Here is a 142,236-nt window from a genome sequence, read left to right as displayed (position 1 = left end):
TGTGGCCTCATCTGGACTTGTTCCAACACTTCCACGTCCTTCTTTTGTCAGGTTCACCAGAACTGTACTCAGCACTCCAGGTGGGGCCTCACAAGAGCAGAGTAGAAGGACAGAATCACCTTTCTTGACTTGCTGGCCATGGTCCTTTTGATGCAGCCCAGGATTCATTTGGCTTTCTGGGCTGTGAGTACAAACTATTGGCTCATGTTGAGTTTTTCATCAACTGTCACAGAACTGTATATGTCACTGCTGTGATATACATCTTCTCAGCACTTTCTAATCAGTTTCTTTTTCTTTCCCTTTATCACATCTGTTATGCTTTGCAGAACATCAGAGAGTTTCAGTTTGCCTTATTCACCCCACTTGTACTCACTGGCATCAGCTACTCCCTACCCTGATCCTGGATGGCTCCTTGGCACCCAGACCCAGCTCAGTAGCACCTTGTGTGCCTCCACTGCTCCCAATGGGCTGCCCTGGCCAGGCTGGGAGTCCTTGCACACTGCCCCCAGTGTGGAACTCACCTGAGGGAGCCTTTTCATGAGGATGCAAAAGCAAGACTGAAGAACAAAGCTGCAGCCAGGTCAATGTACGAAGCATCTCTGTATACCCCTCTCCTCTGGCTGTATGATGGTCCCTGCTCTGATGGTGTGAATTGCTACCTGCTCTCTTAGATGAACATGCTGCAGCTCTCATGAAGACTAAAACCTGATTTACAAGCAGCCTCCTGCTTCCAGAGGGGTAATGGGCCTCAGCATGAGGCAAGTCACAGTATGGCATTTGCCTATCACCAGGACAAATTTGTTGGCTGCTCTGTCAATGCTGCTTTTTCTCAGAGTGGCAGCTGCTCTGTGTTCTGACAGGTTTGGATGGGGCAATCTTTGGCACAGGTCTCTTGACACTGCAGACCTGAAGCACTGCCACTGCCATGGAGGTGCAGGACATCTGAGCACACCTTGCTGCAGTTCTGCTGCCCCCTCTGCTGCCACCCATCTGAGTCACTTGGCTCCCAAAACTGCCACTCTGCATTGCAGCCTGTGAAGAGGGTGATGCTAGAAAACCAGATGAAACAATAAAGGAAGACAAAAGAAACCACTCTGCTCACCACTGACCACTCATTTCCTGTGAGTTTTGGAGAAGATTATATACAGGTTGCATATATATAAAATATATACATGTGTTCTCTTTGCTCCTGGTGGCCATCTGCTTCTGGAGAGAGCCAAAGGCTGGGGCTGTTCTTCGGGTTAAATTTGGCGTCAGAGAAAAGAGGTGCAGGATGCAGGGTGGTCAGAACCATAAAAGCTTTAAAAGAAAATGCAAGGGAGAAGCAAAAATTGCAAGGGAGAATGGCCTGAGGCTTTATTGGGTTGATAACTTGATGGCATCTCAAATGGTGGTCTGGAAGTAGCTCAATGAGGGGGTGGCTCAGGGCTCAGTCAGACTTTGGGAAAACAGAACTGACTGGGGAAAACAAAGCTTTTCATAATTAAAATTACATTTTCTACAGGAGACAGAGTTGGAGGAATTTCCTTGTGCAAGGACATCTCCAGAGCACAGCCAATTTCCCAACACTCTTTGTCTGATGAATCAAAGCAAAATAAATCCCATTTGATAAAACAACCCCAAAACACAGTACAATCAGAGCACTGTTTACGTTAACAGTGAGGCAATTAATAGCTTGCACCAGAAACAATTGACCACAACCGAGAACATTCCTGTCCTGTTTCAGTCCCTACTTCCCTAAACCCCAGCACTTCCTCCTGATGTGCCATGTCTGCTCACAGGCTGGAGGAACAGCCCAGGCATGGTGCATCTCTTCAAATGTTTTCCCCCAGCTCCCCCACAACAACTGCAGCACCAAGGACTTGTCGAGCTGATGCTGCAGCGACTGCAGTTCAGACAGCCCTGGACTGCATTTGGTCTGTGGCACCAGGTGAAATCCATCTCCTGGCAGACAGAGTCAGTGCATGCTTTCCTCTCAATAGGCTTTTCAGAGAAATCCTTTCATTTGGCTACCCCTGTGAGCACAGCTGTTCTTTTCAAAGGTTTGGGCTGAATATCTCTGGCTGAAACATTCAGTCTGAGCTCAGAAATCCTTAAGATCTTGCTAGATCTGGCTTGGTCTCACACTCCCACATCTTTTTCTCTAGCATTTTGCTCATTTGTTTATATTGAAGATTCACTGTTGTTACAAGAGGCATCTCAAAGTGCTTTACCACTTTGCTGAAGGCATCTGCACACTCCCATCTGCCATGCTGTGCTGCTTGTACACACATATTTCAGCACCAGAGTATGAGCAAGCAGGTGGCCAGCAGCAGCAAGTCCACCCAGAAAAGGGGCTCTTAGCAGAAAGTCAGCTGTAGCCCACATTCCCCAGCAGGGGATAACATCAGGGGCTCTGTGTGTCAAGCATTGGTGAACCGAGACAAAATCTTAATATTCCAGTTCCTGAGCCATTTCATAACATCTCCGGCCATCTGTCCTTTGGCAAGATCCTGTGGTAAGTGCAGTGAGGGCAAACAATTCTTTATGCAACAAGGGCTGGCATGCTCTTCCCAAAACTGTTCCCCAGCTCCTAGATTGCCCTACACTTACCCCAAGAAAGCTCCAGTTGCTTAGGCCACCTGTCCTCTTTAATCCACCTGGCAGAGGCATGTTCTTTGTCTTTAGTGATATTATGCTCAACCATTGTTGTGTCTTTCAAAGAAAATCAAGTTTGTGAGCTGAGAATTGTGAGCAGCTCCTTCACACAAATTAAAGGGGAAAACCAAAAGGCAAGAAGCTGAAGGCAGTAATGTAATTGGGAACTGTTAGCAAGAGTCTCCAGGCCTGCATAAAGGTGAAATAATCTAGAAAAATTGTCTCCTTGGACATTTTCCCTTTTCAAATTATTCCTTACTTAAAACAGACTTTAAATATATTTGTGGACGATAAGGAAATTCAGGCTAGTTAATCATGGATGACATGATGAATCCACACAGGACACAGAATTAACAAACATATTTCCTTCTTCAAAACTGGGATGTGATCCCACTTATCCCCTCCCGATCCAAAGAAGCAGCCCCATGGTGTCTCAGCATGAGGGAGCACGAGGCTTTCAAGTTCCCCTGCAAAGGCTTTAAGACTCAGAGACAAAACTCTTGAATTTTGCTACATATTTTAGCCACCACCCCAAGTGACCAAAGCTACTTCTGTACATGTCAGTACCTCTTCTTCAGCAGCTGAGCTGACTGAGGTGCAAAGAGCAAACCTTCAGCCCTGATCTTCCAGCAGGCACTTGCAGGGCTGTGCAGTGCAGTGGAATCAAGCATGCATTTGTGAAACCACCTGCTGTGGCTGCTGAGGCTGCTTCTTCACTGGGGAAGAGGCAGCCAAGCACAAAGGATGTGGGTAATGCAAAGCACTTGGTCCTGGGGGTCTGCAGCAGCCTGTCTGTCTTGGAAGGTGTAGCCAAAACACTGTGTAGTCATGGCTGTGTGAAATGCAGCAAGCAGACTTTGTGAGCTGCTCCTGAGCTCTGTGTCAGTTCTTGTGTAACCCTGCCCTAACCATGGCCAGGACCTGGCTGGGACAAACTCCCTGTTCAGTTCTGAATACCACAGATCACTGGAAGTGTAAAGCCCAGCTCTAAATATGCATTCCCATCTCAACCAAAATTGAAACCTGCATTATTTCAGAGTAATGCCTGTTTTTTGTTCCTTTTTGTCACAAACTACCTCTTCTTTTCTTGAAACAAAATGCAATTCTCCCTTACTTTGGAATTTCCCACAGCACCAAAAAGGCCAACTTCCGCTGAGCCATCAGTGGTGTATAAAATTTGCAGTAGCACTCTGCGGTTGAGGTGAGTAAAGTGAGGTTTGCAGAAGGAGGTTTTTAATGAACAGAAATGACACAGAAAGAAAAACCAGGATGCTTGGAGAGCTTGTCTGCTGGAAGAGGAGCCTCAGTGAGTCCTATGATTGAGATATCAAATATCTCAGCTTCATGCACCCATTGTTGCTTTTCCCACCAATATCTCTTGTTCCAAGCAACCTGTTGCTGCAGGTGAAGTCTGTCTGACTCGGCTATTAGGAAGAAATTCTTCATTATGTGGGTGTTGAGGCACTGAAACAGGTTGTCCAGAGAAGCTGTAGATGCCCCATCCCTGGCAGTGTTCAAAGCCAGGCTGGATGAGGCTGCGAACAGCTGGGTCTAGTGGGAGGTGTCCCTGTCCATGGCAGGGAGGTTGGAACTAGACAGTCTTTTCACTTCAAACCATTCTATGATTCTATGACTCCAGGTGTAACACAGCTCCCTAGAGCACATGCACGTTGTGGGAGGCACCCTAAGATCCAGAATGATTATTGGGATCTTAACTTCGGTAGCCATCCTGCTTGGCAGGAGCCCACCCCGCTCATGCCCTTCAGCAGCAGCAGTGTGCTGTGCTTCTCTATCCAGGTTAAGGGCGTGTGTCTGTGTAAGTTCGAACGCATTTTTATAGATATTATTATCGGGTTTTTAGATCTGTAAATGAAGCTGTAGAGATCTGTCTGGTTTTTGCATGAGGACCGGTGGATTTGGCTCGAGCTCCAGGCGCACTGTTCCTGCAGTGCCTGCAGAGGGAAGCAGGCTGCAGGAACAATGCATTGGCCATGGTTGGCTATAGGTGGCACGCTTGAACAGGGTAACCCTGCCTTCCCTCGGCAGCCTGAGATCCCTGGTGAGGGACCCGACAGTCATAGCTCTCCTCCAGAGGATGGATTAGATGAACATCTGCTCTTCAGCAGGCAGATACAGCCACACCTACATCAGCTGCTGATAAGCAGAGCTGCTGGGAACACAGATTCGATGAGGTCTTGCATGTGGTTGCAGGTGACCCCAGGTCCCCTGTGCTATTTGCAGGACACTGGAGTGCTGGTGGTGTGCTGTCCATCAATGCTGTTATGACAAGATATTTTGTCTTCTTCTCCACTCCCCTACTCCCCTCAGTCACTCTCAGTGAGCCTCTGCAGGACTTCATCTCCCATCCAGCCTGGAACTCCATCACAGCAGCCTGGAAGCTGGCTGCCTTACTGCTGCCTCACCTTCTCCCTCCCTGCTGCCTTCAAACCACCTGGCTGGGATACTTCTGCGACCTGTGGTTTTCCCCAGATGACCAAGTCTCTTCTGGAAAGCCCATGAGTGACTCTAAGTACTGCATGCATATGCATGGATAATTTATAGTTCAGTTTGTGAAGCCAGACTAAAGCCTCGGCAGCAATAGTGTATTTTCAGATATACTGGGAATGAAAATATTTGAGGTTTGTTCTTAGTGAAAAAGTAAGAAAAACACCCACATGTTTGGGACCAAATAGTTCATGAGGGGCAGCAGAAGGGCATTCTAATTACCCAGAGGTTTTAGAAACAAGAAAAGTGCAAGCAACATTTTCAAGAAAAACCACAAGAGCAGAACATGAAGAAGGGCAAGCCTTGCATTTAGAAGATGAAGTCTTGGATGTCAACCTTTCAGAACATTTTTTTTTTCTTGCTGAAGCTGTTCACTAAATGCTCCCCACTTCCCAAAGCTGCTGGAAATGAGTCAGGCGTGCACAGGGCTGGCAGGGCACAGCTGTGGCTGGGCAGGGACAGATGCTGCTGACTCAGGCTGGGCCCTGCCCCATCTTCTCTGCCTGCCCAGGCTGGACTGGCACCTCTCCAGGGCAGGGACCCCTTCTTAGAGCAGGTGAAGACCCCTCTGTCTCCATGGGAGGTGCAAGGTGCCCTTGCTCCAGCACCCAGGCCATGCATCCTTGAGCCTCACTGGTCCCCAGCTGGCCCTGGGCAAGAAGAATGACAAATTGTTTCTAGAAGCTTCACAGTGTTTCCAAAGAGGAGTCTCAAACGAGAGGCACCATATACCCAAGTGTGATGGGCAAAAATACTGTGGTTTTGCTTGAATTTTAAATAAGAATATGGAATTTTTCCTCACAGCTCCTCCACCAACAGCCACTTTCACATTTCATCTGATAAAAATCCCACAATTTGATAACATGGTAAATAGGTTTCAATGTTCCCTTTCTCAAAGATACCCTCATACTTTGTCCTATCTTGGCTTCAACCTGGGTGTATCCATGCTGCTGATTAACCCTAAAGTTCTTAAAATACTCTTAAATTTTTCTTATATTAAAAAACTAAATTATTCTTAAGATATTATTTAAAATTATTGAAGATATTCTTAAATGATTCTTTAAAATGGCCTTAAACAGCTCCAGAAGGCAGGTGATAGATGCATGCAGAAAAGAGCAGAAAGCCACAAAAGGATTTTATCAAAACTGCAGTCATTAAGGCTTTTTCTACCATGTAAGGACAGTCCCTTGTCTTCAGTGGTACTTCCAAGATAACAAGTAAATGACAGTGCTACAGTCAAATGGAGCTCAACAGGAGGAGAGTTTAAACAAATTGATGAAATACTTGATGTGAACTTCTAGTTACCTCTAGTGGCAGGGCTGAATTTCTAATGCAGACAAACCACGATTTGAAATTAAGGTATTTTTGTTTCAAACCTTCACCTAGGATTTTATAAGCCTGTCCCTGGAGGTGTCAGAGCAACAGGGTATAACTGTGTTCTTTTATGCTGAAAGAGCAATGTCTAGCCTTTTCTTAATGATGGAAAAGTGACAAAATTTGCACCCTGGCTTGTATATCCTTATAAGATGTAAAGGAAATTCAGAAATTTAAATATGGGCAAAAAAGATGAGGAAAGACTGCTTGTGTCGTGGCAAATGACAGATTTGACTGTTCTGGTTTTCCTGAAGTGCTCTACAGCTTAGTGTGGAGATCTTCTGATACCTGGAAAAGGAAATATGACTAATTGTGGAAGTGGTTTACCTGAGTGTAGATTTAATATCTCTCTACCTCAAATGGCAAAGGAACACTTTGAAGAAAACATGTTTGTTAAACTTCTGAGTTTTATTTCCACTTCAGAGCTGAGGAAAGCATTGACCCCAGGGAGTCAGGGACTTCACCTACTAAAACCAGAATTCTCAATCACAGTAGAGCTGAGGCAGAGAGTGAGCAAGCTTGAAAAACTCCTTAAAATGGCAGCAGGTTTACATCTCCTGCTACAAGGAGCCAGCCAAAAATAAAGCCAAAACCAAAGTTTTCTGAAGAAAACATCACCAAAACAGCTTCTGCAACACTCCAAACACCGGTCTTGGCCAACCCTAGGGCAGGGTTTGCATCCCCTGGTGAGATGAAATATATGCTCACACCTCTGATGCAGCTGTGCAAAAGTCAGGTGGCACAGCTTTAACAGGTTTAAAGGAAAGTGAGTTCAAAACCTTTGTCAGCAATGACTGAGCACCCCATTTTGTTGCTTTAGCACAGTGAGGGAGGCATTTGAGATGCTGGGAAAAGAAGTTAGGAAGCTTTGTTTGATCATGCACAAAATTGATGTTCATAAGCTGATCTAGCTAAAGCACTGCAAAACCATGCAAATAAAATCTCAGTTTAAGTCCAGTTCTGTCTATTTACGTATTTCTGCAGCAGCTTTGTGCCTTTCTAGCATCAAAGCAAGTGAAATTAACATAAGCCACATTTACGTCAGCTTGAATAGAACCTTTTGTATGCAGGTTTCTCTAAAACTTGCTTTTAAACTGCCTTGAAGACAAACCACCATACTCATCTTTCCTAGACACTTAGGCAAAGCACCACCACATGTTCCTGGAGCAGGGACTGGTACCTTTCTGTTTACTTCCTGCACTTTTACAGAAGTCAGTATGAAACACCTCTGGAGCACCTCAGCCAGCGCTTTGTGCAGTAGCCCTGCTGTGGTCAGTGGAATTGCACTTGTGGGACTAAGTTTGGCCCTGTGGGTCACTGTCCTGCTGAGCTGCATTGGGAAAAATGAAAAATGAAAAGGGAGGAGAAATATGCAAGGGTGAACTGGCATTCTGCTGTGGAATTGGAGCCATCATAATGATTAAAAATATTTATTCTTAATTTTACTCTTAAAAAAATTAAAATCAGGCAGGGAAAAATCTAGGCAGGGACAATCTGGACCTTCATGAATCTTCCTCTTCCCAGTGCTCCTCTTGCAATTTTAGCTCTGGCCCTCTTTTTCCCACAAGTTGTTTTGCAGCCTCTGCTCCTTGTTGCACTGTGTGCCGCAACACAAACAGCCCCATGATGACAATCAGGGTCTAATGCATGATGGTGAACAGCCAGGGTGTTTAAATAGGGTGGGTTTTGGAGTCAAGACCTCAGTCCAGTAGCTGGTTCCCAATCCAGCTGCATTACCTCAGAAAACTAGTTTTGTTAGCTCTCTGGAAAACTCTCCAAAACAAGAGTAATGCTAGAGCACAAGCTTTGCTGTAGCTGACCCAGGTTGTCCCATCTTTTTCTTCTTTAGTTAATTTGGACCACCAGGACCAGTGTTAGAGCCCCCATATCCTGTTCCTGTTGTTTTTTGGGGCTGTGAGCTGAAACTGTCCCCAGATGGCAAAACTCCTGTAAAGATTTCCCTATTCCTCTCTTCCTGAGACACCTCAGCTTTTTTTTTTTTAGAAAATGGCATGTCTTAAGGGTGTCAAAAATAACCCTGCAGACTGAGCAGTTGAGAGTGAGGTACAAGGGAGGAAGACAAAGAACTTGGGCCAAGGTGGATGGGGGAGTTTGGCTGCTTACAGGATTGTCTGCACCCTTGGTTACCATGACCTGGCTCAGGTTCCCTGTCCTCTGATGAGCAGGTCTGATCCTCACAGTACTTTGCCCACACAGATTTGGAGAGCTACAGGGCAGTGGGAGAAATTATGTGTGTTTTGGTGGTTTTGCCCTGTTTTCTGGAGGCCATGTGAGGAGGAACTGACAAGAGCTGGCAGCAGAGCAGAAGGCTGGTCTGCAGAGGCAGACAGCTGCGCAGCTGCTTGTGCACATGCCAAAAGTGGCAGACGTGGACTTGCCAAAACTGGCAGCTGTGCCACGCAGCCAAACTGGCTTTGCACAAAGGGGAACTAGCCACAGGCTGGGGGCCCAGATCCTGCTCTCTGCTTACAACAGGTAAAGTTAAGGGTTAGCTAGCTCCACACCCAGCTGGCGATGGAGTTAGCAGAGCTTGATTCCTTGGGTCAGTGTGGTGCAGCAGAAGAGGAAGAGACACTGGAGCATCTGAGAGCACAAAAAAAGAAGTTTGGCAAGATGTTCATCCTCATTGCCTACATTCCATTTCCTTCTCAGTGCTGCACCAACCATTCTGCCCTGTCCCTGGCTGCCTGTGGCCTCCCTGGATCTCCCCTCAGCATGCCACGGGCTTGTGCTCCATTGCTGAACCCGTGCTACCAAGGGCAGGCAAGCAGCTGCATGCAGGAGTGAGGAGCTGGCACAGGAATGGCTGCACTCAATGGACTGTCACCCTGTGTTGTGGAGATGTCCCTCGCTGGAGGGCTGTGGGCAGCAGAGGCAGCACCAGGCCACATTTTGCCATGGGCTGGTGAGCCCCAGAACAGGTGCCATACAGCTGTCTGTATTCCTCCTTTGGCTCTTCCCTGAGTGCCTTTATAGCCCTTGCCACCCTGTGCTGGAGGCTGCCCCTGATGTCCTGTGGTGGGGTCCAGCAGACATGAAAGGACTGGTCAGTGTAGATGTGACACAGGGAAAGAGGCTGTGCAAGTGTAAAACCCCCTAACAAGTAGCTGTCTGAACTGAGGAACTCACACCGTGCTTCCTACTCTGGCATTGCTCCAACATGGAGCATTTTGCCTGTTTTAATCATGTACCATGAAATCTGTAGGCACTCTAGGACCACATTCACAATTAGAGACAGAGAAGCTGGGTAACAGCTGCAGCAGCCAGGGAGACAACAGCTCACATATATTGGAACATACAGAAACACTCTTTCCAGAAAACTGGACTATGTCTGACTGTTTGCTTAGGGGGGGAACCTCAATGCCCAAAGGCAGCCAGTGCTGTCTCCATGCCAGCTTCCAGCTCCATCTGGGCATCCCTACAGCCTCAGGAGCCAGCAACTGCTGAGCACACCACAGCACTGAGAGCTGCTCCCGCACGGGCTCCTGCACAGGTCCTGCTACAGCCACACTGTCAGCCGAGGAGGAGGAGGAAGGCACTGAACAAAGCCAAGCTGAGAGGTAGGTAATGATCAAAGGCATGGCAATTTGCTTTACCTACCAAGCACTGAGGAAAACTTTCCCAAACCCTGGCACTTTGCTACAAGGGGGCTGACCAGTGGTAGTATTTGATCTTCAGGACAGCCTGTTGTTTTCTTTCTGACCCTCCTCTGTTGTTTCTTTGGACTCTGGAAAGACTAATTGCTGCTCCTGCAGCTGTCTTTGTACTGTCTTGGAAGAGGCTATGTTGAAAGTTTGTCACTTCTTTCCTGGCTGATCCCTGTATTTTTGCACCCATGGCTCTGGATAGGCTGGTGCATCTGTCAGCTCTGCAGCACCTTCTCACCTTTGGTAATCCAGTCCCTATTGTGCCAGGATGTGAAACACAAGCATGCTGGGGATGCTTTCAGCTCAGGTTTTCAGCTGTGTGCTCTTTGGTAATGGCCAAAGGGCTGATCTTTTCTCTCCTGCGTAGATCTCTGAAAACACTTCAAGTGAAGTGTAAGACCTGTGTATCCCTCACTGCCAGCAGCGTTGGCTGCTTTTTATGGCAGGCAGGATTTTCTCTCTGCATGCAGCAATTCCCTGCCCTCTGTTGTCACACCACAGGTAAGCCTCCTCCTTGCAGTGCAATGTGCACTCAGTGGCCACGAAGGAGCCACAGTGGGATGTCAGGGCAGCATCAGGAAGCAGCTGCCTGCCCAGCTGCTTCAGCCCCAGAGCCTGTGGCTCAGCCCTGCACCGCACAGTGAGTCAGTCACTTTGCTGATGCTGCTGAAAACTTTTTGTTTCCTGGAAGATTGGATACTCTTGCTTTTTGAATAAGATTGATTTTCAGCCAGAGCAGGCAGAGCTCCCTGCTGTGCCCCTTGGAATGCTCCAGGAGAGTACAGCCATGCTGGAGCTGGAGCTGTGCTAACAGGAGCTATGGCTGTTTTGCTACACCAACCTCTCTGAATCCCAAATCCCTTCAAAGTTCCTCCATTATTTTTGTATTGGCTGTGTGATTTTTTTTCCCAAAGAGTTTCTTTGAGGATCATCAGGATGGAGGGTGCTAAATGCTAATTCCGATAGGGTTGTGTAATACCTGAAGGCCATTTGTGTGATCTTGTTAGCCACCAGCACCTTAACACAGACCACAGCTTAGGATTCTAGACATAAGTTTAACCAAAAACCAATTTTGCATTAAAAGCAATACTGGATGTCAGACTTGCAGATATTCCCAGGGCTGAGTTTATAACAATCCCAGTTATTTAATGATGCTATTTTGTCACAGGTTTCTAGAGAGTCTGGAGACCAGTTAATGATGCTATTTTGTCACAGGTTTCTATAGAGTGTGAGCAGTCACTTCCTTCTTTTGTGCAAAGAGGTGTATTTTATACCTACCTAAATGGCAAGAGCATAAATGAAATCATGATGGGAGCACACTCATATTCTTGAATAGTATGTCTTACCAGGATGTACATTAAGAGTTAACCTCCCTTGGTTTATGTGGTCAGTTGCTGTTTGATGTCTTATCACAACACCAATTCACATTTCAAAGAGCAAAGAAAACCCTAAAATGTTGTGCTTTTTTTTTTTTTTTTTTAATAATGTGATCTCACTTTGTTGCCTTGGACTGAGGATGTATTTTATTATGTTACAGAGAAGAACTTCTGTTTTAAATTTGCTTTAAATTTTCCAAGCTGAAATGAGCCACAGCGGGAACAAACAAGAGTTGGTTTGCTACACCTTCAGACCCATTTTGCTGATAAAAGTCCTGAATAGTTAAAAAGACAAGCTTACTTTATCCAGCTTATGGCAACTCTCACTGACAAAGTGAGGTACAAAGGTTTCCCAATGCTGACTACCCCCACCTACATGTTGGGCTTTTCTTTAAAGAAAGCTGAAGAGTTTTCTTTAAAGAGTTTTCCAAGTTTGGAATCACTCACTTTGCACATATTTGATAGAAAAAAGGTAAAGCAAGCAGACAGCATTTTGGATTAAGGAAACTTAAACATCCAAACCACTAATTTTTTGTTGTTGTTGTTGTTTTGACCATCATTTGAGATTAAATCAAGAGCCTTCTTTTTCTTCTAACAGTGCCCAGTACTGTTACTCAACTCTTGACTTTGGGATTTCTCAGATGTCCTTTGCTCTGTCCAAGAAATATGGATACATTACCATTTTTCTTGTCTATGAATTGGGTCTGGTCTTGAGTTAGGTCCTGCTCAGAAAGACCCTCAAAAGGTTAATGAAACTTTTGACCTTTTACTCTCCCGCCCACCAACTTACAACATAGGACATCTTGAATTATTGGTCCTTGGAATTATTTGAGCTTATCAGAAGAGTCAGCAAAAAAAAAAAAAAAACAAGCTGTGTTTTGTGAAAGGAAAAATGAGATTTTAACTATGCGGTGGAAAAGTTCTTCTGCTTTATCCCACTCATTTGAAACCCACACCAGAAAAAAATAAAGCTACAGTTTGATATCAAAAAGGAAACCTTACCCACACATCTGAATACCAGAAAGTGACTCGTCCTTCTCTCATTTAACCCAGCTTCTTGCTGGATTTGTTATTTTTTTGAACATTTTTAGGCTGTATCTCTTATCTTCATTGGGCTGTGCATGACCATCCCCAGCCCACAGGAGAGGAGGATGGTGTAGGTGGTGAGAATCTGTTTTACCCTGTCTAGATTTAGGGATCTTCCTCACTGCTGTGGTGAGCAGCAGGTAAGAAGGTGACTGCAAAAAGCAAACTCCTTTCTGTCAGTGCATGGTCAGCCAAGTCACATTTGCAGCCCCAGGCTGCTGCTGGCAAGCCTTGACATGGCTCAAGGCTTGTCAAGGGCTCAGTGTGGGGCTTCATTATTTGCTTGTTCTCTCGTGCAGGATCAGGAGAGAGTTTAAACATGGTGAGCACTGATCCCTACAGGTTTTGTACCTGCACTTCTGCCTTCAGCTTAAGACAAGACAGGGGTATCTGGTGCACAGTAGAACAGTCTGCCCTGCTTGCTCGTGGTGTGTCCGGACACTCAGAGCAAGGGCCTGCCCTCTCCCCACCAACTCTGGCTCATGAATCCAGCACAGCAGGATTTGTGCTTGCTTTGCTTGCAGTGGTGTGGATGATGGGCGTGCCTGGTGTGGACAGCAGGGTGGGTCTTTGGTGTGGAAAGGAGTTCCCAAGAGCCTGGTGCCACACCTCACTAGAGACCTTTGCCCCTGGATGTCTTGGCCAGAAAGGTTTTAGATTCTCTCCCTGATTTGGTGAAAAGCCCCCACAGGTTGAACACAGCACAAAAGTGAGTAAGTGTCTGCATTCTGCATTGTCAAACTCTTTTAGCCTTATGTTTATCATTGTGAGCTGGACCCTTACACTTCCAGCTTTTGCCAAAGACATTCTGATGTTGCCAGGCCCTTTGACTCATCACCTCTTGTAGAGAGGGCTGAGTGAACCTTGAGGTTTTCAGCACTTGGTATCTTGCACATTTCCTGTGAGAGTTGGCAGAAAAAATGTGTTTCCTGAGATGAAGTAAGCGAAGAAGAATAGCTATGAAAATCAGACCAAAAGAACCTAAGAAAGTAAGAAAAATAGTAAAGCTCTTCATCAGCTTCCTGTTTACCAGCAACTCAAATAAAGCTTTATCAGTGGTGTTGCCAAGCTCTCCTCACACCTCTGCTCATACAGCTGCAGCTTAGGTGTGTGCTACCCCAGAAAGCCTCTTTTTGTGCCCCTGGCCAGGGCAGAAGCCTGACAATGCCACACAGATTTGAGATTGTAGCCACCGTGGTCAAGATGGAAATGCCAGATGACCACATTTCAGTGCATGATGCTTTTGGGCTGAGAGAAGCCTGCCAGTGGCAGGGGGCAGGTTTGAATCCAGGGCTCCTGAGTTATCAACCCAGTTTTAAACTACACTGACTTCTCCATTTTAGGAGCATGATTTCATGTATTTTACCTTTTTCCTTTAAAAATCTGATAATCATCAGGAGTTTCTCCCAGAGGAGGTTCCTGCAGCATAAATGGAGACAGACACGGGCCCTGGTACCCACACGGGGAGTTTCCCACCCTGAAGCCTCCTGGCCCCTCACAGCCACTGGGCTGGCATGGTCTGAGGCCACTTGAGAGGCAGAAGTGGCACAGCCACTTGGGCTTTTCAGTGGTCTCTGACAGGCACTGCCTGCCTCAGTGCTGGGACCAGAGCTGTGCCCTGGCTGGGCTGGGCAGGGTGGGGCAGCTGCAACTGGGTGCTACTGGTGCAGGGCCACCCAGCCGTGGTGCTGGTGCCTGGTGGCCACCTTTGCTCCGAGCCAGTGCTGTCACCATCATATTTTCTGAAAAATCTCCTTGCCCAGGGTTTTGCTCTGGGAAGCCAAGAAGCCTTGGAGAAAAAGGAAAACAATATTATATCATCTGCTTCTCCTGTGTTTTGATGCTTCAGGATGTGGTTGGAGATTGTTTATCTAACATGTGAATTGTTTTTACTTATTGGCCAATGACGGCCAAGTTGTGTCAGACTGGAGGAGAGAGTCACAAGTTTTTCAGTTTTATTTTCTAGCCTTCTGTAATTATCCTTTCTGTATCCTTTAGTATAGTTTAGTATTCTTTTATATAACATAGTATCATAAAATAATACATTCCCCTTCTAAGAACATGGAATCAGATTAATTCCTTCCTTCATGGAATCAGATTCATTCCTTCCTTCCAACAATGGGGGTCTCGGAAAATACGAGACAGTGCTGCCAGTGGCAAGGTGTGGTGGTGAGCTCTGGGCAGCCAGTCAGCACAGGGACCCTTGAGAATCCATCAGTTTATGCCAGAGAAGGAATTATGTGCCAGTCAGTGCAATTACACTTGCTGGGAAGCTCTAGAAGGAATAAGCAGACTGCAGGAAAATAAAAAGAGTAGGGGCTGATATAGATTTGCCAAGAGGCAGCTATGTCAAATCAGCCTCAGTTACAGGCTCATGCCACCTGGCAAAGCAGTGGTATCCCATGTCTCAGAGCTAGCAAGCTTTCTGAGCACCTCAAACAGCCTTTGTGTGGGTGCACAAGTGCTCAGACAAACTCCTGAGTGCTTGCCACTGGATGGGAGAGCTGCCCAGAAGGACCCTGCATCCAGGACTGCACCCTGCCCTTGCACAAACCAGCATTTCCTGCACTTTGCTGCTCTGGATGAAGCTCTGGTGCACGATTTTGCTACTTTCATACATGCCATCATATTGGGAAGGGGTACAAATATACTGGGGGACAGGATGACTGCTTAAATTGCCCTTGATAGATGGAAAGCCTGGCAGCAATGGGCTGCAGTGCATTAAAGACAAGGGACCACTTCTCCCCATGGGAGGGTCAGCTGAGGCCACAGACACAGCATGGGGAAGGCAGCACTTCTGGGGAAGGCAGAACTTCTGAGGAGAGCAGCACTTCTGGGGAAAGCATCTGGGTGCTGAGATCCAGCACAAAAGAACTGTGAATCATCATTGCTACCTGACTGCAGAAGAAAACAGCTGACAGACGACTCTTCCAGTCTGCTTTGGCAGTTTGGGGCACTGCAATGCAAAAAAAGACTAAGAAAAATTGGACAGTCACTAAAGAAGAACAGAAACTACAATTAGCAGTTTAGAAAGCATGACTTCAGAGGAAAAAAACATTAAGTGTGAGCTGTTAAGACTGAAGGAAAATATTGTCTTGTAATATTTTATAATAGCTAGAAGTAATTGTTCCTCCATGGCTAAGGTAAATAACTGGCTCAAATTATACCAGAACTGTTCTGGATGAAGACAAATTTACCAGGAGAGAATCTGGAAAAGCACTAGGATGGTTCATCAGGAGAGGCTGGGGGAAAGTAGGAGCAGGTGGAACAAGAGCATAACAAGAGTAACAGTGGGACAGTGGGACACTGCCCCTGCCTTCAAGACAGGGGACAGACTCCATGACCACCCAGTGTCCCGTGCAGTCCTGTCTTCTGTGCTTTCTCTGTTCTAATTGATTCTTGCTTGCAGCCTTCTCTGCTCTCCACGCTCAGCCAAAGCACTGTCAGATGCAAATCCAGGAAGTGCCTGTGCTCTGGTGAACCAAAGATTTGGGACAGCAAAGGTTTAAAAACCTAAGTGCTCCATGGTGAGAAAAAAACTATCAAGTAAAGGAGAGATGGAGAAGATTTTTGTTCTCAAAGACTCCATATGCAAGAGATGTATTTGTTTACTCCTTTGTGTCCCACAATTACCCTGTCGTAACGCTTGGGTGAGAAAATTCCCCTCGCTGCTGACACTGCTGTGAATGAGTTACTGTGCTGGGAGTTTTGCAATGCACTGATTTCTGTGAGGGTGAAACCAAACAATTGTGCAAGGCTGCAGCTGTCACAGCCATAATCCTTGTGGCTGTGGTGCTGGCAGCCAAAAGCAGAGCGTGGAGCAGAGTGGGCTAGTCCAGACCTCACCAAGCACCTCCAGCTGCTTCTCCTACACAAACTCAGCCACAGTTTTTGGAGGATTCTCTGGCTCACAGCCTTTTTTATTGCACTGAGCATCTGCTGCAGGGGGGAGAGCCAGAACAATGCCCAGTAGGTTCTTCTGGTGCACATTTGTACAAGTCTGCATACACAAGCACTTTGTTACGGTAATACAAATCCACATTTTAGTGGAGGGTGTCAATATTTTTTGCTGATCAAGCTGAGAAGAAAAATAAAAATTTCTGCCTGCTCTCAGCAGAACAGAATCATCCTAGTTCAACTGGAAAGTTTTTGAAGCTTTGAAGTTTTTGAGAAAAATGGGTTAGAAGAAGAGGTTATTTATAAAACAAAATGCTGTATTTGAAAATGACACTTTTGAAAATGAAAAATGGTAATGTTCTGTCTGGGTCTTCTCAGAATAAAGTATTGCAATTGTTCTTCCTTTTTCTTTTGATTTGGAGGGGGAAAATCATTCCCCCAAAGTTGGCACTTTCAGAGATATTTTAGTCAACAAAAATATACTTTTTTATGTCAAAAAAAACATCACCCAGATTCTTACCTGGTCACAAAGTCTCACCCCCCACACCCCCCTCTTTGTGCATGGGCATGCAAATATGTTATTCTCCTCAAGAAAAGGAAGTGAACCATTCTGCCATATGGCAGATTTTTACCTCTACACTGGCAGTGATCTGATGAAATGAATTTTCATTAAGATAATGCAGTCATGCTAAGATGGTGTGTTGATAGCTGATGCTGATAGACCCAAACATTGTGAAAATAACTAAAGCAGGCAAGGATTCCTCAAAACATAACTCCTGTGTGGCATTTCTTCTTCTGCCTCACAGGTGAGTGCCAGCCCTGGACACCCAGGGCTCAGTGTGCCCCTTGCCCACCCCTGCTGCCCTATGGAAGTGTGAAACGGATTCACTGAGGATGCTGCAATTGGGGAAGGGCAGTTGCTGGTCCATACATGGAGCAGAGACACTTAGGAGAGGTTTATTGGGACAGAAAGGTGGCCAGGAAGAGGAACCTGGGGTGGGACAGTCATCAAAATGCTACTTGCCAAGCTGCTCCCATGCTGCAGAGAGCACGCTCAGCCTGACTCCCCACTGCTGCCTTCTCCTGCAAAACTGAGCTGTCCTCATCGTTTTTCTCACTAACCGTGATAACTGCTGGTATTTTGCAAGACATTTCAGCTGAACAACCCAGCATCTCTGAACATCCCATAAACCCCTGTTGCAGTTAATCCTGTTTGTTTTCCTCCTCTGAACGAAATCATCTCTTCCCTCTTCCAATATGAGACAGCAAGACTTCTGAGAAGTAAGATGAGAGCAGATCTGAAAGAGAAAGGCCTCCTTTTGACTAAGAAACTTATTTTATTTTGCTGTTGAGCAAAGGCAGAGGAAAGTTATCTTCTTGGATAACAGCACCTGACTTGGCTGCTTACCACAGCTCTGAGACAGGTGGAAGCTGAGCATCACATTGAGGTGAACATGTCCTTCACTTTGTACATTGGTGCTGTGACAGCAAGCAGATCCAGGAAATATTTAGCCTTTTCTTGGGAAATACCCTACCAGGCAGGCTCTCCCACTCTGCTTTCTTTGCCATATTTTCCCTAATGGCTGCTACCAGAAAGGTGTCTCCCATCCACCTTGGCGAACAACAAGAGCGATACCAGGGCTTGCAGCCTGCACTCCCGAAGCCAAAGCAAGCTCTTGCTGGTGGTGTCTTCTGTGGCAACTACAGTTTCTTTTCTGTGTTCAAACTCCATTCATCTAGCCCATCTGCAGGAAGAAGGAGAAGTTCCTACAAGAGCAGGCATAGGGGTTTTGCAGCAGCTCAGCTGACCATCACCCCCAGGCTGAGGATCTGCAGGGATGGCAGGATAAGGAAACCCTCTGGGACTGATGAGCTGGTGTGCATGGGATGTCTCCACTGCAGTGAACATTTCTGGCTGTAGGAGCTGGAGATGTGGCCATGCTGTTTGTCTCACAGCAAGATTCCTTTTGGTTGCAGCATTTGCCACAGTCTTTCCATGTAACACAGGGCTGCAGCGAAGTGTCGCTTCCCTGACCCTGGGGCTCTGAGCAGTTTGGAGGAGTGGAAGTCTGCATTACTCCAATGTGCTGATCACTTTTGGGCTGACAGTGTCTTCAGTTGTATGAAGGACTGCATGGGAGTTTTTCCCACACTGAAGCAGCTCTTCTGACAGAAGATAAACCAGCAGAGACTGCAGCTTCCAGTGCAAATAAAGGAATGGCTGTGGTGGCAGCTGGAAGAAAAGTGTGAGCAGTGTGGTGCACAGACTCTGGAGACTCCCCAGCCCTGCCATCTGTCTGGGGCTGTGGTGGCTGCTGCAGGCTGACCCTGTCAACCACTGCCAAAACACGAGCAGACAAAACAGAAAGCTCCTCACACAGCAGTATTGTTGCTATGTTTTTAAATTTAAATGGGGACTGCCTGCACTTTCACAAAGTGGTGATGCCATTTAGCTCCTCCTTCTGGTACCCTCAGTACTGAGGGGTGCATGGACCCAAAATGGCCCTAGGCTGGAGCACCAGAGATACCCACAGCCAGTTGTCTCTGTTTTGCTGTGAGGCATTTCTTTCCCACAGGAAATCCCACGGGAGTATAGAGAGTATCACAAGCTCTGGTATTAGGGGCCAGCTAAAATTGAGCTGGAGGGACACCTCAGGGCTGCAGTCAGGGCTCCTGGAGAGGGAAGCTCTGGGGTGGATTTTGGCTAGGTTCTTAACAAACAGATTTGAGAACTTGCTCCTAAGCTCCCATCCAGCACCTTGGGAACATCCTGAGGCCCTGGGGGGGATTGCCTGGTGCCTGCTGTCCTATCCCTGGCTATGAGACTCCTGGGTCATGCATCCCCTTCAGACATTTAACCAAGGACCATTTTACACCAGCTGACTGTTTCTCCTCCCACAGCAAGCCTGTTCCACAGCCCCAGTGCCCCAGCAGCAAACTCACTTGAGCTCAAGGGGATAAATATTGCTATCATATGGCTGTAGTCTTTTATGGTGAGAAAATCCTCTTTTCCCTTGGCCATGTCTTCACTAGGTTGTCTGTATGAAACAAACATATCCCTTCCATGATCTTGCTTTACCACACTGAGCCCTCGCACTGCCTGTCCTGCCACCTTGCAGCCTCTCTGCACCTTTCTGCCAGGGTTTAGCACTTTTGAGTGCAGATGACCTTTATCTTCTCTGTTCCTAGCCTACCACTCTTGCTGGTTTACCACATTTTCTTTGTTATCCTCCTCACGTGAACTACAAGGGGCTGTGTGTTGGCTTGGCAGAAAATTCAGGTCTGACTGTGTAGCCCCTGTGTAGCTCAGGGCTTGGTGTTTGCTGCTCACAGACTCAAAAAGTGTTGGGAAGGATACAAGTCACTGCAGCCTGGCTCACAGCTGATGTGAAGGAAATTGGAAATGTGTACCTCTCCTCCTCCCTCCACCAGCTATCTCCCTCTGAGCTGTCAAGGGAAGTTCAGCACACCTGCATCTTGCAGCACCCCACGGCTGTGAACACACTGGTGGTTCAGCAGGGCTCTGTCTGCCCATGTCCCTCTTGGATTGCCTGTAGGAGAGCCAGTAGGGCTCAGCATGGAAAGAAGAATAAAATCTCTTTGTGGGGGTTTTTCCTGTCCCCCAGCATAGGCACCTCCTATTAGTTTTCATCATTGTAATTCTCTCAATTTCAGCCAACATCATAATTATAGTCTCTTCAGTTCTCAAGCCCACCCTGTGGGTTTTACCTCCCATCCACCCTTGCACCTGCCAGTCAGAACCAGCACCTTTCCTAAACTCATCTCTACTCCACTCCTTTCACTGCTTTTGACTAGTGACATCCTCTTCCTCCTTTCATGACTTCCCTTTCTCTGCTGAGAAAACATCAGGTTCTGGCTGCGTGTTAGGAACACCAACCACCAACAACTGGTGGTTTTGTCAGGAACGGAAGCAGTTGCAGGAACATAAACCTTCCTGAAAGCCAGGTAGGGCCAGGGTCTCACAGTTGTATATTGTGGAGAAATGGCTACATGACAGAGGTCACATAGACCTTTGCTTGTTAGCCGACCAGGAGCTGGGAAAGTACCAAACACAGCTAGTTTGAGTCTTTGCACCTGCAAGATAACGTGTCCTTGGGCCTAGCTGGGTATGATAACAAGTGGACAGAGAGACGTGAGAAGTAGAGAACGTAGGCCCAAAGGAATGAGGAAGAATCAATGGTATAGTTTAACCAATAGATCGCTTGGCTTACAGAATATTCATAAGCTTATTATTTGCTGTATAAGGGTCTGATGCTCTCTTCAATAAATGGAACTTGCTTATGACTCATATTGAGTGTCCGAGTCTCCCCTCACCGACAAATGGCTCATCCCCAACAAAGGCCTCATTCTGCAACAGTATATCACTGCCCAAAAGATAGCAGAGCTACTCTTGGAAATGTTGCATCAGACTCCAAAATTCTACTGTTTTCTCCAAAACACCGGCACTACCACAATTTTCCCCTCACTCTTCTTATCAATCCCCAAGTTGTTATCCATGTGCCTTGGTGTGCCCAAAGTGCAGCAGCCAGCCCAGCCATCCTCCAGCCATATCAGTCACCAGGCCTGCTTTAGCTTTTGTTCTCTTGAGTTCAAGCTCTTTTCCTCAAGATTCCTTTTAGGTAATCTTCATCTTCTTGCTTGCTCCAATTTTCTTCAACTTACGGAACATTCCCCTACTGCCTCTCCCAGCTTCATGCCTCTCTTTGCTGGCTGTGCAGAATTGTAGCTGGTTAAAGTACACAGCCGGGAGATTTCCCAATTAAAATGTGCATTTTGAATGAACTGAAATATTTTTGCAAGATCATAATTTGTGCAGCAGAAAATAACTCAAGAAAAAATACAAGATTTTTTCAATTTTAGAATGTGTACTAACGTTCAAAAATGAAGAAATGTTTTATTCCTTTATTGGTTTCATGTCAAACTATTAATTTATTTTTTATATGTATTAATAATTTGTCAACCAAACTATTGCAAAAAAGCATATGAAGTAAGAGGAGGCATCCTTAATTTAATAATGTTTTGTTCCTAAGAAATAATGAAAGCTGACTTTATTGATTTCTAAACAAATATAAATAAACCTAAATTGAATAAAGCTACATTATGTCATACTGTGTGTCTATAGCACCAGGACATACTATTGACATATTATTAATAATATAACTAATATCTATACAATACAATAAAATAAATCTCAGTTGCAACAATTTTCAAAAATTAGTTCTGAAAAAAATATAAACAGAAAAATTGGAGCTGGTCTCTCTTGTGTAATAAGACCAGCTGGGTACTTGGAGGCAGGATGGTGCCCTGGTCACTGTTAATATGTTGAATACTTCATGGAACAGGTGTTTTCTGACTGTGCTACCAACTAGTGCCAGGTCCTTCATTAAGTTACTCTTTTTATCCTCCAAACTGTTTTTATTCCTTTTAATCCTCCAGCCTGTTTTCTCACTTTTCTTTTTCTTTCTGCCTGCAGTATTTACTTTTTTTTTCTCTTTGAGATTCTTTCACTACTCACCTGTGCAACAACAATCAGTGACCTGTAAAGGTACTTAGGGCTGGGACTGCAACCAAAGAACATGCAAATAACTTCAGTAAAAATCGTGTTTTGGATCTGCCACATACTTGTTTGGGACCTCTTGAGTAAACCTCTGGTATTCCTTGTCCTCTTAAAAGTCAGGAAAATTGTGCCTGTTGAGATAAATGGATTAAAAGTGCATAATCTGTCTGACTTATAAAGCACCACTATGTACAATTTTAGTGTTCCACTAACCATAAGTAATTCAAAGCAATTGAATAAAATACAAAATATCAAGCCTGTCTTTGTTTCAATATTTTGTCCTTTTCCATCCTCAAGTAACTAAAATAAACTTGAAAAAAACCCAAGCAAAGAAACAGAAATACCTCCACTAAATAAGAACTGATTAGAAAACTATGGCTAAGAGGTATCAGTAGCTTTGAGTTCTTGTTTTGCTTAAAATACTGATGAGGTTTTAATGGGGAGGGATTTAAACAGACTGCAGGATACAAGTTGTTACTAGCTGAAGAAAATGAAAAACTAAAACAATGCTAATTAAAACTATTATAATTATATATCAGCTTCTGTAAAAAGCTGCAAATTTATTAGGGTGTTTCCTGTGATGGAGACATGTGAACTTTTAAATTTTTCACTTAACTGTAGGTGAGGCTGTGAAGAAGTGGGGTTTAGCAAACGCGTTCAAAGGAGTGCTACCCATTACCGTGTTAAAGAAGAGAGGTATTTGATCTTTTTTTCTTGCAGAAGGTGCCTGATACCCCCCTCACTCTTTTCCTGTTTACCTAAGATACAAAATCTTCTATTTGCCTCCAAGCCTATCCTGTGTCTGGCAGCTGCCCATTCGACAGCAACATATCACAGAATCTCAGCTCTCTGCACAAGCAAAGTGAAAGCCAAGTAAACTAAGTAAACCTCCTGGAAAACCCTGAGCCCAGGCAGCAGGGCACAAGGAGAAGGGGGCCAGGGCCATCTGAGAGAGGAGAGTCCTCCTGCTGTCAGAGGTAAAGTCCATCCATATTCATAGTGCTGTTCCTGGGCTGTCTGTGGCAAGCAGGGGACCTGCAGCAGCCGCCTCTCCCTTGGTACCTCCCATGAAGTTGCTTTTTCACTTGGACTGTTCTGCTGAGTGATGTGGAGAGGGGGGGAAATGGAAAATGCTGTGGCCTGGTTGGGAGCAGTTGAAGGCATTAATGGTATAAGGGTGGTCTGAAGTAGAGCATCTCCGGAAAAACAGGAAAAACACTTGAATTTTGCTGGAGTAGTTGCTTTTTAACTACAAATCTTGATATACGTATCTCTACACATCCATCTACATGTTTACAGATCTATTATCTATAACAGTATTCATGAATTTTTTTACTATTTTTTAGTTTTGGTAGTTGGATCTATGCACTGCTTTTAAGAGGTCCTTGGCAGACAATTAAGAAGCGGGAGCCAGCGCTGCATCGCTCAGTCACGGTGTATCAGTTTCACACATCAAAGCTTTAGCAGGAAACATTTTCTACCTTTATCTGTTGCAGCAAGAAGAGTCACATTATCTAGTCACTCACCAGCTAAATATTTGAAGATTTACTTTATGCAAAGTTAAAATTAATAATGCAGATGTCTTAGCTATAGCTAAGAGTTCAATATGGTAGAGAATTACACTGTCAATATGTAATTGCAGATGCAGCATGGCTTTTCTCTCATTATTTGTTATTTCTGAACAAGGAATTCTGTGGGGTTGAATGCTGTACTTGTAACAGTTTTCCCTTCATTGTGCTTAACAATTGAAACAGTTCTGGTGCCCCAAGGACAGCTGAGGCAGGTCAGTGAGGCATGAGCAGCATCCATACCTGGAGCAGAGGATGGACACTGGCACTCCTCTGGGCTGTACATACAGATTGCTCTGTTCCCTCCACAGGTGGCACAGCCAGGCAAGAAGGGGTGAATTGTGATTTCTTCCTGTCAGTACAAAAAGTTTTCACTGTTCTCTCTTTTTTGTATCTCCAGGCAGCAATCTTTAATTCAGGAGAGCACATAATCTACTTCTATAGAATTAATCACCTCCATTTATGTTATTGCTTCATCTTAACAGCAATGATTATTACAAATTATTCTTCCTTCTGAGAAATTCTGGGTCTTTGAAGCTCTTTCAAGATGTGGTCTGCCCGTAAGCGGGTGCAACAGAGGTGCAGCACAGCCTAAGCTTTCAAATGTCTTAGCAGTGAAAAACCAAACTCTTTTGAAATAACCATCACTTCTTAAAATGTGAACACTCAAGTCTGGAAACTCAATCTGCTTTTATAAGGGTCATGAACTGACATCTGAAACAATTAAAAGGTTGGCTGAAGCACTGACTCACTCTTGGAGAGCACGTCAGATTATTTTACTATTTTGAGGCTGCCTTCATTATAATTCTTCAGAAATGAAAGAGAGGAGCCACTCCTGCTAATGTTTTGGTTTTCTCTATGCTAGAAAACTGAAGTTGGACAGAACAGGCAGGAGCACTAAGCTGCTGTGTTGTGGCAAAAGGCACAGCCAAGGTGCTCACCAGCTGCCCTGGAGGTTGGTGGCACCTCACAGCTTGGCACTGCAAGTGTTGCTGTGCAGTCTTGTCAGCTCCTTGTTGCTGCAGAGCTTTTTGCATGCAATCCTGGACCCACCCATGGAAAAGTAGCTTGCATGTCTCTGCACTCTGTGCCAGTACCTAGCCCTGATAAGCTCTGCTAAAAAAAGGTTATGATGCTTGGTGACAGCTTCATCAGGCAAAACACTTTTATCAGGGTCTTTATGCTGCAGGCAAAAAGCTTCCCCACCACAGGGAGCACGAGAAAATTGAGATCCTTAGGTCAGATGCAGGATTTGTATTTTTTTTATCACTAGGACTATTCAGAGACCTGAATTTTCCCCTGTCATTGTAATGGTGAGGGGCTGGTCCGCTGGCACTAAAACAGTTTCAGGAAAAACAGAGAGCATCCCAGAGCTCACACTTAGCAGCCCTCTGGGTGGCACAGCTGTTCTCATCCAGCCAGTGAGACCAAAACCGCATTTTGTAGTCCCCCTCTGCCTGGAGGCTGACCCACGGGCTCAACACAGCCCACACAGAGACAGAAGGCACAGTGAGAGTGCTGTGCCAGGACAGCCAGACATTTCTAATCCTTTCTCTTTCCTGCACAGGCATCTGAGATGAATCCCACCAGCCAATTCACTGGCACAACAGAATATGACTACGGATACGATGAAAACACTGCTCCGTGTAATGAAGGAAACAACTTTCGCAGGTTTAATTCGCTCTTTCTGCCAATTCTTTACTGCCTTGTGTTTGTCTTCTGCCTCCTGGGAAACTCCTTGGTCCTCTGGGTTCTCCTGACCAGGAAAAGGCTGACAACAATGACTGACATCTGCCTGCTGAACCTTGCAGCCTCTGATCTCCTCTTCGTTTTGCCCCTCCCTTTCCAAGCCTACTACGCTTCAGACCAGTGGGTTTTTGGCAATGTCATGTGTAAGATAATGGCTGGCATTTACTACACAGGTTTTTATAGCAGTATTTTCTTTATAACCCTCATGAGCGTAGACAGGTATATAGCAGTTGTCCATGCTCTCCATGCCACGAGGATAAGGACAGCCACTTGTGGCATAGTTATCAGCTTGATCCTGTGGCTGGTGGCTGGCTTGGCTTCTGTACCCAACATCGTATTCAGCCAGGAGCTGGAGGTCGAGCAGGCGTTGCAGTGTGTCCCCACGTACCCCCCAGGTGACAATACCTGGAAGGTTGCTTCTCAGTTTGCAGCCAATATCCTGGGCCTCTTGATTCCCTTCAGCATCCTTGTTTGCTGCTACACTAAGATACTAAGACACCTGCAAAAGCGCAAAAATCGCGACAAGGTCAAGGCGATCAAGATGATCTTCATCATCGTCATCGTCTTCTTCCTTTTCTGGACTCCTTTCAACATCGCGCTCTTCCTGGACTCTCTGCAGAGCCTGCACGTCATCAATGACTGCAAGGCGAGCTCCCAGATAGCGCTGGCCCTGCAGCTGACAGAAACCATCTCCTTCATCCACTGCTGCCTGAACCCCATCATCTACGCCTTCGCCGGCGTCACCCTCAAGGGTCATCTCAAAGCATTCCTTCAGTCCTGTGGCCGCGTCCTCTCCAGCCCTGCCGGAGGTGCTGGGGCTGCGCACTCGTTCTCAGCACCCACCCAGGTCTCCCTGACAGTGCAGGGGTCCTGTGAGCACACCTGAGCCACCTTCTGCTGGGGCGAGGGGCTGGCCAAAGGTCTGCTGTGGTCCTGGGGGTTGTGCCACGTGTGCAGCATCCCCTGGGAGGTGCAGTATGCTGTGCCTCCTGTTGGGATACGCTGTGACCTGCCACACAAAAACTTGTGACATGGATTTTCCAAGAGAACCAGTGTGTTTGTGAAATGGTGACCATACATTGCCACAGAACAAATTTTAATTAAGTTTTAGAGCTCCTTTAATACACTTCAGCAAGTAGGCTGCTTCCTCTAGTATCTACTTTCTCCTGTGACAAAAGCATCGCTTCTGCCTCACCCCCAAGTATGCTGTGCCTTGTGGACACTGAATCCCTACATCCCTGGGACAAGTGTGTGACAGCCCTCTGGAAAGTGGGAAGTGGACAGGCATAGGATTGCCTCATATGGCAAAGAGGGAATCACCTCAGACACTGTCACAGTTTCCCCTTTCCTTCAGATCCCAGAGGAAAAACCCCCTCAGCTCAGAGCCCTGCTCGTGGTGGGATGGGCCCAGGGGCAGAGCCCTGGAATCCTCGGAACTGTTGTCACCCAGAGCAGCCTTTGGTAGTGATGTCTCCAAAACTAACAAGCAATGGCTCCAGGTGTCCCCTATGCTGGTCACTCGTGGAGGCTCCTACTTGACAATATTGTCCTCAGAGCAGGCGGGGGCTCTGCCTCACCTCTGGAGCTGTGGGAGCTCCAACTCTGTGCCTTCCATGCTCGCTGCTAAATGTAACCATCATAAAATGACCTGTAGCAAAGCAGGCTCCTTCTCTTTTCCCAAATGTCTTCATTTTCTGCCATTTGAAAAATGCTTTCTTCAAATAAACATTAGCTACACCTTTTTTGTGTTGGTTCTTGATAGTCTGCCTGATGACTCACAAGCCTTGATTGGGATAAGAAAACTTTGAGTTTGCATATTTTTGAGTGGGTATCACAAAACAACTCTTATCTCCACTTTTTTGCTAAGGAAGCTTTGTTCTCCAAATCCCAGTAAAAATTCACAGGGAAAAAAATATAATTTATATTGAGGTAATATTACTGCAAACACATTTTTAAAAGCTAATCAAGAGAACACTAGAAATCAGGGAAAACCCAGCCTGGATATTGTAAAATATTTTCTTTTTTAAGGTAATAAAAATTTTAAATATTTTCCTAATTTTCCCTTTCCTTATGAAAATATAATTTCATATTTTTATCCTTCCTAAAAATTAAAAAAAGGAAAAACCCTTGGTGCCAAAATATTCTTGCTATTAACTATATAGTATAGAAAATACTTCTCTATTTTATTATAGATAGCATGAGTAACGTTTCTAGGCTTTATTCCCCAATGAACAAGAAATGCCCTGCAACTCAATTATTACATTCTTTTACTTCTCAGAAAACTGCTGTTTAGAAATAACACTTTCTGTGCATTTCTGTGGGGCTCTTTGGACTGCATAGGGTCTTTAATGATTGAAAAGAAACGTGGATCAGTATCTCAGGTCAGGTTATCTTCTCTCTGTGGCCAGATTTTGGAGTTTGGATGAAAGTATTTCTGTATAAAATATTCAGTGACACTTACCATCATTTTTCCTGTAGGAAGGGACAGGCAACAGAGCTTATATTGCTTTAACTGATATTTAGAGAGGAAGGGGTAATGGAAATGTTGTCTGACCAGCCCTCACCCACTGGCACTTTCCCAATGAGCAGTGAGAGTCTCTCTGGGTTACTAGACAAGGGCCAAACTCTGGTTTCTTTCTTTTTGTTGTTTTGTTTTTTTGGGTTTTTTTTGGTGCAACTTCTACTAAAATAATGCCCTGTGTGTGTAAGTGCAGTAGCAGAATTTAGCCCAAATTATATGTGAAGCCTTAACCAAAGGGTAAAAAATGTGCTTTGCTGGGCTCACTGAAGAGTTCTCCCCACCCCCCCTGCTCCCCATCTTCCACTGCTGTTTTTAAAATACTGGTGTTTAAGAATTCAGGAGTGTAGATCCAAGCCTCACATCCTCTGCCCAAGCACAGCCAATCTCCCACAGAACCAGACTGCAGATTCTGAGGACAGTTTTCCCTTCAGCAGGCTCCTCCTCTGTATAATGTGGCTGTGAAAAGGAATAATACATGTAGGTATTTTGCCCCTTTTGTTGTAAAAAACAGAGACACAAACACACCCAGCATCACCCCAAAGCACCTGTACACAGCAGAGCATCCAGAAGCATTGTGCCTCTTCTCTAAACATGAAATTTTATTTACAATGATTTTGACCACAAGACTTTGTGCTACTCTTCTTATATGTGATGGAAAGAATCTATGGAGACACTCAACAATGTTCAAAAATTTTTGCACTTGTATGCACTAAAAGAGTTCTGGAAAAGAGCACTACATTCTCAGGATAATAATAATAATGAGCTGGTAGTGCTATTTCTCCAATTATACATATTTTAAGGCAGAAACTTGTCAACAACAATCTACTTTTTTCCGCAGGTGCAATAATCTTGAAATAAAGCAGGTAGCAGTTTCACTTTTCCTCAGTTTCAAGGTTCTGACACACAGCAAAATTGGTAAAAGAAATTTTGCAATCAACTCATAACCAGATCAGTTACTTTTCATGTGCTCAGTTGTCAGCTGCAAATAGCACTGCAAAAGCACCAAGTAACAGTCGGGTTTATTGTCACCTGGATTTCCTGGGGCTTGGTGTGATACTGTGAAAATATGTGCCGAAATATATAGCTCAGTCTTGTTCCACTAAATTAGTGGAAATGTGATCACTGTTCAGAAGAGGATGGAAAAAGGAAATTATTGCCATTTGTAGAACAGATCTTCTAATGAGATGTTGCACATCCAAAGCAATTATTGTTCCTCCAGAGACCAAGCTCTATTGAAACTGTTGATACCAGCTTGCCAGTTAAACTACTGAATATCACTTTTCACATTTAGTAACACTTCCCCACCTGGTTCTGAACTATGTTCTCTGTGTGTTCTGAAGGGCTTGAATTTTCATCTGTTGATTTTCAGCTATTGATTTTCATCTAACATGTTTCACTGACTTTTCTGTCTCATGTTTCTCTCCGTCCTTTTGTAGCCTGATGCCTGTGGCACTGTAACCTTACCCAAGTCTGACCTTACTCTACTCTTGTCCAAATGTGCACATCCTCAAAAACACCTCCCAGACCATTACAGTAAGGGAAGCATACTAATACTGTGCAAAGCACTGCAAAGGAGCACTGACAGTTAGAAAAGCAAAATAATAATGCGTATTGTGGTGCTATTTGTGACTCCTTCTGGCTTTTCTCCAGCCTATGATTGCCAAGTTCAGAGCTTTCACAGTGTCCCTCAGTTCTCTTCACTTACCATGGGATAGCCCAAACTTAAGAAGGTGTGAGACTGAATTTCAGATGTCTTCCATTTTGCCCAACCCCCACATTAGGGTTATGAGAAATCTGCCACATGTTTGAGAGCCACCATTGAATTCAGTGTGTCAGGATACAGCACTCATTAGGAAATTCCATAATATTTCTGGGGCTTGACATCAGAGTTAAAAAGATCCAGGTAAGAAGTATGTATTACCTCTTTCTCTTATTTAGTTTCCAGTTATAAAGGATAATTGGAATAGCTGAAATCAATGACATTGCTCATTCGTAGCCACACACTGTAACTATTTGTAGTCCTTACAGTAGAACCTTGGCTACAGAAACACACCTCACACCGCCTTCTGCCTCATACCTTGTGTGGATTTTGTTCTTCTTAATTAGAAATATGTTATAACCAAAATGCATTCTCCAGTGCAAACCCCAAATGCATTATTAAATTAACCCAGAAGCGAGATACAAAACTTTCTGTGGTTTGCAATTTCTGCTGAAATGACCTCATAATGCCACTGAGTTCTGAAGCGTGCCTAACTATAACTTTCTTTAAGAACCCCAAAATCTCAGAGGTCTGCTCACCACTCTGTTTGCCCTTAGATGACTCCTGTGCCCAGCTGCTTGCTCTCTCTCTTTCTCTGTCAGCAGTTCCTTTCCTTCTCTTGGCCTGAGGAGGAGAATCAGGTGTCCTCCCTCATCCATCCCAGTACACTGCAGTGTCAGCTGGCCAGTCCAGTCTCTCCCCCTAGTGACTCAACCCATTCTCTTCCCTCACACTGATTCTCAAGGTAGCTGACAAACTGTTTTCACTTGTCACAGTGTTCTGACACAGATTCTCCAGGCTGTGTTTCATGTCCAGAACCTTTGGCACTGATTTTTTTAAGCTTCTATCTCAGGCAGAGAAAATGTTAGGTTATACCTCAGGAGAGACTCCCTGATTTCAGATTAAAACCACAAAGGCTGGGGTGGCTTAGACTTCTCTGAAAGTCTTTTCAGTGAAATGTGTGGAGGGAGGGAAGTTGGAAGTGCCAGTGGTGAGCACTTGTAAGTATTTAATGTTTAATGCATTTTAACATATGAACAACTAGGAGATAAGAAATGGTCCCTGGACAGTGTGAAAAACAGTAATAGACAGTGAACTTCTCCAGTATCCAAAAGTATTGAAAATAGTGTCACTTGATGAAGTCTTGTAAAATGGAGCACCAGTGTACAAGGTTAACTCCCCAAACAAACAAGCCAGTGATAGGTTTTGAGATTTCAGGTGAAACCAAGTACACTTTAGGCAATGAAAATACTCTTTTTTTCCCCTAGGATTCATGTAGGTGTTTATGTAGGTGTTTATCTCAGCATACTTCAGTACAACTGAGGCAGAAGTATCAGTTTTCCTTTAAATTATCTTACATAGGTTTTTGTTGAAGTTATTTTCGTCACTTACTTGTGGTTTGCCTTCATCTTAAAGCTTACACAATCTTTCCAAGAAGAATGACAAAATAGTTTGCACATGCTAAATGTAAAGCAACTCCTGCAATGTGATCTGAGAGCTTTACAAATACAGATGGACTTGGCTTCCTATCACTCTTGCTGGGACTGTTTTGCACAGTGGCACAAACAGCCTATCTAGAAGCAGTCAACTGACTGCAGGTGTGAAATATCTCCCTTGTGTCAAAGCTGTAAGCTAGCTCTTCCATTCCCATGATGAGACAGCAATTAGTACTGCCTTGAAATTAAAAAAATATATAAAGAGGATGCAATCTACCGCAGTACAGGAAATATCACAGTCATCCTCTTTTGGATGGAGGATGGAGAAGAATTTGAAATCTGTAGTACCACAGACTCTATGTATGGTTAGTTTGCTGTGAAAAAAGGTTTGATGGCTTATCTGAAGCCCTGTGTATTCTTCTGTTTTCTCTATAGAAGTTACAAAGGAAGTGATGTCTCCACTCATAAATAAAATATGCCAGAAGATGACTGACATCAGATTCATTAAGTGTGTAAGTTGGTGTAGTGTGGCTACCAGTGTAGCTGCTGGACTATCCATGGGAACTTTTCCCAGGAACACAGCAGGATCTCCCAGGTAGGTGCACAGGAGTGTGAGGCCAGTCTCTGAGAAGACTGCAGGCTATTTGGAGCCATTTGTGTCTTTCAGGTTCCATTTCACTGATCAGTCCTGCAGATACCTGAGAAGCAAAATCAGGGAAAGCTTGCATTTCAGAGATACCAGGTCCTGTGCCACAAATAATACTGGAATCTGCAGCCTTATCACAGGACTGGCACAAATTTCATCAAGCAAGTGAGACACTTAGAGCTGATTTTATCCTACTCACCCCAGAGTGACTAATTCTAGCACACAAATTAAGCACCTTCCCTTTCCACTCACACTAAGATCTTCATAGATAGCCTCTGCTGTTGTGATCCTCATGTTCCAAGAATCAATGTGAACATCAAGAACCAGCAGCTACAACAGATGAGAACCCTGCTCCAGCACAGTACTTCACTTTGGAGAAAAGCAGTTTACAAACCAGGTTCCACAAATTAGTGGGTGCAGGCAAAATGGACATAATTGTACTGCTTCATCTCATAAATGTGCTAGGAAGGCAAATACAGTAATACCTGTGAAGGACTCAGAGGTTAGCCTGATAGAACCAGAGACATGATCATGAGAGAAAAGCAAAGTTCTGCAGTCCAAGAAAGGCTGGTGTGCATTAAATAGGGCCTGCTCCTGGACTGTGGTGAAGAGCAGTAAAGATAACCCCAAATAACCAGTTCCTCAGCTGGGAGGGTGCATTCTGCAAACTGAGCCAAGCATTGTGGCGGGGGACTGAGCACCTCAGCATTTGTGAGGAGAGGTTCATGTGAAGGGCAGATCGCATTGATACGTCCTTGTGTCATTCTTCTGTGAGTAATGCAGAATATCTTAAGAATATATAGGACTCCAAGTTTACTTACATCTCTGTTGCCAGGTCTTACTCTCCAAGCCTCCGTGAAGTGCCCCAAAGCTGTAAGGAAGTATTGTGACACCTGAGCAGCTAATGGCAACTTGCATAAGCCACCAATAGAAACTGTTTTCCTTTCATGTTTATACCCCCCCCCCTTCCCCAAAACCACAGTTTTAGAACACCTGCATGGGTATGAAGATGTAGGGAAAGAGGAGGACAGGCTTTGTCACAGACATATTTTATGAAAAATTCTTCTGCTAGGATCTTTTCTCCTGAGAAGCTGAGAGGCCTCAGAAACGAAATGTAAACAATAATTATCTGCTGCTGTGGAATGCAACAGGTGCATCTTTGATTGTTTTTAATTAGTGGCTAATCACATGGTTAATCTTGTGGTTGTTTTTAATTAATGACTAATCACAGTCCAGCTGTCTCAGACTCTCTGGTCAGTCACAAAATTTTATTATCATTCCATTCCTTTCTATTCTTTTCAAGCCTTCTGATGAAATCCTTTCTTCTGTTCTTTTAGTATAGTTTTAATGTATAATTTTCTTTTAATATAATATATATAATAAAATAAGAAATCAGCCCTCTGAAACATGGAGTCAAGATTCTCATCTCTTCCCTTGTCCTGGGACCCCTGCAAACACCACCACAAGGCTTTGCAGCTTTACTTCTGTGCCATGATAGGCAGCACATGCAGTTTTCATGGGCATGAACAGAGTACAGTGCTCATAGTGCCATAACAAATGTGTTCCGGCCTCTGGGTGCATCACCACCTGGGCTGGTCTTTAGATCTACCACTGATCTATTCCTCTTCAGCAATGGGAGTAGACAGCATTATCAGGCTTAGCTGCTAAAACATCACCTTGGCCCTAAGGAACAGCAAAACAAAAATGTTTGACTCGATGGTTTCTCATCACCAAAAGCCCTGAAGTATTCATTCAAGTTACCTGAAAGTTTTGTCAGTGCACAGGCTGACTGTCTGCCCTGAACTTGCTGCCTAAGGCTGTTTATATCATTAAAGAGAGCTCCCCACATTAGGCGATTCATTCCAGCCTAAGGTGGAGTAGCTTAAAACAGTTTGCCACCCTCTGCAAATACCCACCTCTGTCCCTTGACTAGAGAAGGAGCCCTTGGATTAGCTAGCCAACTACCAACTAAGGGTGGGAGAGAGATGATTCCTGCAGCCTACACCTTCCAGTTTGGAGAAATTGGGAAAGAATTCCCTACTAACAGACCTTGCAAAGGCCTGCTCTGTGCTCCTCCTTGTGCTCAACCAAAGTTGCCACATGCCCATCCCTGTAAACATGAAGCCAGTCAGCAAAATGTCTGATGCGAGCTGCTGTGGGTGAGGGTGCTCAAGAAGAATCTGCAGCACAGGTCTCATCAAGATATTTATTGGATTCCTCCTTCAGCACAAAAGATCTGCTTCATTCAATTTAATCATAAAAAATGGCTGAAGCACATTGGAAAATAACTCCCTCAGAGTGCACCTTCAGGCTTTGACACAAGGACTGAAGTCAGCATTTCTCCTTCCATGGAAAGCCTAGAAAATGAGATGAACTGCAAGGCCATCTCTTGTCTTTTCTACAGTCTAACTGGAATATAGTTGAAGACCAGTCATTTCTATATAGATAATCTGGTTGGTAAAATTACCAATATTTTCGCCATTAGTGACCTGTCTCCAGCATCCCTTTCCCTCCACAGGAAAAGATACTTGTTCAAGAAAAAAGGAAAATTATTTCAGTGCCTTTAAGTGTATCCCCACAGCCTGACTTCATTATGCACAAAACATTGTATTATTGTCACAAAAAGCTAGTCTTCTCTTACATTCAGTAACTGATGGAGTAATAGAAGTACATGTGATTCCCTTGCTTTAGATCTCTCAGTGGTACTGTTGTGACAGCTTGTAGAAAGCTCCAGATGAAGTAAGACAGTTTTGTTGCAGATGTTCTTCATTCTTTTTTGATTCTTCCCTTTGGTCGAGCAGTACTTCCCTATTTCTAGAATTTAAATGGATTAGCTTGCTGAAGTTTCTGTACTGTTTTCTTACTGTTCATTCTAATTTTTAATGAAGATGGAGAACCTAATTTTAAATGGAAATCTTCTCCTGGCAATGTTGCTGATTTGGGAGACTTTGTCCCACTGCTTCCTCTGCTTCTGTCTCTTAGGAAGTTATATGAATTTGTTAATGTTTATAAAGCCCATTAAACCCATACAGGAAACATACTAAGAGTAAATTCATAGAAATTAAGTCTGAGAAATCCTCTAGTCCTTTTGCAATCACTTCTCACAGGCCATGCTTTCTAGACCAATAAACACAATTTCCTTCCTCTGGATTTCTTCAGAGTCTCAATACGGCTGAAAAAGACATTTTCAGGGGGGGTCTGTCTTTTGTAACAGGCTCTATCCTCTATATGATGATAGTAATTTGGCTACAGGTCAATGTGTAGTCACAGATGCTTAAAATCAAGTGCCTGATATGAAATGTTGCCTTTCCTTTGAATATGTCTTCTTTTTTTCTCCTGTATTTTAATCTTGCTCGAACTTTTTGAAGCTTCAGATTATTTGCATTACCATTTTGGAAAGAGACCATTCCTGATTTTCAAAGGTTGGAGCAACAGGGGCTCAGGCAGCCTTAAAACACTTGTCCACTTGTCTTCAGTCTAAGCACCTAGATTGGGAGCACAAAGAATTAAAATTCTTTCCAAACAATATGTGCAAAACCATGCTTTTGTCTTCAAGTTAAAATACACTGGTCGGTCAAGAGTGATTCATTCACCACCACAAGCATCCACCAAACCCATTATGCAAAACTCAAAACTGCTGTTTACCCCCCAGGTTATGAAAATAGAACAGAGGTCTTCCAAGGAAGACTTCTCCTGTGATCTTTCCTAAAACTGATTGGAGTTTGGTGACTCCAGAGAGACTCTGAGCAAGGCAGAAGGAAGCCTCAGTTTCACAAGACAGGGAGAGAAGAAATCAAGGACTAGTCAAGAACCTCTGCTATTCCCAGGAGATTACACCCACGTGAAGATCCTGGACAGTGGATTCCAAAGGACTTTCTCCCTTAAAAGCCAAGCCCCTTCTCCAGGTGACACCCTTCCTTTTCACCAGGCAGTGAAAATTAAGTTCTTTAGGCAGGATTTTGGATCCTGAAAGCCAATTCATTTCTTTACCAGGCATAGCAGTTCATAAAAGATGAAACATGCAAACAAGACTTCTGAGCTAGCAGCCTGTACATTGAGTACCAACACATGTCCCGAGCTGTAAAAAAGAATTTCAAATTCAGACAGCGACACAGAGGGAGATGGTATAGAATGGAAATATGTCTTGGGTCTCCCTGTTATCCACTGTGTCACTGTAGGAAAGACACTTTCTGCTCAGGCTTGAAAGTTTTCAATGGTTTTCTGTCTGCACTTACAGCAAAATCTACACAGTCCCTTCCCTTATGTGATTCCAGCCATCACATCCCTCTTCCTGAGTGTTTAGGCACTCTTTCTGAAACAGCTTTATGAGTCTCTTTTATACTCCCTGTAACACATGTGATCAGGTTATATATCGCTGGGTTTATTGAAATAAATTTTTTAGGAAATGAAAAAATCCAGCTATAACTGTAGCACAAGCCAGTCTTACTGATTTTCAGGAATACTGTAGGTAAACACTCTGTAGTCTTAGAGAGAATGGTCAAGAGCTGCTGCCAAAAGAGTGCAATTTGAAATAAGTAGCCTTGCTATAAAATTGAAAAAGACTCCATAAGGAGTAGAGAAGCGGTCATATTATTCATAAATCCTGTTTTATAATGATCTATGGGACCCAGTAAGATGCATCCCAGAGTCCTGAGGGAATTGGTTGATAGTAGTTGCAAGGCCCTCTCCATGATACTTGAAAAGTCATGGCAGTCAGGTGGAGTCCCAGGTGAAAAAGGGAGTTTTCACCTTTTTTTTCCAGTCTCCTGGAAAAAGGGAGACATTGCACCTCTCATAAAAAAGAGTAGGAAGGATGGCCCTGGGAACTACTGACCTGTCAGCCTCACCTCTGTGCCTGGGAAGAACATGGAACAGATGCTCCTGGGAGCTGTGCTAGGGCACGTGGAGGGCAGAAAGCTGATTCAGGACAGCCAGCACTGCTTCACAGGGACAAGTCCTGCCTGACCCACCCAGTGGCCTCCTGTGATGGAGTGACTGCAAGAGTGGGCAAGGGAAGAGCTATGGATGTTGTTTATCTGGTCTTCTGAACAGCCCCCACAACATCCTTCTCTCTAAGTTGGAGAGAGGTGGAGTCAATGGGTGAATTGTTAGACAGATTAGCAAGTGGTTGGACTGTCCTGTCTGGAGGGAAGCTGTCAATGGCTCAGAGTCCCAATGGACATCAGTGACAAGTGGTGTCCCCCTGAGGTCTGTACTGGGACCAAGTGCTGTTTAATATCTTTATTATCAAAGAGATTGAGTGGACCCTCAGCAAATTTGACACCAAGCTAAGTGGGGCTGCTAACACACCTGATAGATGGTATGCCATCTGGGGGGGCTGGACAAGTTTGATGTGAGGTTTAACAAGTCCAAGTGCAAGGTCCTGCACCAGGGTTAGGGCAATCCCCAGTATCAGCACAGGCTTGGGGTTGAACTAATAGGGAACAGCCCTGGGGAGAATCCCTGGGGAGCTCATGGATAAGAAGCTGGACATGACCCAGCCCAACTGCCCAGAAAGCCAAATGCATCCTGGGCTGCATCCAGAGCAGCGTGGCCAGCAGGGCAAGGGAAGGGATTCTGTCCCTCTGCTCTGCTCTGCTGAGACCCCACCTGGAGTGCTATGTCCCGGTCTGGGGTCCCCAGCATGGGAAGGGTATCAAACTGTTGGAGCAAGTCCAGAGGAGACCACCAAGACAACTAGAAGTATGGAGGACTTTTCCTGTGAGAAAAGTCTGAGGAAATTTGGTTTGTTCAGCCTGAAAAAGAGAAGACTTCAGGGTGATTTAATTGTGGACTTCCAGTGTCTGAAGGGAGCCTCCAAGAAAGGAGAAGAACCTTTTACAAGGGCATGGGGTGACAGCATGAAGTGCAATGGATTCAACCTGGAAGAGAGTAAATTGAGATTAGAAGTTTCCAGAGCAGGTAGAAATACTTATTGACCTGAGAATGGGATTTTATTGAACCAGCCAGTCTTAACCCTGTAGAGATGGAGTAGTTCCAGCCGGAGCAGAATAAGCTGGCACCCATAAAGTCTTCATCCACCAGTTTTGACCTCATCCTGGAAACCAAGCTTTTTCAGGGGAGAAGAAACTTGCCCCCCTTTTGCAATATGTCACAGGAAGTGCTATTTCCTATTTTCAGATAAATGTTCGTTCACAAAGAAGAAGCACCCACAGTTAGACCAGCTTGATGGAACAGTGAGTAGCTGATTTTTTTCCCTTATCTTTCCATCTAAATGTATGTATGTTTAAGATTAATTCTCTGGGTGGGGAGTCACTGTGCCTAATGACAGTGGCAGTAGAGCTGACATTGAAGCAGAGATAATATATTTGGGAAAAATTGGGTCTTGTAACTAGCTTAGAGCTTGGGATAAAGCTAAATGTGAAAGCAGAGAATTCAACTGGACAATTGGTGTAGAAAATGATAATCTGTTTTTGTACCAGAAACGTATTGGATCTTGGTTTTGAAGCAGTTCCAGGAGACTGATAGCTTGAAGTTGCATTCTGCTAAGGATAAAAATTGGTCAGAGATTAAATCCTTCATATTTAACTGAAATGCTCCATATCTAAATCACATCTTGCTCTGTCAGATGCAGTTGGCAGGTGTTCTCCATCCCTATCCCATCCTATCACATGGTTTCTCTGTATTATTCAAATATTTAATCTGTTAAAAGTGTTATTTCATTATAATTTTTTTAATGGGATATTATGACTGGGTCCTCTTTTTAATGTGATGTCTCTGAGTCACCACAGTAGAAAGTTTTTACTCCATACCTCAGCTACATCTCAACAAGGTATCAGTTTTATACCCAGATGGCAATTTTTGTTAATGAGGTTTTACATTAATAAAAATCGTCAGTACTACCCTGGAATTTTTCTACTCACACACAAGAAAAGGTGAGCTCCTCTGCTTGTATATGAGCAAAAAAAAAAACTACAACAGCTTACAAATTCTTTTTCTTTTTTTTTTAAATTCTTGGAAGAATTGCACTGTCATTTGCCTGGAACAGCTGGCAGCAACAGAGCAGGGGGCTTGAATCTTTCAGTGTAGGGACCCTTGGAGCAATAACAGGACATCACATGATCCTATGGCATATGCTGGCAACCTCCACTCCAAGCTATTAGCTTTCCATTTTGTACTTGAGTTCATCCTCAGAATGGTTGTGACTACAACTGCTGCCTGAACTACTCCAAATTCAATGTTTTATCAGATACTGAAAAACCCCCAAACCACATCAGAGCAAAAAAAACCCTAACAGACATACTAGCACAGAAGTTAGCTTACCCAAGAGAAGAGCTTATATACTCATTTACTCATGATTTGGAGGAAGATATTTAATCTATGTCTCAAATTTCTCTTTCTCAGAATGCTAATTTTCAGTGCTTATGATATTCTTTTACTGCACATTTGTTTAGGTAAGAACACATCCTCCTTCTTTTGTCTTGAGGCCTGAGACTGACTCTATTTAACTGCAGAAAAGCTCAGAATTTTTGCCAGACTGTCTTTCTGTTTTTGTTGGAGAATGTAAACAATCAGATCCTGAGGGCTCACAGAGAATTAAGCCTGCTCTTTTCAGCCCAGAATATATTTTACTTTCAAAGTTTTGCAGGGTAGAAAAAACCCATCAATTAGGAGGCAAGTAATTCTGAATGCTTCTAATGCTCAGCTGTTAGAAAAGAGGAAGAGGTTTCCCAGGCAAAGTTTAATTTTGGAAGGGGCTCTTTACCCAGTCAAATCCTAGAAAGAAATCCTGTGGTCACTACCACATGAAAAGTTGTTTTTGAGGGAAACTATCAGTTTAGAGTCTTACACAGAATATTTAGTTTACATTTCCATCTTTTCATTCATCTTTCCTGGTAACTCAGGAAAAGTTCTTACTTTTATGCTTGCTCTCCAAGCAAGTGCAGGTGTTTGTGCATAGATTTCTCTGCACTTTTGCTCCTCCTAGAAAGTCAAAGGCAAAGTTAAAGAGGTAGGGCAGGAAACACTGGGTACCCTCTTGCAGAGCCTGCTACCAGAATATGTGGTATTATTTTTTGTTATTTAAGTTTCAATATTACTCAGTGTTATGTTGCACTTCTCTCTCTTCAAAAATGCCCTAGATGCTGCTGACACATACTTTTAAGCTGACTACAAGTCATTAAGCAATTTCTTTTTCTGTGTGCCAAATGCTGGCATTTGTGAAAGAGGGAGAGTGAGGGTGAGGGCAGTAGCACTGTGTTACCTGCTCATACATTTCTAAAGAGAAATCTTTTCTTAAATTGAAAAAAGGTGAAGGGAATTTTGGGAAGGTCATTCGGTTTTGAGACAAGGAGCTCCATTCATGCACAGATGCTCTTGTAACTTGTAGTTACTACGAGTTCTGGTTTCTGAGGGGAAGCTTTGTCCAAATCCCCTCTAGACCACAGCAGACTCATTGGGCTGTGACAAATGTCATCCCTGAATAAGTCACTGCAGCAACTCAGGAGCTGCTTTGCTTGAATGACATGACAACATCATGTCTGATAGTCCTGCCAGCACCTAGACATCTTCTAGCTAAAGTGACACTGTAGATAGCAGCTAATGCTCAAGAGCTAATGAGGCTCCTCCCAAAGCAGCCAAAATACAGAAATCTGGAAAGACTTCAGGGCTGCACCTTCATTACAAGAATCTCTGATGTTGCCATAAGTGCAGCTTTGTTAAAACTTAGAGAAATGAAATTACATTTATTTGGGCTCACAAATTTACAAGTATTCAGCGAACCAAATTTTATCCCATCTAAGATGTAACTCAATGTTCTTTGCATGAATTTTTTTTCCAGGGTCCTGGTATTTGGCCCAATGCTTGGCTAAACCTCTCTGTATCCAGATTCTTTGGCAACTCAGAACACAACCAGTCCTCCAAGGGGAAACAGCTGTAGCCTCTTATGGGACTGTTCATGTGTTTAGATACTCTTACATGGTTAAACACATGATAAATTAGTAAGTTCTCCTCTTATATGTCTACCTTAACCTTGGCATGTTGCCTACTTTTGCAAAAATCATTCAGAATTTCTGTTAGCAAACAAAATTACTCTCTTCATGCAGAAACAGTGGGATTGTGGTCAGAACAGGGGGCACTGATGGGCACATGCAGTACAGAAAATTCAAATAATTAGGACTTTCTGAATATTCATGTGTAGTTTTGGACAGAAAAAAAAAAGGAGATAAAATAAGTAAGTACAAGTTCTCAAATCAGAATTGCTCCAATTATGTTTGAACAGCAGAAGAGCAGAGATAAACCTGGAGATCTCTTTGCTGTAGCACACTTATTTCTGAAGACATCTAGATAATCTAGGAGCCAAAACCAGACATCATGTCAAGGGCTACAACTTCTGCAGAAGATGCTTCTCTCTGCACAAAAATGAAAATGGGAAATATGGTTAGAGATAAATGAAAAAATTAAAATCAAGTGCAACCAGTAATAGAGTTTTTATCCAAGTCAGTTTTCTAGAGTTCTTTGTGATTAACACTGCTTGTGTGCAAAAGAGAAGCATTTTTTAAAAAGCATCTCAGAAAATATTTGTAATAGCTTTTACTTGTTTTGAAAAGGAGGACCATACAAATACGGTGAGATTTCCTACCAGGTCAGATCCAGTGAATAAAACAACCTCAGCACAGTCTGTCTTTCTAGCCAGGGTCAGTGTCAATTGTACAGGGCAAGAAGCTGAAATGTGATGATGGGAAGGTGAGCTTGGTCTGACTGGGATGGACTTACTTTTCTTCCCAGCAGCCCTTATGGTGATGTCTTTTAGGTTTGTGAGCACAGTTGAGACAGGTGACCCAAAGTGACCAAAAGGATATTCTGTGCCATACAACATCACACTCAGAAATAAAACTAGGAGCAGAGGGAAGTTTTTTCCATTGCTCAAGGACTGCATCTGCCTGCTTGTTGAACATGGCAAGCACTCCTCTTTGTATTTATTACCTATTGCAAACGACTGAGGGAGCTGGGGTTGTTCAGCCTGGAGAAAAGGAGACTCAGGGGTGACCTCATCACTCTCTTCAACTTCCTGAAGGGTGGCTGTGGTGAGTTGGGGGTCGGTCTCTTTCTCCGGGCAACAACAGATAGAACAAGAGGACACAGTCTCAAGCTGCGCCAAGGGAGATACAGGCTAGAATTAAGGAGGAAGTATTTTACAGAAAGAGTGGTCAAATACTGGAATCATCTACCCAGGGAGGTGGTAGAGTCACCATCCCTCGAAGAGTTTAAAAAAAGACTGGATGTGGCACTTGGTGCCATGATCTAGTTGAGGTGTTAGAATATGAGTTGGACTCGATGATCTTAAAGGTCTCTTCCAACCTAGAATTTCTGTGATTCTGTGATTCTGTGAATTCTATATTCAGCTTTTTCTCAACCTGCAAGTTTCTTTTCTTCAGCACTTCTGATCCTGCTGTGTGGAAGTGAGTGGGTTGACCAGATGGGGCCTTAGTTGCTGGCTGGGCTCAACCCTTCACAGGACACAAGGCTTGGATAGCAAAGAAGACAAATCTGTAGGGAGTCAAACTTCAGTTTTGTTGCTCCCACAATTATTTCCTGCTGGTGTTACTACTCAAAATAAATTCCAAACTTTGAAGAAAATAAAAGTTACTTTCTTTTTATACAGATACAAAGATTCTACAAGGCTAAGTGCACCGAGGCAGGTTTAGATCAAATATTAGGAAAAAATTCTTCACTGAAAGGGATATCAAGCTCTGGAACAGGTTGCCTGGAGAAGTGGTTGAGTCACCATCCTTGGAGATATTTAAAAGCTGTGTAGATGTGACACTTAGGGACATGATTCACTGGTGGACTTAACAGTGTTAAGTTAATGGCTGGACTCAATGATCTTAGAGGTACCTGTCTGTCATGAAGTGTCTGATAAAAGCAGTCATGATGCACAGGAAGACAGAGCAGCCCTTTAAAAAGACAGCAAGTAGCTCTTTCTGAGTGGCTACCAAAGGCATTGATTGCATTTCCTCACTAAGTGAGCAGAGAGCAGTTTTCGTCCCTCTGACACTTCACAAAATCCTCTCTCATGGGACACACAGGAATTCTTCTGTGTTCTCTGGGGTCTGTGAGAAAACAGTAGTCTTGAGCTTTTCAGAGATCAAGTTAAACAAATCTATGCTTCTGCATCTGGCTCACAGTCCTACCAGAGTCTTGGGAAAAGGGGAGGCTTTGGCAGCTGTAGGGGCTGACACCCAGATCTGTTCTTATAGGGGAAGTCCAGTCCCTCCAACCATCCCAAAATCAAAACAGAAGGGACAGAGGGTTTGCACAACCCTTACACTTCCTCATTGTTGTCTTACTGGAAACACTGACCGACAAAGGGTGAAGAACAACATCACATGAACAAGAACAACTGTAGTGCACACTCTTAGCCACAGCCATATCGCTGCCTTTTGCCTTTGTGCCCCCTCCAAGACACTCTACCAATCTGAACTTTGCAGCTCCTGAATAAGGCTGTAAACAACTACTGAAACAAGGAATCAAAACTCCTTACATCCCCAAACAGCAGTGGAGAGGCCTTTCAGCAAAAGGAAGATGCCACACCAGAAACAGGTATTAGAGGCCATTCCAATGGAAACTCTTTTGCGTTGTTTGCTAAGGTCTTTGTCTGTTCTCTCCACAGGACCATGAACCAATTTCATTCCAGAGGTACCTGAAACCAGCACACTTCCACTGCCTACACCTGCCCTAGGCTCTGTAAAAGACCCAGTGTTTGCCATTTTAACCCAGATCAACCCTGCCAACTTTCCACTCTTCAACACCCACAATAGCTCAGGTAGGTATGTTTAATACTGTCCTACTTCCCACAGGCATTAAGGCTCCCAAAATGTCACTTGAAGCAACCTGAGGAAGTGCTTGAAGTCAGCTGTTTTTCACCCATTTCACAGTGCCTTTGCAGGCACCATTTACACCTGAGCAATGCCTGGTCCTCCATGGGTAAGGGCTACAGGATGGACCAGCATGATGAGCAGGTAGCCAGATCCCAATGAGAAGCAGGACGATGCTCTGCAGGCCAGGCACAGTGCTCTCCTTGCCTTCCTGGCTTTCTACACTCCTCTGGAAAGCCGCTGATGAGCACAAGAGCCCCAAACTACCCACAACTCATAAATTCATCCATCCTCTCCCTCTGGGTCAGGCAACTGACAGGCTCTACTGAGGAGGAAAAATGCACATGACAGTGTACACATGGGAAATGACACACTTCCAACATGCAACAGTGTGATTCCCCAGATGTATAGATGGGTTTCCTGGGAGCTCTGATGAGAAGATCACCATGTTTCATTCTCTTCACTGCTAAACTTGGAGATTCTTCTAGTTTAATGGTCTTTTATTCCTTTCCAGACCAATACACCATGGGAAATGAAACCACAGACTACATCGACTGGTCAGTGACAACAGAAATAGACTATGGCGATTCAGCACCATGCATGGGAACTGAGGAAAAGCACTTTGCAGCAAAATTTTTGCCACCTCTTTATTCTTTAGTGGTGATATTTGGCCTGACAGGCAACCTGCTTGTTGTCCTTATCCTGGTCAAATACAAGAGGCTGAAGAGTATGACTGACATCTACCTGCTCAACTTGGCGATTTCTGATCTGCTGTTTGTGTTTTCTCTCCCCTTTTGGGCTTATTACGCAGTTCACAACTGGATTTTTGGGGAGGCGCTCTGTCGAATTCTGTCAGGTGTCTACCTCCTTGGCTTCTACAGTGGCATCTTCTTCATAATCCTGCTGACCCTGGACAGGTACCTGGCCATAGTGCACGCGGTGTTTGCTTTGAAGGCCAGGACAGTTACCTACGGCATCCTCACCAGTGTTGTCACCTGGGCTGTTGCTGTTTTGGCTTCTGTCCCTGGGGTACTATTTCAGAAAACTCAAAAGGAAAGTATAGGCTATACATGCAGTGCTCATTATCCAAGTGATTCCATAATAAATTGGAAGTACTCTTTTATTCTAAAGATGAACATCCTGGGACTTATTGTTCCAATGCTCATTATGATTTTCAGTTACTCACAAATTCTAAAAACATTGTTGAGATCCAAGAATGAGAAAAAACAGAAGGCAGTCAGACTTATTTTTGTAATCATGATTTTTTACTTCATCTTCTGGACACCATTCCATATTTCTTCTTTTTTGCATGCATTTCAAAATCCACTTTTCATCCCAACTTGTGAACTTCAAAGTCAGCTGGAGAAAGCAATTCAAGTTACAGAAACAATCTCAATGATCCACTGTTGCATTAATCCTGTGATCTATGTATTTGTTGGAGAAAAATTTAGGGCATATCTTTATACCTTTTTCCGAAAGCAAGTTGCACCTCACCTCTGCAAAAAATGTCCAAGTCTGTATCGTGAAAAGTTGGAAAGAGCCAGTTCCACATTCACACAATCCACTGCGGAGCACGACATCTCTACTGGACTGTAAAAATACGTCAGGACATTAGTTAATAAATTTTGCATCACTTGCTTTGCCTTAAGGAGTGGCACATCCTTAAGGCATCCTGGGTCACATCAAGATTTAAATAGGGCCCAGACAAATATGATGGTGCTTTTTTACAAAAATCTATCCACTGAGGTTTATTGAGAGGGGACTACAATATTGACAAGTCTAAGGGGTAATAAGATCACAAGATCCTACTGGGACCATTTAACTCAAGAATTTTTTTGTTCTGCCAATAGTGCGGTCATTTTTAAACATAATCCTTTAAGAGCTATTACTAAGTTATAGCATTTTGGTTTTTGCTTTTTAATTTTATGTCTGCCATATAATCATTCAGTTGCTTTTTTCTAAAGAGTGGTTTTAATCAGCAACATTGTGATTTTTGTGGGTGCAATTCTTCAAGCAACTACACACATCAAGTTTACTGACTATACAACAAGGCAATCATGCACTCCTAAAAAGTGTGAGCTTGCTTCTGACAAGTCATATCCCTCCAAGAAAAAAATAAAACAAACTAAACGAAACCAATAAGGCCCCTTCAGCAAAGATCTGCAAGACCTGAATGAAAATTACCTTGGTATGTGAAATGCAAGTTTCTGTATGAGCAAAATATCAGGACCCTCTGAAGGATGTGAGCACAGTACTGAGAGCAGGCCTCCCTAGTTCTGGACAGGTAAATCATGTGCAGAAGAAGAGTTGACACAGCAACACGTGACACTGGTGCTCAGGTTAGGCTCCTGCATGGGAAAAACATGTTCTTCACATGCACAGCAACTTTGACTTTTGGGATACACTTCTAGGAAGACAGTGGCCTTGGAACTGCAAAATCAGCCATTTCCAGACAAGGCATATCTTCCTGCCTTCCCAGGAGAAGAGTGCCTCTTGCCAACTGGTGCCTCAATGAGACCTGCATGCTGATTGAAGACTCCAGACCCTTGGCCTTCTGGTGTACAATGGCCATATATTTATTCCACCATTGAGAGTTTCCCTGTAAAAGAAAGGAATTCTACGGACATGAAGTTAGCAAAGAAGAGGACGAAGGAGCACAGTACACAATTTCCTACTTCAAACTGTAAAGAAGTGCAGGTGAGCACTCCTTACGCAAGTGAGCTGGCCTTCTGGTTTTTTTCCCTTTTCTTTGGAAGGGCACAGCTCATGCATGCAAGGACTTCCTCATGGAATTCTGGAGGGGCAGGTTCAACTAACCTCCAGCAAGGACACCAGAGGGAATTCCATGCTACTTAAGGTCAGGCATGTGATGTAGATGCCTGAATTAACAGCAAATCTCTTCAAGGTCCCTCAGTGGTCAGTAGAGAATAAGAAGTCCCTGAGCCAGAAGCAGTCATGGGATTTAGTCTCAGGGGAAGATTAACTGTCCAACTGTGGAAGGAACCTGAAAATGTCAGCTTCTTAATTTGGCTATCACATGCCTTTATCTAGGTGGTGCAAATACTCTTCTTGCTATTGCCTTAAAATGCCTGGGCACTGCTTCTATTTGTTAGCTTTTATCCCATCAGTTATTGTATCCTTGTGAGGTTAATAGCCACAGATAGACTACACAAAGACCAAACTATCCTCACAGTAAACTTTCTGGTGTAAAAATAGTAGTTTTTCTTTCTTTTCTGGTGTAAAAATAGTAGTTTTTCTTTCTTTCCTGCTTTCTTTACTGAAACAATGTGAAAGCACCTTTTTCATTTTAAAGCATAAATTAGTTCAGTGCAATACAAATGCGACTGTAACAGTGATATTTCTACTGCTGTGTTTAACTGTAAATCCTTCTCTTGTTGGAATTAAATTTCTTCCTGTTTTCATGTTAATGCAGTGTAATTAATAAAATCAGTGTCTGGAAATCTGTGTATACTTGTTCTCTTCTGTAAGCAAAAGGACGTTGGCTCTGATCTCAGAGTGGAGATGAGAAAAAGACAAATGGGCACTTGCAATATCACACTGCAAACCAAGGAAACACAGAAGTCAAGAAGATTTTGCAGCTGGCCCAGCTTTTATCCATCATCAAACTTCAGAAGAGGAACATACAATAGCTTTGGAAAAAGTCTGGGGCCACAAATTTTAAATTAGTGAGATTTGGAGAAAGAGGTTTGTGTGTGTTATAAACAGAGAAAGAGTGGCAATAAAAGATGTCACTAAATTAACATTGGGATAAAACCAGAATTCTCCATAGATTCTCTGCATCAAATTATAGATCTCCTTGCACCATATAGACTGATCCCAGATAAGCAGTGTGCCTCTTGTCCCAAGTTTTATGTGTAAGGAAATTAAGCCCTCAAAGTTCAGTATCGAAATGTGCTTCTGCTTCACCCTGCCATTCTCCCTGCTTCATTGTGCCCATTCCTTTCGTTTAGCCTATGATCCATATCTCCTTCTCTCCCCTGCACACTGTTCTTATCTATCCACCACAGGATAAGCAAAATTCTATAACCACTCCCCACTCCTCTTTTTTTTTTTTTTAAATCTGATTTCAATCTTCTATTTTGTGCTGTAGGAGCACAAATAAACTAAAACATAATGCTGTTGTTATGTGCCCAAGCAAGATAATCCTTGATTCTTCATTGCAGCTTTGCAACTTACAGTTATGAAGCTCCAAAATAAACATCTGTCCTTCCACTGAAAATTACAGGAGGGATAAATAAATAAAAGAATATAAGAACAAATTTACATGGTATCTTGTTGCAGTTAATTAGAAACAAGGAAAGTGCCAGGAGAATAACATGACACTGACCAGGTTAAACAGCACAGCAGTCAGATACTGCTCATTTTGAAATTTAATTTTGCTGCTGTTTTCAACTGCTGATGCCTACTGCCCTTCACTAGGAAGTGTTTAGTGTGGTCACTGGGGCCTCAGAAGCAACACTCCTTAATAAAGTAATAAAAAAATTAACCTAACAGAGGGAAAATTCTGGTGTATTTAGAATATCTATAGCAACCAGGCCAGAACAAAAGGGTGCAATATGCTTTGTACCCATATTTTGGTGACGCTTCCCTACTAGGAGCTGTACTTTATTGAAAAAATTGAATAGAAGGATTTAAAAAAAGGATGTTGTAGTTTGTGTCACTGCCAAGATGTTTTGTACGTCTGGTGACAGCAAGAGCAATGTTGGTTTGAATGTTTGAAGTCTGGAATGACTGATGCTGGGAAGGTGGGACCCCAGCACTCAGAGAGAGGAGGGCAGCATTTTTAGAAACACAGTTTTGCCAATATGCAAAACTGCACAAACCTCCAAGTGATGCTCAGCTCTCCAGAACTGTCTACAGGATTGTGCCAGTAGGATGCTACCCATACAACACAACCTATCCTGATACCAGACTTTTTGAATGGAATGCAAACCAAATAGATGGAAGCAAAAGAGCCATCTGGACATAGCTTGCCGGGACACTAACATAAGGTATGGACAATTACGGACTATATCTAACCTTTGACTCTTGAAAGTACTTTCTGGTTTCTAGGGGCTGGCATTGTCCTGAGCATGGATTCTTTCACCTGATATGCAAGAAGCCGATTCACACATGCAGTTGAGATATTTTTTTCTTTTATATCTGGGCAGAGATGGGTGCTAGGTCACAAATCTGCAAAGCTAGCACACCTTCAAAATGCCAGGTGATCATTTTTATACACTTTGAACAATAAAAGATTGACATTTCCCACATATGTACCAACCTAAAGCTGAAGTCCTTGGCTTTGCATTCTCTGATCTCCATTTAAGGGAGTGCACACTTCCTTCACCCTGCATGCCCTTTGAAGAAGCGGGTTTTGTGAGTAAGAGGCAATCATAGTCATAGGCAGGTATTTAACTCTGTTAATGACTAAGCAAACTTCTTTGGCTTTATCAAAAGTTTCATTTTATTTGTAGCTTAAATTATAGTGTTCTCCTGTTCTTACTTCTCAGGTTTTAGATTTTGGTTCCTGCATGTTTGGTTTCTCCTTCACTTTTCCTAAGTTCTTTAATTTATTCTGCACTACAGTGAATTTTTAACTCTCTCAAGCTACTTTATTGCCTTACTGGCACATACTTTCTCATCAAACAGACTCTGTTCACCCTTTGTGTGACCTAGTTTTCACTGGAAAGAAATTTGGTGTGTGATTTTCCCAGCCTCCTTGATAAAAGGTCCAGGATTTACAAGTACACAGGAGGAGCATACCCCATGCAGGGACAAGATAGCCCCAAAACACCAAACTCTAGACCTAGAATTTATGTACTATTAATGTACCTGAAAAAAACCCCAAAGTGTGTGAATTGAAGGCCTGTGTAAAAATTAGATTCTGAGAGATTAAATTTTGTGAAATGCATAATTTTGGCCCAAAAGTAAAATCTAATGTATAATGACAACCCTTTGCCTACAAATTGGTAGAGCATGCACCACAAACATGGATAAAAATAGTAGAAGGAAGCAACGTTCTCTTCCTTGCTGCATAAGGAAACATTGTTCAGTAAGAGCAGCTTGGAGAAAGCCAAAACAAAAATCATATAATGACAATAAGAGATAGGATGTGCTGCAATAAGAGATAGGATGTATAATGACATATGTGACAGATTTACAATGAAGAAAGAAAGAGCATAAAAATAATAGGTGAAAGAGCCCCCAGCCTTTGATGTTATTGACAATAAAGAGCAATGTGTAGAAATGTTCATCAGCTTTAGAAATGCTCGTGTCTTCCAGAGTTTGGTTTTGTTACTTATCTTCTTTTACACCTATTTGTGAAGTGTTTTGTGTTTTTTTCACTAGTCTCTACGATAGAAATCTTAGGGTGTGGTACATCGTGCTTTCCCCCTGTTCTCCTCAAATGAATACATTTCACAGATGTTAAGATTGGGTGTGACTGTGATGGTGGCTCAAATGATGAGTCACCAGAACTTGAAAGCCTGAAAGAGAAGGCTGATAAGAAAAAAAATAGCCTAAGCAATAAAGTAGTTTGAACTGGATGTTTTTATTTAGCCTCTTCAAGACAAAGACATTTGCCACTGATGAAAGAAAATACATGCCAATACTAACTTAGTTTGGACACAGATGTTGTAAATAGAACAAGTAACAAGATTCATCTAGTTCATGTTCTGTTGTCTTCATTTGACCTCTTCTCCAGATGAAAAGGATTAATCTTTGCTGTAGCAATAGACTTTTAATAAGACTGCTGTGCTCTATCACACTGTGTATACCTAAGAAAGGCATTTGTCATTCTGCCCCAGGATTCCTTCTTCCCCCCAGCCTTTCTTCTTCAGGTGCTGCAAGTTTGCAATAACTTGAATGGAAACTGTAAGTTGAATTTTCAAGTCTCTGTACCCATCATTATACTCGATGACACTTGTGTATCACAGTGGTATGTGAGGTTTTGGCAGCCCTAGTAGCCAGCCTGGTACCAGTGTAAGTCTCACATGAACTACAGCATCTCCTCTGGGAGTGCCATATCACTCACATACTGACGCTTCAGTGTGGTGGGCTGAGTGCTGTAAAAATGAATCATACAATCAAACATTGGATAGGAGAGACTGACAGATGCAGAGAAGAGAAAGTGAGAGAGCATTAAGATGATCAGTCCCAGATTAGTGCGTTGAAGTTTCAGACTGGGTGGGAGACCAATTCCTGCAGGAAAGATCTTGTCCTAACAGCATTGATGAACAGCACATCACCCAATGCCCCACAAACTGCACAAGGGGATTGGGCTTGCCCACAGCCTCATGCAAGACCTGACCAAATCTGGCCTCCCAGCAGCTCTGCTTATCTGCAGCTGGGGTAGAGCTAATTGTAGATATCCTGCAGGTGCTGGCAGTAAAGCCACACAACCCAGGACTAGGGCAGCCAAGTGCCACAGCAGTTCACACTCTGGAGATTTTCTCATCCAGCTGTAAGAGGCAGCTGGTGAGCAGACCAAGTGCATTCCCCTTATTCAGCTGTTAACAACCGTGAGTGGCAGAGGCCCCCTGTTGGTGTGCAATACTCTTCATCAGTAAATAACGTGCCACACTGTGCTTGCTGACCAGACTGAGCTATGGGAGCTAAAACCAATAATCAACAAAATCAAACACATTAATAAAGCCAATGAATCCATGGGAACAAGGGACTTTTTTCTGAAGACCAGCCTACCACAGGTCTTATTTTAAAGCAGTAGTGGTAGTTGATCTTGTTATTGTTAGTCAAAATGCTGTAGACAAGTTTTGCAGGAGCATATTTTAGAATTAAAAAGCTTGATAAAAAACAGGCAAGTCCAGCAACAAGTTTAAGACTGTTTCCTCTGCTCCTGTGATGTGAAATTATGAAAGGGTTTAGAGTCTCCAGTAGTTAAGTAACATACAGGAATCAATGCAATCTTCATGAAGAGATACTTAAAATATGTATTAATTTTAGTATGTAGATTGTTTAGAAATTATATATTGAAAAAGTAATTTGACACAATACCTTGTTTCAGAATTATAAGCATTCAGTATGAAAGCAGAATTTTTTATCCAGGAAAGTTAGGCAGTAATTGGAACTTTATTTAGGTGTAGTGGAAACAGTATTAGAAGCAGCTATTTCCACTGACTGTGTAGGCGGTCTAATATAGTCAGTCCATCAACCATGGTGGGGTGAACATACCCTTAGAATACCCTTCAGGGGGCTTTAATTTTTATCCTGAGACTTCAGCCTTTAAAGAGCTCATTGGAACAGCTGATTAGGAAAGGAAGAGAAAAATTGATTTGTACTATGGAATAAAGATTAGTCCTCATGCAAAGAAGGGTTGACAAGGGAAAAGAGAGTGAGCTTTTCACTCTTTACTGTCTCCCCACAGATCTGAGGGGTAACTCAGAAGTTGTGATTCCCTTGGCTTCCATTAAGGAATGGCAGCATCCAAATAAAGATACCATTGTGCTTTTGTTTTAAAATCTTTTAAGGATACCAAGAGTCAATGCAGAAAAGGCATCCCTCTATAGCCTTCACTGATGGGATGAGATCCTCCAGAACCCTACCAAGAGATGTCAATGTGAGGCAGGGAGTGGTACTTCACCAGGTATCTTCTCAGGGGTTCTCTCTAAAGGGTTCTCTGACATTTGGTCAGGCACCATTCCCTCTCTTGCTTTCTGTATTTTTCCTACATCCTTTGTAATTTCTTTGATGTCCAGGAAGGATCTAGAAATCTGCTCACAGTGCAGTTTCAGTTTAAAAGTCAGAGGACTCAGCTTCGAGGAAGGAAATTGATAAGAGATCAGATTTTATCAGGCTTTTCTAAAGTTTAATTCCAAAACATAAGTAACAGTGATGATTTAAAAGATCAGACTTTAGTTCTTAGTTCTTAGATCAGACTTTAGCTTTTAGTTCACTACACAGACTAAGTTATAGGCTTATGAGAGGGATTAAAATAAAAAACATAGTCCAGAAGACAAGGTGAAAGAAAAATAGGATTGATCAACTATTCTGAAATATAAGGACTGTAACTCAGAGCAAGACAACAGAAAGTGCAGGTAATTCTGAATAGACGCATAAACTTTATTCAAAGGTTTCACATTTTCTTAAAGGACAGAAAAAACATAAAAGAAACGTAACGACTTAAAAATGTAAAGGGCTGAACCGCATGTAAATTGTTCTTGATTCAAACAGGTTAGCTAAAAGATAAAATAATACTATAAACCCTTTTTCTAAAACTATAGTGCTGGGTTGTGAAACTTCAACTCCTAGGAGGATCCTCTAGAATTTCAACATATCTGCACGCCTCAAGAGTTAGACAAGTAACATCTGATGACCCATTTTTAGAAAAAAGAGAACCAGAGAACTGCTCCTTCATTTTTTTTACATGAGAATAGATATTTTTGCTTGAAGTTTTCAAACTGATACATCCTTCTTCACACAGGAAGACGTGTTTTTGACCTTCTTTTTTGTGACGGACAAGTTATTTTAGCATTACTCATGTTGTAATAATACAAGACATCACCTGCACCACAAGATACATGGTAAGTCATCTTTGCCTCTTTTATTTTTTTTTTACATTTAGTAGCTACATAGGTAGTATGATGTCTGAAGTGAAACATACTAGTGGAATCCTGCCAGTGTACTCATCTTTAAAAAGCACGCTGGCAAAATGCATAATATATGTTAAATTGAATACACTATTTTTAAAGGACAAAATCACTAGAAGACTTGAGCAGAGCATCCAGGTAGGGAAAGAAATAAATCTCTAGCGATTGATCTGAGTAAGAAACATAATGGAGTATGCCTCCATGATTTTGTCTCTGAAAATTATGTGCAATGATAGAAATATTGATTTTAAAACTGTTACTTCAAAACAAAACAGTTTGAATGTTGAGTTATTTAAGAGTACTTATGCTTCTCATAGGATAACTACAGAAAAACTAGTGTTGTGTTTTAGACACTGATTCATTGGATCCTGTTTACATGCAGGACTTTACACTTAGCACTTTACCTCCATTTGCCACAGCTTTAAAATTATTACCATTTTATGGGACTATGCAAATGAACTGAAAGTCACTTTAATAAAATCTTTGCCTTTTAAAACACAGAAAGCTGTGACCTGAAACTCAGCATGAAACAGGGACACGAGTTTACTCATCTTTTCTATGGTAAGCCTTTCTTTTAAAATATGCACGACTGCTACTCTTCTCAAGCAGAGAAACAGAATTTGTATAGCAGATTGCAGGTTTCTGGAAATATTGCATTTATCTAAACTGTACTCAAAATTATATTGAAGGTTTTTTTTTTTTTTAATATCTTTTCTTCAGAGATCTTTGTTGACTACCTTTCAGGGTTTTTTTAATGATCAGGAAACATAAGCCCAGATCCCACCAGTTAGGTGAACAACCTACTCTAGTTAGTGCACTGATTAACCCAATGAAATGTTCCAACCAGTAGCCAACAGTGTCTCCTAAAACATCAAGATTATAGGCTAAACCACAAACCTGCTTATAGTTATTTTTTCTGGATTCCAAATTAGTATTTTTAGTCTCCATTGTCACCATGTGCTTGATACTATACTCAATTCAGAGTAGTAAATTTTTGCAGAGAGACTTGTGAAGCAAAGGGCTGAAGGAATGGGGCTTTGTTATCAGAAGCAACTGCTCAAAGGGGAAGCCATAGCTTAAGCATGCAAAAAGGGTTGTAAGGAAGGAGACAAGATGCAGGGAAGATGTGGTAGTCATTCCAGGAAGGCAGAGGGAAAAGAGAGAAGGCATTGAGATAGCAGTTAATGGGAAGAAAGGTCTGTCACAAAAAGAATTATCACAGTAATATCAAGGCAGCATTTTGCTATGAATCCTATCAATCACCTACTCATAAAATCCCACTCTGGGTTTATGACTTAGTTGTTTTTCATACTCATATTTATGCATGACCATCCCACAGGTGCAAAATGAACAAGACAGGGAGTGCTAGGTCTGGCACTCATCCCATAATCCCAATATACAGCATGGCTGACATTGTAAATGAGGATACTCAGCTCTGTGCAGGGATGTACTGTCAGGGCATGCCACATGGATCTAGAAAGTCCAGCTGAAGGAAATCTTGAATATTTACTTGGGTAATGCCCAAGTCTCATAATGTTTTGAAGTAAAGAATTTAATGTTTTAAACCAAACACACTTTTAAAAAAAAGTGTTGCTGAAAGTACTTAAGAAATATAAACCCCTAGCTACTTTGAAATCAAGATATTTACTGACAACAGACAGAGCCACAGCCACTTCCTTTACCAACAAAACCATAACTGCTGCATTGTAATAGCTACATAGTATGACTATGGAAAAAAAACTGTTTCATAGAGATTGCCCGAGTTTCCTAAAAGACGGTCTTTGAAGAGGTTGACAGCACTTATTTTGTCATCAAGAAATTGTATCTGAGCAAAGCTGAGACCCAAACAATTACAATTTGCTGATATTCTCTTACTCCTCATTCTCCAAAAGAAAACTTTACACCATACTCAACATACCAAAGTAATGTCTGAACATAGATGTTGTTGTTCTTATTATTCTTAGGAGCAGAGCTGGTAGCCAGACTCAAAAACTAGGGGAAAGAGCATAACAACCTTTTGCAAAAGCAGCATTTCTTTTTGCACAAGGTGCAGATTTTGCTCCAACAAAACTTCCTCTTTTGGAGCAGAGGCATATCTGCATTGTGCAGCATAAGAATCTCCCTCAGGAGCTGGCAGCAGAACCTCATTTTTAAGGTCAGAGACCTAGAAAATAGCCCCTTCCCCAAGACCTCAGCTTAGGTTTAGCTAAGTCAACCACTTGGACACTGATTAAGGACACTGGCATTTTCAGCAATTTGTTTTTACAGCAGTAAATAGTTTATTCTCCTGAGTGGTTTTATCTACAGGCACAAAGAGATGCTTTGGGGATTTAACAAGCTCTAAGTCAGAATGGACCAGTATGAGCTTGTACCAAAAAGCAGAGCAGGGGCCTGCGTCTCAGTCACTCCAGACATGGGCTGAGTTTCTTCAGTGACATTTAAACTTGCAGAGCTCAAGTGCAGACTGAATGAAATAGTGGTGGTTTTGAGAGTGTGGTCTCTGCAGAAGATGTCTGCAATTACACAGGGCAGAGCACACCACTGAAAAAAGTGCATTCAGAAAAGGAGAGAACACAGGTGCATGACATGAGTGTTCAGGAATTACACAGCAAGCTGGACCAGATGCACTGCCTGAACTCTTCTGCATCGGACACTGTTGCCTTTGTCTAAGAACAGGCATGACATTTCCAGGAACAGGCTGATTTCAAAACTAACATCATGCCATGAGCAGCCACCTGTCTGTCATGAAGTGTCTGATAAAAGCAGTCATGATGCACAGGAAGACAGAGCAGCCCTTTAAACAGACAGCAAGTAGCTCTTTCTGAGTGGCTACCAAAGGCATTGATTGCATTTCCTCACCAAGTGACCAGGGAGCACTTTTGGTCCTCTGACACTTCACAAAATCCTCTGCCCAGCTTCTCATGGGACACACAGGAATTCTTCTGTGTTCTTCTGGAGTCTGTGAGAAGACAGTAGTCCTGAGCTTTTCAGAGATCAAGTTAAACAAATCTATGCTTCTGCATCTGGCTCACAGTCCTACCAGAGTCTTGGGAAAAGGGGAGGCTTTGGTGACTGGAGGGGCTGACATCACAATCACAGCCTTTCTCTGCTCCCAGTGTGTAGCAGAATTTGCCTGACAGCTTTCACAGCTCTGCTGCATGCTCACTTCCCAGGCCCTTACTCCTAGCAAGGGAAGGCCAGTCCCTCACAGAGTGCCTAAATCAAGAATAGCCATGGCTCAGATTCAATCCACCATTCCTCTGTTTCTGGCTTAGCTAGGCAGCTGGCAGTCTCTACTGAGAAGGAAAAAGGCACACGACAATGCACACATGGGAAATGACACACTGCACACTTCCAACATGAAGCAGTGTGACTGCACAGCTGTATGGATGAGTTTCCTGGGAGCTCTGCAATTTCATTCTCTTGACATCGTAATGCTTGCATGCTCATCAGCAGAAATCATTTCAAATGAGAACCTCAGCATGTTTCATTCTCACTGGAGATTCCTCTAATTCCTCTAGTTTATGTCTTTTTTTTTTTTCTCCTTTTCAGACCAATACACCATGGGAAATGAAACCACAGACTACACCGACTGGCCACTCACAACAGAATTTGACTACAGTGATTCCACACCTTGCCCGGCAACTGATGAAAAGCACTTTGCAGCAAAATTTTTGCCACCTCTTTATTCTTTAGTGGTGATATTTGGCCTGACAGGCAACCTGCTTGTTGTCCTTATCCTGGTCAAATACAAGAGGCTGAAGAGTATGACTGACATCTACCTGCTCAACTTGGCGATTTCTGATCTGCTGTTTGTGTTTTCTCTCCCCTTTTGGGCTTATTACGCAGTTCACAACTGGATTTTTGGGGAGGCGCTCTGTCGAATTCTGTCAGGTGTCTACCTCCTTGGCTTCTACAGTGGCATCTTCTTCATAATCCTGCTGACCCTGGACAGGTACCTGGCCATAGTGCACGCGGTGTTTGCTTTGAAGGCCAGGACAGTTACCTACGGCATCCTCACAAGTGTCATCACTTGGGCTGTTGCCATTCTTATTTCTGTCCCTGGGGTAGTATTTCACAAAACTCAGGAGGAAAGTTCAGGCTATACTTGCAGTGCTCATTATCCATCAGAGCACAGAAATACATGGAAGCAATTCCTCACCTTAAAAATGAACATTCTGGGACTTTTTATTCCGATGTTAATCATGATCTGCAGCTACACACGAATTATAAAGACATTACTGCAATGTAGGAATGAGAAGAAACATAAAGCAGTCAGGCTTATTTTCATTATCATGATTATCTACTTTTTTTTCTGGGCACCATACAACATCTGCATTCTCTTGCGTGATTTTCAGGGTGTATTTTCCATCTCTACTTGTGAAGGAAATGGTCAACTGCACAAGGCAATCCAAGTGACAGAAACAATCTCAATGATCCATTGTTGTATCAACCCTGTAATCTATGCCTTTGCTGGAGAAAAATTTAGAAAATATCTTCGCAGCTTTTTCCGAAAGCAGATTGCAGTCCACTTGTCTAAATACTGTCCTGTTTTCTATGCTGACACAGCTGAACGAGCAAGCTCCACCTACACACAATCTACTGGAGAACAAGAAGTCTCTGCTGCATTATGAGCTGTGTCTAGTGAAAAAATGGGATTGACTCTCTTGAGATCAATTCTATGTAGAAAGCCTGCTGAATCTCTCCTGGATATTGTCTCTAAGGCAGCTGAAAAAAAAAAATAATCACAGAATACACATTTACCAAAGTTTGCATTTGCTCACAGACTTGAGTATTTGTAAATATATGAAAAAGATGCAGCAAATTACTTGACTGGGGGCCTGAGCTAGCAGGCTAACAGATTTTCTGAAGGGAACTAGAGGTTATAAAGTTACACTGGTTTTTTGGAAACATCTCTTGACTTTGTGCATCACACAAGATACCTCACTCATTTAAACTCAGTTCCAGTCATATTTTTTACTAGTCTGGTTGTCTATCTCTGTAAATAATGCTAAATTACTAAGGTCCATCATACAGCATAGAACAGAAAATTTTATACACTTAGAATGGACTCTGATATTTCATGGTATATTTTCCTTTGTGTATGGTTGAGTCCTAACCACTTAGATCTTTCTCATAATGGTTCTAACTGCTAGGGGCTAATACCTAAGTGACTTTCAGGTTTGATACTTCTGAAGGGTCTCTTTTACTCATCTGTTCTTTTATATGCTACTCATGCTAAAAAGATAATATAATTGAGCTATCATTAAAAAACTAATGTCCTATAGCTGATCAGAAAATCAGTGTGGTGACAGTATTTTAAAAAACATATTTCATATGGAGCTTTAACCAGGTTGGATCAAGAGTGGAGAGTGAGTCAAGAGTGTTTTAATTTTTAGTGCAGTGATTTTGCTCGCCTTTTTTGTAGCCTCCATAAGAGAAAAACTTTTTAAAAAAATGAATGCAGGCATAATGGCTATCACCACAACAGTGGTGAAACACATGTGAAAATGATTTCTGAATTGGATTGACACAGATGTTTTTAGAGATAAGTTATAAACATTTAAGTTTACAAAACATCTGAATAAGTAAAAATATTCCCTGTTCTACAGAGCCAAGGGCAAAGGGCATGGACCATTTCTCTTTTGTTTTAGAAGCTGGTAACATTTGGGGGGCTGTGATAATGGTTTTTTTTTTTTTTTTTTTTTGCCATTTGAGAGTTTTACAGAGAGCAAAAAATTTCCATAATTAGTAAGACTGGTGGTTAAATATGACTGATTCTCCATAAAACTCAGAACCTGTAAAGCACTTAGAAAACATGAAATTAATATTTGGCTACTCAGCTGCTTAAGACCATACTATAATCACAATATTAATTAATTTGGGCCAATTTCTCCTTCTAACAGTTCTTATATTTCCCCTAAGACATATGGTATTGAACAACTTTGGAGGCAGGAAAAAAAAAGTGAATATTTTGTTTGCTGTTCCTGTCCAGGAGGGCAATTTCTGTTTCCCAACTTCTCTAGCCAGTCTTTAAAATAATATTTTCAAAGAAGCAAATGTTTCAAGAAGTCTCAAAGAAATTTTACAGTGGAAAGTGTTTGTGAAAGCAGGAAGTAAAATAGGGAAATCTTATCAAACCACTTGTTTTGTGTTATTTATTTTGTCATATTAAGCACCACTTTGGAACTACATCCACATGAGAGGTGTAACAGAAGTATATCACACCTTCTGATCTCATTTACAAGATTTTCAGCTGCATACTCTTCTTTAAGGCCCTGTGCATCAATTACTTTCTGGACTTAGTACATGCTTTAAAAATGGGTAAATATATCAGCATAATGAGAAATACACGCCTTCTAGTCAGGCTTGTTATTTTTTTTTTTTTACTTACAGAATACATTTATGAAAAAAAATTTATATTTTATTCTGTCTTGACAAGAACTTTCTCTTGGTCTGAAAAACACCTTTAGGAAACCACTTTCTCTGGAGGGCTTTGATGCCATACACAGTAATGCCTCTTTGTCAGCCTTTTGGGAGCAAAGCACAACAATCAAACGTGTGGGGACACTGACAAGCTTTCTGAGAGTCATGTCAAAACTGCCCTATCCTTCTACAGCATGGACCTCTAATCAGGGATCTTTCTAAGCAACAAGCAGCTTCAGAGGAAAGAGGAACTGAGGTTGGTGGCCCAGCATTTCGGCAGCTTACCAAGAGTTCCCATCACTTCACTGGAGAGGCATCACACTTCAGCACATGAAAACAAGTCATATTTCAGCGACTGCAATGAACTGTGATCCACATTCAAGGAGACAATTGAAAACACAGTATTTGGTTGCACTGCTGGTGCACTCAGTTAAGGACTCTGCCAATAACTGTTATAATACTTTGTATTATACCATCCATTAAAGTTGGCTAACTTTTTTGTTAGACTTCTTGATCCTTTCTCACCTCCATCCCTAATTTTTTAGAATAGCCTGGAAGAATGAAAAAGGAAAATAAATTCCTCTTCACAACACTGAAAGAACAGATGGGAAAAAAATTGGGGTTTTACAAATGGGCTAAGAACCAGCATAATCAAATAACCAGCAAGATAACTCCAGTGCTCTTAACTGCTTGTCATTAATAATCTAATAATAAATATGCTATTTGGGTTGTCATTACATTTGATTTTGTTTACATTTACCAATGGGAAAAGCTGTATCTCAGGCAATTCACACTGATCCCAGATGATTTATATTAGTGTTAAAAAAAAAAAAAAAGCGTATATAAGAATTCCAGTGTATTTAGTGACCTAAGTTATTAGGTCATCTAGCTAAAATCTAACAATTACAGCGGACTTGTACACACGCTTCCCTTCAGTTCTTAAGACTACAGTGCCACCACGTGGTCTCCTTGTAAATTTTGATGCCAACAAACATGCACTACTTCAGGCAGGCTTTTTGTGCTTTTCTCATTCAAAACAGTTTTTAGGATGAACTTCTTCACACAAAGGGTGATTAGGTATTGGAATGGACTTTCCAATGGGAGGTACCACTGTCCCTGGAGGTGTTTAAGGAGAGACTGGATGTGGCTCTCGGTGCGGTGCCATAGTCCGGTTGGCAGGGTGGTGTTGGGTCATGGGATGGACTTGGTGATCTCAGAGGTCTTTTCCGACCTAATTGATGCTGTGATCTCTTTTCCTAAGAAAATCTCCCAATCCAATGACTCCCTCCTCTACAGGCATTATCAGTATTATGCAAACAGCAGCAAGCCACTGTGGTGACTAGGAATGGAAGGGAGGTGCATTGGGTACATAGGCAGGGTTACCCTGTCATGATGCAGGCAGATGCCAAGAGTGTGGTTCAGGCTTCCAGACCCTGCTCTGGAAGGAGAGCATTTGATGTTTTTGCCCACAGCTTGGAAGCTACAATCTACAGGAATGGAAGTGAGGTGCAAGGTCCAACACCTGGGTCACGGCAATGCCAGACATAGCTCCAGGTAGGGTGCAGCAGCGATTGAGAGCAGCCCAGTGGAGAAGGACTTGGGGTGATGGTTGATGAAAAACTCAACTCACTCTGCTCTTCTCTGGCCACAATTACCACTGCACCACAACTTTTTTGATTTCTTTCTTCTAAAATATATTACCACAGAGGCATTACTGCCATTTCTAATTGGCCCAATCCACCTTTGGATCTGCCAGGGGTTGGCTCTGCCGGACATAGAGGAAGCTTCTGGAAGCTGCTCAGAGAAGCCACCCCAGCTACCAAAACCCAGGCCCTGCAAACCCAATACAAAGTAACTGAAGGGGGCCTGCAGGGAAGCCAGAGAGGGACTCACAGTCAGGAACTGCAGTGATAGGACAAAGAGTAATATATATAAGGCATAAATTGAATAATACAGGGCACAAATTGAAAGAGGGGAAATTTAGGTTAGATATTAGGAAGAATTTTTTTCCTGTCACAGTGGTGAGGAGCAGCGTGCCCAAGGAGGTTGTGGCTGCCCCATCCCTGGCAGCGCCCAATGCCAGGATAGGGTATAGGGTATTCAGTGGGATGTGTCCCTGCCCATGGCAGAGGAGGCTGAGGCTCCAGGTCCCTCCCAACGCGTTTTCCCTGTACGATTCCCTAAGTTCCGCTCCCTCCCCTCCCCGCCCTCAGGGAGGCGCTCGCCCCGCCCGCTCCCCCACGCGCGCTCCCAGCGCCCCCTGCGGGCGGAGCGCGGCCGCGCAGCCACGCGGAGCCCCCGCTCCCGCCCCGCCCACATCCGCTGGGGCCCCGCACCCCAGCCCCGCCTCCCCTGCCGACCCCGCCCCGCGCCTGCGCAGTGCCAGCACCGCCGCTTTCCCGCGCGGGTGAGGGGCCGGGTTTGTTGGGGGCTCCGGTGGGGCCGGGTTTGGGTCTGTCGGGATCGGGAGCGCCGGGCACCGGTGCCCAGCAGGGACCCATCCGTGCGGGCATTGGGCCCCGTGGAGAACGGGCCTCCCGGTGAGGAAGGGGCTTTCCGGGGGGGAAGGGGTCTCTCGGGTGGGGGCCGGCCAGTCCCCGCCCCTCCGTGCCCGTTTGAAGCGGGTGCCGGGCGGCGTGTGCCGGGCCCGTGGCCCGGCGGGGACAGGGACGAGAGGGCTTCGGGCTGCGGCGGGAATGTCAGGGCGCTCACTGGGTTTTGCTTCTTAGTTGAAGGATGAGAAGTAGTAAGGAGCCGTTTTTTGTGAAGTTCATAAAGTCTCCCGGGAGCTCGGAGTATTTTTCTAAAGCTCTTGAGGTAAGTGGGTTTGGTCGCCTGGGTGAACTTGGTGAACTGGTGTGTGATTTCTGTATCGTAGTTAGCTGCATGTGCCATACTATAAGATAAGTTGTATGTGTACGCCTGGAAATAAAGCTGTTTCTATAGCAGGGATGCTTAGTGTGTAATAAAGCTTGTTGAACAAGAACAGTTTTGTTGGAGAGCCTCATGAAATAGCTTCAATTTCAAAACCCTGTGGCATGTAGGGAAGGGACATGTATCTTGGAAGGCCTGCATGGTGGTCACTCATCTAAGAACAAACTTTGAAAGGACACTCTGCATTGTTTTACACCTTGGGAGGTTAGTTGGGAGCCAAAGGCACTGTATGGCAGGATCGAGTCCTGAAGGCCTCTGTGCCAAATATTTAAGTCAGAATATTCTGAAGACTCAAGGGAATGAGGGAGACACCTATGAGATGTTTTAGCCCTTTCTTCTGCCAATACCTGTTTGCATGGTAGCTTTGTTGTGAGGTGTTTCAAGGATGTGCACTTGTGTAGTTTGCACAGGATTGCTTCTTTATTAATTATTTACTAATTAAATAAATGTTGTTGTTCACTTCATTTACCTGCAGTCTATAAAAGAATTCCAGTCAGAAGAACATCTCCAGATCCTTGAAGAGAAAACAGTACTCAATATAAAAGAAAATGATAAATCACTTTACATTTGTGATCCTTTCAGTGGTGTGGGTTTCAGTCATCTCAAGAAGGTATGTCACCCAGCAACTTGCTTTGAGCTCTGTTCTTTTCTGTTTAGAAGCACTCATGTCCTTACTTAGATCCTGCATGTTCTCTCCTGCACTGAGTGCAGCAGTGTGAGCTTCATCCTGTATTTAGGATACAGGATGAAGCAAAGCATAATGATTATTTTCAAACATTTGGAAAAGTAAATGGTATGGTTGGTCCTGATTCTGATGGAGTCTCTGAGCTGGGTCTTACACTGTTTATCTCCTGATAAACATGATTTGATCTGCAAGAAATTGTCTTGTGGACAAAGGCTAGCTGGAGTTCTTTGGCCATAGCCATAGCATCAGCTGCTTTTACTGAGGCCAGAAAATCTACAAGGATTGTACAGAAAATCCAGAACTGAAAGTAAAAACAAACCTGTCAGCTACCTGGGAGTGCTAGAGGAGAAGGCAGAGGACAGACCAAGAGCCCTGCCCTCTTCAGAATTCAGGAACAAGGAAAGTCTTCCTGATGCCAATGTAGCCTCTGCTTATTTTCTTGGTGCTTTTCCTGTTATTTTCTTGCAGCTTGGCTGTAGGATTGTGGGACCACAGGTAGTTCTGTACTGCATGCAGTCGCAGCGGTGTGTCCCGAGAGCCGAGCATCCCGTGTACAACATGACCATGGCCGATGTCACAGTGTCCTGTACCAGCCTGGAGAAGGACGTGAGGGTAAGGCCTTCCCAAGGATGGGTTGTTCAGCTGCTTATCATTGGTATTTGCTTTGCATGGTTCATTAGTAAGGCAACAGTCAGGGCATGTATGTCTCATTGTGCCTAGATCCATCAAGTCTTCTGTAGCTTGTAGACAATGTGTAGTTTATTCACATATTAATGCACCTCAAATATTATTATATACATTTACTCTATTCAGATACCTTTTTCTAATACTGCCTAAAATGTCAACCATCTGCAAAATTTTGCTCATACAGCATAATTGGCATGTTTTTATTTAGGATATATATTATGTTCAGTTTATCATAAGTGCAAATAAAATGGAAATTACAGTTATGTTTTATGGCTTTATATCCAGTTAGTATTTTTTTAAACTGTTTTTAGGGGAAATAATGGACAATTGAAATCCGTGTTCTTGGTGTAAGATGAACATGACTGTCACATAGGATCTTTTTTCCCTGATGATTTTCTCTATTTTTTTCCTCCATCCAGGAAGAAGTTCATAAATATGTGCAAATGATGGGTGGATGTGTATACAGAGATCTCAACGTGTCAGTAACTCATCTTATAGCTGGAGAAGTTGGCAGCAAGAAATACTTGGTAGCTGCTTCCCTGAAGAAACCTATTTTGCTTCCCTCTTGGGTTAAGACATTGTGGGATAAGTCTCAGCAAGGGTATGAAAAAAACAAAACCGATTTTGTTTTGGGTAATGTTAATTCTTATGTACAGACTGATTTCTTTTCCTAGCTGATTTTACTTGCAAAATAACTTCTTTCTCGCTTTCATCCCTGTAGCATGATGAGGTACACTGATGTTAACATGGAAGACTATGCCTGTCCTGTGTTCCTTGGCTGCACGATTTGTGTCACTGGCTTAAGCAGCTCCGACAGGAAAGAAGTGCAGCGCCTCACTGCTGAGCACGGTGGGCAGTACACGGGGCAGCTCAAGATGAATGAATGCACTCACCTCATAGTGCAAGAGCCAAAAGGTAAAACTGACAGAATAAATGCTGTTTTCACTCCTGGAGTTGGAGTAGTGTGAAGGTGTGTAAGCACAGGAGGTGGAACTGCCTCTGTCTGCTTCAGTGTTGCTCTTACTGCTTCTCTCTAGGGAATCACTCTTATGGAAAGAGTTACACAGGGCACCTTTGCTTTGCTTTAAAGACATGAGAAAGAGAACAAAAGAGGAAGAAAAGCCAGAGATATAGATGGCATTTAAAGAAAGGAAAAGGAAAAATCCTAGAGGGGATAAAGAAAAGAAAAACTTTTTTTGGGAGACCAGGATAGGACGTAATTTGTACCGTGATTGAAGTTGGATTGTGGCCTGATGTTTTTTAGCTGATTATTCTTTGTGCCTTCCAAATTCCCTACTAAGGTAAAATGAAAGCTCCTTTTCCTTTCTCTTGGGAACATGAAAGGATTTTAGTTTTATTGTGAGAAGAAAGGAAAGGTTTTCTTTTTTGCCTTGATTTCCCTCTCTTTGCTTATAGTGAAATATGCTGGGACTTTTTCCCCTTTTGTGTGCTTGAAAGCTTTAAAGCCTTTTTCCCCTTTTTGTTTCTTTAATGCCTTGTCATACCATGGGTTAGCCATCCATGAGATTTTTCTACTCTGACTTTAATTACAGCATAAGCAGCTTATCAACAGTCTAGTATAACATAATTTGTCCATTAAAATCAGTTATTTGAATTTCTAAATTTTCTTAATGTCCAGCCATCTTTTAGCAATCGATATTTGATGCTTTAGTCTTTTAATAATTGTGACTTTTTTAAAATTTTATTTTCATTTGGAAGGTCAGAAGTATGAATGTGCCAAAAAGTGGAATGTGCACTGTGTGTCTGTGCAGTGGTTTTCTGACAGCATCAAGAAAGGCTTCTGTCAGGATGAGACAATGTATAAAATAGAGGCTGGATCAAAACTGAGTAATGCACCCAGTACATCAACACCTACAAATGACACCAGCAAGCCTCCCAGTAAGTAAGATATTTTAAAATGTGTTTCATTAAGGAGAAAGAACTATTTTGAGATGAGTAAGATGCTTGCTTTTATAAATAGTGGTTTGATAGTTTGGGTTCTAGATTCAGTTTAAGCTTAAAGCATAATAAATTGCTTTTATGCACACTGAATATTCCAATATGCGTAGTCTTGAAATATGTGGATGATTGATTAAAAAAATAAACTTGAATTAGGTGTATGATTGTCTGCTTAAGAACCAGTGGTGTATATCTGTACATCCTAAAAAAGCACAATTGTTCATAGATTTAAGTTGAAAACACGCAGTTTTGGGGTGGGGCAAAACAAATAAGTTTTTATTAATCTTCTTTTCTATTTAGTTTTTCTTTATACACTTGCTTTTATTTATTTCATGCTAATAACAGAAGGACAGTTAAAAGTAAGCACACATGGTAGCCTAAAAGATATAGCCAGCTTTAATGTACATCCACGTGATGCTGACTGCTCTTAAATTAAGAGTTGATTTCTCTACAACAAAGAGTCCTGTTTAATTTAAGAAGTATTTCTCATAGGTGTCACAAAACTAGAATAACAGGTTTGCAAACAAGTCTCATTGGCTGCTGTGTCATGGGTGTCGTCCTTTAGGAAATAAACAGAAGATGATCCGCAATCTTTCTAATAAGATGATGTTCAATCTGTGTATAAAGAAAAGGTTTAGCAAAGGTTTTACTTACCTAGTATTTTTCATTCTTCAAACTTTACATTTCCTTTTAGCACCACAAAATTGTAAGTGGCAAGTCTGTATTTTCTTTAGTGAAGCAGTGGAGAGAGCTGAGCCAAATCTAATGCCTTCTTTTTTAATTTTATTTTTATTTTAAGATCACACCTTTTCAGATGTCAGCCACATTTCCAATATCAATTTGAGTGGTGTTAATGAAACTGCATGTAGTTCAGCTATGAGCAGCAGACTGGATCCTGTTTCTGATGAGCTGGAAAACCTGGACATAAGTTCTTTTCAAGCTGCTGAAGATTTGCTAGATGGGTGTCGAGTATGTTTAACGGTGTATACTTTGAAATGTTCAGTTTTAACAATGCAAAAGCAACTATGTTGAAGCACTGGCACTTTCTGCTTGAGTAAATAATTTCCATGGTCAGCAACAAATACCAAATTTATTTTGTGTCCATGTGCTTGTGTGTGTGTCTACCTATCTGTGTGTGTGACTATAATTATATTAAAAATGTAGTGGAAGTATAAAAATTTATATTTATAGGCATCTCCATTTAAACATTAGAGGGAATGGGTTCTAGAATTAGTGTGTGGGTTTGTTTGGTTTTGGGCTTATTTTGTTTATGCAATTTTAGGGTTTCATTCCATTAATAAACATTGACTCATTGCTAGACTAATTTGCAAAGCTAAATTAATCTTTATAAATGCTTAACTCTTTTTGCTGCTTCTCAGAAGCTGCAGCACTGCTTTCTGTGTTCTGCAGCAGTTGAAACAAATGATACCAAAATAGTCTACTTTATTTTTTCTTATTTTGTTGGTGTTTTTTTTTACATTTTTAAGGCTTTACTTGTTGCTCTGTTCTCTTTGTAGATCTATCTCTGTGGCTTCAGTGGCAGGAAGTTGGACAAGATGAGAAGGCTTATTAATTGCGGTGGTGGTGTTCGATTTAATCAACTTAATGAAGATGTTACTCATGTCATTGTGGGGGAAAATAATGATGAGCTGAAACACTTTTTGGACAAGACAGCTCACAGGTTGTGATAACTGTGTTGCTTAAGATCTAGTTACACCTCTTTTCCACCTCGGGTGTCCCCAGCACAGAAAATGCATCAAACTGTTGGAGTGAGTTCAGTGGAGGGCCACCAAGATGGTCAGAGGAATGGAGCACCTCTCCTGTGAAGATAGGCTGAGAGGATTTGTTTGAGAAGGATTTGGGGTGACCTAGTTGTGGTGGTCTTCCAGTACCTAAAGGGAGGTGGAGAGGAACTTTTGACAAGGACATGTAGAGACAGGACAGAGGGGAATAGCCTTAAACTGAAGGAAGGGAGGTTTGGTTTAGCTATTAGAAAGAAATTTTTTACTATGAGGGTGGTGAGGCTTCTCTGGTTGCTCAGATAAGCTGTGGTGCCCCATCCCTTTAAGTGTCCAAGGCCAGGTTGAGCAACCTAGTCTAGTCAAAGATGTCCCCTGCTCATGGCAGGGGTGTTGGAACTAGATGATCTTTAAGTTTTCTTCCAAACCATTTTATGATTCTTTGAAATCATATATTGATTTGAAACTACTAAGTAATTCTTGATTTAAATGAGAAGACTTAGAGCTAGTGGTAGTAAATATGTCCACATGGGCTTGTCAGTACTGTATCTTTGGGTAGCCATAGGTAGAAAAGCAAGTGTTCTTATTGGTGAAAAAAGGTGTTAATGTGCATTTATTAGTGCATTGAGGAGGAAGAACTTGGCAGTGCAGCAGTGGCAGATATCATTTGTGTTTTAGAAAATAATTGTGAAATGCTCTCTTCTCAGACTGAAAGAATTAAAATCTTTTAAGGGTTGTAAATTGCCCAAAGCTTGCTTAGTATTAGAGTTACAGACTTTGTGTGTGTATATACTGGTTTTTTTTGGTCTGAAACCTGCTGTGACTTGTTTCTATAACGTTTTATTTTATAGGCCTCATATAGTGACAGCAAAGTGGTTGCTGGAGTCATTTGGCAAAGGTTGTCTATGTCCAGTGGAGCACTATATCCCTCTAAACTACCAGCTGTTAGAGAATCCAATTTTAGAACAACCTGGACTGAAGTCAATTTTTCCCAGAAAAGCCAGTCTCTTAAAGAAAGATGCTGTGAACATTATAAAACACCAGAAAACTGCTGAAGATGACTTCCTCTCTCAATATGCAGATAACTATTCTGCACTAGGTATGTTCTAGGCTCAGCATACTGTAGAAAATTTAACTGCTCATAATTAGCATTTGAGCTTGCAGAATTTCCTTATTAAAAATTCATTCACATCTAGTATGTTAACTTCTACTTTGTGTTTCAAAATTCAAATTTAAATAGGCCTATGTAGAACAGTTTTTTAAGTAAAACCTTGCTGAAAACAGCACAATTGTGTAATTTCTTCATGAAACTGTTTTGGGTTGTCTTTGATGTTCTTGTCAAACAGTTATTATGCTTGATTCTTTTTTATTTTTCTTTAACCTTTCAGATGAAGTTGAAAAACTAACATCCAGAACCTTCAGTGATGTTACTAACTCGACTGCCCAAGGAGAGAATCAGCCTTCTTTCTGTAATGGGTCTTTGGCAGAGTCTTCTGCACTGGCTGAAGGAGGCTTATTTTTCAGGAAGAGATTTTTTCTTCTGGGTTTTAGTGAAGAGGATGAATCCTGCCTTGCAGATATTATTAAGGAAAATGCTGGAGAAGTTCTGCCACTGCAAAGCAGAACCGTTGCAGACTATGCTGTGGTACCTTTGTTAGGGTGCACTGTGAAGGCAACTGTTGGTGATGTTGTCACAAATACATGGCTGGTAAGGGAGTTACACTTTTTCAATTCCCAAATAAACAGTTATCTCTATTAGAAATTTGTCTTGTCAGAATGCAGTTATTAATGGCTTAAATATAAAGATACTGAGATATCAGCCTCATTTAATTTGAAATGTGCTAAACAAAAGCCTTCATTAAAGCCTCTGTATCTGTAGGGTGTCTTATCTGTTTCACTTCATTTTCCACAGGACTGTTAAATAGGACTTCATTGTCATGACCCAGGCTTATATGAGGTCTGACAGCATTCTGTCTAAATGAACTGTAGAAGGAGCTAGTTGATTAAAAATGATTTGATATTTTTGTTTGTTTCATGCTTTTTGTAAGTTTTTTTTTTTTTTTAATCTGTAGCAGAAGAGCAAGTCTTTATAGCTTAAAAATGCAAGAATACTAACCATCTTTGGCAAGAGCAGGCCCATGATATAGACTACCTCCTGTTAGCAGCTTTCAGTATTAGGTAACTTCCTTTGAAGTAAATCTATACAGACCCTCCGATCATGTACTGAACTGGAAACTTCCAGCTTTATGGGAACATGCAGAGTTGGAATTTTAGTGACTGAAAAGTTCTGAATAATGCTTCAGTATGTCAACCTTGACAAAATAGACATGGTCTAAGAAAGAGTTTGTCTGAACCAGTGGGAAGTAATTTGTGTGATGGTGGAAGTATGATTGCTCATTGTTGAGTCCATAAATGCTGTTGTAGAGTTGCTGAAATCTTGTTGGCTTTGTTACTATTTGACTCGATTGACATTTTTATGTTTTTCACCTTCTTGAAGATAACGTGCGTGGAACAGCAGGCCCTTTTAGATCTCCGATCCAATCCACTTTTCACACCAGTCCTGGTAATGGAAGGAGCTACCCCTCTGGGAGATTGTGTTCTTTCTTTCAGCCAGTTCACGGGTGCAGAGAGAGACTCCCTTGCTTATCTGGCAGAACTGCTGGGAGCCAGGTACTTCTGGCACAGTTTCTCCTTGATCTTTCAGGAGCCAATGTGCTGCCATTATGCATTTCATTTCTTCTGTACAGATACTGGAGTTAAAGCTCTTTTGAATTCCATCCATTTACAAAACCTCATGCTGAAGCAATGAGACATCATTATATAGGTCTTTAATTTTGCTCTCTTTTAAGGAAATATGGTCAGTACTCACACAGTCTAATTTCTACCAGAGTATGCTCAGTCTCTTATTTCTCAGTAACTGAGTCTCAGCAGCTTTTTACTCTGCTCATGAACTGATCAATGCAAGTCAGGTTTTCAGATGTGGCCTTCCAAGTTGCTCTTTGGTTGTCTAGGAAAGGACCACTTCAGTACTATCTGACTTTGCCTCATAAGTATGGTGAACCCCATTCAGTATCCCAGCTCCTAAGAAATGGTGTTCTATTTGCTTAGAATTCACAAAAATTTTTGAAAATCTTTTAAAAAAGCATGTTTAGTCATGACATGGCAAAATAGCTTAGAGTAAGTATCATTTGGTCTGGTTTGTAGCCTGCTCAGACTGAATTCTTTGCTGATGAGTTCTCAGTCCTGGCATCTTTTTGCAAGATTGTATCACAGATGATAAGAGAAGAACTCTAATATAAAGAAGATTGTTCTTCATTTGGAAGTGATGCTTGTTGACTCTGTAAGGAAAGCAAGCCTGTTCCATTCATCTTGCTGAAGAATGTTAGGCTCAGCATAGGATTTAAAAATGGGATATTGCTGGGGGCTTGCTGGAGTAATTGTTTTCAGTGCTGGTAGAAGTGAAACATTACTGTGTAGCATTTTTTGTTGTTGTTTTGGGAGTTATTTGGGGGCTATTTGTGGATTTTTTTTTTTTCCTTTCTGCAGGTTAGGCTGTAAAGTGTGAAGTGGGTTGCCTTAAATATCTACTTCTATTGGTTCTTCTTCTATTGTGAGAATACAAATTATAATAGTATAAATGTTGCCTAGATTAATGAGTTCATGACTAAATGAACCTGATTGCAGAGTCCAAGAATTCTTTGTGCGGAAAGCCAGTGCGAAAAAAGGAATGTTTGCCAGCACCCATCTTGTGGTGAGAGAACCGAACGGCTCCAAGTATGAAGCTGCGAAGAAGTGGAATTTGCCAGCAGTCACTGTAGCTTGGCTTTTGCAGTCTGCAAGGACAGGAAAGAGGGCAGATGAAAGCAAGTTCTTGGTTGAAAATGCAGAGGCTGAAGGTTCGTTCTTAGCAAGTTAGGGGATATGATTGTGTCATTGTACTGTTTGTTCACAAAAAAGAAAGCAGGTGTGATGAAATTTTTTTTCCTAACACCTTCAAAGTATTAGAGCTAAAAGATATTTTTCCAAATATAAAGATAGAATTGTAGATTGGTTTGAGTTTGAAGGCACATTAAATCATGTAGTTCCAACCCCTTGCCATGGGCAGGGACACTTTCCATTAGATCAGGTTGCACATGCAACCATGCTGTTGAGTAGTGATTACAGAAACGATATTGTGTGTTTGCTGCAAATCTCGTGGAGCCAGTGGGCTCTGGTGCTTATCAGTCAGTTGGGATTCAAGCTTAGTGTTTACACTTTGTCCTTTTCAGCATGTATGCTGCTTTGTAGCTTGCATGAGAATTGATTAGAGATCTATCTTAGGACTTCAGACTTGTTAGTCTGCAATGATTTGATGCCCCTCTCTTCAATTCTTCATAGTTGCTGTTTAAATAAGAGTGTGTGGAGTCTGTGTTCAAATGGAAAACCAATTTACTTGCTTATGTTTTCTTTGTTTCTTTTAAAGACACAGAGAGTTTCATTACTCAGCTTAGCAAGACACCAGCAACTGTAAAATCTCCTAATTTTGAACAGCCTATTCATATTCTTGAAGCTGGAAAAAAAGGACCTGTGACCCCCCTTGATATCAACAGGTTTCAGAGTAAAGCTTTCCAAGCTGTAATCTCTCATCATACTGGGAAGACAACTCCTGTTGCACAAGGGGGACCACTTCAGAAAGAACCATCTTTAAATCTTGACACACCATCAAAGTTTCTTTCCGAAGACAAGATCTTCAAGCCCTCTTTTGATGTGAAGGTGATTTTTGAAAACTTTTTAGTCTGTGTGGCTAGTACTATTTAACATGTGCATAAACTTTAAACAGCACAGAAACCTGTGCTTTTACCTATTTTTGTGATGCTACATACAGACTTTCCCTTTTGAACAAAGCCAGGGAAACTGGTTCGTTTATTTATGTAGTTTAGTTAATGGCTTGTGGACTAAATTTATTGAATAGTAAGTGTTGTAATGTTCTCAGCAAAGCTCCTTTGTGCTTATTATGCTTGTGTGTCCTACACCTCAGACAGTATCCAGTCTGTGTTCTTTGCATCTAGAGACTGATAAATGTGACAAGGCACCTTGGAATTGCTCCCCATATTTGTAAACAAGTATTTGCATTTTCTGATAAAATGCTACATTGATGGTATGTTTTAATGTAATAGCTTTAGAGCAAGGTGCAAGTACATTAAAGTAGTTGGTTGGGGTTAGGAGTACCTGGGTTTGGTCACTGGCTTTTCCATTGAGGGCAGTTCTCAGTGATGGCAGTGAAGAGAGAGGTTAATAAACTGTTGTCATCTTGTTTTGCTTCTGCAGGCTCTAAGATGGGGTTTGCCTTGTACAGCTTTTGTGCAGTGGTTCTACAGTTGCTCTTGGTAACTGTAGTTTGCTGTCCTGGTTTAGGAGTATGAAGTCCTACTGTATTTGTAAAACTTGCACTTAAGTTAGAATTTTGTAATATGTTCATTAAAGGCAGTCAGTTTCTTCTTTTTTTTTTTAATAGGATGCTCTGGAAGCTCTGAGAACTCCTAGGGGTTTTGAACAAAGAAACAGGAAACTGAGCACACCTCTCTCCGAAGTCATTGGCAGAAACTTGAAACTGGCACTGGCAAGCAGCACAACTCATGCAGCAGCTCTTACTGCCAGCCCTCAGTTGGCTGCTGCACAGCCAGAAGTGGTAGGAAATTTGGGGGTTTAGTTGCTGGAGCATAGGTTTAAATAAGAAAAAGCTTTATCTTTTATGATTTAAGTTACAAAGGAATTTGTGATTTGTTATGTGTGATAAATTCATATGATTATGTGTTCTTCAATGACAGTTAAAGCAATGTAAGATAGAGGAATTTCCTTATGGAAGGCAAAGAACTTTAAAACCTTTTTCTACTATCTGCATTACTGTCTCGAATATTAAGCAGTGGCTAAGCAATATGACATAAATATGTGCCAATTTAAACTGTAGTATTGGAATTCACACTTAAGAAATTCTCAGATTCCAGCTAAACAGGATTAGATATTTTGTCTTGGACTAAAATTTGGGTTCTTTATTGATGCATGTGTCTTCTTTTCCTGCCTTCCTCTGTCCTTAACGGGAGAAGAAAAGTGAGAGAAAACAAAAAGATGTAGGAGGAAAGGGAGGATTTATGTATTGCTTGCCATGTTAGTGCACTGTTTACTGTTGGAGGGGTAGAAAACTTATGACCTCTGGAAAGGGAAGGCTGCTGCTTCTTTTGTAGCTCTTTAGTCTTCTAAGGAGCTTCTCTCACTCACTTCTCTCACTCACTTCTCTACAGTGAAATACTTCAGTAGCATCAGGTTTCAGAATTCCTTAATTTCAGTGTTCAACCTGTGATGAAAGGAGTAGGGTATGTTCTAGGGAGACTGGCTGAAACTTTGTCTTGGCATTCCTAGTGCATGGTATGTTAATAATGCTGGGTTTTGAGCATGGGTAGGGGAGCATCAAAAATAGAGGAAGTGTGTTTTTCTTACTTTTGTAGTCACTGTGTATTTTACTACATACTTCACTAAATATTGAAGTATTTTTGTTATTGATACAGAAGCCTTCTAATCATGACTCTCCTGTTTTTATCCCTCCTGCTTGACCAGGAAGAAGAGCCCAAGCCTCTAGCTGGTGCTGTTATATATGTTAGTAAAAAACTTAGTAAGAGGCAAAGGGAGCTGAATGCAGTGGCAGCATCTCTTGGAGCAGACTACAGGTATCAGCCAATACAGTGGCTTCTGAGCTTTTGCACTGATGTGAATTCTGATAACTTTGAGTGTTTACATACTGTTATGTCTTTTGCTACAGCTAAACATTAGCTTTCACCATCCTAAACAACATTACAAGTCATCCCCTTGTAGTGTGCAATAAAGCCATTTTTCCCTACCACTTCCCCAGTCCCCATGTTCTTTGTAAGTCCATGTCAGAAAGACTGTTTGTCCAGAAGTCTTCTTGAATTGCAGTTTTTTTTTTTTTCCTCCTTTGGTTTGGAGAAATTTTGCTTTTGGATGGTTTAACATTTGCTTTATATTTTACATTTTGAATCTAACGTGAATTTGTGTATGTGTCTCCTGGCTCAAAACAAGTTATTTTCTTGATTGTAAGCATGGCTAAGTCAGTGTTCTTAGAAAAGCTTAGGAAAAATAGGTTATCATGAAGAGAAAGTACAAACTAACATTTTTGATTTAAGACAGAATTCTGCTTCCACTATGTGTGTTTTGCTACTGACTTTTATATAAATGTTATTATTCATGATGTGAAGGAGGTTAGCCTTATGTTTGGTAGTGCCTTAGAAATACTGAAGATAGTTGGATTAGATAGAAAATACTTGTTTTTATCAGTTTAAAAATTGACAGTCATCATTTTTGTTTATTTTGAGCTTCAAGGATCAATATTTCACTTGCAGTTCAATATGGCAACAAAAGAAAAAGCTTTTGTCCTGGCTCACACATTCTTTTCAGAAACTGTTTTAAAATTCTACTTAAATAAAAACAAAACATGTAGCAAACCCCCTATTTTCCATATGTTTATCCTATTTAGTTTTCTTCAGGAATGCTTTGAAAACATGTTGAAGTTGTGCTATCATGAAACTGAATGCTGTCTTTTCTGTCAAAGAACGTAGGCTCATTGTTTATTGAGGCATAACAAAATAGGCAAAATTACTTTAACTTGAACAAGGGAACAATTTTTGAGCTGGATTTATGATACTTTTTGATAGAAATTCCATCTTCAAGTTGTATCTTGTTCTCTTTTCCAGATGGTGCTTTGATGAAACAGTAACACACTTCATCTATAAGGGCGGACAGAATGATAACAATAAGGAGTACAAATCTGTTAAAGAACGGGGTATACATATTGTTTCAGAACATTGGCTTTTAGAGGTATGAAGCTTGTTTTTTTCCCCATTTAAAAGTAAAATGAAATGGAGGCTTAAACCCTCCAAATTATAGCAATGGGTTTTCTGTAAGCATTTATTCTAAACATACATAAGGACTGATGTTTTGCATCCTGCTTTGAATTAATAAATTGAGTGATCTCTTTTCACTGATGTACATTTACATTGTTTTCCATAAGGAGAAAATAAATTCTCTTCCACTGAACACTTCTGCTACATTTTTCCCAGAATGGCAACCACGTTTTTCTCCTTGTGTGAAGTATTTCTTTTGACAATGTTTTTATTGTACTTTTCTTATGTTTAGGTGTGAAGTTTTTTATCTCAGTCAATTCCTCATCTTTGTCTGATTAACTGGTGTTATTACAGAGTGCCCAAGAATGTAAACGGCTTCCTGAATCTCTTTTTCCTCACACTTACAATCCCAAAATGAGCCTGGACATCAGTGCAGCACAAGACATCAGGCTCTCCTCCTCCTCCTTTCTTTCAACTGGAAAACCAGCAGAGGAAAATGAGGTATGGTGTGTGATAGCAATGTGTGGTCCATGATTTGAATTCAGTTAGTAGTTATATTAACATAGTAATAAAAACACATTGATACTAATTCAGCAATGTCCTGAATCAGGTTCAGCTAGTTGTTAATAGTAGCTATTGCATATGTTCTGTAAGGTTTTTCTGCATTTGTAATAATCATCTTCTGGGATGATGGAGAAAAACTCAGGCATTTCAGCATTTGCTTTCCAGATTTGAAAAGATAAATATCTTTTCTTTTAGGTAATGAGATCCAAGGTGTGAACTTGCTTTAGTAGACATTAAGATTTCAGAATTGGAGTTGTCATCCATGCTACTGTTCACTGTTCTACTGTCGTTGCAGTAGCAGAAAGGTTAGATTTACTCTAAGGCAAGATTAATGATCTTCAGAATTTATACAAGTGTTATACATGGTTAAAAAGCAAAAAAAAAAAAAAAAAGGGTTTCAGAAATCTGCTTGTCTTCATTGTTTTTAGATTATTCCAGAGGATGAAGATGATGTAACTACTGACCAAATAAAGGAAACAGTCACTGTAGGAGAAGAACAAATTGTAGCAAGTGAATCCAAAGGAGGTAAATGTAAATTGTTGTTTTCAGAATTTTTATGGACTATCAGAGTATCAATATGAGCCTTTGCAGTTCCAGGTGCTGAATACTATGATTTGGAAACTTCAAGTAGCATATTAGTATACAGGTCAAGTACAGCTAGCTTTTATTGGTGCTGGATGCCAGCAAAGGGTTTTCCTCTCTCTTTTAAAGATCTTGGCAGCCCAGCAGAAAATCATGACCAGTCATTGGAAGATACTTAATTGCCATTTCTTTGTTTTTAAAACACTGAAGTTCATCCTTAATGTGACAGATTTTTGGTTTGGAGTATATATTATGTAATTAAATGTGTTAATGCGGATCTAAGTTAGATTGTGTGAGGAGATTCAGAAGTGAGCCAAATGGAGATTTCTCCTTGTGTCTAAGAATAAGTTACTTAGGGCATATGTAGTTTTCCTTGATAGTCTTGCCCAAGTACTTTTCCTCTTTTTAATGTATAGTCTTTGTCCTGGTGGAAGGAGGGAGGTTGAGTGGGATTTCAGTTTTCACTGAGACAGTGAGCAGTTGTTCACTTTTCACTTGCTTCAGTATAAGAGTTGTGATAGTATGAGTTTTGTTTCTTCTCTTAAGTTTTAACCCAAGCACTAGAAATGAGGGAGAACTTCCAGAAGCAGCTGCAGGAGCTCATGTCTGCCACATCACTAGTGAAGCCACAAGGGCAAAGAGGATCCCTTTCAAGGAGCAGCTTTGATGGCTCTCCAGCCACTCCTGACAGCGCACGGTCTGTGCGAAATGGCCGCAGTAGGGTCTTGGAAGCTCTAAGGTATGGATTTGTATTTAAATGTATCTTGTTTTGTCCTTGCATGTATTTAGACATTCACTGATAGTTGAATAGGTCTCCAGGATTTTCAAATGTATTGTCTGTTTCTACTGATGTGCTTGAGTTGCTTCTGCAATTCAGAATGTTTAACTGGATGTGCTAGGTAAAGTCAGAATATTGCCTTAATCCATAGTGGGTATCTTTTGTTTTTTATAAAAACCAGAATAGTATGATTGGTTTTAATGTTCAGGTTTTGAACTGGCTTATTTTCTTTCTCTTCAGATTCCTTAGTGTTCTTATAGCTTTTGAAGAAAGTGTGTATGAATGCTTACATAGGTCATAAAGAAGTAGTAGGCATTACTGCAGAGCACCTCTGTGAATGTTTCTTCTCTTTTATTTTTCTTTTCTCTCCAAATGGAGAATAGGATTTGAATTCCATCAGTACTGATGTGCAATAAGACACTAATGGAACCCTTGCAAAATAATTCATTTAGCTTGGTGCCTATTTGTAAATAAATAGGCTTAATAAAGCGTAAGGTACACTGATTTTATAATAACTTATTAATATGCAGATAATAAAAAATATCTGCTGGTATTTTGGGTGCCTGTTTTCAGCCATGCTGACACTTAGGTTCATAAAGCCAAGGTGCTAGAATAGCTTCTATTGTGAAATTTTCCCCTTTCCCAGCCATAATTTCTAATAATGAGGTCACTTGGGTTCTGCAGTTGCTGTGATCATTAACACATTGCCTCCTAGAGTGGAAGTCTTCTGTAAAATGAGTCTGTAAGGTGTCTTGGTTTTTCCCTTAGGCAGTCCCGCCAGGCACTGGCAGATGTAAATACAGAGCCATCCCAGAGCGAGCAGATCATTTGGGATGATCCTACTGCGAGGGAAGAGAGAGCAAGACTTGTCAGCAACCTTCAGTGGCCTAATAGTCCCTCTCAATACCTTGAGCAAGGTCAGAGTAACACCAATAAGAACATGGATGAGTCTGCCCTCAAAGGATCTGTACCCGATGCAGAGATGGCTGGTATAGGTAAAATTACAAATGCAATATTCTTGTTCTGTGCAACAGCATCCATTTGGCCTTGGGACTTATTTTAAAATACAGGAGTATTTGAGTTCTACTTACAAAAAATGTGAGCATTGTTGGCATTTCTCAAAGGCCAAAAATGCAATTTCATGTCTTTGAGTTCCATTATGTGTTGCTGTTTTTTAAAAAGAAGCTTTCCCATTCATTTGTGGTCAAACACCATATAGACTAAAAATACTTAGTCTAATATTAGTTTTAATATTTACTAAAAATAGACTGCCGTGGCTCCAAAAAAATGCCAACAACTTGAAGGACTTAATAAAATTTTTCAAGTTGTTTTGGTTTCTTTGTTTTTTTGAACCACAGCTGGTTTCCAGGTAACTCCACAGGTAAGTATAGTGGAATTCTAATGGGAATACCATGAGAATCTTTTCCATTGTAGTGTAATGGAAAGTATTTATAGGTGAAAAATTGGGGTACAAGATTAACTCACAGACCCAAAACACCAAGATGTGTCAAGTTGCTGATGGACATGCTTGGGTCAGGATTTGGGAAAGATACTATATTTATGTTCCCTGTTCTTGAGGTCAAAAGTCTGTTGCTAAGATTAAGGAAGCAACATACCTTTACTGCCAAAACCAGATGTTTTTCCATCTGTTTTGCTTTCTTTCTGTTCTGTGATAGCAGAATCCTTTATTTCTCTCTCCCTGCTGCCACCAACTCCTTTCCTCAGTCTACTTGCAGAGTTTCTATAGCAGCAGTCTTCCTGAAAACTGACCTTGTCCTAGAGGAGGTTGAAGAAAATTAGATAATTCCATTCAACTGATTTTTGGTTCAACTAAATCAGTCCAGTTTAGCCAAAGAAATCAGATCATTTGAGGTTTTCAGGTGTTTTTTTAAAAGCAAGGCATTCAGGGACATGATTGCAATATTGCTGGTGGTGGTTTGTGGTATAAGGAAGAGCATCGTTATCAAAGGCAGGTGAAATATAACTGTACATGTTGTAGCAGCAGTTGTGGGGATTTTTAATTTTTATTATATCTTTATACATACTTATAATCTTCCAAAGGCAAGTCATGCAACACCACTTTACTTTGACAGATGTTCCTGAGGCTGGGCATGGAGATGTGACTGAAAGGCTGAAGAATCCCATATGTAGAGATCCTGAAACACCCATTAAGGATAACTTGATCCCTACTCCACAGGCACCCAGCATTGCTTTCCCCCTGGCTAACCCTCCTGTGGCACCAGAGCCCAAAGAAAAGGTTTGTCAAATGGAAATATATTTATGATGATTTGTGTTCTGAGAGATGCAGTTATACCTAAAGAAATTTTGAATTTAATGATAAATATAACACGTGCAGGTCTGGATTTAAAATCTTGAGGTGGATTACTTTTGTACAGTTCTATTATCTTTTTTCTCTTATTTTCATTACTCCCCCTTCCTTTGAGATTTTTAACAGATAATATTTGCTCAAAAAAATGAAGTTTGTTTGTTTAAAGGAATGAAGCTTTTTGTCCCATTAGTTAGTGCTGGGATGCTAAGGCAGGCTTTGGAATGAAGAATTACTATGTGTACTACTTGGAACTCCTCCAGCCATGTTAGGATGACAGAAAAAAATTTAGGCCTTTGTTTCTTTGGTTGTATCTGGAATTTTATGTTTAGGTACAAATGGGAAATTATTTTTTTCTGCCAAAACCAGGTTTAAAATTCTATTTTATTTTGAACTTGGAAAGGGAAAGGAAAATGAGCTTATAGTCTCACCTGCAGTGTGTCACTTGATGCTCAAAGTTTCAGCAGCTGTTTGTCTTCAGAGCTATAGCATATCATCTTAGTGGAAAGACCCTCAAAAACCATGGTATTCTGACCTGACAGAAAGTGAATGAATGAGGCAGTGTGATAGATCAGTGCTGATTTCTTCATGTGTTCAACCTGGCATTCCATGGATGTGAATGAAGGGCTACTTGTTATGACAGATTAGTTCAGCTGTGCCCTGAAGAAAGGGGGAACCAAGAGGATGTTCAGGCAGGAGCCTAAGGATAATGATAAGATCCAAGCTTTTTGTCAAGTGCCTGACAGGTTTGGTTCTGCTTTTCCCAGCTAAAAGAAACTTAATATATAAATATTTGGCAGAGAAATAGTCAGCTGTCAACCTAATAGTTCTGTCATATTTTCAAAATCTGTTACCATATTTCTAGGTTGTTACTGAAGATAAGAAGGTTGATGAAGAAACAGAAAAACTCCGTAAATTTCAGCTGTCTTCTCTTAATCCTCAAGAAAGAATTGATTACTGCCATCTGATTGAGAAATTAGGTATTTGTGAAATTCAGAATAGTATTTGTCTGTATATGTCTGCTCAGCTGTGTCTTGTTGGAGAGAAGAAAGGGCTTCTGTTAGTGACTCATCAGATTTGAGGTCTCAAATTTATGGCTTTCTGTACTTGTGAGCAATTCTTTGAATATAGTGTTATTATAATGTGAGTGATCAGCTTTTCCATGAAACAGCAATGGTTTTGTCTTCTGATAGTTTTCTTCTAGCTGTTTTTACAACAGCCTCATTCTTTACTGTTGGGAGTGCCCAGGATGGGCTCTCTTCTGGTCTCTTGTTCCTGTCTGTGTTGCTGTGGCATTTTACAGAGCCACTCTTTCCTGGCTGCTTCTCCCTCCCTAGCAGCTTCTGCCCATGTCTTTTCAATGACAATACTCTCCATGTAAATTTGAGCTGAATTTTTGTCTGAATTCAAATAATTCTCACTTAGAGTCGATCCTTTCTGTGTGTGGCATGATACTTAGATAATTTGAATGCAATTCATTCCTCACTTCAAGGTGGAATAGTACTTGAGAAGCAGTACTTTGATGCGAGCTGCACACACATTGTTGTGGGACATCCTCTTCGCAATGAGAAATTCTTGGCCTCGATGGCGGCTGGCAAGTGGGTGCTTCACCGTTCCTACCTGGAGGCGTGCAGGGGAGCCGGCTGCTTTGTTCAGGCACGTCACCCTAGCACTAGGACATGAGTGTGTTTTACCTTTTTGCATTTATTCTTGTTTTGCACTGCTAGGGAAAGACAGCTTCACAAAACCGATGGCTAGTTTAGGGTGCCCAAGCCATGGGAGTGTTAGAGAATCCAAAATCTGAGAGGTTTTTGCCACCTTTGTCTGAAAACTAGCCCTGCACCAAACTGCTAATGTAAGATAAATTAAATACCTATGCTTTTTATAATTGTTTCTTAAAATTGAGTCTTTGAATACCTTTTGGTAAATTCTCACTGTTATCAGCTAAATTTACATGGCTCTTGTTAAACCAGGAAAAAATCTTGATTCTTTCAATAAATGAACATATATTATTTTAAAATAATTTGATTTTATAACCATGTATGTAAATACTTTTGAACTCTACCTCTTCCAATGCCTTCCTAACTGTTAATTTTGCACTCTTCTGATACTTCTCAGACAGTTCTTTTACATTGACCAGGCTAACTTTAAAGAAAGGCCTGTAAACTACTTCATATCCTTATGTATTAAAACTGACTTTAATTGTTTTGGAAGATACTGCCGAAATATAATCAGTGGTATCCAGTGTAGTGAGATGCTTTGTCCTGCTGTTGAATTCTATTGTAGATGTTACTGCAAGAGGAATCAGATTATGTGCAAGACTTGATGTCGCAGAAAACATGAGTTAATTTAGATAAACATGTGCAATTCAGAGCAATTGCACATTTTTATCTAAATTATCTCAAATATCAGTATCTTGAATTCTACCTAGAACTGTTTCTACCTAAAATTATCTACCTAAATTATCTCGAATATCAATATCTTGAATTCTACCTAGAACTGTTTTGGCTAGATAAAATCCATTTATATATATAGCTACAGTGAGATGAGATTTGTTTCAGGGTTTTTTATTTTCTATTTGGTGTGGGTTTTTAAAATCTATTTTTCTGCTGATGAAGTTGGCAAGACTGCTTTGTAATCCAAGCTTATGATTATTTTCAGGAAGAAGACTATGAGTGGGGAAGTAACTCCATACTTAATGTTTTGTCTGGAATCAATGTAAACCAGAAGAAACTAGCAGTGGCAGCCATGAGGTGGAGGAAAAAAATTCATAAAGGGAAGCAAGAAACAGGTGTTGTTGAGGTATATAGATAATCCTGTAATGTGAGTTGTACAGTGTGGATGGACAGGACAGGGATTGTCATCAAGAAACTAAAAACTTCACTGTCAGGGGAAGGTTCTGTCTTGTTATTAAGAACAAAACCTCTTGGCTTGATATATTCTAGTTAAGTAATTTTGTTTTTTAAAGAAGTTTCTGTGATGGTATGTTAAAAGTCTTAGTCTCCTCTGAACCATTGTTCATGTTTTGCAAGGCTGGAATGTGGCTACTTATGTATGTAAGTGTCCCTCAGCCAGGAAGATGATGTTTATTCTTCAGAGCTCTCACTGGAGAGCTAACCTAACTCAGCTCTGCTAGGAAACCAAAACTGGTTACTGCTTTCATAGTCTTTCAGTGAGATTTTTGGAAGTGAGACTTGAACTCCCCAAAGCCTTTCAACTCCTCTCAAATCAGGCATTGCAGTTGAGGTTTCATTGAAAGATTATGTTTCAATTATGTCGGGAGAAATCTGGTGTGTTACAGTAACATTTTTAAAGGGAATGCTTGTAACAAATCTATCGTGCCCTTTGCCTATGTGGAAACCACGCTGAGTGTTCCTAGGAGGCAACCAGTTGGCCCTCTGTGCTGTTACTGTAACTAAGTGCATGCTGGGGGAACTGGGGAAGATGTTTCCAAGTTACTGGGGTTTTTTTAAGATGCATTTTTCACAGTGTCTGGTGTTTTGGTAAGCACACTCTGCAAGGGTCTTCCCTTAGAGGGGGCTGGTAGCTGTATGTTCTGTGGATTTTTTTTCTGGCATGCATACTTAAAGGCAAAACTGGGTAATTGCAGGTCTTCATCTGAAGACCCATTAGATCTTTGTACTTGTTCAATACCAGCATACTTTTGACTGAATTGTCATTTATCTAGGGTGCTTTCAGTGGTTGGAAAGTGATCCTGAATGTTGATCAAACCAAGGAAGCAGGATTCAGGCGCCTTCTTCAGTCGGGAGGAGCAAAAGTACGTAGTTGATTGAAAAAAACAATGAACTGCATATGTTGTTTAATTATTTTTTCTTTCTGTTTAACTCTGTGCTGGGCATTTTTCATGAGAGTAAAAGGTCTTAATGAACAAAATTGCTTACACAGGGTAGCTGAGAGATGGTCAAAGGGTGGGAGGAAAAAGCTTTGTCACCTTCACTTTGCAAGTGGTCAGGCAGAGCAGCTTGTCTGAGGTTACACAAGTCAGTACTGCTGGTGGGAATTGAGGATAGAATTTCTGTCCCCTGCTCTGATGGGAAGGATCACCCTTTTGGACAGGTATGTGATGGTACAGAATGCAGCTGTAAATGGTATTTGATTTCCCACTGGTTTTCTTAGTTTGATGAGAGAAATTAAATGTTATGAACTGCATTTGTCTTGGGGAAGAAACTCAACTAAACTTTTGTGGGTCGTGTTTTGTCTGTAGGTGTTCTCTGGCCATTCTGCTTCTCTCTTTAAAGAAGCAACTCACCTCTTTGCTGACTTCAGCAAACTGAAGCCAGATGACTCCAGGGTGGACGTGGCAGAGGCAGCAGCCCAGGGAGTGAACTGCCTCAAACCTGAGTACATCGCTGACTACCTCATCCAGGTGGGCACAGCCAGGGCTCCCTGCCTGCCACACTGCCCCAGCCCCCTGCAGGGGATGGCTGCTCTACCAGTCACGGGCTCCTTTGCCAGGAACTGTTGCCACAAAGTGCCCGTGCTGAGGGCTTTGATCTGTGGCCTCAAATTTATGCTCTAACATGACTTGTTCTGGTACTGGCAGTGGGATCTCTTGCAGGGTAGGGAGCTGCTTGCAAAACATATTTAAAATGTAGGTGTGTAATATTTGTTTTGTTGTTTCAGTTTTAGACAACTAATGAGCTGTTTCTGTTATCTCAAAAGCTGCTCTTCTTGAGCTGACCCATTCTTTTTTTCTTTCTTTACTGAAGGATCCACCTCCCCCAATGGAGTCTTACTGCTTGCCAGAAGCTGAGTCTTACCTTCAGAATAACTCAGATCTTGGAATTGGATCATCCCAGAAAAGAAAAGCACTGGGAGAAATGAGCAGAGTCAAGCGATCCAGAATACACTAAGCATATTCTCTGATCTTAATTTGTACATTTTAAAATTCATATTTATATTTTTTCATTCTTGCCCAAAAAATTAAAAGCTTTGAGTTTCACTTTTAATTTGTCCTGAGATTAAAATAAATTTGCAGTAATGCTTATAGGAAAGATTGCTTTGGTTACCAGTAGCATCTAAAACTATGGCAAGAATTCATCCAAAACATATTTTACCTTGTCCCAGCTATCCCATCACTAGTGATTTTGTCTGTAGACACAGTTGTATAATATTAGTTCAGAAATCATTTGTAAAATGCTTATCACATCTTGTATCTGTGTGTTGTGGGGAAAATACCAATTGATGAAAATTCCATTGCATTTCCCATATAGTAATAGACTTAGATTTTTGCATTATTTTTTCATCTTTTGGTATTTTCTATTGGAAGGGAAGAGCCAAATCAGACAAAAAGAACTGGCTTGTAAATTTTTTGTACTAATAGAGAGTGTAGTAAATTATTGCTATAGATTACAGGTGCTGTTGCTGCCATCCTGAGTGCTAATGAATCTGCTCAGCAACTGTAGAAACAATTCTGTTACCCAAGAGGTGAAGTTTGTCTTGACCATGCTCCCTATTTGAATCTGTGACAGGAACTGGAGCCAGACCAAGACTTCAGTTTCTGGCAGCTGGAAATGTTCTTGGTCAGACAGCCAGAATATTTGACAAAGTCTTTGACCTTTTCAGTAACAGTGGGTCTGGGTCTGTATTTACAGAACTTTAGGTATGTGAGTGCACTGTGTTAGTCTAGGCAAAGGTGTTCACATGGAACCTGAAGAGCTGTATTTAAGCAGCTGGAATTACTACAGGCTGTTTGAACAGAAAAGCACAGCATCCAGTTGCACAGGACCAGTGGAGTTGTCTGGAAGAATACATGTAATACTGAAGTCTGTTTAATTTACCTCTTTTTCTTTTGAAGGCAAGGGTGTATGTTATGTTTATTTTCTAGCTGCTGAATACTGTTTTCTAGAAAGGGTTTACATCAGTATTTGTTGCAGATCCAAGACTGAGCCACAATCATTTAAGAGCCCTGTGCAGCCTGGAGAGGCACTCTAGGCTGGGCAGAACAAACCTTTTGCTGCTTGGGAAAGGGACAAGGCACCTGAGCCATGGGGTCTCCAGGTGAGAGAGAACAGGAAAGCAGCTTGTCTTTATGTGCAAGGCTGTACTTTGTGCTTCTGATTTCCTGCTTTACTGCAGCAGATCTTTTGTCAGTGAGCTCTGCAACCTGCTGTCAGCATGACCTGAAGGAATTGTCAGAAAGGAATGAGAATGAATGTGAGGGATTTGATTCCTTAAAGAAGTGAAATCTGTGCCCCTGTCACTGGGGTCTTGGCTGTGACAAGACTGCTATGTTGAGCTGCAGTGACTACAGCCTTACCCCACCTGCTTTTGATTGTTTTTTTTTTTTATAACAGCTTGATGCTTTTTGGTATTTGTGGACATCAAACATCTTCAACTTGTTCCAACAGTCCATGTACTGAAAATAATGCCACTGTTAGTGCCTTACATCACATTTTGAATTAACTTCAACTTTGAATTAACTGTATTTCATTGTTCTACCTCTGAAGTGCTGCTTTGCATTGCAGGCATTTGAAATAGGTGCAAGTATTACCAGGCAAGACCTAAGGTTCCTGTGACTTTTTCTTCCCAGTCCCCAGAAGCTGCTGTGGAAGAGTAGTGTTGGTATTGTCACTTTATAGATAAGAACACATTCCCTGACCCACTTGAGCTTTAAAAGAAGTCTTCAAGCCACACAGTTGCTGCGGCTGTTGTGAATCCTGGGGCAGGGCAGAAGGGGGAGCAGCTAAAATCAGGCACATACCCACCCACAGTGAAACAAGTAACCTGGGATTTGAGTGCTACATGTTCTCCAGTGTTCTCTGCCCTTGTGGACACTGGTTTAAAGCCAGGGCTGAGGCAGGACAGTGAGGGAGGGCTGGGGAACAGAAGCAGAAAGCAGCTGTTCCAGCCAGAGCCAATTCCTCTTCTGTGCTGGGCCTTGAACATCCAGCTGTCTGTCTGTATGCCACACACAGGGGAACACAACACAAGCAAGACAAACTTGGGAGATGGAAATTCAGTTGGTGCTGTTAAGATAAATTTATTTTCTTCAGCTTTCTTCACAGGAAACATCATGAAAGTGCTTTACAGAGTTTGAATACCATTACTCTACCATGGGACAAAAGGACAACAGGTGTGTGCACTGCACAGTTAGAAGTTGTCATATGCAGAAGCCATGATAGGTAAACCAGGGTAAAAAAAAAATCTACTGACAAAAATATATATAGTTCAGGTATTGAACTTAAGTTATGACTATTAACACAATTATATAAACATACAGGCACCATTAGGTTCCTGTGTTAACTGTGGGGGCCACACAGGGATTCTCAGAAACAGATCATCTTGAACTCTGCTGAAACAGTTTCTGCTGTGCTCCATAGGCTCCCAGACAGTATAATTCTTTTTCTTTTGCACTACACTGAGCCCACAATTTATTTATTCACATTAAAGTCTGGTACTGATGCATTCTGGTACATTGTTGAAAACAAATTCAGGTTGCTTTTTTTCCTTTTGATTTACAGAGAGCTCATCTTACAATTCTTCCCTCAATAATCTCTTAATTAAAAAAGAAATTAAAATGCTTTAGGCTAGATCCTGCTGTCCAGGTAAGACAGTTTTGTTTAAGCTAGAGCATTACCAGTCATGCAACCCTAATCCTTTCCATAGCTGAGGTGTGTTGTACTGTGAACAGTGCTACTGCCTCCCTTTTGTTGTACTCCGTGGGAATTCAGCTCCTGCATAGCCTTTGAGGCTCTCTAGGTTTCAGTTCTTCAAGGAGACTGCATTTACTTGCTAGGCAGTTTTGCAATGTTTATGATATTACAGCCCTGACAAAAACAATGCAGCACGATCAAGACTCAGGAGTTCTTGCCTGCTGCTTTCTAAATAAGTGGTGAATAATTCAGGCACCTGACTAAGGAATCCTTGGCATGGTAATAATGTAGATGAACAGAAGAAGGAGGGAATACTCTAGGGCAAAGAGAGGTCAAACCAAGAGATTTTTGCTGTGTTTTGAGTTCCAGGAAAAACAATGAGCAGAGCCCATTACCTAGAAAATACTGTCATACCAGTTTCCAAAGCCACTTCCCAATTCCCAGAGTAGAGACACAGTGCACGGTCAAAGAACTTGTCAGTGCTGAAGGTTACTGGGCTGTTAGTAACAGTACAGAGCTACAGTGGCAAGACAGGGCTTTGGTGAGTACAGCAGAGGTGAGGCTTCCAGAGGCATGGGGGAACCTATGAAGTGTTACCTTCTAACACTCTTGGACTCATTGGCTCTGTTTTCCCACCCACATCCTCAAAAAGTAAAAAACTCCCAACTCCCCTTGGCCAACTTAATCAACTCCCAGGAGCCACAACTGTTTTTTGACAGAATACTGCTGTAATAGAACACTTAACAGATACAGATCTTTGGATGCAAAATCCAAGGTACATTGTTCTCTACCCAGTATCAGCATTAGTACTGAAAGGCAGCTGCTCTCTAGGATGTGGTACTCTGATAATTGAGGTAATGCAGCTCTCAAGGGCCAGGCTGTACATCCTACCAGGCTTGAGTCTGCCCTTATGACACATCCTTTATATCTGTAAACATAACATGACTGGGAAATTCAGTCAGTGCTTAAAGACAACATCATTTACAACTCCATGCTCTTTAAAGCACAAGATGATGAGAATGAAGAGAAGAAACAAACCACAAAGACTAAGCCTGCCCTCCAGTGTTGCTTCATCTCCAATACTGTAATGCAGTTTCAATATCCAGTTAAATACTACTCCAGGTATATTAGATCGAGCATGGCTGAGCTCATGTGGTTGCTGGTCAGAGACTAAGTAATAGTAATGCATCTGCTTCATCTCTGGCACAAAGAGGAGAATTACCCAAAAATTTAAAACAAGTTTCTACGGGGCTTGTTCACTGGCTTGATTCTGGCTGTCACACCTAGATGTCAAATGACCCCAAATCTTTTGATTTCAAATCAAATGTTAATGAAACTGACCTTGTGTGACAGAAATAACTCTGTTGAAACCAGTGAAGTTAAGCACTGGGAGACCATACACATATTTTGCCTTTTTCTTAATAAATATGTTCTATTGTAGCAACCAGTTTTTATGGTTTGAATCCCTTTGCTATGGTTGTATATACTCTGAAAGATATACAAAATAAGTGGTTTGTTTTAATTGAAAAAGGAGGCTTATGACAATACTTTAACAGTTTTCTGTAGGCAGTTACTTGAAATAAAGCAGACAGATGTAATGTGATGACCTCATTGCTATAACTGAGCTAGAATGGAAATTCTGTACAGAAGAGAGGAGACATGGAAAGGAATACAAAACATCAGATTGAGCAAAAATTAGTAAGAGCTTGCCATGCTACTCACTGAACCAGAAGAGTGGATTATATACATGAAACTGAAGACTTCAGTATATCAAATGGCAAAAGCCACTCCCCATGGAAATTACTGGATTGATGGTGATTGCTAGGATATTCTAAATGACTCTGTAAATTTGGCAAATCAGGGGCAGGTGAGTTGTCAACAGGAAAAACCAAGGCAATAAATACTGGAAAGGTTTTAAGCCACTCATACATGCTCTGGTAGAAGTTGTGACATGAGTCTGAGTTAGTTGTGATCTTTCAAGGGGACGATCTAGGCATCACCATGGGCAGCTTGATGAAGACATCTGCTCACTGTGTAGTTGCAGTCAAGAAAGCGAATAAGATGTTAGGCTGTATTAAAGACAGAACAATACAGAAAAATATTACAGCATCTATTTCTCTTAGAAGTGATAATCTCAATGAATATTTGCTGTTTCTTCAGCACCTTAAAAAAAATTGACATATTAGAAAAACAAGGCAGGAAAGTGGTAAGAGAATGGTAGAAGCAGTTCCTTGGAACTGGAAGGACAGTAAAACTAAGGTAGCTTATTTGTTAATAGGGGGATAGATGACAAACATCTTAAAAGCAATTCTCCTTCCCATACAAGATACATACATGAAAGTCATTTTAAGTAACCCACCAATAAATATATGGACCTTAATACTACTTGTTACCATCATCATCATAAGTATTCCAAAAAGTCCCATGTTATTCAGTGCTTATTCATCTAGCTAAACATTTTCTCTGAAGCAACTGCCACAGTTAGTTGAAGTTTAACAGTAGTAATTTCTGACAGAGAACTGTCGCAGCTGATGCACATTAACAGCTGTCTTAGAGGTGCTGCAATGATAAAAATGTCAGTAAGAAGCTAACTGCTTGGGCCTCATCTCTGTCCAGGACCCACCAGATCTCTCATTTGTCTGCATGCAGGCCACCAGAGTGTTGTTTTCTGATTCTATTTGAAGCCCCGTTGTAAAAGGGGAGCAATGAACCTTGAAAGCACCAGCAAAAGTAGACAAAGGCATATTTGTAAGTTACTACTGCACGTTACTTCAGCTGCAGCTAACTGATAAATCAGGAGATAATAAGTACGATAATTGCCTCTGCTGTATCTGTATTCCTTCCTCTTACCTATTCTGCTTACCCCACTCACACCTAAGTTGTTGATAATTTCTTCCCTTTGTTTATTTCACAAAACCCCCTCCATGGCAAACTACTTCCCTTTTGTTCATTCCTTTCCTCTACAAATTGCCTTAATACGAGATTTTACAAGTTTTGAAGATTATTCTCTCTCCCTATTTCCCTTGTTTCTGCATGCCACTTCAACTTAACTAAAGGAAAGAATAAAGAGCAGGAAAAAGCGTTTACACATGGAGAGGAGAAGAAAAACACATTCCTATGACAAAGTACCAGGAGTGAACATTTCTGGTTCACATGATTTGAACAAACTTTAAAGCAGCCACATTATAAGAAATGGCTATCAACTGTGAGCAGGATTTTATTTCAGTCATGGGGTTTACAAAATAAAAGCAATATTCATTTTAATATGTTCCACATAAAAACAAAGAGCCTCTTATTAATATGCCATTTGGGTTGCACAGATAATTGAATAGAGGAAATACCAGTTGAGTGCTCAGCCTGAACTTTTTCCTTACTCATACATACTAAAATAAGTCAAATTACATAATACTTAAATAGGACGTATATTACATTCCATAAGATAAGCCTTTGCCAAAGTAGTATTAAAATACTATAATAAAAGCTAATTTTAATAAAGATTTTTAGTCCTCTGTAGAACCTTCCATCAGCCCCAGCCCTTGACAAAGAACAGCTTGGCCTCACAACATCCCTGTGAGGTAGGTTGTTGGTTATTTTGGTACAGCTGGGGAAACTGAGGCAGAGTGAAATTAAATTACTTGAACACAGCAGCTCAGTAGAAAACCTAGGCCAAATCCCACTCTCTTGGTCCCATGCTTCCCATGCTCTTGCTAAGAAATGGGCTTGGCTTCTTTTCAGTGCACACAGTTGTTTTAGATGACATTTCCAATCCAATACTTTGGACACACTGCTTCACCTGGTGACTCACTGATAGTGTGATATGTTTTTAGTATTTGTACTCTGGCTAAGCAGAACTTCACTGAACTTCAATAACGTTGCTGCTTCAACACATACTCTGAAGCAACTGAAGATAAACCCATGATGTATGTACCATTTAGAAGTTACTTCATTCAAAAAAATGTCTTCATAGCTATTTAAAACAATGCCTCAGCCTTTAATCATGCAGAAGAGAAAAATAATTTTCTTAAATACACAACTTATTTCCTAAGAGGATTGTTGAGCCATCTTGAAATTTGTCCTCAGTTCTCTCTTTAGGCAACAGGTCAGATTCATACCAATGCAAAATCCTACCTTCTCTGTGAACACATTCCCCCAGTTCACTGAAAGGAAGAAATAAAATGTGCTGCCTTCCCCAAGTACTGAACTTTAAACAGTTTTGCTGATTTAAAGTCAGATGAATCTGTCACATGTGCAAGCAGTGCCTACCCACACAGCACTTGTCCTATCCAAGATCTGACACTCCACTCCCTGCCTCAGGCTATGCAATTAAAGGTATAATTTAGAAAACAGCCCTCCTAATCCCTCTCTTCTTACAGCACCTGTTTTATTTGCATAATTCCACTCTCCTTAATTTATTTATTTATTAATCTTCCTTCCTACTCTATTTCACTTCAAACAGAACATGGCAGAACAACAGGTGATGCTTGAGAAGCCAAACTTTAGATATACAATTGCAATGACTTAAGACTCCTCAGTTCTGTTTTCTGCTGTCACTTCTTCCTTCAACTGCTACAGCTTGCAGGCTCTCATATTAACCTCAATACAGACAAGCTGTCTTTCTAACTTTTTCTGGAGTTTATCTGCAAACGTATATCAGATTTCATCCCCTCTGTACAGACCTAATTCATATACCTGAAGTTTCAGTACACTTTCTATTTTCTTATACTGTCTCATAAAAGCCCCTATTTAACATTGAAAACAAGTTGTAACATCAAAAGCTGAAAACAGGGAGAAAGAATTTGGAAACTAAGTTTCAGTCCATCAAAAAAACCTGGATTGTGGCTGTTCATAAAGACTATACAGTACTCAAGGTGGTTTTGGTTATAATTTAGCTTCTTGGGCCAATGAGGTATAAGTTTCTGACCATGTCAATATTGGAGGAAATAATATTACTACTCTGCAAGTAAGCAACCTTATTTAAGCACATGAAGCCCTATTAATCCCTCCTCCATTTTAGTTACGGTATTTGAAAGAAAACCACAAGCAGGTTTACAACTGCTCAAATGGGCAGAAATTAGAAAGGCAACTATTTCAAAAGCTCAGATAAGCAAACTCCAAAGATGTGCAGCCCAATCGAATTTATATTGTGTTTACTTGACCTGAACAACACTGGGGTCTCAGCCATGGTGTGGTCAAAGTTTCCAAGAGCTGACAGATGCAGTCAAGCACCAAAAGCCATATTCCCTGTGGTGTCAGGCCTCTAACACAACCATTAAAAATTCATCTAAGTTACTGTGGACATTACTGGTAGAGCTAGCCACAAATACAAAACTGAAGTAACAGGAGACAGTCACTTTTAATTGTCAATTCCTCTTCATTTGTGAATAAGATTGAACATGACACAGCTAAACTGGGAGAGAAGGGCAGGGGCAAAACTAATCCTCTCCTATATTTATCATCAGCTCAAGTAAATACAGATTCCAGATACCTACAGCTGGCATTTGGGAAGTCTAACTTGATTATAATTGCCTGTTTTTTAGCATTTTAACATCTTCAAATACAGACTATCACTAAGAAACACAAATCCAAACTGTTCTTTTCCCAGTGAGCACTGGACATGTTCAGGTTGTACCAGCAAACTGGTAACTTTATGGCTATGTTTTATTGTAAGCTGGAGAAAGTAAACCAGAACCTTTAAGCTGGGAATTAACAAGCAGCGCACCATAAAAGCATGTCACATGTTAGGGAGTCCCTGAAGCAGCACACAGTCCATCAGATGGACTGGCATCATTTCTACAACTGACAACGCTTCATTTATGGAATAAGCCTTCAACAAGCATTTTGAAGGAATGAAAAGGACATTCTTAGCATGCCTTAAATGAAAGCAACAACAAACCAGGATAAAGTTGAATTTCAGAGTCTCCAAAGCATACCAAGCTTCTGCAGAGGACTGACTCAAAATTTCAGGCATACAGAGCAATTACAAGGCAGATACTGACAACTGGCATTTTGATAGCTGCTGGCAGCTATACTTTACACGAGAAACACTTCTTTTAAAACAGTTTAACATTCTGTACTATGGAAATCTGCTGCATTTCCGATTTGTTTTCCTTATGCCTCCAGAAAGAAACTGGAATGATATGCTTAGGAGAAGCCCCCAAAGGAACACCTTTAGTTATCACTACCTGATGGGCTCCAGTGATAACAGCCATGCAGAGGTTGTTTTTATTCCCCATTCTTTAATTCAGCAGAGGTACTTTGAAGTGAAAAGCAAATCTAAACTTCATTCATACTCAACTCACAATCTCAAACCAGTCTTCTATGGTGGGAGCAAGAAGACACTTTGCCAAGTAGCAAACTAAACTTTTAAGTATAAATAAAAGCTTATTTATATGCACTGCTACAAGCTCTGAAACAGAGCCCTCCTGACCATAAGGACAACTGCCTGCTCCAAGGCCTATCTCTGAAGAGATCCAAATGCTGTTTCCTCTGCTATTGTACAGTCATGAGCTCAAACTAAAACGTAAAGACTCACTAGACTCCAGAATCCATGTATATTTCCATTTTATTTGATTTGAAACTTTTACAGGGTTTTCTTGAACTGCCAGGATTCATGCCCAAAAACCTCAGATAAAGGTGGTACAATGGACAGTCTCATCCACCCTTCACACAGGAGACTAAAACTCTATTCATGTGCATTAGTGATTGCAATCTCTTTAGAGCATCAGGAAAAGCATAAGACTTCACATCTCTATCCCATCAAGTGACATGTCCATTTACCATGAATTCCACAGAAATTGTGACAACACTTTTGCTGGCAACAATGGATTTTCAAGGAAGATACAGGGCTCCAAGGTATTGGTATCAGTCTTTCAGTGGGATTTTGCTTCCAAATGAAGTCTCCAACTTTAGGAATAGTCTCTTGAGCCCTCTCTTTAATAGCAGCTTCTAGCAGAATTTTTATGGACAGTTAACTCTGCAAGGGCAAGGCCAGTTTTAGTCTGTGCTCAAAAGAACCAGGTGAAATCCCAGCCCCACTGAAGTCAACAGCAAAATCTGCACTGACCTCAGAGAAGTAAATTTAAAGCAAGTCAGCAGTTAGTCAAAGGGAACCCAACTGGGTGATCCTGAACTATCCTTATCTTCTGCACATACACAGTACTCTGACACACGTAAGCAAGCTTTGTTTTGTTCCCTTGTTTTTCTTGCCATTGGCAACTCTTATGGATGTTGGGTCTGTTTTTTGGCATTTACTCTGAGAAACCTCAACACTGGAGCACACCACTATTGTACTTCATTTTGCTTCTGGTGTAAAAATTCAGAGAAGAGAAAAACAGTTACAGCAGAACACTTCTGGTACTTGACAGGTTTGGTTCACTGAAACAGTTACAGGCAATGTCCTATATTCCTCGTGTACCAGTGCCATTTTGCCTACTTCCACTAAATTAAGTAACTTTAAGAAGTCACTGCCTTCCATCATTACTAAACTTTCTGACTGTGAATGAACACCATTTTTGAGTTATACCTGGAGGACTGCTGCCTCAGACAGCTGCATGCTTCACAGAAGTAGCCAAACAAACCAGGCTTACCAGCTTTAGTTATCTCTCTGCATGTTAAGTTATTCTGTTTATCAAGTAAGCATCACTCTTCAATAAACAAATAATTGTTTCTGACAGAAGACAGTTTTTATCTAGTATCGCTACTGCCACGTGTCTCATTATTAAAGGACAAATTCTGAAGACTGTAGTTGGAGTCTGGATACCTCTGTGTCAAATCAAAACTCCAAGTCTTAGTGCTTTAGGGTGAGAAAGACAAACTTCATGACAAAAACTAAAATAAAACCCTATTTCATTACAACATTTTACCATTATTTAATATACTGCAAATCGATATCAGAAACAAGGCAGGCATTTCTTTTGTGGATAATAGAAAAAAAATACTTAGACAACTTAGAAAATGGCTAATGCAAACAAACCATTCAAACCCATCATTCCTCAAATCTGATACTGAACGAGTTTTAATTTGTTTTGCAGTTACTTCCGTACAGCACTCTAGAAAGGTAAACAAACTACAGCTCTGTTGTATTTGGACAGTATGGGTGGTATGGGACACTCCAGAAGTCTCTAGCAGGCTATGGCTACACGTGACAGGATTCCTCAGAAGGGGAACGAACAGGTTTGTCATTAAGGTCACTTAAATCTTTGTTATAGCAAATTGGAACCAAATGGCTGACTTCTGCAGGATTTCTGACAGGAATCCAGTAGAGCTGGTTTCAAGTTTCAGATGGCCACTAAAACAGCTGTAACCTTCTCTTCCAGAAGTTGTGATCCACATGGTGTCCACAATGAGTGCATCAAGTCTGAGGTAGTCAACCTTTACGAAGGCTCAGTATCTGAACATAAAAAGATTTTGAAATGACCACTGGCTGTAGGTATCTTTCTGAGCAATTAAAGCACACTGATGACTCTTGTTCAATCATTTACATTAATTTGCCCCATATCCAATGGAGAAGTTGCAACATATTATGCTTCCATAGTGCAGGAGAACCAATCACTTATGTCAAAGCAGTCTGCCTTGCTGCAGTAGATCCAGCAGAAATAAGGTGGCACGTTCATCATAGCTGTTAGCTGTAGTTTAGTTACCTTAGTAGAAGGGTTACCAAAAAAGCATTCCTTAATTGTAATGTGTGTGCAGCTCTACTGATCCCCAAGCACAGCATACTGGTTGTCTAGCTGAAGTTTAAGTGCCTGGTTTTTTGAGACCTCATCCCTACCTCTAGTTTTGTATTTTACTACTTCAAAGCTCTTCTCCATTTCTTTATCCCTATGGGAAAATAAATGTAATCAGTAAATATCTTGTCACTAACTTGTGAATTGTGAACTTCCAGTCCATTTCCACCCCATCCCAACAAAAACATTACAAATACAGAACAAAGACTAAGATCTAGAGTTTAAAAGAACACCTAAACATTCCCAAGCAAATCTTTTAAAATCTTATCTCCAAAATAAGCTCATCACCCAGTACACCTTACATTAACATTCCCAATTTAAGTAAATTCATTTAAATTTAAATTTTTAAAAATTAAGATTATTTATTAAAGTATCTGACAGTAAATTTAACCTATTTATGAAAAATAGGTTCTAGAAAGCAGAGTTTTCTAGAATGCTCATTTAGAATTTTATCTTGGCTCAATGTGCACCATTCAAATCACAAAGCATCAATAACAGCACGTCTCCTTTGCTACACCAAAAGATTCCCAGAGGAAACAAAGCTTCTCCTAAGCTGTATTAAACAGTAGCATAGCAAGCAAGAGGGGAAAAAAAAAACCCCAAGAACAAAAAACCACCCCAAATCCCCCAAGTGAATTAGGTATTGACCTAACCATCTCTTCTACGGGGAATAAGGTTATAGAAAGATCACGACTGAAAGATAGGGTGAGACCAAGTCTTCAGCACCACATAATACAAAACACTTCAGTAAAACTGGGGGAGCTTGTCTCTGTAAATCACAGCTCAGACAGCAAGTGTATTGATTTGTAGTTATACTGCACTCCTCCAGTTAAACCACTTCCACATCTCTAACAAGAAAGCTGCAAGCTCAGGACTTCTGCATCTCTCTGCTGAAGGAACTAACACAGAGCCTCACCATGGCTAGTCTGAGGGAAGCAGATGCTGTCAGTACCAGAAATATTCAGCAAAATTCTTCAGCTGTCAAAGAACACAACTGGCAGTCTTGTTTGGCTATCTCACTGTGCTACATCCTATGAAAGTTATTTCACAGGAACAGAGTTGGACAACACATTTATCACCCCTTAGTTATCCTTCTCCTATATAGAAAGATTCAGGTTTAAGCACTAGGACAAAATAAGAACTTAGAGAAGGCAGTTAGAGATCTCTTGGGCAGTCAGTGGAACGCACTTACTTTCGACTGTCTACGAGCTTGGCGGTGGACTGCAGTGAGGGGAACTGCGTGTCACTGTAGATCTCTGGGGGTCCCTGCTGTGCTCTGCGCGGCCGCCCGCCTTCCCTGGCCCCCGGCGGCCGGTACACGCCACCGGTCTGCACCGGTTCTGGGGTTTCTGTAACTAGGAACAACAACAGGACTCACACATGGGAACAAGTCTGCGTTCATAGCTGAAAAGAACCCAAAACAACCAACCCACAAACAAAACTCCAAAAAGAAGGAATGAAAAGAATCTTACAAGTATGTTTTTCCACCTTCTAAGTTTTGGAAGCGAGTTCTAGACAAGGTAGGAAATCAGGTGTCACCTAACTTAACCTACACTCAGTCAAATTGAAATGTGGCTCCAGAGTATTGTCTGTCAAAGTTTGGGGAATCCAAACTACTAGCACAGACTTCATGTTTCTCGTTTGCAATTTATTAGCAACAATTTAAACATATTTAAAACAGATCTAAACACATAATTATATAAATGCCAAATCTCATTTCAAACACCTCTCCAGATGCAGAAGGGACTGCCCTGTTTGCACTTAAGGTAAAAATCTGAGATGAAATAACACTAATTAGATTTACCTCCTTTACAAACGAGAAAGAACATAGGCTATTTTTCAGGTAATTTCTCAGTGGAAAAGAATATTCTCAACTCAGCAGATGACTAAGTAGTTTATCACCACTGACATTAATAAACTGTACTTAATAAAAAAAACTGGATCCCTATCCTAGTTAAAAGAATCAATTTTGCAATGTCATGTTCTTAACATTTTAAGAACTCATTTGAAAAGTGTGTCAATGGCCAGATACTGGCTGAAAAATCCACTGAAGTGTTAAAGCAGCATTTTTAGATCAACAGAAATGCTTCCAACAGATATTTTACAGACTGAAACAGAGGAATGTCCCGCAAAGGCAGACTGCTTCCCCCCATTTTGAATTTGGAAATAAAAAAAACTCTTACACATATGTTTTCAAGTATCTGACAGATAGTTTAACATCAATTCTGTTCCTCACATCCCTTGACACAAAGATTTCCTTGATGGCTGGCATGCCAAAACAGCCATTAGTTCATTAAAGGATGCCTGAACAGGAGCTGCTCCTTGAGCTCTACCCACTGAGCAGCTTAATTCAACCTGATGCACTTCTGATTGGAAAAAAAACAAGTCTGAGTTTAATTTACCAATTGGTTCAACGACAGGGGCTGGTGCAGGAGCTGACTTGTTCCAAGGACCAGATGATCTGTCTACACTACCACCACTACCAGTCTCTTCCCAACTGTCACCAGGTTCTTCTCTTTTTTCACTTTCATCATCTTCTTTTTCACTGTAAGAGAAAAACAATCAGTAGCACCCTACAAGCAGAGGTGTAAGATTTGCCAGAGATTACACAATCCCCCTAAGACAAGATTTCATGGCTGCCATGCTGAGGATAATAAATTAAACTAGACTACATTAGTCCCGTACTCACTGTACTAGCAATTCCATCTGAACAATTTCTGGCATGATGCTACATAACTTGGCAACTGAAAAGGAAAAAAGCTCCTAAAAGAAGAATAATAAAAAAATTCAACTTGAACAAAGCAATCAAAGAAATTGGCATCTTATTTTGAGCAGAAAGGCTTTTTTCTTAATAACACAGACGTGCATTTGGAAGGGATGACAAGATAAAGCAGGAAAGGTTTACAAGTCCAGCTTCCATAAAATGCTTTAGTCAAGAGAAAGAAATAGTGGAGTAGTGCTGAAAGAAAGCAAGTCCTGAGCTCACCTTTCCTATGACCACAACCACCTAAGAAACACCCTTATATGTATGGGTAATATACAACCCACAAATAAGCTCAGATCTCTTTTCTTAAAGCAAGCAACAAAAATAAAAAAAAGCACAAGACAAAAATGTAATTTTTTGAAAGACAGACCCAATGCAAAAGCTCAGCTGTATTTTATTTAGACTACTTTATTTTGCACAGATGTAGCCAGACAAAATAATTCACAGGCTAAAGTTACTACAGAAAGCTGTGGTAAAGGACAGATGTGGAGAGTGAGGCTGTTGGAAAGAATCAAGACACTGATCTCAACAGCAGCAATGCAGCAGCAATGTGTCAACTCAGAAGTTTCCAATACACTAAATCCTACTAATCATGATGTGTGTAAGCTTTCTGTGTAAGTAATGGTCAGAGAACAGGAAAATATGCCTGTAAATGGCCTTTCACTGTTCATCCAAACATAGTAACAACCATGGTAAGGTGGTTGTTTAAAACACCTAGTTTTAAATGATAGTTAGAAGCACTGTCTACTGAATTAAATACAACAGAGAAGCACAGGGAGCACCCCACCACCACCAGACACTCTGTATATCTTTTTTTCATCAAAGAGACCTCCAGAAATGGATAATTTATAACCTCTAGTGGGTTTTTCTTCCATTTACTTCTCCACTCTTCCCTTGAATCCACTAATTGAATGGTTACAAAATCCTGTGGCAAAAACTTCCACATGCCTGAAAATCTGCCACAGTATAAAAAAATATTTGGAATGCTGGCCTTTGTCTGGAAAACCAAAGTAGAGGCTTTTCAGCCAAACAGCACCAGCAGTCAGTGAAGCTGCAGGTCACTGGCTGTCTAATTATTCATGTAATTATCCACTGGGACACTTCAGTGCTATAAACAGCTTGTGGGACAAACTCATGGAAATGGCCCAAAGGACTAGTTAACTGAAAGGAGTGGGGGAAATGCTATGATCCAAAAGAGTAAGTGATTCCAGAAATGTCAGACCTGCTCAAACAGTGAAGAAAGCATCTATTGCACTAGTTACAGGCAGGCTGATTTTAAGATGACATTATTTTGAATATCAATACCTGGACAATGAGGATTATCTGACATTCTCAATCTACAACTGAGGTCATAAAAACCCTTTTTCTGACCTGATGGAAAGTTTTTTGTTTTTTTTTTTAACCAGGACAGACATAAGTAGACTTACTTTCCACCAGACAATAGGAAAAGTCCAATAAAAAAAAATAAACAAGGAACCATGGATTAGATTTATCAATCCCGTGGGATTTTATCATGGGACACTACTTTTACCAACTGTATTTTCGGTTTTTGGAAATTCAAGTGCAATGTTTCAGGAATTTGCTCTCCAACTGAGTAGATTAAGTCAAATACCCTTACAGTGGTCAAATGATTCAGTGGGAAGTACTATCCTGCACTACTCCTAGGAATTCCTACTTGACTATCTTTATGGAGCAGAATGTTAATGTTTAAAAAAATAAAAATCCTGAGTCCCAAACAAAACAGATAGCTCTGTTGAGTATGAACAGAGTATGAATAGACATTCAGAAAATAAAGAGAACATTGGCAGAGACTAGTCAAAGTTAAATTACCCAGTAGCAAACCTGTGTACTATCAGAAACATATCAGACCTTTCTTTAACTGGACTCCATGAAAGCAGTTCTGTAGAAAAAACCCCATCCTTTCTAGACATTGGTAAGGATTATACTGAAGAAAATATAAAAAGAAAAAGTAGTACCTTATTTGCATGGACTGAACTCTAAGACCGCTATAATCAATTTCTTCCTTTTGTTCAAACTCCTTCCAATCATCCTCTTCCTGTAAGAAGAGAAAAATATAAGTTGTCACTTTCTCTAAAACCAAAGTAGAAAAGAAGAACATAACTAAGATAATACAAAAAAACCAACCCTGAGGGTGAAGGTACAGTTCCAGGAGAAACCAAACTGTATGCCCCACTGCCAAGAGGGGAAAGGACTGCACTCCTCATCCCCTAAATCATTGTGTCACAGCTTTCAGGGATGCACCTGAGAGCTGACTTAACTCAATAGAACAGCTAAGAAATGCCCCAGCAAGAAGTCATTCAAGCAAAGAAACCACATCGCCTCAGCAAAGACACATCAGGAAATCAAGCAACAACACAGTATGGAACACAACCCTGCAGTCATGACCAGGGCAACACAAGAGCAAGACCTTTCCCTTTCACTAACAGTAGACTTTTACAACAGCTTGAATGCTCACAAAGCTTTAAATTCACTTTTCCATCACCTATTTCATGAGCCAAACAGAAAAGAACATTTGGAATAGCTTACATTGGATTTATGACAAAGATCAATAATGGTACATTTGACTTTTTCACACTCACAACCACATTTACAGCCTTGTTTCCTAAGCAGCGTCTTCGTAGCAGTAGAAAGGTCACCTTCAAAACCACAGCAATCTTAGTACACAAAATGTGTGTATCTTTCAAGAGAACCACTTGAGGGTTCTAAAATGGGAGTTTGTTTGGGGAAAGAGGAATTCACCTTTGTGGAGGCAATTTTGTCCTACTGTGTCACCAGGAGATTCTGGGATTATTAAGACAGACCAAAATGGGACCAGAGCTGACAAGCAGTCCTCCCGTGTCCCCAGTCCCAGCTTTAAGGCACCCAAAGCCTAATTAGTAGTTTACCTAATTCTACACTCTATCTGAAATGCAGTTATATTCCTCCAAACAGGAGGACCTTGTGAGCAAGGTCTGCCAAAGGTACAGCCCCCTTTCCACTGAACAGCTGAGAATAAATCTGCTTTTAGAGCCCTGTGATGGGATCTCCTCGACAGTCAATCCCCAACAGAAAAAAACTTTGACCTGCTTTAGAGGAGCAGCACAAGTAGGAAGTGACCTCATGTTGACTGCACTGTATGCTGCAGATTCAGTCTTCTGGAAGAGCAGCACTCTACAGTTCTAAAATCTTTTAGATTTCTTAAATCCCCATCTCCATGGAAACATTAGTTTCCAAGCTAACATACCTTTCACATTTAATGACTTTTGTTTCTAATCCAAGTACCAGCCTCAGTCAAAGCCAGATATTTTGCAAGCAAGTGAGCAGAATAGCAGCTGAAAGAAAGATTAGCACTGACCTTGATCTACTTAGAAAGCTACTGCACATGTCAAGCTCCCCAGGTGAAACAACAATAGGAAACAGGAGAGTATTTCTTAAAATTCATTTTGAAATATACAACATTAGAGCTCTTGTACCAATCTAGCACAACAAGGTAATATCCTTAAATCACTGATCCTCTACGTAAGCAAGGAGGCAAAGTATCTAACTTCCAAAAACCCTTTCACTGGGTAAAAAAGCCATCTTTTTACACTCAGAGTATAATTTTATAGGGATAAAGGTTCAATTCCTAGCAGTAAGACAGGGAACACATCCTCAGATTGCTACGTGCTGAAGCCTCCAAAGGAAAACAATACCAAGGGACAAAAAAACCAAACGAGAAATAGAGATAAAATGCACAGGTAATTTTTTAGGTCCTATCTGTCTGGTCTATAGCAGACAAATATATAACAAAGGTACTGCACGTGTCAAGCTCCACAATTAAAAAACCATCAGGCAGCAGTACAGTATTTCTTAAAATTCGCTTAAAAATACACAGCATTAGAGCTCTCATAATTACTTTTGGTTTAAATCTCATTACTTCAGAGCTGATATTGTTGGCAGGAAGAACAAGGGCGGAGAAAGAAACAGAGAGCTACTACCTCAACTACGGACAGTTAAGCCTCTCCTGCATTCTCATCGTTTCACTGTATTTATACAAAAAAAAAAAAAAAAAAAACCAAAAAAACAACACAAAAAAAAACCTATTGGCAGCAAAACCCTGCCTGGCAACGAGGCACAGAGCTCGGCGGACTCTGGAGGAATCTTATCGCCAAGGTCCACATGCCACGCTGCACAGCCCCAGGTGGCACCTGACGCCAACCTCCGGTTCCGGCCCCAACACCCAGCAAGCCGGGAGGGAGCGCCGGGCTGCGCCGCAGCTACAGAGCGGGGAGGGGCGCAGCCTTCTCGCCTCCCCCAGGGCAAGCACCGCCGAGGAAGGCTCCCCCCGCCCCGCCAGCAGCACCGAAGCGGCGGCAGCGCCCGCCCGGCGGCCCCGGGGCGGGGCCGGGAGCGCCGCCAGCCCCGCACGGCCCCGGGCGCCGCATGGCGGGGCGGCGGCGGCGCCCCCTGCCGGCAGGAACCCGCGGCCTCCCCGCCCGCACCTTGCTCGCCGCCTTGGCCGAGGAACCGCCGGCGGCGCTGGAGGCGGCGGCGGCCCCGGAGCCGCCGCCCTCAGTCGGTCGCGGAGTCCCCGCGGCCGCGCCCGCCGCGTTGGAGCCGGCGTTGGAAGCGCTAGAGGCGGCAGCGGCGGCGGCGTTTCGGCTGCTCTTCTCCTTCCGCTTCTTCTTGTCCCGCTTGGCGAAGAAGTCGTCCAGGCTCCGCTCCTCGGTCTCCGCCATGGCGGCGGCCGGGTGGGGAAAGGAGGGCGGCGGCGGTCCGGGCTAAGAGGCGAGCGGCGCGGCCCTCCCGCTGCTCGGCGAGCGCGGCCGCCCGGCTGCGGCTGCTGCGGCGGCGGCTCCTGCCCGGGCCCGCCCGGCAGCCCGCGCACCCCACGCCTGACGCGGCCCGCAGGGAGCGGAGGGGCTGAAGGGAGACGGGGCGGGGCCGCGCCCCCGACCGCGCACGCGCTGCCACGCCGCGGCCAATGGGCGCCGCCGGCCGCTCGGGGGTGGCTCCAGAATGGGGCGAACGGCGCTGACGTTGAGGCGCGTGAGGATGCGCGAGGCGGGCGCGGGGAGGGCGGCGGCGGAGCGGCCGCGGATTGGCCGAGCCGGGCGGGGACGGCGCGTGCGCGCTCGGGGCCCGGGCTCGCGCCGGCGCCTTCCGCCCCGCACTTCCGCGTCCGGGAGGCGTGAGGGTGGGAGGGACACGGCGGGCACCGGGTGTGGGGGCCGCGGGGCGCAGCGGGAGGAGTGTGGGCAGCAGGGCGAGAGATGTGATCCTGGCCCTCTGCTCAGCCCTAGTGAGGCCGCATGTGGAGTCCCGTGTGCAGTTTTGGGTTCATCGGGACAAGAAGGATGAGCTATTGGCGAGGGTGCAGTGGAGGGCCGCAAAGATGATGAGGGGACTGGACCATCTCTTCATGAGGGCAGGAGAGACTGCAGGGGCTGGGCCTGTTCAATCTAAAGACACAGTCGAGGGGGCGGGTCTCATAAGTTTACATAAATGTCTCCAAGGCAGGTGCCAAGAGAGTTCCAGGCTCCTTTTCATAGTGCCCAGCAACAGGACAAGGAGCAATGGCTGTAAGCGAAATAATGAGAAATTTCACCTTAGCGTGAAGAACTTCTGTATGTTGAGGATGGCAGAGCACTAGAAGAGGCTGCCTGGAGAGGATGTGGAATCTCCCTCTCTGGAGACATTCAGACCCGTCCTGGATGTGTTCCTATGTCACCTCCTCTAGGTCACCCTGCCTTTGTAGCAGGATGGACTGGATGATCTCCAGAGGTCTCTTCCAACCGTAACAATTCTGTGATTGACACCAGCAGAACTCCTCTGGAAGCCCTTGGCTGCTTCCCGCTGTGGGTGCAGGCCCTTTCTGACAGGACAACTCCCAGGAGGCTGCAAGAGCTGCTGGAGCAGCCCCAGTCCTCAGCTGGTCCCTCAGGCTCAGGGCCAGCCCAGCTCCCCCCAGCCCTTGAGGAAAGGTGACATTCATTCCCAGCGTGGACTGTGCTGCCTCCCACACCCCAGCAAGGGCTGTGAACTTGCACTGTCATTGCCCAGGATGCAAGGAAGTCATTTAGCTTTCATCTTGGGTCTGTGTGGTTAAGTGAGTAAGTCTTGAAACACCATTCTGTCTAGGATGTCTGGATGTGCTTGCCTGAGCTTCCTAGCTGCTCCTCTGACTGGCATTGAAGCCTAGGGAATACATGCTGGAAAACAAGCTCCACAGCTGGTGTCTGCAGAGCGTTCCCTCTCACTTTGGGTACTGTAGTGACCTTTAACTGGGAAAAAACATGGGTGTTTAAAAAGTTCCCTGTGGCTTCAAATCACGTCAAAAACTTTGAGGCAGGACATTTGGAAAAACATCTTCAGCCTGTCATGACTCATAAATAATTACATGAAACACTGTTTTCAGTTACTTACTTCTTTCATCAGCCATCTAAAGGAGATAGAAGTTCCTACTGGTAAAGTGAGAGCCCAAATGAAAATTACCAGTCAAACGTGTATTGGTTTGTGTTACAATTATATAAAAGTAGGCATGTTTGTATTCTGGAGTTACTTAGTATAATTCTATGCATGTCATATTTTCACTTGAAATGATTATGTATGTATTAGCATATAAATTAAAAGTTTTTCCACCCTTTGGAGGTTGCAGTCTCACCTTATGTCCATGACAATGCTGTTACTTAGTGCTTTCCATCCGTATTTCTCAGGTCGCTTGAAAAAACAGGCAAGGTGCCGTTGACGCTGCAGAAAGAAGTTAAATACACGATGTCTTCATGAAGTGTTTTGTAGCTGTAACTGAGTCACTGTAGTCAATTTCACCTTTGGGAAATGTGTTACAATCCTCTTTTTATGCGTCACCCGATGTCCTCCTCGTATTTTTACCACCTGTGTAGTTAGAGGTTTTGAGCTTGCGCAGAGCAGGCCCTAGAGTGCTAAAAGTTGCAAGCATAACAATAAATGTGGTAGCACCAAGAATGTGATGTGATCAGTGACACTTTCCTTTTGTGATAGGAATCATTGCTGAAGCAGGGAGCACATTTGGTAGCAAAATCTCATTTTTCTGTGCCTCCTGGGTACTCCCTTCCTGCTGTCCCCTTGGGATGATGGAAGGTCATGGGGAAGGTGTGACAAGGAACGGCTGGGTGTGGAAGAGTGTTTGACATTCCTGTTGTCAAAGGCCACATTCCCTTGTGTTTGTGCTCCTTTATTTCCTGGGAAGCCAACAGACCTCCAGCACTGCCCCATGCTGGGACTTGCAGGCTCAGCACTGGTAATACCATTCAATTAAGCAGACAGTTTGTGTCCCTCAGCTTTTGTGGTAGATAATGTACTAAGCACAGTGCTGTGCCTGATTCTAAGCTGATAATTACTTGAATTTCAGCAAGTGGTAAAATATTTTCACTGTATTATTATGGATAGCCCCATTATCAGGCTGGAGAATGTGAACCCAGTGCCTTTTTGCAGCTTTTAGCATCTGCGTCTCTTGTCTCTTGCAAACACAGTACTGTAAGGCTGGAATGCCCAGCTCTGGATTAGAAACTTAATACCTGTCAGGAGCAGTGCACCAAGAAACATTTCAGCTGTTAAATCTGGAACAGACTCAGCAGAAATCATGGAAAATAGCAGCAACGTTTATGCCTCGGAAGGCTTAGATCCCGATTTAAAGACATGTTTTGCTGCTTTAAAGGAAGCATTAGTTATGCAGTTATGCTTGGATTTACCTCCCACCTCTAGTTTTATTTTTATGTCAAGTTGCAAAAATTTGCTGATGCATGGCATTTGTATTTCTGTGCAAATGCATTTCTTCAGCTTTTACCACTGAGATTCTTATTATGCAAAAAGATGCAGGAAAAAGGTTATTTTTTGTGTTTTTCTTTTTCTTTCTCAAATTCTATGTCCCTCAATACTTGCACAGAGGACACTTGGCTGAAGAATGGCTCGCAGGCACGGACTGGCAGGAGTGATGTTTGTAATGCAAGGAATATATCCAGAATGCCACATTGCTGTGCCGGGAGCATGAGCTCAGCACACGGCTCCCTGCTGCACTGAGCATCACTGACCCGTGTGACCTGCCCTTGGCAAGACACAGTGCTCCGAGTGCCTCTGCTCGCTACAGATTTACCCCCAGGACTCCGAGGACTTTGTCTCTCTCTTCTCCCCCTGCAGTGGTGCTTGTCTGCCTCCTCTCCATTCTGGAGCTGTGGCAAGTCCTGCCATGGCACTGCTCCCTGTGCATCTTGGTGCATTTTATAAAGCCTGAGCTGTGAAGCACTACTGCATGTAGGGAAAGTGGTGCAGCAGTAACTTGGAGAAGCCAAAGGAAGGAAATTTGGAGTGAGTTGTGGGTGATGCAAGAGATAGGAGCAGACTTCCATTTCCAGTCTCCCAGTGTTTCATCTTCCTTTGTACCCAGTTATCTCCATTCTGTGACGTGAAGGTGACAGCACTGCAAACTGCATTGACATTTGCGGAGCACAAGCCGAAGAACAATCAGTAACTCATGGGCAGATGCCTGCTTAAGGAAATTGGAGAAGATGCCCTTAGGTGCAGAGCAGCTTGCAGCAAGTTTCTGGTGGAGTCCTTGTCACAACATGGGCCCATTCCTCTTTAGGAGCTTAGCCTTCCTCTAAGCTCTGAGTTTACTGTAATTTCAGACCTCTACAACCAGAAGGGAGAAGTTTTATCATGCTCATTTCTTCACCATGGATTGCCATCTGAACGCAGGCACTGGTGCCAGCAGTGCATGGTGGTTTGTTAAACTGTTAAATTTTAGACAAAGCCAGAGTGAAAGTGACCTTAAAAATAATATTTTAACCACAGAACCAGTATAATAGTTCTTATAGTAAAATAGAAACAGTAGAATGTTAGGCTAGAATACCCGTTTCTAGCTGGTGTGCTATGTTGCTGCTCAGTGTGAAATCTTAAATGAGGCAGGGGCTCACATAGAACTGGCACCCTCTCCTTCCCCCAAGGATGCAGCAGTGTGGGTTCAGGCTGTGGTACAGAAGAAGCTATGCCTGGCTGGGAGGAGTATAAAGTACACATCTGGTTTGACAGCACAGCTCATCTGACCTAGTGACTAGCTGTCACCAAGGGGGTGGCTGTGCTTTACAGTCTGGACTAGTTCCCCTCCCATCCTGTGCTGCCATTGCTACATATCTGTCCCTGCAGTGGCCAGATTCAGGAAACCAAGTGTCAGGAAAGTTTGCCAGCGTTTTGCAGGACTAATTTTCTGCTGATTTTGAATCTTGAGCTGTCTCCTGAGACATCAGAGAGATGTTGGTGCTAACACGAGATGACGCAATGGGAGTACATAGCACATGAGGGGGAGCTGAGGTGTCTTTTTGTGCAGCAGCTGGGTGTTAGATTGTATTATCTGTGCTCTCTGACTGCATCCTGAGTGTTCATAACAGCAAATGCCTCAAATTCCTTCACAGGAATATAGAGGTGAGAGATACTGCAGTGGGAGATAATAAAATCTGTTTTCTGGTGCTGATTTTCTATGGAAAACCAGCTGGAAACGTGTTCATGTGTATTTAATAAAGCAACTGCTGGACTAGAGGATAAATATAAAGCTAAATCAGTTTATGAACCTTAGTGCTTACAAATAGTTGTGAAAGCCTTTAGTCTCTCATACTCTCAATATCCCATCTGGCACAGTGGAGACTGTCAGTGCTTAGACAGCATTCAAGCAGCCTGGAAGGGCTGCATAGCCAGCCAGGGACTCACAGGAGTCTGTGTAAAAGTGCAGAGGGATTTCTTCACAAGAGCTTTAGCACTTAATATGAAAACACTTTGATTTAGAGGGGCCAGATGTGCTACATTTGACTTCTGATGGGCTACTCCCAAAAATAATCTTTTCTGTGGTTTTTGGTCTTTGTTAGGAATAGAGAGAAAAGCTGCTGGAAATTCATTATTTATGCTTAGATGCTTCCTCCTTTTCCAGACACTTCTCCGTGCTGAAATACCTTGATGATTTTGAAAGAAACTGTTTCCATTCCAATGAATAAACATCTTAGTATTAATCTAACTTGAATTTTATGGAGTATAATGGATCATGACATATAAAAAACTTTTCAAAAATCTTTCTTTCACATCTGAGTATAACTGTAGACTCAGAATTTCATCAGATTTATCTCCATGAGTGACACTTATAAAGAATAGTTTCACAGGGGGATAATCAGTTGCTCTTCATACCTGAAGCATCACTAGAAGATAGCAAATGGATCTGAATTCAGATTGTATATTGTTATGTTTTTTAAATTCTCTCTTCACTTTCAAATCAGAGGGAGATTGCTCTCTTCTGTGTCAGGAATGAGTGGGAAGTTATGTTCTGTTAATGCCAAAAAGTGATCATTCCTAGACACCAACCAGTTAGCCCCAACCCAAGGGCATGTGCCATCTAATTTCTTGTATCACTGTTTGTGTGTATTTTCTCTCATCATCACTGTTGTTGATGGAGTCTCAGCTTGCTAAGTTCTGTCTGCACTGATGTATTAGAAGGTATTATTGCTGCTCTAAGGAGCCATTCTCATTATTATGAGAAAAAAAAAAGCCAACCAGAATCTGCCATCATCTGCCTTTTTTTTTTTTTTTTTTTTTTTTGCTTTTGTTTGGTAATCTTTTAATCCAGTAATTTTTAATCAAAATCTTGCAGGTGGTGTATGCCAGATGGACTTTTTGTAGAGATTAAATGAAGGATAATTTGTCAAGCAGCTGCATCAGTGAGGATTTTTCCTGTGTGGGGGAATGTGCAAGGAAAGGCATGACAACACTTGTGTCCCTATTCCTGTAATTCACTGGTGGATCACGTTTAGTGTATTTGGAGAGTATTTGATTTTATCAGTCATTAAAATCTAACTAGCTTTCTTAGCTAATGTTTCAATTAAAAATCAAAATATCTAAAGTCTGCCTCTCTTATGTCCTGTATGCCACTGTGTTCTCTAATATATGCGATTTCTCAGTAGTCTTTGAGTCCATACAATGAACTGTGTTGTCACCTGGTGTAAGTGTTGGTCTTGTGAAGTCCCAATCCAACAAATACATGTATGGTTAACTTCATTGCTGTGCGGAAACTTGTGAAGGAAAGCCAGCCACCTGCCTAAAATTTTGTGTGATAGGAGCTAAGGTTCGTTATGTTTCTCTGAAAATGCAAGATCCATCTTGGCAGTTTATGTGACCATACTGCACGTGCAATACAATGAGGTTGTCCATGTTTAAAATATAAAAGAAAGTCAAAAGTGAAAGATGGAGAAATCTTTTTCCTCATGATACCATCAAAATACAGGAAATTACCTAAGGTCAAGCATCAGGATGATGCTGTGTGGATTCCTGTTCAAAAGAAGTGTGGCTGACCTGCCTTGGAAGGATGTTGATTTTAAGAAAGAGCAACCATATAAAAACAAATATAAAAATATATCAATATCTCAAAAAGTATCAAATTTTCACAAACTGATTCCCTGGCTTGGACTTTCAGTATACAGTAAAAGGATGTAACCTGGATGCAGGCAGAACTGCTGTTGCTCTCCTGCACCTTCAGCTTTTCCAGAAATTTAGTCTAGACTTAAAAATGTGTTTATAAGGTACTGTTGGGATGCTTAGATTAATGATTCTGCTGGTTTACATGTTGCAAAATTAATCATGTTGAGTTAACAGCACACTTAAACTCCTTAGGCATTATTTGAATTAGATTTCACACCACTGAGCTGATGGTCTTGTGACACAACAGAACATTCATCATTTCCATGTGGGTGCTGTGTGCACAGTGGAGGGGTAGCTCAGGCTTGATATATTCACATATATATCTTGATATATTTATACTGTCAAAAGAAAAGGTTTACTTGGTGGGAAATGGAGAACTAATATTTTTAATCTAACCCTCTCCAGCTATCATGAAAATACTGGAAGAAAATAAAAAATCAAACAAAAGCATGATATTCTTTATTTTTATTATAATTTTAACAACATGAGTAAATTGAAATCTGTAAGCAAAGCAATTACGTGAAGAGGGTCTAATAAAGTTGTTCAAGCTACAACCTACTTTGATTGTTGAATCAAACTGAATAAAGCAGGCTGCTTTGATGAGTTTTTAGCTTCCACGAACATAATTGGCAGTGACATCTTTTGCTTTAATGGCAATGGTCTTCTGTGAGCTGGGAGTCATAATCAGCTGAAAGTAAAAAAAAGAAAAAGATAAAAATAAAAATTGTTCACTACTACTAACAGGAAAATTGCTGAACCAAGTCCTACTCTCAGTTCAGCTGGTGAAAACTCACCAGCTTCAGCAAGATTTGATTCTTTTAAAATTCTCTCTGTCCTGAGTAGAAGAGCAAGTCAAAATCTGTGGATGAGATTCTCAGAGGTTTCTGACTAAGGGTGGTTAAGGATCTTAGAAATGCCCAACCAAGCAACTCTACCCAATCACTGTAAAGGTGTTTACAGGTTATTCCCAGAAGAAAAATCTTAGGACTTGGAACCACATTTCTTCACAAAAGGTACAGTCAGTGGCCCAGATTCTGTCCTTGGACTTCAGGACAAACTTATAAGCTTAGGCAGAGAATTTTTCACAGCTATAATATTTGGACTGTATTGAGGGAGGAGGAAGGATGGCATAATGTATTCAAATTAGGAAACAACTACGCATCTGCTTTGCAGCCCCTAATGTAGCCCCTGGTTGCAGCTTTTTTAGTGTCACATCTCAGACCTTCAGAGAAATGAAACTCATGGCATGTTCCCAAACCATGTCCTTCTTTGGCAGTGCTGGAAACCACCCATCTCCAATATACTAGGAATCTTTGTTTGATGGGATTTGGTGTGTTCTCCCTCTTTGGCAGCTTCTGCAAACCTCACCATCTACCAGCCAGCTTTATGAAACATGAGAAGCACCCCAGTCCTCCTGCTTCCAGCAACCTCACAACCCCTTCCCTGGGAGTGTTCTCCATCCTTTTAAGGACAAGTAAGTACCTGCTTTGCTCTCCATCCAGGAGGCAGTGGTATGCAGCAATGTCTTTCTCCAGCTGTTGTTTGCTAGTCAGCAGATTTTCACGATCCCTCTGCTGCTGTTCGGTTTCTACTTTGATTTCTCCCATCTCTGCCTCCAGCTTGGAAATGACAGAGCCTAGGTTCTGCAGTTCAATGTCATGCCAGTGCTTGGCATCATATAAAGAGTTCTCCAGGCCCCTCTTCTGCAAGGGCAGGACAGCAAACAATGAATCAGTCAATTTCCATATGCTTCATAGTGATTTTTATTCAGGTTTGGCCAATATCTCTATTGACTATATATATATTTTGACAATTCCTTTCTTTACCTACCTTGGTATTAGGTATTATCATTACAAAAGTTGAATATCTGTACTTTTATAAGGTGCAGATATTCCTGACATTATCTAATACTACACTACCAAGCAATCTCGGTGAGATTGAGTATGAATACACTGAAGATGGAAATTTGGAGCCTGGTTGTCAAATGTGGTACACTTAGAGCACTATTTAAATCAAGAGGAGCCCAGAAATATCTGGCATCTCTAGAAACAGTATTTGGTGTGTTGGAACCCAGGACATTCTCTGTCTGCCCTGGAGGACTCGAGACTCTGGCAGGGGCCTCAGAGACCTTGGCATGGAGTCAAAGACACCTGTGCCTTCAATTTTAACCCATGGAAACAATTACCAACTTTGTGTGAAGAGTTACAAGCCACAAGGGTTTGAGTAGAATGATAGTGAATTTATCACAGGGTGAAAATGTAGAATTTTTGGGTTTTTAGAATGGGGGTTCAAGAGGCAAGATGGAGGAATCTGAGTGTGTCCTGTCCTTCTCCTTCTTCTTGCCCTCCATCTTCTGCTGTGATGGTGGCGCTTTTGAATTTGTTTAGAGTAGAGACAAACTATCTAACACAGGTGATAGGTATTGGAAAATTATTGTAAATAAAGTACACGTAATTTTCAGTATAAAAAGATAACACCACCCCAAGGGCAGTCAGTGTGCCTCAACCCGAACTGCTGGACAGACCTCAGTGGGTAAGAAAAAGATTGCATGAGATAAGAGAAAATAAACAGCCTTGAAAACCAGAGCCAAGGAATCTCAACTTTTTCTTCAAGAGTGGGGCTGGGAAAAAAAGACTTTTTAATACCTTGGGAGCCTTTCTAACAACTCATTACCCGAGATTGGGTGGAAAATGGGATTAATTCTTAACTCTGCATCCCAAGACAGGAATGTTCCCCTCAGAGGTTGCGTTGAGTTTGCAGAGAATACACCCCCTGAAAACCCAGCATTCCTTACCAAGGTTCTCAAAGATTCGGTTTCTGCTTGCAAGCTCTGTATTTTGCAGGCAGTTTCGTGGAACTCGGTTCTGAGGCCCTCCACCAGCTCCTCCTCCTGGGTCCGCACGGCAGCCGCCGTCTCAGCCTGTTGCTGGTGAAAGAAGGCGACTGTCATCACAACCTACACAAGTTATGGTTTAGCTTCCTTGCAGACCAAACTGACAGTAATATTTTCACAGTTTGTGGCAATCCTGACTCCAAGTTTGATTCCTGTGCATTAAATCCCTCGGTTGAATAATTCTGGATACTTCTTAGTGTCAAAATTATCATATTTTCTAGGCATTTACTGTAAAATGGCTTATGCATGCAAGCATATTTATGTTATCCGTGTCAACAACAGCTGTTCAGAATTCATATTTGTATGTTTAAAATTATCTCTAAAGATAAAACATGGCTGTAAGTGCTCATTTTATAGCCATACTATAATATTTCTTAAAAAGTTTTGTGTCTTCAGAACTACTCCACCTTAATTTTGCACATAAGATTCTATGAGTCAGACAGCAAGTCATATCACAGGGGTCAAAAAAAATTCTTGTTAATTAAGTCCTAACTTAATTGTGCTATTTCCTGCTCTTATGGCTTGGGGGGTTTTATACGTGTTTAGTTCAGGTTCCTTGAAAATAGGTGAAGGAAAAAGTACCTTAGTAAAAATAGAATTTCTATACTTTTTAATAAGGGCTGAGATCAAGGTTTTTCAGCCCGGAGCTCTGGGCTCTCTAGAAAATACAGTTCTTCAGTCAAAACCTACATTTCTTGTGGTTGATGCTAAAATTAAACTATGCAAAATACTTCCATCCCACTCTGAAACTTCATCTCGACCCTGCTCTGGTTTTCTTTTATTTTAAAAGTAAGATTGAATTTTAAAAAAATCTAGGACCATGCACCAAAAATAGGGATTATTTTGAATTACCATGTGAAGCCCACACCTTGCACATTGTGAATGAAATAGCCTCAGTGGGAAAAGGTCATTTAAATACCAGTTAAATCTCAAACATAAATTTAGATTTAAGAACCTGTGTTGCAGAGGGCTGAATTTTAATCCAAGCACCAAACCTGTCTTTTCCAGCAAATTGCACAGATCCTGTGTTTTCTGGAAATGCTTTTTGGGGGCTTGTGCTTCACAGGGACATAATTCTACCTGACTACTCCTGGTGAACCAGTGATCAAGGACCTGCCACTCTTCAGTAAATTGTGTCTGCTAAATTGTGTTGAGAGAGCAGTCTGCACCTTCTTGGGCTACAAGGACTGCAAATGTCTCATTTTAAAGAATTACACAAGGAAGGGAAGGTGCCTTTCCATCTATATTTATAGCCTACACCCATTACCTGAATCCTGGCTTTGACATTTACCCTGCTGGTGGCCCAAATGCTACCTGTAAATCCAGCTTGCCCTCACCACAGGTGGCATTGAAACCCTTCCAGGAGCTCCTCTAAGCTGTGGAGTGACCATAGTGGTGTGAACAGGAGAACAGGCAGATGGAGTAGATGGAGATGGCTACATCGGGTCCTGAGCACTCAGGAGGACACAGCAAGTGAGCACACACCGAATGTGCGCTAAAGCTCTTGGGGCACACAAGGTTTCCCCAGCCTCCTTACAGGTAACCAGCCCCAGGTGTCCAGGTGCTGCTGGGCATGACACTTGGCCTCAGCTTTGGGGCTCCTTCTGTGCAGAAGTGCAGAAGTAGTTTGTGTCCTCTTCACTAGGCTATTCATGCTTTCTGGGGACTTTTCCTATTCCTGAGATGCTCTATAAGGGAAAGGCTATATATGTGGTGAGCACAAACAGCTGGACTAATGGAGGGAGAGGATGAAATCATATTCCTAACTCTTTATCATGTTGGTGCTTGAGTTTCCTAGGAATCTGTGCATTTCAAACCTCTGTACAGTCCTGGCCCAAGCATTGTGCATGAGCGCAGGATCCCTCATTAGTCTGTTTTTCATGGAATCCAGATAATGAAAGAATGGTTAGGAATGGAACAACAACACCCAGAGTTGACCAGTGTGGTATCTAAAGAAACAAAGTTACTTTGAAAAGCTTTTGGGTGTTCTGGGAAAGTTTTAGCAAAGTAGCAAAAAAGGGAGAAACAACTGGAGTGATTCACAAGATTTTTCAGAACCTTTTTTGAAGACAACAGAGAAAGCTGTGTATCTGTGTGCTCAGGGCAGAACATTTCCATGGATCAACAGCTGCTCTAGAGACAGAACATGAAGAGGAAAATGAAGGTCTAATTCCATTAAGACAGAAGCTTAACAGCTTGATGCCTCAAGGTGTACTGTGTTGGGAATGAAGCAGGAATTAGAAGGATTTATGGATCACAGAAAACCATACAGATTAGCAATGAGCAGGAATGGATGTTTGGAATCAAACTACATGAATGAACAGCACATCAGTAAGTAAAGTATCTTTCCAGGGAAAAAATATTAAATAGCATGCATGTCTTGCAAGGGTTTGAATCACTTGTGTCAATTCAGGAAAGGATTTTGACCACTACAGACAAAAAAGTGCACAGGTGAAACCAATGGACTTAAGTTTTGGGGTTACTCATCTAAAAAAGGCTCATGTGAAACCCTGTGAGGTATGAATTTAAATTGATGTGTTTTGGTGCCCAAATATCCTTGAAAATTTGAGCCAACAGTGCAAATCTAGGCACAAGACAAAGCAAATGAGGCAAGGTGATTACTCAGAAAATAACAAAAATACAAAAATACTGCCTTCATGTCTAACTCAGTGCTAAGACATCATTTGAAACACCTTGGTCTGAGCTGGTCACAGGTACACCAGAGAGTAGGTGCAGAAATAGGAAATTAAAATATTAGAGGCCAAGGAAAACTTCACAGAGAGACACTGAAAAAACTGGTAATGAAGAGCCAAGGAGTGCAGGGAACTGCTCTCCCTCCTGTGCTGTCACAAAAGAGCAAGAGCAAGTTTTTCACTGTGTGGATAACCAAATTATACATCTTAACCACAAAAGATGATTTAAAACCACAAGCTTAGTTGGTAAAAGCTAAACTCTTGTAATCTGTGTCTACAGTAGTAATCTGAATTGATCTGTGTCTGTACAAGATAAAGGACACAAAACTGGATCACCTGGCTTTAATTTCTGGGGGAAAAAAAAGCCCCTAGAATGTCTTACCAGAATCTGTGCAGATCCAGAACTGATCTTTCCAGAAATCTGTGATATTCTGTTTCTTTGTTCCATTAAAAAAACCAAACCAAAACAGGAGCAACTGAAACTAGCAAGAGCTTAGGCTCAGATGGCTGAGTAGGGGTGGGTTGGGTATCAAAGACATGATAGAACAGTGTACTAGGAGCTGTCAATTTTCTCACCAAATGACATCTCTGAAGCTAAAGGACCAGATATCAAAGGTATGAAAGAAATAGGAAGAAGAAGTTGTAAGGGTGTTTTTGCACAGGAGGACAAGGAGGAGGAAGAAGCAGGACAGGCAAGCGGGAGCACTGAAGAATTTGGTGCCATCAGAGTGATGCTCATTTTGCAGTGGGTCAGGAACAGATTTTTCTGGGGAAAGCTCAAGAGGCCACTGAGGATGCCCTGGCTTTTCAGAGCTCATGTGCTTTGTATGGAGGCACTCTCCAGGCTCATGCATTCTATCACTGTGTCACTCATTTCCTTTGGACTTTATGAGCTGAAAATCAGGCCCCACGGACTAACTTTATGAAAACTTTGCTTAATAAGTCTGGCATTCTCATAAACTTGATGGGACCTCTGGGATAAGCCCCTCTGCTTGACTTCTTGTACATTTCCTAGCAATTTTGGTATCACTGTTGTCACATGATTTTTCTTCTTTATTTTGAAAATTAACTCAGAGCTTGCACATATGTTTGCAAACATATTTCTTGGTTTTGTTGTTTTTTCTCACTGTTTGCCTTCAATACCCCCTACACCTCTCATGGCAGCTCTTTACCTTGAAACAGGGGGGCATATGTTTATATGGTTTTGCTAAGTATTTCAACAGCACTGCTGCAGTTATGATTTCACAGAATTACAGAATATGCTGAGTTGGAAGGAACCCACAAGGATCATCGAGTCCAACTCCTGGCTCTACACAGGACCATCCCCAAGAGTCACACCTTGTGCTTAAGAGCATTGTCCAAACACTTCTTGAGCTCTGCCAGGTTGGTGCTGTGACCACTTCCTTGGGGAACATGTTCAGTGCCCAGACACCCTCTGGGTGAGGAACCTTTTTCTAACATCCAATCTGAACCTCCCTGACACAACTTCAGGCCATTCCCTCGGGCCCTGTCACTGATAAATAGAAGAAGAGATCAGTGCCTGCCTCTCCTTTTCCCCTCACAAGGAAGGTGCAGACTGCAATGAGGTCTCCCCTCAGTCTCCTCCTCTCCAGACTGAACAAACACAGTGACCTCAGCCCCTCCTCACCAGGGTTCCCCTCAGGGCCCTTCACCATTCTAATTGCTCTCCTGATTTACCCTGTCATGCTCTGCTGTAAGAGCAAGCTCAGAACGAGATGGCTTCTAACACACAGGATCATCCACTGATCTTAATGCTTCATCTGTACAAAAATACTTACTTTGGAAAATAAGAGATCCTTCATGACAGAGAAAAAGCTGTATTAAAATGCTGAGTCTGTCTCAGACTCAGACAGCCTCAGGAGAGAAAAACCCCTATTTAAAGGGAATGGCTATTATAATCACTTTTCATTTCTAAGCTACTATCTAAACTTTTCCTCTGCTGCCAGAGGAAAAAATATCAGGGAGAGACCAAGGAGTCTGTAGTGTAGAGGGCAATGTGTTTTGCCCTTCTTATTTATAGACCCCTGTAAATTATTAAGTGGAGGAACAGCCCAAGTAAGAAGGGTAATAACAGTGGCTTATCCTATACAGAAGGTATCAACTGATTAAGTTTGTTTTCCTTAGCCAACACTTCAGAGCCCATGAAAGGCTCCCACAGATACTGTGGTATGAGCAGGGCCATTTCCACCAGTGCTTAACTCTGTGCATCCCAAGAAGGCCTTTATAAGTGCATTCTCCTTTGGATTGGACCAAAATATTTTAGATTTTTAACATCTTTTCTGTTTCAAAAAACCCCCAAAAAGCACGCAACCCTCAAAGATATTGCAGAATATTAGAGAGATTTTGTGTTTGCTTGATATCCTGTGATGTTGGAGTGGGTTACAGAGTGCTGACCTTGGTACGGAGCAGGGCACCTGCCTCAGCACGATTCTTTTCAATGTCTCTCTCCCAGTGGATTCTGATTTTTTCCAGAATGTCATCCAGGCCACTTCCCAGGGGAACATCAAGTTCTTCCAGCTGAGATCCAGCAAGCTGCTTGTATAATACCTTCACATCCTTGAACAAAAATAACAAACATAAAGAAAGTGAACTGGACAGTTGAATGGTATCTTCAGAGAAGCTCAAGGAAGAGCTCTTTTGGTGCCACAAACAGAGAGAGTAATTAAATTTGGCCCCAAAAGCTATCTCTGCATTAATGATTTGGTGCACTAAAGGGTTTCTTTTTCAGATGTGGATTTCCCTTGCTTCTGCATGGGGTGTCTTCCTGCAGATCTGGGGTGCAGGAAGAGTTTTCCCCTTGGTGGAAGGAGGCTGAAGCCCTGCACCAAGGCAATGCCTGGAGCGGCCTCTCAATGGTGGCAAGTTTCTCCAGCAGCCAGTTCTTGAGATGTGCACACTGCACAGCTGGGACCCGAAATCACTACAAACATTGCCAGTCAAGCTGCAGTGTGGACTTTGGGCCAAGGAACTAACAGCTTACAGGACATCAGAAACTCTTCACTTGCTGCTGCACGATGCAGGAGCCTTCCAGCATCTACTGGAAGACACAAGATGTGCAAAGCAGCGGGAGCTCTACAGCCTCACAGCTTGTGTGAGACAAGTGTGCATTTTATGCATGTGCATGTTAGATGAAGAAGAGCGTTATCCTCTGTGGCAGGATAACGCCTTTAAATTTCCTTCTTTAAGTTTAAGTGCTCCAAAAACATGTAAGCAGTAGAGAATTAGCAGGTTTAGAATTGAACACTTAAAGGTAGCACATCAGTTGTACATTGTATTCAGGAATGCAAGAATTAATGAGATTTTCACATGTATCTTAACTGTCTGGCACTGCAATCCTTTTAGATCAGCCTGTTTATCTGTGTTATTGGCACAAAAAAAAAAAAGGCAGTGTGAAAGCATCTGGGAATTGTATTTGTAAGCAATGGCCCCTGATAGTGACAATACTGGAAAAAATGGATGGGAATTGTGCGAATTATGAACCTGCAAGAATGCAAACCTCAAAATGTGCCCACTCCAAGTTCACAAACCCTTCAAAAGGACTTGGCATGAATTTGCTAGTGGGTTGGATTAGTTCAGGAAAGTCCTTGGGACTTTATTTTGCCAGAGCTCAGCAATGGTTGCTTCTAGCCTTTATTCTGTGACTTTTCTTAGGCAGCTTTCCCTGGTCCTGCTGCCATGGGAAAACCAGGCCTGTGCTGAAGTGGTTCTGCAAATGCTCAGGTAGTCCCAAAAGATAAAGAAAAAATCATCTTTCCACACTGAAAGGGCTCCTTGTTGGCTACATGAGGATCAAGATGGATCAAGATGGTGTTCTCATTATGCATAGCTACAGACAACAGCATCAGCACCAGCTTTTCTGGTTTCACAACAGTCATTGCATTACTTGGAGCTTTAAAGAGGATCTTGTTTATTTCAATCATTTTTCTCTTTACCCTCTTATCTAAAACAACTTCAATTTTCTCCTGCCATGCACTGCTGATGAAGCCACTGGTTATTTTCTGCAAAATGCCAGCCCTGGAATTTGACTGATGCAAGTAGGGAGCTCGTGATGCAACCTCATCTTGGCAAGCCAGTGTTGCTGAAATCTTGTGGTTGGAGGAACAACTGGTAAGAAATGTAAGGTAGGATAGTACCTTGCTTTCATGAGCCATCACAGTTCAAGCTCTATCTTACTTTTGAGGCACCAGCACAGCTGCTTGCTTTCCCTTATAAGGGATTAGTAACAGCTCCATATTCAAGTCCCCATGAATAAAGATGCTGACTTGTGTTCAATCCTGAAATCCCTGCTGAAGGAAGTAAACCACCTTCATGCAAATAGTGTTGGTGACTGCAGTGACTAGGTGGGAAAGTATTGCAAAATTGGGCAGTATGGGCTTCTCTTCTGGCTGCCTGCCTGTGGTGGTGCATCCTCTCCACCCACTGGGGCCTCTCTGTGGGTTCAGGAATTCTTTATAGACCTCACCCTTAATCAGTCAATGGCTCCTGGGCAATTAAGTTTCTCTTGTGTTTATCAGAAACACTGTCTGTTCCTAGGAGCTTCTGGTGCCCAACAAAGGAAGGGGAAGAGATAGTCAGCTATCTTAGCATAAACTTGGAATATTAGTCGCCCAAATCATAGCTCAAGTAGAACAATATTTTTTGTTACCAGACTTCTGAGGAAAACTCAGTAATTACCATCTTGGATTACAGCCAGGATGGAGATTGACAGGTGACTGAAGCCAATCATCTTGGGACTCTATAAACAGCAGTCCTGAGTGAGGCCCTTTGAGATCTCCAGGACTGCAGTGGGCTGTGAGCAGCAATCTCCCTCCGACTGGGGCACCTCTCTGAGCTAACAAGCTCTCAAGTTTGCAATACTCAATACTTGTTGCCAAATGCTGATTGGTGGTAGGACCTGGGATATTCTGACTACTCCTCAAGGCTCAGCTCTCACCTGTTGAGGTGCAGAAGCACCTGACTTGATGCTTCTGAGATGCAGAAGTATCTGACTTGAGTATTGCACTGAACTTGAGGGAAATTTTTAATAGGTACTTTTGTACCAACTTCTTCATATCTGTTTGTGTGTGTGAATTCGTTTAAATACCCTATAGCAAATATAGTATGAATACTGCCATCCCAGATCTACAGTTAAGTTAGTGCTGTGCTTACAGGAAACCCTATTGGATAATTTTGTAAATGTTAAATTAGTCAGTGATCAGGTGCTGACAAATCCTATAGCTATAAACCATTGACCAAGTCTGAGGTCAAGTTTGGGCTCAGCTGCACCTAATTTCCATCAGAGGTTTAGAAAGCAAGGGGGTCTGCTCTGAACCTCATGACTCAATGGGAAGGCCTCCCCTAACCCTTTTGAACCTTTATCCTTTAGCACCTTTACCCTCTGTCTCCCTGATTTCCATGTAAACTGTTCTAGATTGATTCTAATCCAATTTTACTTTGTGAGCTTCATTATATAGTAAGTAATAAAAGGAACCTTGCCATCAAAGTTAAATTGCACTTTCACATCTCATATTAAACCTGCTTTTGCTAACACCTTTGGTGATGATTCTTTAGAGCCACTCCTTCATGCTACTGTCCCTGTGACTTGCTTCAGTGTTGTGCTTCTCAAGAGAGACTCAGTTTTGGGAACCGAGCCCCTTGCTAAGTCAGGCAAGGTGTTTTCATAAAAACCTGGTTAATGCTCAGCATCAGTGCAGCAAGACCAGAGCTGGTGGCCTGCACATGCACTTTCTCCTTCCATCAGATCTCACTGCTGAGATGTCCACATGCATGACTGTGCAGCCCCTTGACCATCATGGGGTGACTGACAAGAAATGAAGGGACAGCTTCTCTTCCGTTTCTCATCAAACAAGAAAGGGTTAACACCTACATGTGAGTCATTTGATAATGCCTCAGGGGTTAGTCCTCTGAGTTAAAAGAGAAGGAAGAAATAGGAGTAGGTTTCAGGAAAATCCCCCCCCCCTGCCCAGACAGGGCAGGTGGAGTTTTTAATGTTTGCTTTGCACTAGATGTGTGATACCAACCAGAAGAAACAGGCACACATTGCCTTTGCAGTATCCCGAGTCTGCACTTACTTCTTCATGATTCTTTGACAGCATAGCTAGTTCTTCCTTCATGCTTTCTATCTGACTCTCCAGATCCATTTTAGTTAAATTAGCATCATCAATCACTTTATATAGGGAATTAATTTCATCTTCCACTGCCTTTCTGAATGGCTGCTCATTTTCATACCTGCAGAGAAAAAAAAAAAAAAAAGCCAAACTTCAACACAGCACAACTCAGCAAGTAAAACCTGTCTTTTTTTCCTGAATTATAGTATTTCTGCTAATTAGCAAATGTGTCCCAGACAGAAGCATAGAATACAGAGACAGTATACTTTGCTCTCACCTTATCTCTTTGTACTTGAAGTTAACTGCCTGAAGTGCCCTGTCATTAATTCAGAGTGTAAGAAAACAGGTCAAGTTAGCAGTATGTGCTAAGGTGGTTATCAGCCTGATAGGATTCCAGAAAAAGCATGGAGAGGGTCATGGTTTCTTGCTAGATCTGATATTTATCTACAGTATCACCATGGGTGGCTTTTTCTCAGTTGTCTTGGCTGTAAAATGAGAACAACAACTCACTTGTCTACATAAAAACCTTTTAGAGCAATGGTTAAAGAAAGAGCATTACTTTTACTAATAGACATGCTGATGGAAGTCTGGCCTATGTTCCAGAGTCCTGACCCATCCCTTAGACCAAATCCCAGTAGCATCAAAATAAAGAGGAAATTTCTGTGGTTGGTTTGTCAGCTGGAATTGCTGTTGGAACAAAGAGCTCATTTCCAAACCATGGCTGTAATGGTAGGGAAATTTTGGCAAGCACTTTCCATTCCAGAGCACTGCTTGCTGCATTGCTCTTCTTTGTAACTTTTTGGTTTAGGCTTTCCATTGAAAATGTGGATTGCATTGTGAGTCTCCTTGGGTGGGAGACGTTTGTGCCAAACCTGTCCGACCTGGGGACCTGGAGGGAACAGCAGGTTAGTTGGGAACCTGCTTCATGAACACTTTGCTCCTTGATAACCACCTTCACTGCTGGGAGTTTAAAGCCTGGGAGAGTGGCAGCTGATCTCAGGTTTCACTATGCAGTAGATTGATTCAACAATGTTTTTGTTATGTAGACTGCTTGTCCAAGTCAGCTGACACTTCTAAAAAGTATTTTTTTAAAACTACATAAAATATGAATGTAACTTGCTGGATGTAAGGACAAATGAGTATCTCAGAGTTGTACCTTTCTGAAATAAAAGGCAAACTTAAAAATGATTAACACATTCTAGTTTTATGATTAAATAAAATAATGCCAGAGAGAGAGAAAAAGAAGTTTAAGGGATGATAAAAACCGTAGAAGATAAAAATCAATTAGTTTGATGTATGTTTTTTGTGTAAGAGCTTGCAAAAAGCTATTTGTAAATGAATGAGACCATAATGAGTAAAAAAAGCTAGAAGGATCACATCTCCTGAGTAAAATCTAGAGGTTCATGCACTCATATACATGACTATCAGGCTTTTCCAACTGAAAGACAATAAAAAAGTAGTTTGCCAGTGTTTAAAATCTTCTTTTATTTCTTATTTTTCTCAGTAAAGTAAATTCAGCACAGGCCATTTCTGTTTTCTTGTCTAGCATTTCCACCCATGTCTGTAGTGGTGCAGTTTTCACTTTGTGGCTGTAGCAAAATTATTGTTACTTCCAAAACCACTTGGTTTTGGCACTGAAGTGCTAAAAATTACAACTAAAAAGCGCATGGAATTTCGCCTTTATAAAATGCCAACCCAATTTTGAATGAACACTGGCCTCTCAGTGAAAAACCAATGTCTGTGTTAAGACTAGCTTAGGTCATTTTGCTTGTTCTTGTGCACATTTTTGTTACTACAAATCTTCAAAATCTTCTAAAATAATGTTAGCACCATCATTATTTTTCTCCCCAATCAGAATGTTGAATATAAATATGCAACTTAAAAAAATCTACTCACTATCATTACACCCTTACAAATAAAGTGTTCACAAAGGCAAATTTTAAAGAAAGTGGCCATCTGGGTGCCACCACAGGACTACCTGTCTTTAAAATCTTCAGCACAGGCTTGAATATTCTCAGTGTGCAGCATGAGACGAGCATTTTCAAGGACTGCTTCACCCACCTAGAAGAAAGATACAACAGAGCTCAAGCAGTGAACAGCTTCAGCACATGTATCTTAAGCAGATGTACAGCTTTGATTCTGAAAATAATCCTTCATCCTAGGGCTGTTCAAGTGACTCATTCCAGATAACTTAAACAAATTATTTTTGTACATATAAGTTCACAAATTCTCAGCAAATAGACAGTAATTTGTCATCACACTGCTTATTCCTCCTAAACCCTCATCTTCTTGTAGCAACACATTTATTCTGATCACCAGCTCTTTGCAAGGGGCAAAATTCATTGCTGTGCTCAAGGTACTTTCATCATTTAAGTCCCACTTATACTTTCTAGATACAATTTAAGCAGCACTTATGCAGTTCCTATTCTACTTCCCATATTAGCAGTCCTCTTCAGGGTCGTCCTCCTCAGGGAGCCACGGAATGCGTGCTGCTCGTGCCGCCTGCGAGCCCTCCTCAGCTCCCAGAGCGTCGCTTTCCTTCTCCTAGGGGATCCTCTAGGCTCTTGCGATAGATATGAGACCTGAGAAGCCTTCAGAGATTATTACACTGATTGGAAAGATCGTGCAAAGCAGACTGTGGCATCATTGCAATGGCTCTGGGGTGTATCTATAAACGTCCAAGAGGTACTTGAGGGGTAAACCTGAAAGGCTTGTGACTTGGCAGCTTGTTGTGATTCAAGAAGGTCATATGAAATGATAAATAGGAAAAAAAAGATCACAGCCTGCCCTGGAGTCACATGTGCATTGAGCTATGGCCATGCAGAATTCAGTACCAGGCTTAGAGTGATCACCTCTGCAAGTGTCTGGGAGCTCCAGTCACCCCATGATCCATGCTGTCACTCTGGAAAAGCTGCACTGAACATTTCTTTGGTCTTTCTCAGGAGATGCCCATGAAGATTTGCAGTTAAAACTAAATCACCTCATGAATAAGATCAGATTTTTAGGCTGGCCAGGAGAGTTCTTCAAGCAGAAAAATCTTTCCTTAGATAATTAAGTCTGTAACTAAGATTGCAAATCACCCAAAGCATTCTGCTCCTCCAAGGTGAAACGCACCATGCAATGTGGAAACCTCAAGGATGCATCCAGAAAAGTGGATATGCAAGGCTGAAGCATTTCTAGGTGGTAATTAACATTTACCCTCATGGAGAGTGGCTTACTGCTCCACATGTCTTACAAATGTTTGGACCAACAAATATGTAATACCTGAAAGCATCTGATAAGGAGAAATGTGGAGAAACAGCCTGCTCTTCACTACCTATTATGTCCATAATGGATCAGGAAGTTAAAAGCACTCTACATCTTTTCAATCTGATGAGGAACAAGAGTTTAAAAAGTGGTTTTCTTCATTCTTCCCTATTTTTAGGGAAAAACAGGGAAGGTGGTTGGGGTTGGAGCTTGTTTCACACCATTGCAAGGGGAACCTATTTTTCTTCAATAACTGTGGGATTTCTTGGCCTATTCCAAACAATATGATAGAGGGATAGGCCATCTCAGAGACATCCAGTTCCAACTCATTTCATGAAAATAGCATCTGGACGGAGGAGAGAGGTTCTGTAAATACTGCTGCTCGGAGTGGGGGAAGCCCCACTTTGGGCATGGGAAAGTTGGGGAGTGCAGCAAAAGCACAGGACTCAGAGATGTCATGAAAGCCCCAGGTGCAGGCAAAGAGATGGTCCCTCACCACACACCAGCCAGCGCTGTTGTGTAGCACACAAGTACAGAAGAGTTCTCTGTGCTCGTTTGCACTCAGAACTGGCTGCTCTTCATTGTCCAGCCCCTCATTTCCTTCTCCCTGATCTTTTTGCAGCCCCATTTTATCAGCACTGTCCTAACTCCCCAAACCCTGGGCTGTCCATCTGTGGCATTTCAGAGCAGCTGAACAGAGCTGGGGCTCTGGGGACATGCTGCTCTTCTGTCCTCAGGTTCCCTTACACCAGGACACCTGAGTTTCTCCTGAAGGATGGAAAATTGGCATTTAGTCAGCACAGAAGTAGAGGGACCTCTTTGACACAAGCTCTGAAATCTTAGGTGCCTCTGATTTGCATGAGCTGTGAAAGCCCTTTCCTAGCTCCAGAAGAAATCTAAGTCTTCCATCAGGGGCTTTTTTGTATGATTTAATTCTCCTATTAATCAACAGCTGGATGCAAACACACAGCATTAGTGAGACAGATTTGTAGCCACTTTGCTGACATGTATACTAAACCACATGATGCAGCAGTTTAGGAAACACCCTTCTTTGTGTCCATTGGGAATGAGAGGCCTTGCAATGCAGCAAGCACTTAGACATTGCCTCCTCTGCTTGTAAAGCAGAAGGCAGTGCTGTCCTGCCTCACAGAGCTTCTGGGAGGCTTAAATCACTGATGCACATTCAAACAGCCAAAATGGGAAGAGTTAAAAAAAAAGCAAATATTATTACTAACAATAGCTCCTTTCAGTCACACATTGTCTTTCAACACTCAGTTCTGTGATACACATACACCTTTTGATCACGATTTTTTTCCAGCTCTTGAATTAACAGTGAATATTCATGGTAATAAACATCTTAACAACAAAGCAGCAAGGATTTTCTTTGATTTCATTGTGATTTTATGGACGTGAAAATGCAATATTAATTTTTTGGAAGAAAAGTCACATAAAAATCTGTGCTGACATGCTGGCCCATTTCCTGTGTTAAAACTGACCTCAAGGATAAAACAGCTGCTTCAAGGGAGTGGGCAGATGCCAGACTGAAGTCATACAGACCCAGGGAGAATTTACTCCTTATGCCTGGTGACTAACAGCTTCTGATTTTTAACAGAGATTTGGTCAAGTTTGGCATGGTAAGATTTTACTATACCCTTCAAATTTTTAGCTGTGCTTTATCTGTAGATTTGTATACTTTTGCTGTTCTTACAGAATCTAAATCCTTTCTGACTGCTACTAAATTCACGGCCTCAGGTGTGGCCTGTGATAATGAATCTCATGGTTTAATTATTCATGTAATGGAAACTTCTCTGGCTTTTAAGTTCACTTCAGTAAAGCAAACGCCTCCATGGGAAAAGATCGGAAGATGTTGATCCAGTCTTTCCTTCCATGCACACAAGGAAATAGTTGAGACCATTGCCTCCAACACATTTTAATTCACTAAAATGAACTAAAATCAGGCTAAAAGCCTGCAGCCCACTGCCAAGCAATAAACTCTTAATGGTCTTGGTCATGTTTTCCATGTTGAACCCTGAAGGAGGAAACCTCGAAGGCAGCAAGGGCAGCATTTGTTGCATGGCCTCAGGAAAGGTAAAATCTGGAGAGAGGCTCGGATTGATGGCTCCTCTCCTGATTCCTGCTGCATCCAGGGAAATTCAACTTTGTGTATACATCAAATATTTTATAAGTACACAGGACTGCATCAAAGAATGCCTGGTTCTCAAAGCAGGAGATACCTCTTCAAGAAATGATCTGTAAAACTGTAATATTATCCAAGCACAAGGAGAAAACCTCATGGCCCCTCACAGCTGCCTGTGAAGGCAGCCCAAATTTATGCTGCTGGAGGTGGCTGAGAGAACATGACTAAAACTAATTCACTGCCATCCTCTGTAGGGCAGTTGATCAAGCTTTGTGCCATTTTGTGGGAGTTTGTTGTACCCTCAGATGAGTAGCAGAGTGCTATTTCACGCATTTACAGGCACTGATCACGCACTGTGTTGTGCCAGAGTGTGTCACAAGTAACACTCAGAGGCTCTTCTGACCCTGCAGCAAATAAATTAGTGGGTGTGAGTCCAAATGTGACAATTCCTCAGGCTGTTAGACGTGCATATTCTCCAGGCTTAATATTCACACTGATTGAATGCCAATAGAAAGGCCAAATGCAAATAAAAGTAGCTCCAGAAGAAAACTCTGGAGGTCTTTCAAACGCTCCCAACCACACATAGGATGTCATGATCAGTCTTAGCAGAGATAAAATTGGTGCAGAATATTGATTCCTTCTTTTGCTTGTGTGTTTACTCCTGTGATCTGAACTGCACTATGTGTCATCTCATAGACAAAATAAATCACTGTGTCTCCCATGCAGCTGTAATTGAGCAGTCATGGAGACTGAGCTACTCTCTTCTCTCTGTAAACTCACTCAGACTGTTTCAAGCATCCACTTCTGCCAGGTGCTGCCCTGTTCTCTGGGAAGGAATTGCCATTGCAAACAGTCTCCTATTCTGCAGAAGAGACACATTTGATTAGAGAGAGAATTTTCCACAAGAAGACCAAGATGAAGCCCAGAGAAGAAGAGTATGCACAGGGTAAAATTTATATTTCTGTCATGAAATCGTAATTCTGTCATATGAACTCCTCTTGGCAAGGATTTCTCATTTCCCTCTTTTCTTGCAAAAATCCTCTCTCTTTGTCCCAATTAGTGTGTGTCCACCTGCTCTGCCAGAAGCCAGCTGCCCAGGTGGGTAATTAACCCTGTGAGCAGGATAGTGGCTTTCCATCATTCCGCTCCCACCAGCGATCCCCTGCTGCAGCCATAGCTCTGACAATGGCAAGGAAACACGAGTGGTTTTCCCTGAGGGACCCTGTGCTCACACACACCCTCTGAGTCACTCCCTGACTCGTTTTTCCCTCAGCTCTCTGTTTGGGAGATGTGCTGGCACCAAGCTGCTTTTGCTGGCAACGCAACTACGCGAACTCTGGGATGCTGGAGCACATCCCAGGAAGGGCAGGAGGGAAATGGGACTTCAGGCCTGCTGGCGTCTCTCCTGTGCCACTGTAAAGATGGGCCTGTCACATCTGTGATTTTGAGACCAGGAGAGTCCTTTGTGGCCATGTGCTTGTCTTCTCATTAGCAGGGCAAGAGGAAAGGGCTCCTGCTTAGACCCCCTCCCAATTGTGTATTTTCCTTCGCTGTTTTTTGTTCATAAACTGTTCTTATCATGAGTGCTTGGGCTAATCCAGGTGCCTGTCTGAGTGTTTTTTCCCCCAAAACTTTCATAGCTGCTTTATACAAATGACCAAGGAGTTTTACAGCTGCCAGGCATTTCTCCCCACTGAACACATGGGCCTGGCTGGGAATTGAAATGAGTGCTCAGATTTTACAAGAAGCTGAAAATGGGGTATGCCACTTTTAAAGAAATCAAGGTGGATGCAGACATCTGCAGAAAATCTGAATATATTTCCAAAAATTACATTTAGGAATGTATCTGCCAGGTGTCTCTCATTTCTGCTACACCTTGCTCCTGAATGCCTTTTCCTTTTTCTGCTTGGGATGTGCTGTGGCAGGAGGGTTCTGACTTCATGTGGTTTCAGCTGTTTCTGCAGCAACTGATTTTGACATTATTTTAATAAATGTGGTGGTTTTGATGTTGATGGTGGCATAATTTTACCAATTAGCTCCAGGACGAATGAGCTAATTGGTGTTTGGACTGGATAGGGTCCTACTTTCATTTTTGGTTAAATGCTTAAATAAAAAAAGCAAAGAAACCTATTAATCAGAATTGAACATAACAGCTTGGATCACATCCGTGAAAGACAAAACCCACTAAGTGGTGCCTCTTTTATTGATTTAATTGAAGCAATTCAGAAGATTTTATGTGCTCTCTGATGTGTTTTGATAGTTAAATAGATACGGATGATGCTAATCTTTTTCTCTTCTTTTCTATGATAGAAATGTTGTTACTACATAGCTTTATTTTTCTGGTTTTCATACAGGAAGAGCCTGATATTCAGGCTAGATTTCATTATGAGATGCTCTTATTCATTCATAAAAAAGAGGTAGAGGCAAGGATGACTACAAAGGAAGGTTGAAAGAAAAGCAATTTGGATGAAAAATTATCACATTTGCAGGTTCATCTGCACTGCAATGTTAGTGGTTTATATAATGAAAAATCAGGCAGTCCTTCCTAAATGGTCCTTTCCTATGGTCCCACATTTTTGGGCTTAACCATAAATCCTGGTAGGATTTACAGGTGAAGTCTACAACTACGAAATGCGACACTGGTCTGGAGAACACGGGATGGCGGCTGCAAAGGATTAACTCCCTGTCATCCAAGTCCCCATCTTTCCCAGTGAGATAATAGTTTCAAGGAGATGGCTTTTTGTACCTTGGATTCAGAGCACCCCTTTACTTCAGCAGCTGCTCCCTTCAGGAAGCAATGATGTCATTTAGTAATACTTAAAGGTAGCAACTTTAAAAGCTGGTGCTTGGCTGGGTGTTTCTGCTGACACAATCTTTGTACAACAGCTTCTGCCAACATTCAGGGTTCAAACAACGTTTGCAGTGTTCTGGGAGAACACCTGCCCTAAAAATACAAAGCAAAACTGGCCAACCCAAGTTAAAGCACACAATTGTCCCAGGTGACTTAAAGTTGGCTTTCAGCTTTCTGAAGACCCAGTGATGGCATTTTGTGTGCCTGCAGAAGCACTGCTGGGAAAAGGTGTGCAAGATGCAAACTCCAGGTCTGTCTCCTCCCACTAGTTGGGAGCTGGGAATCCAGGCTTGTGTGCTGCACCAAGACCTCAGCAGACAGAGATCTGTGTCTGCTCCAAGCAGGACATCAGCCTGCAGACAAAAGGAACTCCTTCTTGTCCATGAGGTCAATACAGACACTATTTCACACCCCCACAATGAACACCTGTGCCATATGGAGAAGGTGAGAGTAAGGGATGGTGGGGTGACAGCAAAGGAAAGAAAGGGAGTCACTCATTTGTAGCCATGTAATAATTATTTTTAAATTAATAGAGCTTTTGAAAATGTTATTAAGCCAACAAGGGAATAAAGTAAAATCTGAATTGCTGATTAAAAAAAAAAAAAAAAAAACAATCCCACAACGTGCTCGTAATATAATGTTACGAGATAACCTAATTCAGTCCTAGCTGGTTTCTTTCAATAATTTTGATACTCAGTGTAATAACCACAGACTTAAAATAAGGGGGAAAAAAAGGGAAAAACCCCCCACCCGTTCTAATCAACCCAGACTTGGGCGCCTTGGGGTGCATTTCAATCGCTCCCATGCGCACGATGCCTGACGCAATTCTCCCGCTTGATAGGCATAATAATGCTAATTATCATGAAGGTGGATTTTGAACCCTCTGTCTAGGGCTCCTCGCCCTGGAATCAGACGGCATTCATGAGCAGCCTGGCCCCTGCCCGCCCGGAGCTGCCGATGACCCGCGCAGCTCCGTCCGTCCCTCCGTCCCTCCGTCCGTCCGTCCCTCCCTCCCGCCCGCGGGCTGCCGGCGGCGCTCCGGGCTCACCTGGTGGTAAATCGCCTCCCAGTTCTCCCGCAGCGCTCCCCAGCTGCTCACGCTGGCCGCCTTCTTGTCCAGGTACACTCTGATGTGCTCCTCCAGCTCCTGGTTGACCTGCTCGAGCGCTCGCACCTTCTCGATGTACTCCACTAGGCAGCCGTTCAGGCTTTCGTAGGAGAGAGCCCTGCCCTTATCCAGCCCCGGGGCCAGGGGCACGGCGGCGGCGGAGCTGCGGAGGCCCTGCAGGAAGACGCTGCTGATGCCCAGGGCTCTACGGGACACTCGGGTGCCCAGGCTGCTCACGCCGCCGGTGGGGACGGTGCCCACGTACACGCCGGGGGGTCTCGACAGGCTCCCTCCGCCCCCGACGCTGACCCGGCGGCCCGGCGGCCCCGAGCTCTCCGCCGTGGACGCGGAGGGCTGCTGCCCCAGGAAGGACGAGCGGCGCCTCGGCAAGGGCATGGTGCCGCTCCAGCCTGCCGAGCACCGCCGCTCAGCCCGGCCGCCTGGCCCCGCACTGGCGGCAGCGATGTGCCGAGCCCAGCAGGTTGGGCTCGCCTGGGATTTCGGCTTTGTGCGACGGCTTTCTGGAAGGGGCGCTTTGTGCCGCCTGGGAGCGCCCGTCGCATTGTCCGGCGGCTGCAGGGTCAGCAGTCCCATTTCAGGGGAAATCTCCCTGCTGCTGCTGCTGCAAATGTGGCAGATGAAAAGCACAATGGTGTTTACGGGCACAGCGAGACGGGGATTCAGTACAATGTACGCGTTAAAATACCAGCAGTGTTTTCTACGCTGACACCCGGATGATTTCCTACCCTTACAGCCACAGGTATCCGTTATATACTACAAATGCATCTGCTTCTCACACCAGTGCTTGCTCCAGACATAGTCTACAAGACATTTCCTAACTTAGCAAAACCCAGACCTCCGTGGAGTCACCTGAGCCACGGCTGAGCAGCGCCGAGCCAGCCTTTTGCCACTGCAGAGCATCGAATGCTCCCTTGTGTCTGCTGCAGCTTCTGGGTTTCTCTGCAATTTGGCTTCACTACCCACCCAAGGGATATTGACACAATCCCAGCAGATTTTATAGGGACAAGTACCCTCACGTCCACCCCTTCCCAGTCAGTTTAACTTCACATAATCAATTGCACTTTGTCTGCTCAGCACGGACCTGTTTCACTTCTTGGCCTGCGTAACGTGGTGACACAGTGAGGCAACTGTGAATTAGAAGAAAAGGGCAAAACAATTCTAGAGACTTACTGCAGGGAAAGGGGGAGATTTCCCCTGCTCTTCTTTTTATGTCACTATTCTTTAGCTACTAGTGATCAGGTGGGTAGTTTATAGGTAATAATAAGTATTAAGTAGGATGTGTTCCTGGTACAGTGCAATTCTTCATGACACAATGTTAGGTCTGGCTTTTTCTACCTATACACAGGGAAACTTCACAGCCAGGATGCTGTTCCAGTGTAGATCACTGTGTGCACATCTCTGTAGGCACGACTGTAATGTGCTGATGTTGGGCATTGCCCTAATGCAGTGTAGGTTTGTGCAGGGGCAGTGGTGAGTCTTTGGCGAGACAGGATAAATCAGAAATCCCTGTCTTCCACTGGTGCTTAATCCTGGCTCAACGGGTTGATGGCTGGAGTTTGTTTCACTTGTTTTTTAAGTTGGAGAATTGCAAGGCTGCTTAAAGTCAGGTCACCATTTCCAGGTTGTGTGAAGACTGGGAACAGCACAGCGTCTCTCAGCTTTGCAAATACTTTTGGCTAGTTTAGATATTCTGCCTTTAGATTACCAAACAAACTGTGCTGGTTAAATGGGAAGCATCCTCCAGTATTTCTTACACAGTATTTTCAATGTAGTTGCTCTGTGTCTAATTAGAAAACCTCCCTTGCAAAAGTAACACCATGTACAGAAAACAAATGTAATATGGGGTCTTTTTTCAAAGATCTGAATTTAGCTTTCTGTAACCTTGTTCCCTCTGTCCACCTCCCTCTTTAAATAAAAACACAGGTCCTTGTGGGATTGCTTTTGGTCTTGGCAATACCCCTAGGCAATTTTTACTCTCCTATCAAACAGCGGTTTCTAGGAGGCTGTTTAGCAATTGATCATGAGGATCACAGGTATCATATTGCATAGCATTTATCCCATGGTGAAACCCAAAGTGCCCATCCATGTTCATAGACAGCCTTGTCACCCTGCCTGCCCCATCACCTTATGAGAAAGTCCTGTATTGCTCTCTGATGCTGAGCAGAGGAACAAATACCCACAAGAGTCCCTGTAACATTACAATCTTCCAGTTTCTGGAAGCCTGTACTCCACATTCAGTTTTGTGCCTTGGCACAGCAGAAGTGCATGTGTGGGATGGGGAGAAAGGAGGAGCACTGAGGCCTCTGTGGCTCCCTGAGCCAAGTCTGGATCTGACTCCAGCCATCACTTAGTAAAGCTGTCATGTTGCTCTGACCAACAGCAGCCCCTGGGACACTATCAGCAAGTGGGCACAGCTGGACCAGATGTGCCACTGCTGTAAGTCTCTTTTCTAGCACCAGCTGTGGCTCATCTTGAACAAGGCATATGGTTAATGATGCTACACTAACCCTGTCCTGCTGAAACTTCCCTTTCATGCAGCCAGGCATGAAACCTGAGCAGCCAGTGGCAGGGAGCAGCCAGGGGCTGAACTGCCCCTCACAGTCTGCTCCTGATCAAGTGAGGAGTGAAAGCAGAACATTGTCCAGCAGGATTGGTGGCCAGAGGTGGGGAGAAGGAGGACTAGGCTTAAAAGGACAGAAGCCATTTCACTTGCTGAATGCTATAAAAAAGCAATTTGAGAAGCAAAACTGAGAATTGGTCTCACAGTAACAGTTCTGGGTTACTCAAAGAGAGGGCATCAATCTGGGCCAAGTCATTCCATGTTCCGTATTAATCTAGCCTTGCAGCAACCTATTTTTAATCTATCATTTAAGCTATGTTCACCCTTCCTATTCCCCTAACACTGTTAGAGTCTGCAATCTAGCACTTAACAGGGTAGGAAAGAATTGCCATTTTGCTCCAAAATGCTGTGTTTTCCTTCCTAAGGGGGAAAAGAAAGTCTCAGAGAGGAGAAGAGGGTATGAGGAAACTTGATTCAGTGGCACCAGCAGTCTAAACACACAAGATAAATAAAACAGTGGGGAAATGGAAATGTGGTCAAAGTCACAGCATTCAGTTGGTGGTAGTCCCTTGTCACCAGATTGCAAGATTTTTGATAAATTGAAAGGAATTTTCTGTTCCTCTGAATGCAGCACTCTACACAACTTCTTTTGAGGCTGTTTGATCTTCAGGAAATAATTCTAGTTTTATTGGGCTGAAGTGTAGCAGCTGTAAGTCCAATGTATAGTGTGGTTAAAACACTTATGCAGGAAAAAAGAGCCATTCTTGTCCTTGCTCATATAAAAGAGTTTTGGAGCTCAGACTGGAAGTGGGACAGCAAAGGGCTCACCCCAGCTGGTGCTCAGGCAGTACTGGAGTCACAGAAAGGATACAGTCCACTTGACAGATGTTTTGCTTAGAAATACCTTTATTTTATAAAGCCACAGTTTGTTCTGTAAAGTTTTACCACACTTATAAAAAAGGGGCTGACAATTCTGAGGGACAAAAGAAAAGCTGAAAACATTTCTTGTAGTTCATGGTTACACAAAGGTTATATTTATAATATATATATTTATTTATAATTTGGAGACGGTAGAGATGAAACTGCAGGCTGGGGGCAGCTGTGGGGTCATATTTCAGAGACTTGCTCGTGTCCCACGAAGAGCGTTTCCTGGCAGAAGGGGTTCACCAGGACCATCCCGCTGTCCCGGTAGTCGCCATTGGCCGGGGAGCGCGGCTCCGACAGGTGGTCCTGGGGAAAAACAAAGAGGCAGAATGAGCACTTCATGCCCTTCAGCCTCCACGGGCACTCAGGGCATTCCTCCCAGTCCCCCAAAGGTGCCTGAATGGTGTGGGCTGTGACTCTGCAGAGCCGGGTTTGGTGAGCTGGGTTTTCCCTTTGTCAGGCAGGAGGAGCTGTGAGTGAAAGGTTCAGAGTCTGCTGATTCTTTCTCAGCCTGGGGACCCAGAGGTCAGCTGCACCAAACTTCCAATCCTTTTGGAACTTTCACATTTCTTTAATTTCTTTTTTTTTTTTTTTTTCACTTTATTGACTCATTGCAAGTGTTTCCTGTCTCTCAGCTGGGCTTGACTCCTCAAAGATGCATTTTCAACTTCTTTTTAAGGTTAGAAAGCCACACATAGGGGTCCAAGCCACTCAATCATTCCCCAGTTCAGTCATATTCTGATCAGGTTTAAATGACTCAGCTTTTGAAGACCACCCTGTATGTGAACAGGCCTGACATTGGATTCTGGGCAAGCCAGACCAGGTCCTGCCTTAGCTTGAGCAACATGATTGCCAGCAAGGTGAGGTTAATGAAGTGACTGTGACTGTCTAATCACATCTCAGAGGCTCCTTTCTAATTTTTTTTTTTTAATTTAGTCACATGAGTTAGTCAGCTAGCTGATCTGAAAATCATTTTAGCATAAACTCAGACTCTCCACTGTTTCTAGCTTTTAATTATCTTTGAAATGAACTGAATTATTCTCTGTCTCTGAGGCCAGGGAATAGATTTCTGTCAGTAGGATCACCTGCTCATGCATGAATAAGCCCACCAAACCAGTCAGACCCCTTAAGTAAAGGCTGATGAGTGCACACCACACCACCACACTCCCCCACATGCTGATGTTCTGATTACTTTTGTAGTGGGAACACTCATTCCCTGGACTGGTATTTGAGAAGTTGCAGTGAGCTCCTGAGACATAAATGTAAAAAATTTCTTTGTTTTACTAACTCCCACCAGCCTCCTTTTTTTTTAATGCTGTGACTGACTGTCAGTAATGGGGCAGCCCAAAGGGCTCTCCTTAAGCCACCATGGCCTGGCTTGACATTGGCTGTAGGCTCACAAGGAAGAAAAACTCAGGAACAAATTCACCAAGAGGTGGTTAATGCCCATCACCAGACAGCAATTTGGAACACATCTGCAGTGGCTTGGAAGAGGATGGCAATCCGGTTTTGCTGAGATGTTTATCCCATCATAATACATGTGTAGGAGGGAGTCCTTCCCTAATAGCTGCTCCCCTGAACATGTGTAGGGATTTCAAGGTTTATTCATATGACTTCCTCTCCCCTCCTCCCAGCATGGCTTCAGTTCCAGTTTTCAGACACCAGCTCAGCAAGTGAGGTACCTCTGAAGTCTCCAGTGACTGGATCTCTCTTGGTAACTCTACAGCATGCCTGTTGAAGTAGTCCATGGTAATAGCATTATTCCAATAGCTCAGGTTGTTCTCTGGGTTAGATGTCTTCTTCTTCCTTCTCATGCAGCAGACTGTCAGCAGAACTGCTGTTAATAGAAACATGCCAAAAATCTGGTTATTTCCTTGCAATAAGGACTCATCAGTACCATGGATTTGTACTTTATGTTACCTAAGGAGAGGGCTGGTGACCTGCATTCATATGCTTCAGTCTCAGCCAGCCCCAGCTCTCTGCTAGCAAACCCTACACAATTATGTCAGAATCTGGGCCAAGCAGATGAGGCTTTGGGCTTGGCAGAATATGAAATTTTTGCTTTCTTATTGATGTGAGTGTATAATCACCAAGATGTGGCTGCCTGATTAATGAAAGCTTTGTTGTTGTAACTGATGGCAATTCAATACCCAAGAAGGGATTTATAGACCCTGTAGGAGAGAGGGAACTCCTCAGGGGCTAAGATGCTTCTGTGGGGATCTTTTCTGCATCTGGTGTGTTCAGGGGCTGCAGAGATGAGCACATTAGCAAGTGGGCAGTGAGAGATACCTGTCCTATTTCAAACAGCAAATTCATAAATGCCACAGCTGTGTGGCTTCAACACCAAAAGCCTCTGTCCTGAAGTGCCACTGATCCCTGCCTCTGTTGCCTGCCATTTGTAACTTGGATTTTGGTTTGTGACCATGTTCGAACACATCAGCAACCAGCCAGAGGAACAGATGGGCTCCTGAGTAGGATGAGAGAGGGGTAAGGCTGTGGAGATCCCTGTGGCACCAGTCTCACATACCTTACCCTTCCAGGATAGTGCTCATGCCAGAGCTGGGGTTTTCCTGCCTGTCTCCATCAGCTGTGGGATGTGGAATCTACTGATAAGGGTAACCTGTTCCCCCATGTTTGCCTGGGCTGTGGAATCTACTGATAAGGGTAACCTGTTCCCCCATGTTTGCCTGGGCTGTGGAATCTACTGATAAGGGTAACCTGTTCCCCCATGTTTGCCTGGGCTGTGGAATCTACTGGTAAGGGTAACCTGTTCCCCTACACTTGCCTGGGCATTGGGTGATGTCTGAGAGTGTTATTCTTTCCTCGCCTTCAGACCTCACTTAAGCTTTTACAATCTGAAATATCCAAACTTAAAGTAGGGCAGCTAGGCAAGACAAAGTGACCAGCAAGTGAAACTCCTCATGTTCAGGAGTCTGTCTGGTCCCAGGGCCACAGGATCCCCAGGCTCCAGAAATGGCCAGGTAATTCTCTCCCAGCAGGGAGCTGAACACAAAGCTGGCTGAGTGTTATTTTCTGGAATTGCTTTCAGTTTATTCATCTCTGTTTCCATTCAGATGGGTAATCTTGGCTACTTCAGAGAGACAGGCAAACCCAGAGCAGGAGACTTACTGCTCCCACTGGCCCTGGCTCAGGCAGGAGCTGCGGTGTGTGCAAGGGTTTGCTCAGAGCTGTGATGTGTGAGCTCTGTCTGCTCCCCTTACACCTGTGGAATTCATGTACATGTACATGTACTTGCTTTGGTTTGTACCTGTGAAATAGGAAATGCCCTGCTGTCAATTCCCTCTATCATTTCTAAATCCCTCATGGTAAAGGAGAAGAGAGAAAATATTATTGAAGCAGAAAAATATATTATTTTCTCAGCTACAGGTATAATTATGTATTAGAATGATAACTCAGAGGAAAGAAAAGACTGCAGAGAGATCATTGCTGCTATGTATGTTTTGCAGCTACCCATGTGCCATGGATCTCATTCTTTATCCCATCTACCACAGAAAAATGGCAACACAAAAGTGCAAGGCTAGAGCTCTATTAAAAAAAAAAAGAGAATAAACTACTAAGAATAATAATTAAAAAAATTTTAAAAATGTCTTTCTGTTCAGGCAGTTCTGTCACTAACAACTTCATTTGCTGACAACCCAATAGTCTGAATCCTGCCGCTGCACCTCATGGTGGCGGTGCAGAACCCCCTCAGAACTGCTCTCCCTGCCTGGGGAAATGCCTGTCCTCCTGAAGGGCTGCACCTTTTATCCCTACTTTGGCTGCTGCCCTCTCCATGTCCCAGCCCAGCCTGCAGGCTTGGGCAGATTAGAAAGTGATGCAGGACTTGCATTTAGCCCTCACCACTGCTGGTGAGAGCAAACAGTCCTTGGAGCTTTTCAGTATCCAGCAACAAGAGATCCATCCCTAAGGCATGGAAAGAGCATTTCTGAAGGTGCCTGAGGATGTGGGAGCTCCAGTAAAGTCAACTCTGTGCAAATATTTTTTTGAAAGCCTGAGGTTTTAAAGCTTATAAAATATTGTGGTTGCTGACAGAGAAGTATCAGATTTGGGGTTTAGGGGCTGGAAAGCCAGTGACACTGAGTTGAGAGAGATCCCAGCTTCTTCCAGCAGGAAATGGCCTTGCCATGTGTAGATACATACAGCAATAATTCTCCCTCTCTAAATTACACTCTTGGCCTCCAGCTGTGGTGGACACACAAGAAAATGGATGGAAGAGCATGGAAAATGGGTTCCTGAGCTTCCACAAATATGTATTTCAGCAGAAGGATGTCTACCTAAGCTGCCCCAATTCAAAGGTGAGGAGATCTCATTTAAGAGTGTTCAAGTCGACAGTGAGTGCCATGAGGAGATGTGAGTGTTGTCCCTGTGTCAGCCTGAAGTCCCTTGTACAGAGACTGTGACAATGTTAGGAAAAATCAGGGGTCTCTGGAGGTTCAGAGATTCTGGAAGCATTTCTAACCCATGTCTTTTCACATGTTAAGGGGCTGAGCTGCTGAGGAGTTCCAGCTCTGACATTGGACATTCTTTGGCATAGGGCAAGTTACATCTGCATTATCTGTCCCCCCACCTATGACATAAAACATCCCACAAATGGGAGAAACAAGATTCTCACAGATTTACAAGTTTCTAGGCTGGTGGGAAGATGTCCATCACCTACTGTCACCCATCTAGCACCTGCACACCAGGAGACTTTCACCTGTTACCTTTAATATAATCTGTATTTAAGACATAGCACATCTCATAGGAAAATACTCAGCTTTATTTAAGGATACAGAGTGACCAGATGAGCATCCCATTCCCACAAATTTTGTTTCAATGTTTAATTTCCATTGTGGGGACATGCTTACACTACTCTTGTATAAGTACTTTCACCTTCAACCATCACTTCCTCCATGTTCTTTTGCCTTTTTTATTGAAAACTTCCTCTATGCTGTCAGAAATCTTTCCTATATATGTAAGATTCAGCCTCTTTTAGTGCTACATCATGGCACAAGTGGAATTTGTTGCATTTCTCCACTCCTGAGTAATTCCATGTCTCTTTTCTAATCTCTAGTGTTTTTTTTTCAAATATAACCCAATATGATTATATACCACATCCAATCCAGCTTCATTAATGCAGTGCAACGAGATCATACCAATTCCCTACAGTTTTCTGACAGTCTTTCCCTTCAACTCACTAAAATATTGGACCAATCTTACGCAGCTGCATGCTCCCTTCCTCCACTTTCCAGCCCCCACACAAAACACAGTGTTAACAGACCTGAAATAGTAAGCACTTAAAAGTCATGTAATATTCAGGGTGAAGGATCTTCATTTACTTCTTCCTATGCCTGCAGATCACAACATAAACTGAGTTTAAAGAACACTTCCCTCCATGACTAAAAATGCTTCTTCCTTATTTTTTTCTATTTCCCTGGTTTCCTATATGTAGCAGCACATACTTGGCTGTGATAAAGGTATCAGGATGGATTTGGTTATTGACTACATCCGGAGACAGGAGTCACTCCAGCTCAGCCTGAGTTCACACCTGGGGATCAGGCTCAGGGCTTGCGATCTCTGTTGCTTCAGAGTGGAAAGCAAGCATAGGTTTTGTGATGGAGAAGGTGAGTGAGGTAATTTTGGAAAGCATTCCAGTGCATGAAATGTGAGCTAAGTGAGGTTAGGCCCAAGGCAATTCTTCACATATTCTCTGAGTTCTGCTGATGCCTGTGGTGAGAGGCTCAGCCTTCCTCTCATGTTCTCCTGTGTCAGCAGAACTGACTGGATAAATTGACTCCTGTACATCTGATTTGCAAGTTCCTCTTCCACATTTTATTGTGTCACTTTGTAGTTCCAGTGACGCAAGAACCAGGAGCCCATGGACTGGAACAGTGAGTTTTAAAATGAGCTCATATTGTTCTTGTTCTGCATTACAGAGAGAGGCACCTACACATGTACAACAGAACGTGCACAAAAATGTTCAAGGCTGCCTGAAGGACACTGCAAACCCAGCTCAAACTGTGACATGAAGAAAATAATGACATCACTGTTGTATATGATTTTGCTTTTCTGGGAAAGGGAATGATACAGAATCCTTCATTTTTGCAGCCCTCCCATGGCATTAGCAACATTACTGTCATTATTTATACCATGAAACTGAGCTGCCAAAAGGTGAAATGATTTCCCTAAGTTCATGCAGCAGACATGGCTTGTGCATTCCTACTCAAAGCATCATTCTTCTAGCTAGCAGTTTAAGGGATTTCAGTGGGACTAGAAATCTGTGTATCTGTAAAGAAGCATTAATTGTGAGGGTGGGAGGCTAAATCCCAGGTCTTTTTTAAGCAGGGGAGTTCTTGAGGCATAGATCTCTAGGCTTGTGTTCCAGCCCCTCAGCTGTGCCACCAGCACTGGCTGTAGGACCTGCCAGTCCCCAGTGGGGCTCAGATGTCAGGGCACAGTGCTGCTGAACAAACATTCTGCTGCTTCCTGCCCTTTGGTGCAAATCCCCACAGCGGGGATGGGCCAGCAAGGAAACCCCAGCAGAGTCTGTCCTCTGTGAGGAGACGTGCTGCACCCCAAGCACTTCCTCCAGGGAGGATGAGGAGCCAAAGGCTCCTGTGGTTGCTCTCTAGCAAGTCACTTCCCCTGCTACAGAAGCTCAAATGCCCAGAGGTTTTCATGCAACAGGTGCCTGTCACTAGAAGTGTGACAGCAAGCAGCGTGTAGGGATCAGAGAGGGACAGAGACATCTTTGCAGTATTGCGATATGTTTTCCCTTCCAAGGACTTTTGGGTAGCACAAGCTGTGCCCAGAAGCCCTCCAAAGAAAGCTTTTCCAGCCTCTTTGTAACTCCTCACACAGAGGAGAGATTATATGGAAAGACACAAGGGCTCCTGGCAGAGGAGAGATGCTCTGGTCACTGCACATCTCTTCAAAGGCTCTGGGGAAACAGGAGGTCAGTGAGCTGGCTCGGCTCCGGGCACCCCTCATTAGCAGGACAAGGGAGCTGAGTTAATTGGATTCCTGCAGCTCTGCAGCCTCATGCACAGGCTCTGGGTTGCCTCTCCTCACCTCTTTCCCTGTTTTTCCAGGGTGTGTGGCTAACTACCCTGCCTTGAGGCTGTCTCTCTGCATGGTGCTGAAGGTGCCAGCCTGAGCGCAGAGCCACCAGCCCACAGCTGTAAGGGGTCCTCAGTGACTTCCCCTGTGGTTTGATCCCTCCTAAGGCAGCTCAGCTATTTCACAGCACAGGATTGTGCCTCTATAGCCTTTCAGCATCCCAA

At 42.4% G+C, this 142,236-nt stretch overlaps 7 protein-coding genes across 11 annotated transcripts in view; 4 read left to right on the top strand and 3 right to left on the bottom strand.

Moving 5' to 3' along the window:
* The first annotated feature begins 9,992 nt into the window (after positions 1 to 9,992).
* LOC131565894 (C-C chemokine receptor type 8-like) lies at positions 9,993 to 26,314 on the top strand. The gene is given in 3 exon segments (XM_058816981.1): positions 9,993 to 10,097; positions 25,257 to 26,289; positions 26,292 to 26,314. Coding segments are annotated over 2 exon segments (1,047 nt in total). The 5' UTR covers positions 9,993 to 10,097; positions 25,257 to 25,265.
* Positions 26,315 to 37,979: 11,665 nt separating this feature from the next.
* LOC131561929 (C-C chemokine receptor type 5-like) lies at positions 37,980 to 47,088 on the top strand. Its single transcript, XM_058811442.1, has 3 exons — positions 37,980 to 37,997; positions 43,433 to 43,585; positions 44,152 to 47,088. Exon 3 carries the CDS (start codon positions 44,163 to 44,165, stop codon positions 45,231 to 45,233), a length of 1,071 nt encoding a protein of 356 aa, XP_058667425.1. The 5' UTR covers positions 37,980 to 37,997; positions 43,433 to 43,585; positions 44,152 to 44,162; the 3' UTR covers positions 45,234 to 47,088.
* A 5,477-nt stretch (positions 47,089 to 52,565) lies between these two features.
* LOC131560900 (C-C chemokine receptor type 5-like) lies at positions 52,566 to 60,328 on the top strand. Of its 2 annotated transcripts, XM_058809910.1 has the most exons (4): positions 52,566 to 52,693; positions 53,080 to 53,179; positions 53,747 to 53,806; positions 56,798 to 60,328. In XM_058809910.1, the coding sequence occupies exons 3-4, from the start codon at positions 53,770 to 53,772 to the stop codon at positions 57,877 to 57,879; spliced, it is 1,119 nt and encodes a 372-aa protein (XP_058665893.1). In that variant the 5' UTR covers positions 52,566 to 52,693; positions 53,080 to 53,179; positions 53,747 to 53,769; the 3' UTR covers positions 57,880 to 60,328. The 2 variants fall into 2 exon arrangements, with proteins under 2 accessions (XP_058665893.1, XP_058665901.1); XM_058809918.1 differs by lacking the exons at positions 52,566 to 52,693; positions 53,747 to 53,806 and having other exon boundaries at positions 53,013 to 53,179.
* Positions 60,329 to 62,407: 2,079 nt separating this feature from the next.
* TOPBP1 (DNA topoisomerase II binding protein 1) lies at positions 62,408 to 84,914 on the top strand. The gene is made up of 27 exons (XM_058808784.1): positions 62,408 to 62,488; positions 63,081 to 63,215; positions 63,759 to 63,902; positions 64,397 to 64,578; positions 64,699 to 64,892; positions 65,697 to 65,876; positions 66,736 to 66,905; positions 67,454 to 67,617; positions 68,527 to 68,774; positions 69,064 to 69,383; positions 70,173 to 70,345; positions 71,360 to 71,571; positions 72,138 to 72,427; positions 73,170 to 73,343; positions 74,267 to 74,376; positions 75,418 to 75,541; positions 75,922 to 76,068; positions 76,560 to 76,656; positions 77,260 to 77,452; positions 78,260 to 78,486; positions 79,585 to 79,748; positions 80,683 to 80,797; positions 81,310 to 81,473; positions 82,479 to 82,619; positions 83,506 to 83,595; positions 84,043 to 84,204; positions 84,548 to 84,914. Exons 1-27 carry the CDS (start codon positions 62,408 to 62,410, stop codon positions 84,689 to 84,691), a joined length of 4,545 nt encoding a protein of 1,514 aa, XP_058664767.1. The 3' UTR covers positions 84,692 to 84,914.
* A 1,881-nt stretch (positions 84,915 to 86,795) lies between these two features.
* On the bottom strand, positions 86,796 to 103,810 carry CDV3 (CDV3 homolog). Of its 4 annotated transcripts, XM_058812282.1 has the most exons (6): positions 103,405 to 103,810; positions 100,900 to 100,979; positions 98,562 to 98,704; positions 97,352 to 97,514; positions 96,204 to 96,253; positions 89,510 to 96,072 (listed from the first exon to the last, which is right to left on the bottom strand). In XM_058812282.1, exons 1-6 carry the CDS (start codon positions 103,639 to 103,641, stop codon positions 96,065 to 96,067), a joined length of 681 nt encoding a protein of 226 aa, XP_058668265.1. In that variant the 5' UTR covers positions 103,642 to 103,810; the 3' UTR covers positions 89,510 to 96,064. The 4 variants fall into 4 exon arrangements, with proteins under 4 accessions (XP_058668274.1, XP_058668265.1, XP_058668256.1 ...); XM_058812291.1 differs by lacking the exons at positions 89,510 to 96,072; positions 96,204 to 96,253 and adding an exon at positions 86,796 to 89,502 and having other exon boundaries at positions 103,405 to 103,809; XM_058812273.1 differs by having other exon boundaries at positions 89,511 to 96,253.
* Positions 103,684 to 132,042, bottom strand: BFSP2 (beaded filament structural protein 2). Its single transcript, XM_058801264.1, has 7 exons — positions 131,389 to 132,042; positions 124,085 to 124,167; positions 122,071 to 122,227; positions 118,394 to 118,555; positions 113,187 to 113,318; positions 111,875 to 112,095; positions 103,684 to 104,320 (listed from the first exon to the last, which is right to left on the bottom strand). Exons 1-7 carry the CDS (start codon positions 132,040 to 132,042, stop codon positions 103,684 to 103,686), a joined length of 2,046 nt encoding a protein of 681 aa, XP_058657247.1.
* Positions 132,043 to 134,954: 2,912 nt separating this feature from the next.
* TMEM108 (transmembrane protein 108) overlaps positions 134,955 to 142,236 on the bottom strand; it is an 11,044-nt gene continuing 3,762 nt past the window's right edge. Inside the window, 2 exon segments of the mRNA XM_058817854.1 lie at positions 134,955 to 135,259; positions 136,636 to 136,790. Of these exon segments, the coding sequence (XP_058673837.1) occupies positions 135,137 to 135,259; positions 136,636 to 136,790 (278 nt within the window). The 3' untranslated portion in view covers positions 134,955 to 135,136.

The sequence above is a fragment of the Ammospiza caudacuta genome, chromosome 1, assembly GCF_027887145.1.
Source record: "Ammospiza caudacuta isolate bAmmCau1 chromosome 1, bAmmCau1.pri, whole genome shotgun sequence".
Classification (NCBI taxonomy): Eukaryota; Metazoa; Chordata; class Aves; order Passeriformes; family Passerellidae; genus Ammospiza; species Ammospiza caudacuta.
The sequence above is the reverse complement of the archived record's forward strand: the minus strand, read 5'-3'. Positions and strand labels throughout refer to the sequence as shown.

Bases quoted from the DNA above. Each gene is read 5' to 3' on its own strand.
- CDV3 (XM_058812273.1), bottom strand. From the start codon at position 103,641: ATGGCGGAGACCGAGGAGCGGAGCCTGGACGACTTCTTCGCCAAGCGG. The intron at 100,980-103,404 runs GTGCGGGCGGGG...CTCTTCTTACAG, and splicing joins CGGCCAAGGCGGCGAGCAAG to GAAGAGGATGATTGGAAGGA. The intron at 97,515-98,561 runs GTAAATTAAACT...TGTTGTTCCTAG, and splicing joins CCCTGTCGTTGAACCAATTG to TTACAGAAACCCCAGAACCG.
- BFSP2 (XM_058801264.1), bottom strand. From the start codon at position 132,042: ATGGGACTGCTGACCCTGCAGCCGCCGGACAATGCGACGGGCGCTCCC. The intron at 124,168-131,388 runs GTGAGCCCGGAG...TCTTTCTTCTAG, and splicing joins GGGAGGCGATTTACCACCAG to GTGGGTGAAGCAGTCCTTGA. The intron at 104,321-111,874 runs GTACTTACTTGT...GCCCTCATGAAG, and splicing joins CTGGATGGAGAGCAAAGCAG to AGATGGTCCAGTCCCCTCAT.
- LOC131561929 (XM_058811442.1), top strand. From the start codon at position 44,163: ATGGGAAATGAAACCACAGACTACATCGACTGGTCAGTGACAACAGAA.
- TOPBP1 (XM_058808784.1), top strand. From the start codon at position 62,408: ATGAGAAGTAGTAAGGAGCCGTTTTTTGTGAAGTTCATAAAGTCTCCC. The intron at 63,903-64,396 runs GTAAGGCCTTCC...TCCTCCATCCAG, and splicing joins GCCTGGAGAAGGACGTGAGG to GAAGAAGTTCATAAATATGT. The intron at 68,775-69,063 runs GTATGTTCTAGG...TTAACCTTTCAG, and splicing joins AGATAACTATTCTGCACTAG to ATGAAGTTGAAAAACTAACA.
- LOC131560900 (XM_058809910.1), top strand. From the start codon at position 53,770: ATGAAACAGGGACACGAGTTTACTCATCTTTTCTATG. The intron at 53,807-56,797 runs GTAAGCCTTTCT...TCTCCTTTTCAG, and splicing joins GTTTACTCATCTTTTCTATG to ACCAATACACCATGGGAAAT.